The 139,387-nt window shown below is 40.0% G+C and overlaps 5 protein-coding genes across 8 annotated transcripts; 4 read left to right on the top strand and 1 right to left on the bottom strand.

Annotated features, from left to right (window-relative positions):
- The first annotated feature begins 33,058 nt into the window (after nt 1–33,058).
- On the top strand, nt 33,059–39,885 carry TEX30 (testis expressed 30). Its single transcript, XM_010214111.2, has 5 exons — nt 33,059–33,089; nt 34,692–34,922; nt 36,455–36,506; nt 38,365–38,570; nt 39,665–39,885. The coding sequence occupies exons 1-5, from the start codon at nt 33,072–33,074 to the stop codon at nt 39,836–39,838; spliced, it is 681 nt and encodes a 226-aa protein (XP_010212413.2). The 5' UTR covers nt 33,059–33,071; the 3' UTR covers nt 39,839–39,885.
- Nucleotides 33,225–54,082, bottom strand: POGLUT2 (protein O-glucosyltransferase 2). Of its 2 annotated transcripts, none has more exons than XM_088527342.1 (10): nt 53,893–54,082; nt 52,028–52,233; nt 51,436–51,641; nt 50,594–50,671; nt 46,246–46,418; nt 45,225–45,462; nt 44,426–44,635; nt 43,914–44,003; nt 43,268–43,372; nt 33,225–33,323 (listed from the first exon to the last, which is right to left on the bottom strand). In XM_088527342.1, exons 1-10 carry the CDS (start codon nt 54,054–54,056, stop codon nt 33,270–33,272), a joined length of 1,524 nt encoding a protein of 507 aa, XP_088383468.1. In that variant the 5' UTR covers nt 54,057–54,082; the 3' UTR covers nt 33,225–33,269. The 2 variants fall into 2 exon arrangements, with proteins under 2 accessions (XP_088383468.1, XP_088383469.1); XM_088527343.1 differs by lacking the exon at nt 33,225–33,323 and adding an exon at nt 42,793–43,038.
- A 5,024-nt stretch (nt 54,083–59,106) lies between these two features.
- On the top strand, nt 59,107–71,255 carry BIVM (basic, immunoglobulin-like variable motif containing). Of its 2 annotated transcripts, XM_088527339.1 has the most exons (10): nt 59,107–59,718; nt 61,272–61,398; nt 62,265–62,360; nt 62,456–62,560; nt 64,142–64,236; nt 65,211–65,343; nt 67,121–67,192; nt 68,027–68,110; nt 69,940–70,036; nt 70,560–71,255. In XM_088527339.1, the coding sequence occupies exons 1-10, from the start codon at nt 59,229–59,231 to the stop codon at nt 70,848–70,850; spliced, it is 1,590 nt and encodes a 529-aa protein (XP_088383465.1). In that variant the 5' UTR covers nt 59,107–59,228; the 3' UTR covers nt 70,851–71,255. The 2 variants fall into 2 exon arrangements, with proteins under 2 accessions (XP_088383465.1, XP_088383466.1); XM_088527340.1 differs by lacking the exon at nt 67,121–67,192.
- Nucleotides 71,256–73,386: 2,131 nt separating this feature from the next.
- On the top strand, nt 73,387–88,893 carry ERCC5 (ERCC excision repair 5, endonuclease). Of its 2 annotated transcripts, none has more exons than XM_088527338.1 (15): nt 73,387–73,614; nt 74,192–74,367; nt 74,906–75,021; nt 75,110–75,202; nt 76,302–76,362; nt 77,098–77,241; nt 78,226–78,433; nt 78,698–79,654; nt 80,080–80,312; nt 80,710–80,829; nt 82,468–82,681; nt 84,407–84,551; nt 85,331–85,533; nt 86,298–86,380; nt 88,242–88,893. In XM_088527338.1, exons 1-15 carry the CDS (start codon nt 73,527–73,529, stop codon nt 88,785–88,787), a joined length of 3,387 nt encoding a protein of 1,128 aa, XP_088383464.1. In that variant the 5' UTR covers nt 73,387–73,526; the 3' UTR covers nt 88,788–88,893. The 2 variants fall into 2 exon arrangements, with proteins under 2 accessions (XP_088383464.1, XP_088383463.1); XM_088527337.1 differs by having other exon boundaries at nt 80,710–80,832; nt 82,471–82,681.
- A 3,427-nt stretch (nt 88,894–92,320) lies between these two features.
- On the top strand, nt 92,321–108,588 carry LOC104567301 (methyltransferase-like protein 21E). Its single transcript, XM_010214114.2, has 4 exons — nt 92,321–92,399; nt 104,327–104,484; nt 107,107–107,224; nt 108,125–108,588. The coding sequence occupies exons 1-4, from the start codon at nt 92,330–92,332 to the stop codon at nt 108,586–108,588; spliced, it is 810 nt and encodes a 269-aa protein (XP_010212416.1). The 5' UTR covers nt 92,321–92,329.
- Nucleotides 108,589–139,387: the final 30,799 nt, after the last annotated feature.

The raw sequence follows: 139,387 nt of genomic DNA, 5'->3' as shown, positions 1-139,387 counted from the left end.
TGATAAGGGTGGTTTCCTTCGTGGGGTGAGTGGACAGGTGGATATGGCTTCTTTAAAGTTTTTTGATATGTTTCATTTGATTGCAGTAGAGTTCTGAAGAAATATAATTTCAGGCATTTGGATTCTTGACCTATATATTGAAGGCCCTGGGCCCTGTTACGTATTCTGCCACCTTCTCTCTACTGTGATTTGTAGACACCAGACTACAGCAGTCAAGAATGAACTCCTTTGGGAACTTGCTTTTGTGGGGATTGGCTAGTTTTTCCCATGGTATCTTGCATAAAAAAACATGTGATTTACGTAATATGTATATAAAATGCTAATCTTATTTTTTGCTGGGGGAGCGGGCAAAAGTGCTTTCAATTATACAGCAGAATCCTCCCAAAAGGGCTTTTTTATCAAATACTTTGGTTTTGATTTTCCTCTTTCACAGCATTGCCAAACGTATCTGTAGGCTGATTCCAGAGAAAATACCTGCTCACATTTATTCCCTTATTTTTTTTTTTTCGTATCATCTCTGTGCATATGAAATACACATTACTGTCCAAAACAGAACAAAAATTGTTTTTATTCTTTAAATGATTTCATATTGTTTTATTGCATTTTAATTTAATCAGGCTTAAGCTTGTTTGTGCAGAAAATGAATGATACCTCAAAGAAGAGTAAGCAGAGTATTGTCACATAAGTAATTCTTCCAAATTGTTCCTTACAATTCTTCCTCAAAACTGTTGAGGAAATCAGAGCTAGATCACTTGGGCTTGCTACAAGAACCAGTATGTTGGGCAACATGACTGAATTGGCTGCTTCTTTCCATATTCTTCAATCCTGCTCTGCTGCTCTTAGGCTGAAGAGCTTACCTAGAGAACAGGTACTACCTGTTCTCTTACCCGAGAGCAGATGTGTTGTTACCTCCTGCGTTGGTGTGTGTGATCTCCGGCTGTTGCACAAGCGTTCCTCTGCATCGAAGGCAAAGCAAGAGAGTTTCACTTTCAAGTAACCTCTTTGCCCTAGAGGTTTTCATCCAGCTTCTACGTGTTTCTTCTGTAGGCTTCTTTGCATGCAAGTTGTTCCATCCTGAGCTCCTTTATGTTCACTTGCACACCTGCTTTAGTGGAGAACTACAGAACTGGAGTGCACAGGGGACGAGTGAAATTACAGCGCTATAAGCGTAGGGCCAGGTGAGTATGTGGACTCCTGAGCTGAGTTTGCATGGAGGTCTGATTTCAGCTGTGGTCATAAATTCATTGCACTGATTTAAGATGTTGCCATCTCCTGCCAGTACTGCCCCTTTGCTTGCTCTTAACACCTGGCCCTTCTATTTCAAGGCAAAGTAGTTTGCATTAACCTCTCTGATTTGTTGCTCAAATAGAGGAGGAGTGCTCACATAGTCCCTTGCAGTCCCTTGCATATGGCTTCGCCATAGCAGGACTGAAGACGGCTGGCAGAGGGGAGATAAACAGACCTCAAACTGTTCACAGCCACTTCTGCCAAGAGCCTCTCCCAGCTATAGAGCTCACTATTTAATTTAGGCGTAAGCAAATGCTACAAATACTGACATAGGTGCGAGGTGCCTCTGCCCCATCTTGTACCTGCTTGGCACTAGTCCCTGCTGAAGGTTATTATTTTCTCCTGCTTCAACCACTCCTGTAGTTGCCTCCTAATCTAATTTTACCAAAATCAACTAGATCGATTAGAGCTTCCTTAGCTAGCAAGGACCTACTAAGTAAACTAATTACAGATTCAACACTCTTGCATGAGGAGATTGGTCAAAGCAGTAAAACTGCAGAAGGGAGTCAGCGAAGGCAACAAGGAGGTGGAACAGAGAGGCACAGCATCTCCTGGCTACACATGGGAAAGGACATTCAGTCCACGAAGCACTGATGAAGCAGATTCTTTACAACTGTGTTCACAGAATTGATAGCAAAGTATATAAACACACCTATGGAATTTTGTTTTCAGTTGATAAGCTCCTCCTTTTTTATAAAGCCATGCCCTCTTGTTGCAATGAGTTACAATGATGTGTCCAGACCTTGTAGAGTTAATTTTTCAAAATTTGTAAGTATCTGCCTTCAGGACGCTGTTTGGTTTGAGTTGCCTTGTTGTTCTTAGTCCTTCCTGGTGCCTGCACTCATTTTATGTGATAGCTTTTTTCCCTTCATGCCACCCTTTTGCATCTATTTATTTTACCCCAAGCCAAGCCTGCTTGGAGATCCACAGCTCCCTGGGGGAAAGAAGCTGTTAAAGTTAAACCTTCTATTTAGATCCAAACCCCCTCAGGCTTGGGAAGAATTTAAACTCCTCACTAAGGAGCTCTCTGCTTTGCCATCGGGTATTGTCTTACCTTTCAGTTTCCCTGTGCTGTTTCTCAGCTGGTCGCTCAGAGAAGGACTCGGTGCCATCTGCTATTTTTTCCTTATGGCAAGGGAAGAGACCTTGAACTAATTCCATGGAGCTTTTTTTAGAGCAAAGACTGTGATGATCTTAATTTACTGACTGGAAGTTTTACAGCAGGGCTGCCTTAACTTTTTCTCCGTAGAACTGATTGTCATATGCAGAAACACAGAACTAGAGCTGGCTGGGTTAGAAGAATGAGTCATTCACAATGTTGGATTCTTCACTGACTGTAGTCAACATCATACAGGTATGAAGCTGGGAGGGCTTTTTAAGAGCCTTTCCTATGGGACTCTCAGTCACATTATCCTGTGCTAATATTTCCCTGGAATTAAATTCTGCAAGTTCTTATTCAGGCAGAGCTGCTGAAGTCACAGAGAACTTTGCTGTGGTAAGAGCAAATGACCAAATGGATGAGGAACAAACCCAGAAGATCTATTTAACCATATCCATGCAAAACATCTTCCTTGCATCTCCTTCACTTGTGAAAAAAAAATCCTGCATTTCTTTAGAAGGAAGATAAAAACTGAATTTTAAGTAATTTCAAAAGAACAGCTAATGAGCAGCTCAAGCAATGTTACAATTAAGCAATTAGTTTTTGCAACATGAGCTAGGTGTTTAGAAATTAGATTCTGCAGATTATTATTAGAAGTAAATTGACACTATTAGAAAGCATCAGATGGAAGTCACTGTTGACTTGGCAGACACCTGAAAGTAATGTGTCTTTTTTATTTGGTTGCTTGTTTAACAAACCTGACTTTGGTAGTGCTTGAGCGGTGCGGATTCAAAGGGCAATATAATGTCTCCCTCTATTACTGTATTATTGTCTGCAATTCTGCAGCAGTCCTGGGCCTGGATGAGTCCAAACTGATGATATCAGTAAAACTGAAGTGATTTTTTTTATGTGTGTGTGTTGGGTGGCAACAAATGTAAGATTTTTCTATTATACTTTTAAAGACAAAAGCAAACTGCTGAGAGCGCCTTGTCAGCACTTGCCTTACTGCCTCAGTTCTTATGTCATTGTGAACCACAGGAAGACACATGCAGCATCAGCAGCTTTGTCCATGTAAGAATTGTGGAATTTAATCCTGAGTCGATACTAATATGCTTTTTAGAAAATCTGGCCAGACCTGTAAGTGGGTTGTAAATTCAGTGCTGACATTGTATCTTGCTTTGCATCTGTTTAACAGGCTTAGCTCTACTCGAAGTCTCTTAAGTAGGAACAGGATGTTGACTTTGCTCCGTGAAAGTCTAAAAAGATTGAAATGTAGCACTTAATCATCTTTATTTAACTGTCGATCAGAAAACATAGTCAAGTCCTAGTTCACTAGAGAGGGGCTTTCTGGAAAGTGCCCTTCCTGTTGCCTTTAGGACTGCAGAAATAGTTCCTTTCTTTTTGATCTACAAAAGCACAAATAGAGTTTTGTTAGCTTTGGGGGATATAAACCAAAGTCTGTCAGTTAGAAGGGAAGGCAGTAAGGAGTCTTTGGACATTTGCTGTCAGAAGGACACCTGGCTTGTACTTTATTTACTGAGCTTCACCTCTCATATCAGTGTTTTACAGAGGTGAAAAGAAAAAAGTCCCAGGCAGGTGGCTTCAAGGATTTAGATGATCATAACAACTTTTTGTTGTCCTGTTACCTCAGCAGCAATGCAGCATGTGTACAATATGTTAGGAATGTCCCAGAGAAAGCAGAATTACGTTATCTGGAAAGTACCGCTAATACTTAAATCTTTGTCTGGCAGCTTTTGTATTGTTATTTGGAAAAAGTATTATGGGATGACTCTTATGGCAAAGCCCAAATACTCCCCACAAGAACCCCAAAATAAAACGAATGATTTCATGAACTTTTAAGTCAGTCTTAGTGCCAACAGATGTCCTGGTTGTGTGTGCTACACGGAGGATGAAGCAGTCCCAAACCACGTATCAGTGGGTTACTTCAAATGAGGTAGAATCCCCCCCTTTTTTTTTTTTTTTTTTTTTGCAGATGCCAAGACCTTCTGAGATCACTTTCCATTCACAGTGTTCACATACTGCTTCAGTGATTAGTTGAGTTTTGCTCAGAGAGGTCACAGAAACCTGTAAGAAAAGGAAAAAACAACAAAGCAAAAATACCCATAAGTGATATTTTAGCTATGCACCCTGATTGATGGCTCATAACTATTCAGTGTATTTGAATCCCTGGCTGATGTGAGAGGATTGGGAAGAGCCTGCTGAATGCTCTAGTCAGCCTTTAAAACTTCCCCAGTATCAGCCTCATGGCAAGTGACATTCAAGCCACCGAGAATGAGCCTGTGCTCTCGTCAGAGCCCTAGCGTAATCTCAGTTTATTGCCGCTTGCAATGGAAAAAATATATATATTTAATAACTGTTTCATTGGAAAATATATATATATTTAATAACTGTTTGCTGAACATCACTGTAGTATTTTGGTGCAGACAGATGTTAAGAGAGCTTGTGGGTATGCTATGTAAAAAATTATCAAGTGGAATGAGTCAGTAGTGAGAGCATGCTGCTGCAGAGCCCAGGGCAGATAATCCAGCACTACTGCAGGAGCGATCTCAGGCAATTGCATCAGGCATTACAATCCCATTTTTGTTTTTCTTACTCATCCTCCTTTCTGTCCTCAGCTCGAATGTGGCTTGTTTGCAAACTTGTGAGAGCTGGCAGGCAAGGCGCCCTTTTCCACAGGAGTGTTAAGATGGGAGGGAATGCAGCTCACGCAGAGGGGTGAGCGTATTTAGAGGGTGATCCTCTCTTGTGTCTGCCATGCTAATGAGCTTTCTCATAGCAATCTCTTATTAACAATCTCTGTAAGAGCACTGTGTGCACTTACGTTATTGGATCCTTTTGTGTTATTTTTCTTTCCCTTCCTGGTCAAAAGTATTACAAATATAGCCTCTCTAGCTGTTTCGAATGGAAAAATGTTATTGCAGATGCTATATAGCAAGTGTTTTCCTATTGAATAATTCACTTTCAAGTTTGGAAATTTCATTAGAAGAATAGCAATCATCTTGGTTTGCCTTTAGTTATCACCAGTTCTGCAATTTATCTCTTCTATAAAAAGTGATTAGGGGTAGTGTCATGTAAGCTGAGCAGCCTTACTCTGTCAGCTACAGAGATTTTAAAAATAAATAAACAAGAGCTGAGCCTTGCAAATTAAAAGACATTCGTAACACCTTTTTTTAAACTAAAGCTCAATGAGAAAACCAGACTAAATCTCCTGGGCAGTATCATGCATGTAGCAAGTGGTTCATAGATGGTCAGCAGAACCACTGTGTTTTGAGCAGAGATTTCCAGCTCTGACAGTTGCACTGTGAAGGTGCTGCAGGACTGCAAGAGATGAGACCAGTCTGTGGATACAAGAGTTGAAAAGCCACAGACCAGGAGGGATCTGAAAGGTCCATGTGGAAGGAAGAGGGAAATCTGGGTCTAATACTTGCTGGGTGCTAGAACAGTTGTTGCCTTGATTTAACATTTCACAGATTCCTAACAGCCATCTCAGCCCAGTCATTAGCAGATCAGTCATCAGCAAAGTCTGTCTAACATGGATCTAGCCAAAAGGAAAGAGAAACAAGGGCAGAGACGAGGAGTATGTAGGGCTCTTTTTTAAGAAGTATCAAGAGTTGTAATTAATATGGCCCAGCTTATTGCAAAATGTGTACTTGTAACCCATGTAGCCCCATGTGTAGTAGTTGCTTCTAAAACCTTTATTACTGTTGGTATATCCAGTATATTAACATGATATATCCAATATATATCTAGTGGGTATATTAACTTGAGTTAAGATGGCTTTATCCATGCCTCACATAAGTTGTTCAGTCAAAGAAGTTGTTTGAGGGGAAACCCCTGATTTATGACTCAGACTTTAATATGACTTAGTAACTAAAGACTTTACTCCTAGCTGAGGCGTGTCAGAAGAAGGCAGCATAAGGTTCATGTCATGTGCTAAGAGAGGTATCACAAAAACGCTTGTGACACTCCCTACAGTCCTTGCAGAGCTGTACCTGACATGTTAAATAGCCTCTGGTGAGCAAGGAGGAGCACAGTCGTGTTCACACGTTGCTCTTCTACTACTACTCCATACTCTAGAGACGGAAACAGCTTATTTCACCCCGCTGTGGGCAGGACCTTGCTTAGGCATTTATTGGTAATTTGCAGTGACAGAGAGCCCTGTGTGCTTTTCAGGGTACAACCCGACTAGCCTCAGGGTAATATTTGTCACTTTCATTTCTGAAGCCTATATTTAAAGTTCATCAAAAAAGAAATCCAATATTAACACTGTGAACAAACACATCCTGCTAGAAGTCAAGTATGTGCTGAGCACAGACAGTTCAGTACTGGACAGAAACTGAAGACAGCGAGGGAGTGAGGATGGCGTAGACTCAGAGTATCTAGGGCTTTGGAGGCATCTGTATCCTTGCGCAGTCTGTGTACAAACCCTTTTGTCCCTGATCGTGTTTCTGCAGCCTGAAGGGGAAGGCAGTACTTAACAAGAGTCTTTCTATCACTATAAATATCTTACAAAACACCAAATAAAGGATTCTCCATCTAAAGGAATTGCTACTTCTTTCATCCCCAAACAGTGATAACGTGTGATTTGGTTTAACAAAGATGAGTACAAAGGAAGAACAAAGTCCTGTTATAGAAATTCTGCACATATACAGGGGCTTTTTGTGATTGCTTCTAGTTTGCACTATTTTTTTTATTTTGTTCTGTTTGTTTGCTTTGCCTTTTTTTTTCCACAGGTGGTGCTTTTAAATTTTGATTTTGTGGGCTCCTATGACTTATATATGGTGAGTTGAGGAGAGCATAATTTTTCCCTTTAAATAAGTCAAATGTTTGTTTTGATGAGACAGAAGATAGGTTTGCGTTTACCTGCAAATACAAAAATACTCAAGCTGTTTATTGTATGCGACTGTGTGATCTGTTAATTTGAAGCTTCCATTTTTGAAACAGGTGAGGTGGGATTTAGGGTTCTCAAATAACAGCTTTACCCCAGCCAGTCTGACATTAGCTGTTGTCTTTACTCTCCTCTTTACTCTCTTTGGGTACATGATTGCATTTGGAACTGACAGTGGAAAGCACTCATCATTGCAGCAGCAAGATTCCCTCTTATTCCTCCTTTGACATGGAATGGCAGCACGGCATTAAGGGCTTATTGGAACTGAGCTCGTTATCCTTACACCTGCTCAGGGAGATAAAATAAGAGATCAGAACAAAGTGCATTGCTATCTCATAATGGAAAGACATGCTCGCAAACACGAGTATTTAAGTGTGCTTAGACATTTCTCTTGTATAAGTAAATCTTGGGATACTCTCCAAATGAATCTCTTCTGAAATTAAGAGAAGATACTGCAAGCAGTGATTAAGTGTGGTGAAACATCATGCTTTCCTTCTGCACTTGGGGATGCTCCCTGTTATGGTCTTTAGCTTGCCCCTTCCTGTCATCAGTTCAGGTCAAGATTTCAGATCACTGACTGCTGTGCTTTAGGCCTTTAATACTGTGTGGAGAACCTAAAATTCATTCTCACCTTGAAGTGCCAGCAGGAAAAAAAAAAGTTATTGGAATTCAGCTCCGCAGAGAAGGACCTGGGCATCATTGTAGATGACAAGTTGACCATGAGGCAGCAGTGTACCCTTGTGGCCAAGAAGGCCAATGGGATCCTGGGGTGCATTAAGAAGAGCATCTCCTGCTCTTCTTAAGGTCGAAGGAGGTGATCCTGCCCCTCTACTCAGCCCTGGTGAGGCCGCATCTGGAGTACTGTGTCCAGTTCTGGTCTCCCCAGTACAAGAGGGATGTGGATCTACTGGAGAGAGTCCAGCACAGGGCTATGAGCGTGATCAGGGGCCTGGAACATCTGCCCTATGAGGAGAGACTGAGGGAACTGGGCCTGTTCAGCCTGCAGAAGAGAAGTCTGAGAGGGGACCTGAGCAGTGTATATAAGTACCTCAAGGGAGGCAGTGAGGAGGATGAGGCCAGCCTCTTTTCAATGGTGGCTACCGATAGGACTAGAGGAAACAGCCACAAACTGAAGCACCAAAAGTTCCACAGAAACTTAAGAAAACATTTCTTGACAGTGACAGAGCACTGGAACAGGTTTCCAAGAGAGGTTGTGGAGTCTCCTTCTCTGGAGATCTTCAAGGCCTGCTTGGACGCAGTCCTGTGCCATGTGCTCTAGGTGACCCTGCGTGTGCAGGGGGGTTCGACTAGATGATCTCTAAAGGTCTCTTCCAACCTTAAGGATTCTATGATTCTATGAATTACTCAGATTATTAGTGTACATAATGCTGCTCACGGTAAAACTAAGGCTGATATCAAAAGAAAATTTCAAACAACTGAATATCAAAATAGAATTCACAACTCTCTTCTGATTAATTGAAAGGATGTTCAGAGGTAAGTCCCTCTATCACAGAATCACAGAATGGCTGAGGCTGGAAGGCACCTCTAGAGATCATCTAGTCTAACCCTCAAGGGAGGACTGGGAAACCTACAGCACGTGGGACAAGCTTACGTCCAGGCAGGTTTTGAAGATCTCCAAAGAAGGAGACTCCACAATCTCTTCGGGCAGCCTGCTCCAGGGCTCTGCTACCCTCACGGGAAAGAAGTTCTTCCTCACATGGAGATTAAACTTCCTGTGTTTCAATTTTGTACCCATTACCCTTGGTCCTATTGCTGGCCACCACGGAGAAGAGTTTGGCCCCATCTTCTTTACATTCTCCTCTCAGATATTTGTACATGTTGGTAAGATTACCTCTGTCTTCTTTTCTCCAGGTTAAACAGGCCCAGCTCACTTAGGCTATCCTCAAAGGATAGATGCTCCAGTTCCTTAATTATCCTTGTCGATCTACACTGGACCCTCTCTAGAAGCTCCATGTCCCTCTTGTACTGGGGAGCCCAGAACTGCACCCAGTACTCCAGGTGCGGCCTCACCAGAGCTGAGCGGAGGGGCAGGATCCCCTCCCTCCACCTGCTGGCAACGCTCCTCCTCATTGGCCACGAGGGCACATTGCTGCCTCACTTGTTGTCAACCAGGACTCCCAAATCCCTCTTTTCAGAGCTGCTTTCCAGCAGGTCAACCCCTAGTCTATACTGGTGCCTGGGGTTATTCCTCCCCAGGTGCAGGACCCTGCACTTGTCCTTGTTGAATCTCATGAGGTTCCTCTCTGCCTCTGCCCAACTCTCCATCCTGTCTGGGTCCCTCTGGACGGCTGCACAGCCCTCTGGAGTGTTGGCCACTCCACCCAGTTTGGAAACTTGCTGAGGGTGCACTCTGTGCCCTCATCCAAGTCATTGATGAGTAAGCTGAACTGCACTGGGCCCAGGACTGACCCCTGAGGGACACCAGTGGCCACAGATCTCCAGCAATCTCTAGGTAAAATGCATGTTGCTGTTAGAGCCAGGGGCTCCAAAGGAGGTATCATCAGCACAAGTAGGAAGTAAAATAACTCTCTGACCACAGAGATACCTGGAGTTAGGACACTTTTGTAGAAAGACACAGCTCAAACTGAAGTGCGGTTCATAGTTTGGCATAACTTATTCAGCATACTTCAGTCTTTTAGAAACATGTTTAAGCAAATCAAAAACCATCGATGGAGGACTGGGCTGAAAGTGATGCTGCAGAAACATAGCAGTAAAGATCTGACTAATAAGAAAGATTTGTGAAACACATGTTCAACACTGTTAGTTCAAGAGAGCACAGCTCATATTATTTTAATAGGATCACCATATTGGAGAGCTGTAGGATAGATAGAAAATTGAAGCCTCTAATATACATTTCATAACACAAAATCAGCGTGGAGAATCTATATCATGATGAGCTGGAAGTCAAAATTGCTACAGCCAGCAGATATGGCAAAAAACTTCTGAAAAAAAAAAGAAAAAAAAACAAAACAGTAAAGTCTTTGGCTTGCCCTCTCTGAAGGGGAAATTCAGACTGCTACCGACACTAAGCATACTGAGAGATGGACAGGATTCAGTGACCTAAATATAGGCACATAACGGTTGTCTGGGCTGCTTCAGCAGGTCCAAAATAATTGTACAGGGCTGACAGAGGAGGTGCAGCACAGCTGGGAGACCCACACTGTTCACGCCAGGGTGGCAGCAGGAGTCCGGGCAGGGTACCCAGCAGTGCCTAAGTTTATGTGACTAGACTACTTGGTCCTAGTGGGAGAGAGAATGTTCCAGGTGAGAATGTAAATTCAGGTGCCTACAAGGGAGTTAGGTTCATGCTCATCCATGGGGATATATCCTACACAATCAACACAGCTAGAAACTACTCATCCTTCTAAAGAGAAATTCAGTTGCCTAAAAGTAGGTGTCTAACGCTATTTTAGGTATTAGTATCCCGGCTGGCATCCTGCTGCACCAGAAGGACATGGGTTTCCTCTAAGGCTTGCATCATATCTGCCAGCCCTGTGTCTCATCTACCCTGGAATATCAAGTAGCACTAGGAGCATGTGTCAAGGGAACTGAAGACCATCCCTACCGGTATAGCATCTGAGTCACTATCTAGGCTTCCTTGAATATATCAACCAGACCTCCATTGATTACAATAGGAGCTAAGACATCTAAATTTTAGGAGAAATAGAGCTATCTGACTAACAAAACCCAAACAAGCTGGGGCATCCAAAGCTCCTTTTTATCCTCAGATGATTTATAGATGCACCCCTTTTATCTCCCATGAGAGCAGGACAACTTACAGGCTGTCAATTTGTTTGAAGCCCCTTTTTCTGAGTCTCCTGATGTATCTGTATGCCCCGTTATGAATAGGTGTGAGCATTCCCTAGTAACAAGAGCCTGGTGCCACCACGTGGCATCCAACCAGTCAGATGCAACGTACAACATGAGGCAAGGGATAAACTTAAGCATAGGTTTTCCACAACCAAGATGGAATAGATCGGAAAGTGTCTTTTTAGGAAACCCCCCTAGGCCTTGTGCTTGAGTAATAGCATTGGGATTTGGCACATTGTAAGCATTGCCAGCAGCAACAGATAGGATGGGGATTTTAGTTATGAAAACAGAGCTACAGTGTAGATTTCACCAGAGCCAAGTGACAACGCAGAGTGGAATTCACAGGATAAACAGTTTGGATTAGGTGCCCAAGTGGGCCTTATAATTGTCATTTGTGATCCAGGCTTTTTTTTTTTTTTTCCTGTTTGTGTCAACTCTTGGGAGAAATTACAGGTCAAATGGGATGACAGATACACCCTCTAAATCAGTAAATTAAAAGATACATATATCTTTCTGAGAGGCTGAACAAGATATCAAGATAAAATTAGAAAGGTTTAAGAGCTACAGAAAATATGTGTAATAAATACTGTATTTTTATTATGATTACTAATTAGCATCTGTACCTATACTTATCATTCACATAATATTCTATCTGTCATAAAAAATAATCTCCACAAATCACAGAAGACTGTTGGAGCTGCCTGTAGAAGGCCATTCTTCCAGGTCAGGACAAGAGGACCTTGTCTGAAGTATTCCTGAAAAATGTTTGTCTACCTGTTGAAGTCCACAGAAGAGGTTCAGTCTACAGTTTATTGACGAAGAGTGAAGATGAGGAGTGAATTGCAGAAACATGATCTGGGTGCAAGGAGTCAGAGCAATTCTGCAAAGTGTTGAATCTCCCAAGTTGTATCTCTCTACCACAGCACACCAATCTCTCTAAGTTTAGTAGGATTGAACTAAAAAAATGTATGTAAGCACTTTAACAACCAAAAACAACTGTAAATGTGCATTAGCATGAATTAGGACTAGTTGCTGCTTTACCATATTGCTTGGTACCTTACTAGATTGAGACTGGCATGACAAGAAATAGTTCATATCTCTCATGAGCCAACAGCTTTACAGGGGGCAAGAAGTGTTGAGTGTTCCCTGAGTTAAAGTGTTTCTTATTAATATTATGTTGAAAATGCCCATATTCTACTACTATCTCCACTAATTTTCAAACCTGTAGTCTATTGCTAAACTGGAAAGTGTATATATCACCCACTGTAGCAGACACCTAAACCGACAGAGAACCACATGGACGGAAACTTTACTTTATTATGCTTTTTTTCCAAAACACAATGCTATGAAGACCGGACAAGAATGTACTCACACCTCAAACTTGGAATGAGATACCACAAACAGTGCTATATCCAGCAAAGTTTTATAGAGTCAGAATTATCTCCAGCATCTGTGCAGGAAACCTGAGAAAGGACATTCTCTCTCAGTAGTTTAAGGTGTTGCTAATGAGGGTTAGGTTGCCTCCACTCCCTCTTGTCAACTCCCCCCCTACACACACATTCATTATTTCTACTATTTCAACCCCTCTCCTTCAACAATGTACTGTTAAATGCTCTTCTCTAAAAAAGACCATCTAACAGGTTAGATGTGTAAAGACTTAGGTACTGTCTAAAACCCTTCTTCTATACAAAAACCTATTTTTTAGGTTTGTGCCTGGGTTGTGCCTTGGCACTGGTTTGTGCCTTGGCTACTTAGAAAAAGGTTTCTCTGCTGCTCTGCTCACAGCAAACCCGGGACATGTTAGTCATAGCCTTAGTCCCTGATGATAAAATGCATCTTAAAAGATCAAAACTGATGTGACGTTTTTGAGGGTTCTAACACAGCTCTTTTCACCCAGCTGCTGTTTGTGACTAGGAAGGCAATAGCTTGAGCTACCAGACTAAACAGGAGATAGCACAAGAGCCCCTCAGAAAATACTACTTTCATTTTTTTAAATGACTGGCAAAACAAATACGGCTTAAGTTCAAGGAGTTAATTTCTGCACAAGTGCTGCTTTAGAGATATATTTAGGTCTTACAGTGTTTTAAAATGCAGTGCCACACTCAAACTTAGCATACATCAGTACTGTTCTGAATAGGCAAAGACTTGTTTATATGCATAGAAGCTCTTCAAATACAGATTTATTTCTAAATTACACATAAAATATCAAGATCTTTATTTGTTAATAAGAAAAAAGTAGTAAACAGGAGAAAAATTGCATGCATACAGCTAAGCTTGCTATTTGTAATACTTTTAATATAAACTCAGCAGTGACTGATAGTGACACATTATTTAAGAGAATGACTTGCCAGGGTTTGCTAATCACTCTTCCTGACAGTTAGAGATGGTCCAACACACTGTGAGCCAAATCTCAAGTTCAGTGCAAGGCAATAGCCTGAAAGAAAAATGACTTGGGCAGTCTGTGATCAGCAACTTGAATTACAGCCTTGATATTCTGAGCATCATTTAAGAAGTATGACCACATGCTTGCAAAGTGAGGAGTGGTTTTTTGTTTCAGTGCAGAAGCCAAGTTAGAAATCACAAAGCTAGCGGAATGGCAAGAGCCTGCCCAATCCAGAAAGGAGAAAAATCAGAAACTACCTGTTGCATGTAAGTGAGAAACAATAATTTAATACTAATGATAATGGAGTTAATGGCTGCTTTAGTAACACAGCTTCTATGATTGTTCCAGTCCTCTGATCTTTGAATACAAATGTTATAAATGTATCCCATATACATATATAGAATATATTTTTATATATATATTATATATATATTCTTTTTTTTCCTCATTAGAAATACTAGTTCTTATCAATTTATTGGAAACATGGTTCCAGAAAGGTCCTTTTCTTATAATTTGGACTCTGCAGATTTGATCAAAAGGAGCACAGAACAGAAGCAAAGGCCAGGACAGGCTCATGTTGTGTTCCCCTTAGCAATGGTAATGACGTGACTGCAACCCTCCCTGCTCTTGAGTCTTGGTTCCAGAATAACTGAAATTTTCTGACATTTCAAATTTGCGAGTTTTCATGCATCATAAAGCCAGATGATGTGCTGTGAGAACCTGCTTCAGTTATTGAATAGAAGAAGCCATGACAGGAGCTCAAGACAAAGCTACAGACCTTTTGGCTGAGCCAAAGTGATAGAAAAGCATTTGGAAAGTCCTATACAGTCCTCCCTCTGCTACCCCTGAGCAGACAAGCCTGGGCTCAGGCAGAGAGATATCTGCATGGCTTTTTGAGCAGGCCAACACCGTGTGCATTAGATGAGCAGCTGCCATGAAGACTCGAGTGCAGAAGCAGGACAGGTGAGTTTTTCTGCTCCTGATCTCCAGCCATGTCACCCAGAGCCAGAGGAGATATTTCTGGCCTGCTGTCTTCGAGGCCTAATTAGCTGAGGCTCCGTGTTGAATGAACTCCTAGACCATCCTGCATTAAGCAGCACAACTCCAATCACACGATCCTACATCTGACCTACTAACCCTCTGAGGAGTGAGAGGGGAGAGCGGGCACAGACATCTGAGCTGGGGTGCTGGGGCGCATGCTGAGCACTAGGAGCTGAGGGGATTTTCTACTAGCAGGATTATAGCAGCAGGATGGAGCTAGACAATGCAGCACTCAACTGCTTATCCTCCCACCACACCAAGAAGGACACCTGCTCCAGGCAACCACATGAGCTGCTGGACAGCTTGCAGATGGGACAAGCAGGCTGTGCTTCCCTTTGCTGTACCTACCTTCCCATCCTGCCCCCAGCATTTATCTGCCCTGACACTTGCTGGCTGCCACGCGGTTGGGCTCTCTCACCCTCACACCAAATCAAGGAGGACAGGCTCCAGCTGGGTGTGCAAGAACCACTGGGCCCCACCAGCACGCAAGTGGGAGCAAGGACACAGGACGACTCTGTGGCTGGAGGTAGAGGCAAGAGGAACAGAGGCAAAGGAGGAAGGAGAGAAGCCACATTCTCCCTTCTCTTGTTTCCCACAGCTGCTAGTTCCTTCCACCCATCACCTCATTGAAATCAATCTAGTGGAGCACTCACCCACTGGAAATGATGGCTGTGTTTTGGGGACCTGATTCCTCTTCTGCAGTAGTGCTGGAGCCACTCAGCACTTCAACCAGATTCAGCAGCAGCCGAGCCCATTACATTAGCATTGCACATGGAGAGCAGTAGAGGAGCTGTCATCTCTCTCACCTGTTTCTTCCCCATTTTTCCTGCCATGTGTGCAAGACACTTCATGCTTCTTGATTAGAAAAGTCTTCTGACATGGAAGTGACAGAGTTTTACAAGTGCAAACGCTTCTTTCACAGAAACAGGAGCTTTACCAATCTTGTTGTCCCCTCTTTTTAAAATCTACTTTTAAATTTCTGACTAGCTGCCTAATTAGTTGTCATGATTCTTACTGCACTTCTAGTTCAAGAGATTAGTGGATAACTCAGGACTGCTGGACTGAAGGTTATATGGAGAGAAACACATCACCTAGGCACCCATGACAGGTAGTTTGTAAATTCAAGCACCTTGATCAGTTCTCTACATTGAACAGGGGAATCAGTGTTGGAAAGTCATGATCAAGAACTACTCAAAATTTAATTTAAACACACATAGTAAGTGGCCAAGTGTGCTGCTTATTGCATCTATAATGCAACATAACCTCAGAAGACCAGAGAGTCTGACCCTCCCAAGGAGCAGGTAGTGGTAGGTAACTGCATTATTTATTTTCATGCCTTTACTGCCAGTTATTTTTCTCTTGTTGATGCAAGTCTACTGTTGAGTAGACAGGATAAATGTCTGTTTGACTGTGAAACACTCACACTCTAAAACAATCATTTTCTATGATTCACAATATCAGTAGCAAGTGTTGCTGAAAGCAACAGTATACCCTGTTGTTTCTGGTTTTTCTCGTATCAGTGCCCATGAGGTTGACAGGTTGGAAGGCCTTGCTGATATCTGCATGCAAACCACAGGATGGAGGCAAGCAGTATATCCATATGCTGAAATCATTCCAACAAAACAAGTAAAACCCAACTTAAAACAACTTACTGTGCATCATTGGTAAGCAAAAAACATACAACAGGCCAAGATGCTATTGTGCTTAGTTACTGGATTGGCAAAAAAAAAGAAAAAAAATTACAGGGTTTTAATTACAAATTAGGCACTCCTCCTTGTCCCCTTTGTCAGGCTAAAGGCTCCTGTTCCATCTCTGAGCTCTGGTAGCTAGAAACCAACGTATAGAAACTGTAGAGAGTATGTTCATGGAGCTATGTGCTATCACATACTACTTTATAAAAGCTTTTTAAAAAATCCATTAAGTCTTCACAAATGCATCTGTAGGTCCATCTTCCAGGACTGCAAGGTCCTGGAAGCGTAAAGCCAAGGCTAAAGCACCTGCAGGTATGGCTCTGAGGGAGCAGTCTCTGGGGCTAGAAATGATAGATTTTATGAATGGAAATGCATGGGCAACACTAAGCACTTGTATATATATGTAAATATTATTTTCTGAACCGCTTACGTGCTCATAGTCCCCTGCTGGGGCCGCTGCCTTGCTCACCAATTTGTAAGAGATCACTCCTTTGTTACTGCAATCCTATAGCTAGGAACTAACTTTACACCTATCTTTTTAGCCACAGGGTAAAAAAACAACAGCAGGGGACAATATGCTTAGATGACAATATTAATTACAGCTGTAACACTAAGATTATTCACCCTTGTGTATCTCAGTTTAATTTTCTCCATAAGCCCCTCTCTTACTGTAGAAAATGCTAGAGAAACATCATAGTAATGTTATGGCGTTCTTGAACAAATATGTCTCTTCTTTGTAGCTGGTGAACATCCTTTTGCCCCACGCAGCTGCAGATGTCCCCTCAGGGTAGATCCTTTCTTGTCTCATCCTTCAGATGCAGGGGAGTAGAATAGGATGATGATACATCCTTTGAATGCAAAATTTCATGCCACTAGCATAAAGTTAACCTTGACACCTAAGTTAAGCACTAGCGTAAGCCTGGCAAAATGCAGTGAATAATTTTATTTCACCAATCTGACACCCAGAATTTTATTTCTGTGATGTTCATGGTGGCTGTCATGCAGAGTATCACTTGAACATGTTTAGCTCTCAGCATCCAATAATATATGACATGCTTAAGCTATGGAAATGCTTAAGGGCTTAAGTTTAGTCACAGTACCCAGAAGCAAACTCCTCTGGGATCTAATGGGGATGTGATGTAGTTGTAAGCAATCTCTTCTTCTGTTAAATATGGCCTGGCAAGTAGCTGTTTACTAAGCCACATATGCCTTTAGGGGATTCTCCACTCTCCATAACAGAGAGAGGTTACTTCTCTTTTAAAAAGAAGTTGGTAGCATTTCCTTCTATCAGAAGGTGCAACTGTTCCCAGATCTACATCTGTGGATTACAGAAGGACCCTGAAAGCCTCAGCGTCCCAGTCAATGCTCCTGTCTACACACGTGCCAGGAGAAATTGTTAAGTTTGAAATGTGTATATGCATGTGTGTGTGCATGTGAACGTGGCTTATTTCAAGCATCCCCAGATTAATCTGGATCTTCAACTTCGTAGCTTTTCTCAGCACAGCTAAAGCTGGATACCCAACACGGCCAGGCAGCATCAGGCCAACAAATACTCTTCTGATTCTTCTCTCCACACCTCAGAGGAAAGCGGAAATACTCTGGCATGGTCCTTCTTAGGGAAACTGAAACCTGAAGTTAGATGTACAAGTTACAGTGCTGCCGCAGCCTGAACTATGTATCAGTAGGATGGTGCCAGGACTTCGTCTTTGATATCCGTCACGGTGTCAGACGTGTTAACATCCAATTAGAGGAAAAAATTAGCTTTGCAAGCAAGGGAACACGTAATGTTGCCTTTCCTTTCCATGATCCCAAGAGGCTGTTGTTGGTAGGAAAGAATATATGTATATATATTTATAAATATGAAATAAAAAAATACTGTGAGCTGTGTTTCCATTAAATTCAAAGCTGGGCGTTCTTTAAATGTGTAAATGCTTTTTCAGTGTACAAGGGACACTATATATTGAAAGATTTTGCTATTGAACTATTGAAAACTAAAATTGTTTTGACTGATGTCTAAAACTTGCTGAGTTTTGGAAACACTTCCCTCCATTCTTATTCTGATCATTTTATATGGTCATTAGCACATTTTTTGTGCATAGGGTTTCCATGATCCATGGTGAGATATGGTATGTGAGCTAAAAAAGCTGTTGTAAAGAATGGTGGCAGAGAGTGTCCCCTGCACATCAATATATGGAGTCCCCCCTGCCTCTCTGAGGATTGAGTTTCTGATGAGAAGGCCTCTGTGGTCAAAAATATCCCAGGGGACACTCCATTTCCCGGCTTTCCATAATAAGCAGCAATGAAAGAAAATCTGCCATGTATCTGCGCAAGCATAGCTGCCTCCTTTACTGCCTAAAAAAAGATTATATTTTTTTCTTGTCTTCTTGCAGAGTCGGCCGAGCTATGGTTCTTCCCTTCAGGAGCTACTGTGAGATTCTTGCTTTGGGATGCCCATGTGTAGCTGAGGGGAGATGCAGGCTGTGCTGTCACTGCAGCGAGGCCAATGCAGCGACAAACTGCCGCAGATGGGGTCACCGTGCGCCCTCCTGCTCCTGAGATCCCGTGGTGAGCTGCTGCAGGAAAGTGAATGGACAGAAAACTACCCCTAGTGGGGGTAAGAAAAAGGAATGCTTTTCTGTGGCTTTTTGCTCATTTAGTTCCCTGAATTCTGCAAGACTTTCTACAGGAATGTCTCATTTAAGTAGTAGAGGATGAAATGGGAGGTCAGCCAGGCAGAGAATTCCAGGGGAATATGAGGACAGGCAAGTTAGCAGGATTGTGCCTCACATGTCCATGCATTTCAATGTGACATGAACATCTCCTCTCATAGCAAGGGCCCAATCACATGCTTAAACTTCTGGAAGTCAGAAGAAAACAGAGAAAACAGAAAACAGTGAACTCCCTGTGGCTTGTTTCATCAGCCATCATTCCTATTCTGTCAGATCTTTACAGAAACAAAGAGAAAAGGACCAATAACCTCTTCCCTGCAAACGTAACCCCATGGCCTCCAGACATCTCAGGGCTGCTATCTGCCAAGATTTTTTTCACCTATTCCGATCTACTGATAATGCATGTAGGGCTCATGTGGACTCTACCACAGGTGCTCAGGGAAGGAGAGATCAGCCAGGGAACTGCAGTTATAGCGCACAGTCCAGCCTGGCTGCTGCAGGGATCTGCCTGCTGCCACTGGCATACCTGGCCATAGCCATGACTGAGGTGGCCTGGCAACATGAGGCAAAGCCCTGGAGCTTCTTTCCTCTGCACCTCACATTATCATTACTCTCATGCCAGCTGATTCTTGCGCCGTCAGATTGCCTTCCTGGGAAACATGATGGCCATCATTGGGCCACAACATTCAAGCAAAATCCCATGAAAAGAAAGTAAGCCTTTCCCATAGCTCGCTTCCTCAATTTCCATGACCCTACCCTGCTGCACCAATGATCTACTGCAAAAAATTTGCCTTTCACAGGCTGATAAATACTGTGAGGGAAAGAAATCTGAGCCTAACCTTTTCTCTGTGACAACTGTGAAGAGAGAAAAAAAAAATCCTCATTCTTCCTCAAGGTGCCTCAAGTGCTTTGGTTTCATGGAAGGCTAAAGAATATTAATTTATAGGAGACTGTTGTCATATATAGTTTGTCAGTGCATTCTGACTCCTATGCACAAGCTGCACACCTGGAATGTGAAGGTGCCAAAGGGGAGACTGCAGCCTGTTTTACCCTCATTCCTCAGAGGCTTACAGGCAGCAGTAGTATGAGCCTGGAGATAAGACTTGGCCCCGGGAGTGTGCCTTGCACTTGCCAGCACCTCAGATATCTGCCATGTAGCATGATATACCCTGAGCCCTCATCCCCTCAAATTAGAAGAGTTGGAAAGTAAATAATATTCCAAGTAAGGAGCTGTTACTTGCCTACAGCAATTTCAATCATTTCATACTTTTGACCCCCTACTGCACAGCCATTCCCAGGCCTGTTTCCTTTTCCTTCCTGCCAGGTATCCTATGCAGTTCTTGATGATATTCTGGCACTACTGCTGGGCTGGCCAAATAGAAATTTGAGGTATCATGACATCAATGGTGGCGTTTTTTCTAGAGCTGGACATCGATGGCCATTAGGGAAAGGACCTTGGGGCCATGGAAGAGCTTTACGCTGTGCCCAGACCCCTCATATTAGCTAGAACTCTAGCTAGAATATGGCCATTGACACAGTGAGCTCCCTGATCCGCCTGCCACTGGCCCATAGTGCTGCCATCCAGCCTGTCCACCAGCTCCTGTTCAGGAGTGTCTGATGGTGCCCAAGCCGCCCCAGTGGCATGGGACACAACTGGGAAGTCAGGATTCATACACATGGACAGTGTCTTCTGACCATGTGAGATCTCTCCCCAGTTAGATTTGCTTGGATCTGGTCTTGGGGTACTCAGGGTACTTCTCATAACCCTCAAAAGACTTAGTCTGCAGATTAAAGGTATATATATTAAGCATAGACCGATTGACTTATCTAAAAATTGGTGTTCCCTGGAAAGCATCTACACATCTTCTAAATGGCCTAAGTAAAGACCCTGCTGCTGATACATTCAGCCCTGCCGAGATCAAAACATTTTCTGTAGTTACTTGGTTACATGTGAGGAAATGCTTGGAATTAGGAGCACACATTTTACCTAAGACACATTTTAGATGCTTTGTGTAAATGATGGTCCCTTGCACAAAGAACTATTCCTTTATGTATTACTGACTGATGGATCCCAAAGGACGGGCAGATACTAGATACTTGTGTCTGCCCTGCTGCCATATGGACACTGCCATCAAGCTCATTACCCTAAGTATGGGTGGCAGCGTGGATTTAGGTGTAGGCTTTAAATGTACGTGACAAATGAAGAAAATAGCTCAAGCTGAGCTCCATACTGCAGCAGTTACTTTGCTCTTTCAATACTGCTAAATCAGAAGTAGCTCTGACTGACAGGTATGTCTAGGACACCATAGACATGCCTGTGTTTTTGGTTTTGTTTTTTTATGGTAGCTATGCACTTCCTCTTCTAAATTGTGTTTTGACTGGGATTTCTGCCATCTAGGGATTATTCACCCAAGACTTGCTAGAATTTTCTAAAGAGGACAGCTGCCTAGCAAGAGATCCAGCAGACCTCAGAGCTGTCATGTGAGATTTCTCACAGGATTCCAGAGAGGGCACCAAAATCAGCAAGATCACGGATTTTCCAGGCCTGGATTCCTAGTTACCCTACCTGTAACTATTAACACAAGCATTACTTCACAGTGAACAAACTCTACTCGCTCCCCTTCCAAAGACGCAACATGCGGCTCCTACAACACGTATCGTTATTTAGGCTCTCAGAATTGGGCTCCATGGAGGTTTAAGTGTGGAGTTTGTGCTAGACCTTCCTGAGGAAAGTTAATTTCATCCTGCACACCTAATATGTATAACCTTGCAAGTAATTGTTGTATGAGCAAAAAAGTCCCTCTTTTGCATATGAGTAAGTACATGTGCATATTTTTGTGGGTGTCCCCATGTACTGGTATCTGAAAATGCACCCCATGAAGTCTCTGGCTAGTGAATAAATGTTATAAATAAAAAAATTGAAAGGACCTGGGTGGTTTTGTTCTGCTACACTTGCAATTACCTGCTATAAGTATACATTAGCACTGCAAATGAGGAATGATAAGCTCCAAGAGTGTAAACGTTGCCCATTGGTGCACAGGACAAAAAAAAAAAAAAAAAAAAAAAAAAAACTCTTTGATGATCAGAATGTCTGGTCAGCACTTGCACCTTGGAAAATCCTTTGTCCAATTCCGATTAGGTTAGTCAAGAGATCTGCTATCATATAAATTATGCCACACACATATCTTCTCTTACAGCTGGAATTTTGAAAAGTAAGCTGGAAAACGGAAGACTCTTTCATTAATATGTGTGTGATTTTCTTCTCTGGCTTTTGTCAACAGTTTCTTACCAAGATGCAGGAGGAAGAAGCCTACGCTTACTGTGCTCTTGCAGTTCTGACCGGGACGGTAACTTTAATAGCATCCAGGAAACAAATGTACTTCAGTACAAAAAGCCAGCAATAGGACATCCACAGGGAAGAACAACGTACTTATGACAGTTATTAGCTGTACCTGCACAGCTACAGCTTTGGTTGTTTCAATGTTCCTATTACTGAACAAATAGCTGATGGTACATGTAGGTGCAATGTAAGCAAGCTGCCTGTTGCTGGTATGAGAAACTGTGAGCGTAAGAAACTTGTGCCAAGTTCCTTCCCCAAGATAGCAAAAAGAGCAACTGCCATTGCATGATGTAAGTCTCCCTAAGAGAGAAAGAAGGAAAGTTGAATAAAATGTCTCTAGAAAGGCAGAGAAAAGGATGTAACTTCTGAAGAAGAAAAAAAAAGTCTGAGATATGCATAGGCATTTTCAATCTGACACAATGACTTAGCTTATGAGAGATGGCCAAAACATTCTGTAGTACATGAGCTTAAAGGAGTGAATCTTCATGAAACTGAGAAGTTTCCATCCTCAGTTCCCTGGAGTCTCAAGGTGTTTGATCAATGCACCGGTCAGACCCCCTTAGCAAGGACAACACATCACTGCTTTGTGTAGGTATCCAGTAAAGCCGGTTGTGAGAGGACAGTCTGGATCCTTGTTGTCTGATTGCCGGCTATCCAGATTGATCATGTTGGTAACAAACAACTTTGGAAACAGTTTGTCCCATCAAGTTCCTTGAGAGATAACGTTGTCATCCCTGTCCCTGTAAATTGAGTCCCTGTAAACTGAGTTAATGTGCAGAAAGTTTGCTGGCTCTGCTAAGATGAAGAAGCATGCAGCCATAAGTGCAGCTCAGTATTAAACTGTATTTTACAGTATTTAGCATTATATAAACAAGTCCTGGGACTGAGACTTTGCACATAAATACTATGCTATACAAACACAAAAATTAACATATAGTAATCTGTACCGCATGTGCAATTAAAAAACATGCAATCCATTTCAAAAGAGGACGCACGATAGCCCACTTCCCCTTGGCACAGATTGAGAGAATAAACATCTGGAGTTTATTATATTCTTTAATGCACATATAAATTTATGGGGCGAGAGGATGCTGAAAGGATTAAGCAGATCACCAAAGGGACACAGATTCTGTGTCATCTGGTGTGTTTGTAGCGACACAGCCTCTTTCTTCCTCTCTCTGTAGTTTTTGAAAGTTCTCAGCAGCTATTTCAGTGAATGTCATACACAAATAGAGTAGAAATTACCTCATCAGTGTCTATGTCCATCTTGGTAAATAAAAAAATTTGGGCCATGCTTTGGCTCCAAGGACAAACCCACTCTGGAAAGCAACTGAGAGGCAAATCTCCCCTTCTTTGCCAAAACCAGGGTAACCTCATCCTTACAGTTCTCATGCTGGTTCATGCCACCTCCCAGGCTACTCTTGGAGCGGTCTAGCTGGCATGGGCTACAACTGCCAGGGAACATCAAAAGCCTGAGCAGATGCCCTGGCACTGTCGCATTCGCTGGTACAGATACAGCCCAGGGTATAGGGAGATGTTTATGTAGACCTACGGTGTGGGTTCCTGCGACCGAACTTCTTCATGTTGATACTATTGATACAATGTGCAGTGGTCAGATTCAAAATATTTAACTACTTGCAGTAGGGCTAAGTATTTAGGAAATCAATTGGATAATTCTAAGTTATGGCAAAAGACTGAGCCTATTGTATTTAAAATTCTTCGATATAATTCTTTGATGACTTTATTTGGGAAATTTTTAAAATTCTTTGACTAATTATACCTACAGCAATAGTTCTTGCTACAGGTATTACTATTTACTTTGAAAATAACAGATTATTTTGATCTGTGCAAGAGTGAACCACAGTGTCAGGATATATAATGGTATGAAGCTAATGCAGAACCTCAAATTTTTGGTTGGCCTTAAGATATGCATGGTGACACCAGCAGATCCTGCCATTGATAGAGATGGTATCACTCTGGCCAGGTAAGGAATTCAGGAGCAGTTGTGTTCTTCTGCCTGAGGAAGAAGAGAAACAACTCATGTCAAAGTCTTACTAATCCCAGAAGTTCTTAGTGGGTACAATGTGAATCCCTCCAACTGGGCCAGAGTTGATCACACTGTGTGATGACTCCTTATGATCTTCTCTAACATAAAGGGCCACAATTTCCTTCTGTGGCCCTTTCTGCATTCTTGCTGGTGCATTGCACAGAACTCATTCTCCACTTCTACTTCTTCCTGCTGGCATAGGCATCCATGTAGTGAATACTGCCTGGGAAGGCATCCCACACTTCTCAATAAATCTGCTGTAAATACTTTCCCAAGAGAAGTGTAGACCCCAGCATAGCTATGGGAAGGGTCAATGATACAGAGGGAGAAGTCATGGAATGTGCCACAACCCAAAATACTGTAATGTGGATGAAAGCACACATTTATATTTAGGATTTAGGCAATGTAAAGTCCCCAGCATACTAGCAGGTAATTTTATCACATCTTCTGAGACTGGTTCAATTGTAGAAGGGGAACTCATAGGAAGTAAAATTTGTTACTCCTCTTTGAAAAATACAGATGTCAGGAGCCTCTTGCAGCAAAGGAGAAGGATCTGATAAAGGGACTTGATTATCACATGCAAAATCTGAAAACAGGTTGTGAAAGTGATTATTGTAATTATAAATTCCTTGAGTTAATGCTGGAAATTCTAGACTTGGAAATACTCAGATCTGAACTGGGCCAACACCACACATGCAGGGATAAGACTAGATGACATAGCTGGCTTCCAATTCTTCAACTTCTGTGGTCCTAGGAAAAAGCCCCAGCTAGATACTTAACTGGAGCGATGTCAAAGTGATGTCAAATATACTGAGAGATTTCGCTGCTGCATTATCTTCCATAGGATTCCAATAACATATACAGATTTTTTTAAAAGAATTTAACAGATTAAAAATTCAAACTAATGCAAAACCATTAGTTTCTTCCAAATCTTGTTTCACTACTCATCCTACCACTCTACAGATCTTATTTCCTTCTGTGCTGGACTACCATGTTATCATTAAAAGCATATCTTTGCAGTTTTTCAAAAGTGTCATTGAATGAGCTCATTAACTGCAAGAAATGTTGTTTCCAACTTCAGCTAGAAAACCTGGAACTGCAAATATTCATTCTTTCAAGCAATAAAATGGCAACATGGGGTCCATGATACAAATTCATACATGATTTCCTTTGGTTTAGACAGAGCACAAACCACAGTCCTAGTCCACACAGGGCCTAGGATCCAAGCTCAGCATTTGCATGGGCCAAGAACTCAATGTGAATTTGGCACCGAAGAGAAGAATGAGTTTATAAAACACAGTTTGCCACCTTTGGATCCTATGATTGAATTTGTAACAGTACAACGCTGGACTAAATCTGATCGTGATCCAAACCCACCTTAACCTGCAATGGACTCATCTTCTTAAGGCTCAAAATTTCAAGTTCACCACTCAGAATCCTTGCAGCTGTTCACTTGGAAAATGAAAAAAAAATGCTTTTGGAGTGTAAACAGCAATTAAACTTCAAAACAAATAGCACTATAAAATTTCATTCTGCAGCTGATCTTCCTTCGGAGCTCCTTTTCAGCATCCCTTTCATTAGCACTGCTCCTGTCCATCATTCGATGACGCTCAGGGCCAAGGCCTTGCGGTGTGCACCGATGCAAGCTGGCACACGTGTGATGCAGTTTATCAAGTCTGCCTCCCTCTGACTTTACTGCCAGCTTTCCTCTTGACTCCAGGGACGACATGCCTGATGTCACTGCTCAGACATCCTCAGCCTGATTTGCTGCCTTTGGCAAAGACTTAAAAATTCCCTACGGCAATGGGTTCTCTAAATTCTAAGTGTAATGTTACTATCCTTAGCATTTTCCCAGAGGGCTAAAGTGCAATGGGTTTTATTCTTGGTTGTTTTTCTAACAGAACTATTGCAGAATGGACATGTGAGGGACTTGTGATCTTATATCAATCTTCAAAGTAAATGCTTGGTCTTTGCTTGGTAAAGTAGCCAAGTGATTCAGGCAAGGCTGAATATTCAAGAAAAGTTCAGAGGTCAAAACTGGGATGGCTGGTCTCTCATAAATAAAAGTCGTGTGATACTACAGGATCTTTGAAGTATTTGCTATGGATGAAGTCCTGTGTTTCATCTTTCTTCTGAACTTATTCTGGTCATATAAGATATTGGTTTACAAGTGCTGAGGAAAAGAAGTACCAAACATGTCTGGTACTAAAAACTGTCAGATGAATTCCAGTAATTTCTTGCCCCTTGCACCATCTCATGTAAGATTTTCCACTTGGCACTGCATGAACTCTTGTAAAAGGCAGGCAGATTTTGTGACACGCATCCCAGAACTTAAAATGGAGATCAGAATACCTGGCATGATTAACTTCACATACCAATAAGCTCAGAAAAGAACTAGGTCAGGACATGTTTAACGGTGACGCAGAGAAGTTGCTGTGCTGCTTGGATTTATTTAACCTTTTCATTTACTTGGAAGATATGGTCAACAAATAAAGGGTTTATATTGGTAGTTTATATTATGATGAAGACTATGGAAAATTCTCCAGGCAGTCAAGACAAGTCCAGACAAAGCCCGACAGGTATTCAGGCTTGCCTTGGTAGCTCAATATACGGCCTGTGGCAATGGCAACACTGTACTTCCAGACCACAAGGCTGCAGGGGGAAAAATATATCTCTGTAAAGATAACCAAGCATAAGGACAGGTTGCTCAGAAAGTCTTTGCAGTCTCCATCCTTCCTCCTTCTTGGAGGCTTCCAAGACCTGACAGAGCAAAGCCACCTGATCTGATTTCAGGGCTGACCCTGCTTGGAGCAGGAGGTTGGATGAGAGATCTCAGGAGTCCTTGGGGCCAGAGGGATCCTATGTTTCTTGACTCTATGACAGTGGTGATGGAAGGAGACTGTGATAATCCTTTACCTCATATTCTGCTTTAGCTTCATCCTTCTCTTGCTTCTGGATTTCAAATGAGCTACACATGTAAAAAGTGGATGCTGCTTTCCCAGACTTTCTCGTCCAGACTAGCAAAGACTGTAAGAACGGCTTCTACACAATTTTTTAAAACATTACTGTCTTAATCTCAGCTGACTTCGAGTTGGCTTACCCCATCAAGAGAAAAAATTACATATTCAGATCAAGTCTTTCAGACATTACAAGAGACTTCTTAGTTTATTATTATATATGTGTGTATATATGTGTGTAGATATAAAGCATATATATACCTTTCATAAAAACATAAAAATAGGTATAAAATGGACAAAACATCCTTTAAGAAAAGCTAATGAAAGGCATAGCTAAAGTTTAAATGTGAGGGGAAAGTAATTAAACAAAACTGAATGCAGGTGTGGGGTGCTCTGCTTTAGAAGACTGCAGAATAAGCCCTAACAGGTCTAGTGTGGCAGAAACCTCAAGATGTGCAGGGATCCCAAAGGGGTAGGAAGGCACAAACAAGGTGGAAAATGCCCAACGGCTACAGAGCCCTCCTAGGAGGTCCCGAGTAGGTCCCCGTGCAAAAGCAGTCAAAGAAGAAATCAATCCTGTGAGGTGGACTGAGAGGCCCTCACATTCACTCCCAGCCCAACAGGATGACCACATGCTGCAAAGCACAGAGATCCCATTTCACTGCACTAGCCACGACTGAAGACAGGGCATTCACCACAGCGCTTGCATAAAAACATTGCAATCTTATGCAGTCAGGCTTGAAGGGGCACGAATCTGAAGGATGCTCTTTGGCAGCATCTCTTTGCTGTACACAACTTCCCTGGTTAATCCAAGATGAAATAATCTTGTGTTGACCTTGTTTGCCTAGGAGCACTAGTGTATTCTTCCTATGCCATGGATGCTCATCACTCAACACTTCCTCAACAGAGTTGGTGTCCTCAGGGGTCTACAGGGACTTTCTGCTTCTGTATCATTTTCTTCCAGAAAAACAATAAAAGTTATTTTCCCCTTCCTGACTGCTCTGCTTCATGTGTGCTACAGCAGAGTGGGGGTATGTACTTTTTCATAAGCCATCAAGCCTGGTTTCCTGAGAATGTTCCTCACTTCAGCACCCAAACAGTGGACTCAAACATCAGCCTTAGTGTTCACTCAGTTAAGGGTAGCCCTTTGGCTGCTCCAGCTGATTTTCAGGCACCATATATATACATATATGTGTATATATATATATATATATATATATATGTATGTATGTATGTAAGTGTTTTACATACGCCGTTACTCATTTACCAGAAACCCCATGATGAGTAGAAGAGCAAAATTTAGAAGGGGACCAATAAACACACTTTTGCTATTCAAGTTTTTAATAAATTTGCAGCCTTTGTATCTGCGGAGATGGTAATGGAATGGTCCCCTTCAAGGTATTTATTCAGTGCAACTTCAGAAACGGATTTTATCAGTTGTCAGGAGCAGTGCAGAGTACTGCTTTCTCTGCTGGAATAAGGACAGGATACAGCATGGTTGGGATTGGAGGGGACCTCTGCACATCATCCACTCCAATCCCCCTGCTGAAGCAGGGTGACCTACAGCACATTGCGCAGGACCCTGTCCAGGACTGAGTATCTCCACAGAAGAAGACTCTATTAATCTCCTCAGGAGGAAGAGACTACTCTTCAAACACTGGAATATCACACTCCTGAGTCTGCACTACTGGCAGTACAGACTGCCATTCTGTCTTTTCTCTATTTATTTCCAAGTATTGGTCTTTTTTTTTTTTTTTCCCTCTCAATATGCAATGGTTCTGGCAGGAAAAGACCAGTTCTTGCCCAAAAGCCACAGGTGTAGAAGCACTAAAATCAACAACCAGGTATCCAAACAGTGCCTTTGTAGCATCTTCAAACAGTTCTAAAAAGAACTGGGCCCTGGCAGGAGACATCTTCCTGGCTAGGAATGCAACTTGAGGTTTATTCTGGGGGTTCTTAAATAACGCCATATATTTTGTGTTGAGAGTGACTTTTTGTTTTTAAAACAGCTCTTTTTACCTTGGCAAAATATTCTGGACCATATACAGGATGCTAAGAATTCCATAATGTGCATTCTTTGTAAAAGCTTTTTCAGTTTTGTCCCTCTCTCAGGCACAGTTCATCAAAGAATCGATCACAACCATATTTACTTTAATATGTGGGAGTAAACAGTTATGATGAAGACTCACAGGTAATTCCTCCACAGATTTGATAAAAAGACATTTACAGAGCAGTTCATGATATGCTGAGCATGTTGGTTCTTCTCCACCTGGCAAGGGCTCTGTGACGAACACATTTTCACATGGAATCTCACCTAATGCTAAAAAAATGTTTTAAAACTTTGTAAATAATACAATAATTCAAAGTAATCATTATTTTTTTAGGTCTTTTCAGAAAGGAGAACAAAAACTCAGAAGGGTATCTGTACAAGTTGAGTTTTTGTGCTCCCAGCTGAGTTCCCTGTAGACTGAAGTCAAGGCACAGTTTAAGGCTGGGAGGGTCAGGATTGCCCTGCAGTTGCCCGTGCTCTGACAATTTGTGAACAAATGAACTTATGGATAAATAAATCATTTTTTTAACATGCGTGAACATTTGCATGCGTTAAAGAGAAGTGCCATCTGCTGCATTAGCTTGCAAGGAGAAGCAAAATGTACTGACTTCTTACATTTAGATGGTGCAACTATAAGTAGCAATAATCTCTGCATAGGTAACTTGATTGACTACATGACTGCAGACAACATTTTTTTTTTGACTGAGAGTTAAATATTAAAAATTCTTTTAACACAAAGTTCTTTTAGTTCAAATAAAGGTAAACCTAGAAGTGGCAGTCGTGTTCTTTACTATCCTTAAGTCTGTTGGTTCACTGAAAAAGCAGTATGTGAGTATATAGAGCGAAACTTCAGAGTGAAAATATATATGCCATTGAGTTTTGCATTTAAAGAGTATACAAACATGCCAAAACTATTAGCTCTTCTCTTGCAGCAGTAGAAAGGCTTATTTCAGTGGCTTCTGGCCAGGTTAGTTCACAGTCAGTCCAGGGAAAGACTAGCCAGGACTATCTCCTGCCAACAAGCCCCAGTCCAGCATCCTAATAAACTGTGACAGCTGCTACTTGAAAATGACAGGGTTGCATTATACCAAAAACAATGAGGGAATACAAAATCTGTTGCAAAGACCCCAAGAAATGTATAGCATCCAGAAGCTGCTGCTCAGGAGCAAGCATTTTGATGGCAACTTCTTAATTAAAGTATGGGCCTTCCATTTAGCGCTGCTATTACGATGCCAAAAATCTTCCCTAGGAGACTTGTGCAGTTTGAAAGGGCTGAGGAAAATGAAAATTTTAACGCATTCTGCATTTGTCATCTGAAATCATCTGTGCTCTCAGAGCCGGTTGCCAATATAATTCCCAAAAAGAGGCAGGTCCTCTGCGCACGTTATGGTCTCATTGCTAGGTTATTGCCCAGCAGATACTCACTAGAGCAGGTCTTACTGATAAGTGACAGAGGTACACAATAACAGAAACTAAAAATAACATACCAATGGTTTTGTTATTGATGGTGATCTACTTAATTACCTGATGGATACAACCGCTTATCAAACCAAATTATAGAATTGGTAATAAGAGAAATAGATTTGGTACTTTTTTTTTTTTTTTAGTTCTATTTGGGTAATTCACATTCTGGTGAGTCCAAGGTCCCAAATCATGTTCTAACCAAGACAGCTGACTGACCTTCCTGGCGGATGACATCAGCATTTATTGAATGCAGCATCTAGTTTGGTCTTTCAGCCTTTCCAAGGGAAGTTATCCAGTGCAAAAGGCCACGTTCTTTGGTTCAGTGTAATAAAATAGGGCTTTATCCATGCCCTGCTAAAAATCTGCATATCGTAGTTGTTTTGCTTATCCCTAAGACCTCAACACCATTTCAAAGCCTAAGGAAAACACAACAGTTAAAAAATAGTCAGTGTTTTGAATGTAAATTTTACATTTTAACTCTGGAAAATATACTGAATAATTAAATAATAGTTTGCTATTCACTTTTAGAAATTCAGTAAAAGATCTATACTATTCATGTTCTGCATGCACAGCACATGCATGCGTTAATGTATATGCATACACTAAGAAAACGAAAAGACTGATGGTTCTTCTTCAAAACCTATGTTTCTAATTCTGAGTAGAACTTTCTATGCAGATATACCTGTCTCCAGTCTAAAACTTTGATCCTGCTTTGTTTAAAAGATTCCATAAGAAACAAATATTTTACTTCTTATTCTCCATGCCCTTCAGCATTTAGTTATTTTGCACTGACATGTAGAAAAAAGACAATATTTTATGCACTAGTTTTCTAAACAAATCTATTCAGAAACAAGAGCAGTGAGAAGAGTCATCCCTGTTGCTCCTACCGCATATAAACCTAAGTCTCTGGCATGAAAACCTATATTTATAATCCAAAGAAACAAACAGGGATTGTCTGATATTCTACAGGAAGTCAAGAAGTCCCAAGTTTAGATCATGGATAACATCCTTCTTTAATAAACAACCACTGTTTCTTTGGCCTATCAAATCTGTCAGAGGTGCCTACATAGGCTTCCTGCATCTCTTTATTCTGAAATAAGAACTGAGATTGAGGTTGAAACTGCATTGTCAGAATAACAACCAAACCTTCTTAATCTGCATCTCATTTATAAATTCTTTGTTGGTGCATGGTATTAATCGGAACTGTGGAATTTCCAACCATTATGAGTATCTTTGGCACTGCTTTGGTGTGAACCCTTCTCCAACTAACTGCTAGGTCAACAGTAAGGAAAGCTCATGGACATTTTGTGTCCACCAGTCTGCAGGACACCCTGGATGTGAGTTGTGTCTCAGGTAACAGCTGCCTCAAGACTCTCTGCACCTATGAAAGGTTGAATCCATTAAAGTCATTTCCCCACTGACTTGAAACGTGTAGAATACATGTGAACTGCTTTGGTGACTTTCATTCAACTTTATGCCTCAATTCCTTGTTTTTGCTCTATGATTTTTAGGCATTTCTAGGAAAAACACAACTCCTTGTCTCCTTCAGCTTTATTACAGGTAAACTTTTCCATTTCCATCCTTAACACTTTCATGCTACGGTAATAATGTCTAGGCTTGGAATGTGGCTTTAACTGTCAGTCCCCAGTTAAAGCTAGGCCAGCAAGGACCATCACTGAGATATGGGCTATGTCAGAACCTATCTGCGGGGTAAACTCATGAGACCTGAATATTTGCATCATCATTCATAAAATCCGCACACCAGCCACAGCACATTTATTTTCCATTAGGTTAATATGTAAAAAGTAGAGTCCAATTTGGTGATGATGTCTTGTAAACCACAGACAGATGATTTCTAACTAAATAATTTGCCATAGAGAATTTCAGAAAAAAAAAAGAAAAAAGAAAAAAAGTTGAAATATTGCAAAGGATGTTTTAGGATATTGGTGACTAGGCACCTCCCGGCGGCCAGGAGGCGGGGCCTAGTCCTCCCGTGCAGCCAATCACGCACAGCCGCAGCCCTGTAGGGCGGGCAGCGGGCTGTCACTCACGTGACGTCAGGCGGAGCCAAAGGGCGGGAGGGGCGGGAGTGGTCACGAGCGCCGCGGGCGAATCAGAGCGCCGCTTCGTGCGCGCATGCGCCTCAGCTCTCCTGCCCCGCGCTCAGCCGTTAACGGCCGCGCGTGGCTGAGGCGCTAGTTCCCCGCGCGGGGGAACTGCAGCCCAAAGAGCCGCCTTGGCTTCGCGCCATTAGCGGCGCCTTTACTCCCGTATTCTCCCAGAGGCTGCTGCTCTCCCAGAGAATGAGCAAGCACGCTGAGGTAACGGGTGGCCTTCCTGCACCTACGCTGCTCCCATCGCGGGGAGGCCTTTCCCTGAGCACCCTGGTGGTGCTGTGGATTTGGTGAAAACGTTATAATAAGCAGTCATTGCGGCTCTTGGGTGGCCTGTGGCTTTGAGTGGTTTTCCAGGCTTGTTTCCGTTAACCCTGTGGCCTTTACTTAAAAAGGAACTATGAAAGAAATTCTGGCAATATTTGGTTCAGAGTTTAAGTTCTGCAAGCAAATGGAAATGAGAAAGTAAAAATATTTCAGACAGCACTACTTGCAGTGTGGCGTTCTGTAGGTTTGCATTCATGCAGTTTGTAGAAAATGTGTTTATGCTCTTGCAATTCTATTTGTGTTGCTGCTTAAAAAAAAATAAGGTGAACTGGCGTCTTCTGTTGTAGGCTAACAAAATGTTTGCAATTCTTGAAGCAAGTCCTTAACACAGCCTTACTGTTGGAATAATCATTTAGTCTGCATGTGCCTGCCCTTACCTTTTGGATAACAGTACCTGTATGCTGCATGAAGATAGTGTGTTCTGCTTCGAAAGTTTGCAGATGCTCAACTTCTTTAAACAGCTGTGGCAGAAGACATAGAAACAATCTACTTGGAACCCATATTTCAAATTTTCCATTACGAGTTTAAGGTGATTCAGTTTGTGGCACCTACAAATCCTTCCTAGTGAGTCATACTAGCTTTTATCTGTGTTGCCAGTACTGCATTTCTAGGTGAAATTCGAAGTATGGTGCTGACCAGTGGAGTCCTGCTTAGCTTGGTATCTTCCTAGAGAAGCGACCCTGAGCAATACCTCTGTAGCCAAAAAGTGATGGATATTTAGATTTCTGGTGTTATTTCTCTGCATGTATATGTGTGACCACTTAATGCTATCCAATTTTTGGCACGCCATGTTTGCATTCCTGCATTTCAGCTGAGCAGGGAGAAGGCTATACAGGTGTCAGTTCTTTAAGGCAGCTCATGGTCACTACCTTGGTTCCTCTGTTTGATCACTGCCAAGAAAGAATATTTGAGATGCAGTGGCAGCTGTATATACAGAGGTCTCCTCCTAGTCGCAGTATGTTTTCCTCTGCTTTCAAGAGAAAACTCAACTAAAACTCATATATTCAAATGCATTTGCTATGGTGCTTCATTTTAGTGTTTTCCCTATGTAATCAAGTTTGAGCATGCAGTGCAATGCACTGCAGTGTGTGATCGGAACCTAAATATTTTTTTGACGTAGGGAATTGTAGTTACAGGAAGTTATTTAAGTTAGCGGTTGTATTTAGCACTCAGGTAGATGTAGAGATACATGGACGGTCTGGTAAGAAGTCAGCTTATGCTGTGAAAGATGCTGAGAAGCTGGGGAAGCTTTGGTTCCTTCATTTTCTATATGGGGAAACTGTGCAGAGTGCTAAGATGTTTGCTCATGACCACATGGAAAATCTTTAAATCAAAGGTAGAGTTACTTTCTTGCAGTGCCGTCTAGTACTCTTAAACAGACATGATTTTTTCCCTGTATCATTTGATTTTCATCATCATAATTTATAGCCTGAAAATAATACTTTAGTTTCTCTCATATTTTTTTTTTGTATTTGTTTCTAGGTTAAAGTGAAAATACCTTTTGGAAACAAATATCTGGATGCTATTTTTTCTGTCCCAGCCAAGACATTGACACATGGACTGATTCTTACCCATGGAGCGGGAGGAGATATGAATTTGCCTCAGCTGGTTTCTCTGGCAGGCTATCTTGCATCCCGTGGAGTTCTGTGTCTGCGGTTTACTTGCAAAGGCCTTAACGTTGCGTATAGGGCTAGAGCATACAAAACAGTTGTGGTAAGAAGTGACCAGATTCTGTCAAATCTCAGACCAATTAATATGGTGTATTTCTGGGGGGCTATACCTCTTTTTTTTTTTTTTTTTTTCTTGATTTGAACTATTCTCAGCCGATTGAAAGAATATGATCCTGCCTGCCTTTGGATTTCTTAAATTACCACCAGAGATTAGGAGAAGGATATTTGGCAGGAGAGAATTTTTAGCTGGGAAAAAATGAAAGAATTTTGGCAGGGGTAGGGATGAAAGGTAGGGTGTCCTGGGTGTTTGGTGAGGAGGAGGGGAAGAAAGGATGCAACTTTCAGAGGGGATTTCAAAGAAAATAAACTAATCCTGGAATTGTGCAGTGTCTCCAAGTGTTTGACACTGACAGAACAAACTTTGGGAAAAAGAGCAGGAGACTCTGGGATGCAGAAGGTTTTGGGTCAGAAGAGATTGGAAATAGCATGTGCGGGGCTCTAGATACTGAAATAATTTTTGGTAACAAAATCACTTTAAGCCATTACTTGTTTCTTTTTATTGCTACTGATTATTTAAGATGTTCTTACATACCTAGATTTTGTTAAAACGAAGAACGTTTTGCTGTGATATTATCAGCTTAGAGTTCTTAATCCTTAGTGTTAGAGTCCCTGTTGTTGAGGGTGTATGAGAGAGTGAACCATTCCCCTGGTTATCTAGGGCATGGGAAGGTAATCTGAGCACTTCACATCAAATCCAAGATTCAGTTAGGTTTGTAAGGACATCGGATATCCTTACGTGGGGAACTGTGTCCATATCTTAAATAATTCATTTGCATGAAGCCACTGTGAGCATTAGCCCATTGCTTTGAATTAACAGGCTTGCTAGTATTCATGCGTCTGCTGTATGATATTTTTCTTCAAAGTATAATGTTGTTAGCCACTTTATGTTAATATGCTAATGCACGGCAGTAGTTTAAAGGCCTTTGCTAAGATAGTTGAGTGATTAAAAATATCCAATTAGTTTCTTCTGTAAACTGAAAAATTCAGCAACTGAATTTCTGTCAAAAGCAACGGATTGTGTGTCTTATTTTACCTTATATTTTCCAACAAAAAGATTATGTGACCTTAAAACCCTCCGTGAAGTGTCATTGTGTTAGTTTACTGTGCTGTGTGATGAGCCAAAAACCTAAATGTGGTCTGTTGCTATAACTAGGCTGATAAACAGTAATTAGTTATGTTTTGGAACTTGATAGCCAATCTGAACTTTCAGACTTGCTGAGAACTAATGTGAAGTTGCTCATGATTATTACTCATCTTGTATTTTTGCTATGAAATATTATGTGGTTATTTGTGTGAAAAACAAGCAAATATTGTATACATGTATCATACACATATATGAAATGTACATATATCATATATATGCATAAAATATTGTATATATCTTTGTTTAATTAGTAATGGGAAATGCCTCCCATTTCATGTTTAGTAGCCACACACAGGAACAAAACCCTTCAGCTGTCTTAATGCTGTGGACTTGGTGACTTGTAATATTTTACTTTTTCTTTGTTTCTGTAGGAATATTTAAAGCTCTCTGACAATTATAAACTTTCAGGTGTCTTCCTTGCAGGTAAGGTTTTCATTATCTATATTTTATCTGTTTATGTTTTTCTCTCTTATATCAGTTTTAACACTTGTAATTACAATAACAATTGTAATTACTTGCTTTTGAAGTCTGGTATAAAATGAATGAACTTCAGATGTGGCAGACAGGTTTTGGCCTGAGATAGGCTCCAAACGCTTATTGTTTAGCCTGGGAGCAAGGTAAATAAACTCTCATTAGGTAGAGATACTACAGAACATAGGTGCCAAGTCCACTTAAATCATCTGCCTTTGGATGTTGTAACTTGGGGCTACATGCTCTATGGCTGGTGGATGAACCAGGTAGGTTTGCAACTCAGTTCCCTAGCAGCTGTGTAGACTGGTGCTGCTGCTTGGATCAAAAATGGGAATATCCAGCTTGACATTTTCAAAAGAATCCCTTGGGAATGTGGTTGTCTAGGCCTATTCACCATGCTTATGGCTGCTGCAGATTCTGCTCCAGAAGAAGGAAGAAAAGAGCAATAGGCCGTATTTTCCAGCTTCTTTGAAAGAAAACTTTCTTCTCAAGTGATAGGACATGTGTATGGGATTACTACACGTCTTGAAGTGTTCCAGTTACTTGCAAGTTGCTGTTCTCCCAAGCCAGACTTTGGTAAATAAATCCAGTGGCAGATAGAAAATCAGTTGTGTTATATGAAAAGTGAAGTAGATGCATTCTACCCTGTGTTTCAGTTACTACTGTGCTATATAACCAAGTGGGAAATAGTTTAGCTAGAGGTTAGTACAAGAATTGTTAGATGGCTAAGGGAGCAGCCAAAAGAGGGATTAATGAGCTAGTGTTGGATGCTGATGTAATTCAAGATCCAGTCTGGGAACTGATCTGTTTAATTCTGCCTGTTAACAAGCTGGACACAGAAGATATGTAGTAATTATCTTTTTTCTTGGCAAAAAGTTGGAAAGCATGGCAGTGCAGGGGCAGCTTGGGATGCAGTATGGGAAGATTTTGCAGTTTTATTTCATCTTAGATGTTTTCTCTTACAAAATGCAAAAATAAATGATTGGGTTCCCAGTACATGTTGCTGACTCCTTGGAGGTGACTAGAGTTAACTAGATAGCGGAAAATCTGAGTGTCCTCCAAGTAAGCTAAACCAAATCCACCTTAATACAGGTTAGTCCCATTGGAATCAACCACTCGTAAAACTCAATCTTAGAGCATCATAAATTCATATGCCTTTTCTTCAAGGAGATATTTTGATACCTCCTTGCTGTTATTTATGCAGTATATAAATATATATGTTATTTATCTCTCCCTCTCCCGCCCTCCCTTCTATTTTTACTTTTTAGTTTTAGGCTGAAATTTGAGGTGTTCATAAACACTTACTGGATTTGGTTTGAAGGCAAGGGCCACAAAACTTTGTTTTTACTTTGAGCAGATTAAAGAAATTACAGAATCACAGAATGGTTGAGTTTGGAAGGAACCTCTAGAGATCATCTAGAAATCTTAAAGCAGCATAAGGAAATCAATGCAAGATAATAGCATTGTTGTTTAGAATTTCAAAGGTCTGGAATGTAGGGCATGTTTTTTTTATAGGATGAACTATTACACTTTCTGGTATTCCAAAGGATCCCTCTTTGTTTCTTTTTCATTTTTTTTAAATAGTGAGGTGAAACCATAATATAATCAGTCAGTTATCTCATCAAAAAAATACTTTCATTCATCAACTTAGTGGAAAATACTAACCAGAATTTCAGTATCTCTATCATTTTGTAATGCTGGTGCATTGAAAAAAAAAATAGGATTATTTTTAGGAATTGTTTATTCCAATAGAACATAGATAAGATGATAGTGGATAGACCTTGTTGCTTTATTTTTACATGGGAGAAAGGCTGTTCCATGGGTTCACGAGCTGCTGCCTCAGTGATACGTCAGCTTAGCCAGGATGGTGATGATGACTTCATTCAAGGATTAGTGTGTTTATCGTACCCACTGCATCGACCAAAACTTCACTCCAAGCTCCGGGATGAGGATTTATTATTTATCAGGTGTCCAGTGCTGTTTGTTTCAGGATCAGCAGATGAGATGTGTGAAAAGGTGAGTATTGCAGTAAGTGCTGCTATGAAGGGCGGTATGGAGGAATAGGAATTAATCTCAGTGACTTTAATATTGGTGGCCCCACTGTGACTTTGATTAATAGTCTTCGCTAAATATATATTTTCTGAAGGAAGCTTTGGGTGGGAAATGTCTGTATCAGAATTAAGAAAATCTGAGGTGCTTTCTTTTGCTGCTCAGCATTTCTGGCTCATGTTTGATCAGATGCTGTAATAAATTCATTTTTAGGCCACTAAAATATTGCTGATTTCAATGTTTTGTCTTAATAGGATAGGTTGTACCAAATTATAAAAAGTATGTGGAAGGAGAGAGTTATTTGCTGTGCTGTCTTAACTGTACTGTACTATGCCCTCAATCTGCATTTGTCATATTTTTGTAACACATTTTTCCAGCAAAGCAGTTCTGCCCCCAAGACAGACATCTGCGAAAGAAAGTAATATTTTTCTTGAGATTAAAAAAAAACAAGTGTTTAGTGATCAGATTATTATGTTTTTCTGCTTGGTTTTCTTGCAGGGTACGTGTATGTTGTCCTCAGTCTTACTTGAATTTGAGACTGCCTGCTTAGCATTTTCCATGCCTGGACAGTTTGCAGGGAGTCGTAACACTTTCATGAGGGATTGCTACCAAAATTAGTAGTAACCAGCAGATACTTGGAGTGCCTTCTTAATGGGGGAAATCTCAATTCTTTCTGAGCTGGCTTATCATTTATCTTAAGCTTACCAGGAAAGTTGCATAGCGTCAAGGGTAGTCTCTAGGGAACGGCACTGATGTCCTGCCCTTGCAGACAATTCTGACTTAAGTTCTATCATTCTGTCGTGTCAGGGAAAGAACCTTCACAGGGCTCTAAGCTTTGCAATTTTTTGAAGTTCTGAATTTCTGCTATTTTCAGCTGAGTGACAGACTGACACTGGGGACTCACCTTTTAATAAATGTCATTACTGAATGTGGGATTGTCTTTCACCCAGCTCATTTTTTCATTTGCCTATTATATTGTTCATAGGTAAAGAAACAGCTGTAATGGCACAATTCTTAGCATCTAGTTCTCTGACTTTTCCCATTCTTGATTTTCTCTATAGCAATTATTAGAAGATGTGGTGAGCAAAATGAAAGCCCCTAAAAAAATCCATTGGATTGATAAAGCAAACCATGGGATGGCAGTTAAAGGACGAACAGCAGACGATATCATGGAAGAAATAAACACACAGGTTTTCTCCTGGCTCACAGAAAACATTGAACTGGAGCACAAATGATTATCAATTAAGTAATACATTAGGATAACATTTCCAAATATAGCAGATTAGAGTCTATTTCTGATAGATGATTCTTTGAAAACAGATATTTTGGAGAGGTCTATATATAAATGCAAGTATAGTTTTGTTCTTCCTTTAAAAACAACTGTTTTACACAGTTTTTACATTCATACAAAGTGTACCAAATACTCTGTAATGAGGCAGCATGCTTTTCTAGATCTCCATGATAATACCTGTATACATTTTATTGATTGCCAAATTACCAAATACCATTACCAAATAAACTTCTTTTTTTCCTAATATTCAAAGTAATATTCTGGGTGAGGGGGAATCTATTTTGAAGTCTCTGAAGCCTTAAATGTTTTTTATTTCTGACTATATAATTGATGTTAGGCTCGTTTGGAAAAGATACTTTTCAAAATGTTCTAAATGAGATGTTATTCTACTGATTTGTAGAACCCTCCGAGCCTGCCCTGCACGATTGTCCAGTATGGCTTGTACCCCCACCTTTGTGCCAGATCCTTGACCTCAGCCCACTTCAAGGGCTGTGGCAGACGTAGAGCAATCTCCAATCCTGAGCTCTGAAGCCTGTATGTACTTGGTGTGTTCTCAGCTGCGGGCCTCCCCACTATGGGCTGGGGATGTCCTGGTTGTTGGTATAGCCAAAGAATAGAGCAATATGCTCAAATAACCAGCAAAGTACAGAATGCCAAGCTGCTGTTATAAGTGAATGCACAAAGGGGAGCCGGTTTGGAGTTGAGTCTTCCCTTGCTCTCTACTGGATTGGACACGGTGGATCTAATAAAAACATTCGGTCCATCTGAGGGATGATAACAACCTCTCTGCTGGGCTTGAGAGTGTTCCTGCATGTGTGTGAGGTGTGCAGTGAGCAGGACAGGGCTGTCTTGTGATGGGGTCAAACTCATCTTGAAGGTGAGGCCTGTGAGCCTTGAACCACCAGAAGGCTTGTTCAGTAGCGGCTCAGTGTGAATGGGGACTTTGGTGGAAGCTGTTAGGGGTTGTGCGACAGCCACTCTGTTGGCGCACAAAGTAGCGTTGTGGCGTTGCTGTTGGTTTTGTGGGAAAGAAAACCTGTTTGCCCCAGGAAGATTTTCTGAAACATGAACTTGGTGCACTTGGCTGTGGTGGGCCGTGTGACAGAGGCCATTTCTGAAATGGGAGAGGCTCCTGGGGAAGATGTTGTACTGGAAAGGCCACTTTCCTGATCAGCCTCATGATCTTCAGCATGTTGTGCATCCAGAAAGCATTGATAAGGGTCCCAGGTGATAATCAGCCATTATCCAGGGGCCTGATACCAAGGTGCTATTGACCCTAGAAATCTTATGCGCTGCACCTTTAGAGCAAGTACCAACTGTCCCAAGACGCCAGGGGCATATTTTGCATCTTGTCTCTAAAGGCCCGGAGATCATCATCTGGTTTTGAGAACCTCCTCCCAGCAGGAGATTTGGCAGACCTGGGCCTTGCAAAGAGCCATGTTCTTGCTTTCCTGGAAAATGGCCGAAAAGCTTCTGTTCAGCTGAGCCCTGATGCTCAGCTGAAGGGCTGGCGAGTCCTGTAACAAACTTCCTGATGTTGTCTCCTGAGGGCAGGACTCGTCTCGCTGCCAACAGTTTCACCAATCTGCTCCTGTTTTTCTGATAGGCTTATAGGTTGCTGCTACAGAGGATCAGGCTGCAGGGAAAAGTCAGTTCTAGCCTGGAGGTCCTTCCTGGGAGCAGCTTTTGTGAATGACATTGCAAAGCTGCTTCAGTGTGCTCCGAGTCAGCCCTGCTGAGCTCAGATTTCTGCAAGGTTTTAGTCAGGAGATTGGACAGATAACTTTATTTTGGTGTTGTAACATAAGCTAAAGTCTTCAGTGATATTTTTTTTTATTATAGTTCAAAAATACAGGGCCTAGGTGGCCTACCAACTGAGCCAACAAAGTATTCATTTTATTCCTTATTGTCCAGAGTAAACAATGGAAGTGACTTTTCCACAATCACAGAACCCAGACGTGGAAAGAGCATAGCAAGCTGGCCTGATTTTTTGTTTGTTTGTTTATTTGCAAATAGGGTCAATAAGGCTTAGTGCTTGTTTATTAGCCACGTGGAAGAGATTTCTGCTACAGTACAAGAAGGACCTACAGTAAATTATATATGACACTAAGCCATCTCCTCAGCTTACTAGACAAGAACCGCTTCTATAAAACTACTTTGCAGACAACTGTGTGTTGGCAGTGTTGGATGTAGAAGGCTACTGCTAGCAACTAACTAACTACACTTGTAGTCTTATTTCTGCTATAGCCAAAATAATCAATAGTCAGCTAAAAGTTAAATGTTGGTCAGATATAATATTCCTCCACTGTTTTTCACAATGTTTCTCATAAATGTTGATCTCCCATCAGTAATGTTATTTAATAAGCACAGGATACAGCTAAACATTTGCAAATCTTTCCAAAAGAGACTTTGAAAGAAATAAGCCATATAGGTTTTAAATTGACTGGCTATGTAATAATGAAGTAAAACAAATTCTCAGTTTTGGCTAGAAAGGTATTTTCTGACTTTTTATAAATTTAGACTTGACTCTTAATCTACCTACATAGCATTTTGAGATCATGTTAATATGATAATAACAGTGGAACTACTTGAGAATTTTCAGTAGAGTAGGTATTTTTAAAATAAAATAGCCTTGAGAAATGAGTTTAGTTTCAGTAGTCACTGTTAAACTCCATTTAATTATCTCATTATTGCCAAAGAACACTGGTTCTCTCAGAGGGAACAAAGTTACAGTCTGAGAAAGACCATTTTGGATAGATGAATGGGGTGGGAGGTTGCAATTCCTATTTAGCCAGTTTTGCAGAACACACTTGTGAATAGCCCCAGTACACCAGACAGGTTGTGTTTAAGAAAGGTATCTGCATTTCAAAGGTATCTCAGAACAAGCACACCTGACTCTGATATGAAGTTGTTTTTTATTTAAAAAATTATAAAAATATTTTAAACAAAGTTCAATGACTGCATGATAAAAAGAATGTGGTGGTGGTTGGTTTTCTTCCAAACATAGATCATGATGTAATAAACTTCGTAATAACCACTGAAGTTTTAATTCAAATTTCCCTTTTTTCCTTAAGAAGGGATTCTTAATGTGGGCAAATATTCAAAAAAAAAATGATTTCATTTCTGTCAGAGTTCATCTTTGGTCTGTAATGAAGAAAGAACAGTCATTTTTTTTCAGTTAATTGTAATCTCAATTTTCATCTGTCTAGTGCTGTAAATGCTCTAAGGGGGAAAATAAAGTTTCCAAGACTAGCAGGTTTTAAGACTGTGGTAACTGACCCTATGCATTATTGCACAACAACTGCACGGGTTTCACTGCAAATGAACTGAAGACAATCAGCTCTTGCACTGCATTTAACGCTAGGTACTGTACCTTTTTTCTGTGGCAAGTACATGGGAAAAGGTCATCATCAGGCTGCTGCACTCTCTCCATGCCATCTCTGATTTTTGGCTCATTTACTTGTAAACTGGAATATTCCTAGTTAAAAAAAAATACATTATTAGTTCATAAACTTGTTAGATTATATATGTGGTTGCAAACGACTGCAACAACTCAGCTGAATAATTCTGTAAAACTAATGTGGATCCACAGTCTCTTTCTAAACTTCCATCCAGTGTCACAGGAAGGGTAAACAGACACTTAATCATTGACAGGAACCCCTGTGGGTGCCTCACTGGAGTTTCAATATCTTGGTGCTAATGCACAGATATTTTCAGCTGTGGTTCACAGGGTGTATGTCTGATGTGGAATTCTTTGATCATTGTGGGCAACATGTTATTGCAGATTAAATCAAGATTTATGGGATCTGATACCTTCTCTCAGTTTACCAATACAATATTAAGAGGTTTCATAGAAAATAAATGTATACAATGTTTATAATCCAAGTAAAGTTTTTAACTGCTGCAGTTTGCTTTATGGCTTCAGTGCTAGGTTGGCCAATTTCCAGCAGCTCTGTCCCCCTTATTTTTTTCTGTGAAATTTTTGTTTCAGTGGAGGTAGCAGTTAAAAACATACTAACCTGAAAAAGTTTGAAGTAGTAACAAAAAATATGATCTCCCATGAGATTATTTCTTGCAAATTCTTGTCCAGATTTTGCAATATTTTTTGCCTATGAAGAAAACAAAAAGTTTAAAAACATTATGTCATGAAGTTATTTCAGGATGCTGATTCTGCTTCTAGTGTTAAATATAGCACTGATTGTTTACAATAATTAATGATTTATTTTTACTTAGTACCTACATGCCATGAATTGGGTTGTCCATAAAATAATAACATAATCTCTTTCATTTATCAATAGATTTAATTTAAGCATTCTTAACTTTAAAAGGCATGAATATAAAAATAATTTTAATTTCTCAAAAAAATCAAATTCAAAATTAAGTGTAGTATTATGTATTGCAAAGAAATGTTTTTCTTACTTATACAGGTAATAACACTCATTTAGAAATCCTTCTAATAGATTTTATTTTAAACTTATGCAGTTTTTGTTCTCTTTTGTCAAGAAACACTGCATTATGAATACATATTTACCTCTTCATCATGCTCTTTTGCCCACTGTAGTTTCTCTAGTAGGTCACTCAGGTCACTTTTAAATGGAATATAGTGTTTCCATGGCTGCAGCTCATTATAAAAATGCTCATAGTAGATGGAGTCTTGCTTTAGCACGACACTGTTTCCTGCTAGTAGATAAGGCAATCTGTATGCTGCCACTGTGCCATCAATATTAATTTGATATTTATACTGAAAAAAATGACCATAAGTTATTAACAAACAGAAGATCAGAGTAGCTTGGTTAGGTTTTGTTATTCTGAGGGCACTGGGTATTACTGACTTGCTGATATTGAGAAAGGTAGGACTGGTTAGGCAAGCATCAAATTTTAAGCAGTTTTTGTTATTTAGTGTGGGATTCATCACAATGCAGAGTACACAGGGAGGCCCTCTTCACCAATTACGTTCTCCGACAATTCTTGGACGCTCATCCTCTGATGTGAGGGTAGATGTGCCACTTCATCCACTGATTTTTCTCACTATGTTAGTTATGTTAGTAGTCCTGATCACTGAATCAGGAAAAAGAAATAAAAAGGAACTTGCAGTTATTAGATTGCACAAGGGGGTTTTAATGAACCTTTAGATGCAAAGCAAACATAATTATCTTCAATCTAAGAGCTATACGGCAGCTAAGCCCACTGGAGGGGTATCTAGTCATGCTTGTTCATTGGTGCTGAGGTGGAAAACTGCAATCCTTTGTTATAAGCAATATATACAAATAAGTTATTGATAATCAGAAATATTGAGGACCTAGTTCTACAGAAAGCAATTAGTGACCTACCTTAAAAAAATCAAAAAACGAAATGTGCTTCACAATAGGGCCATAAAGGCTTTCATCGTGCTTAAAAAAAAAGAAGTTTGTGAAAGCAGCATCTATGATCTCTGGATATTTTCTGCTGAGTTTTACAAGCTCAAGCCTCTCTTTCCGGCTGTCACGTCCTCTCCAGAATGCTGTGGTATTCTTGTCCTCCCAGGGCGGGCCCGTATTAGCTTGAACTGACATCATATCCAGACTGACTCTGGAAGAGGAGGGATAAATGATTTAATAAGGGAGTCTATCAGATTCTTTTCTGTAATGCTACTTAAATTTATTTCATTGCCATTATCTGAAAGAATTTACAGCAGCAGTATATGAGGTCAGTCATGGTACACTCATATATGCACTTGCACTCCTGGTTTTTTTCATCGATAAAAATAACTTGACATTCGTTGTGTAAAAGGTTTGTGGCAAACAGCATCAGTTCACTGGTGACAGGGTGTGTGGAGAGGATACCTAAATAGATGGTAAATAGATTCAAAATGGATAGTGAAGGTATCTTAGAAATTGATTTTGAAGTATTTCAAGATAGCAATACAGCTGTTACCGGGAACATGAATCAAAATGGGAGATGAGAATTTTGGCTAAGCAGGGCTTTAAAAAAAAAAGATTCGATTCTAGGAAGATAGTGAAGAAGGAGACCTGGCCAGTTATCAACATGTTCACAGAGTAGAAAAAAACAAAAACCACTAAAACTCCCTTGAAATGTTCACTTCAAGTGCAGTTTTCACTGACTTGACCATATTCAGATTAATTTTGATTTCTAAAATAAAACAGTGAAGTATATTTTAATATACATAATTCACGTTATAGAATGCAAAAATTGTTTATATTAAGATATTAATTACATATTCCTAGCCTATCTGCAGGCTATTAATGTCTGAATAAATAAACAGTAAAACAGTTAACATATTGGTAAAGTAAATGTCTTTTTGGAAGATTATTCCCTGTAATAGTTCTGTGAAAAATATAAGTGATTTCTTACCTTCCCATAGTTTCCAAAACTGAGTCTGTTAAGTCATATGTTGGCATGACAATATCTTTTGACTCGCTGGACCCACACCATGAGAAAATAGGGTGAAGGGTCTGCGGAGATTTCCTTTTCTCCAAAGGCCAATCCCCCAAATTAACAAAAAATTCTACATCTGGCATTTTCACCTACACAAACACAAAAAAGTAAAGGTGTACTTAGACGTACTTTAGTTAAAGGCAGCATTCCTCTGCTGGCATCTCAACATTTTGAGAACAACGGCAACTGCAAGAATTACAAGTTTTTTCTTTGTTTAAGTATTGCACAAAATCTTTTGCACAGTCCATAAGTTGCACTGTGCTCTTGACTGTATGAAAAACTGTTGTTGGGTGGTCGACTACTTTTCTGATGTATCAGTGAACTGATCTGATTTGTCACCTACCTGCACAGGGGTGAGATCCAACACAACAGAAGTAACAGGAATGAACAACCAAGATGGAAAGACCACATTTAGTCAACACTAGGGTTGGTAATTAAGCATAATTAAGTGTGGCATTGCATCCTTACATTTAAAAAATACTGAAACCATTATCTGAAATCACATCTCAATGTGCAGTAGCAGCCAAAAGACTATCAAGATATTGGCCATTGCTAGGAAATGTTGTGAGAACAGAACAGGGGGCATAGTTTTGCTGCTATAACAGCCTTGATGCACCCAGCTTTTGAGCATTGTGTGCAGTTCTGTTTTTTGCATGCAAAGTAAGAAAAGGTACAAAGAAGGGCAGCTCCTCAGATGGGGATCAACCAGCTGCTTTGCAAGGAGTAACTAAAAACGTGGGACACTTCAGCCTGAATAGCAGAAAGCTGAAGGGAAAATAAAACTGAGTGTTACAGAAGCTTGAATGCATGGCCAGTGCAACTGCAAAACTCCCTTATCTGTTCCTTGTTCACCCTCTTCATGATGTTTTTTTTTTTTTGTAGACAAATCTCTACATCTCCCACAGTTGCCTTTTTCAAAGCAAAAGCAAGACAGTCGAATCAGCCTGTCTTTATGTGCAAGTCATTTGACATGTGAACACCCTTGTCACTGTATATTCCTTTTCGAGTGAAATGAGCTCTGCACACAGTATTCACAGGACAGAAAGGCCATGGGTTTTAATACAAAAACTTTTTTCTTTTCTTCTTGCTTTCTTAATAATTCATAATGCAGTATTTGAATATTATGAATATCTGATCATTAAGCTGTTGTTAGAAAACTCTTGGAATAGCATCAGGATCTCTGTCCTGACTAGTATCAGAAAATTTAGATATCGTGTATGATTAGGAATATTTTGTTAATATTATGTCACTTTCTATATGAGAAAATAGTTTTTCTGAAGCAAGAACACTTTGAATATAACAGGCTAATAATTCACAAATTAAAATATATGCATATAAAAGATACAGTTATAAGTATAAAGCCTAAGCATGCCGACTCCTTGCAGTATTAAATATATGAAAAGATTTCTGCTTTTAAACCTCTTTATTCCTGAGGTCAGGACGGTTGGACATGTTCTAACATTTCAGGATTTTTTGGTGACCCATGTACATCTTATTACATTTCTTTCTGGATAGATATAGGATTAATCATTTCCCAAGTATCAAACCTGGGGTACATACTCCTAAATGATGGAAGATACTTTCTCTAGCCTGATGTTATATGAAAAACTTTGCCAGACAAATCTAGAAACTCTAGAGAGCCCCAGAGCAGTAGCTTTTGCCTTCTGATACACACTGTCAGGAAAGGTTTCATTGTGTATCTTCATTTCAAAGGGAGCGTGGATACACTTTCCAAGCTTCAGCAGTAATCTTAGTTAGTATAGTGCCATCTAATGGTCATTAAAAATTACAAATTACATTTTGTCTACATCAGCAGTAACAAAGCGACCCAACAGGTTAAATTTTCTTTTCCAAACCAACCACTGTATTGCTGTTCAATCGCATTACTGAACAAAAAATCCTGCGCCATCTGTTGGAGATGAAGCAAATTGTGTTTTCTAGGATGACAAATGTGATAAATGTGGAGTTAACAAGTCTTTTTCCAACACAACCTATGTTGCTGTGATGAGATTTAATTCCATTATTTATCTTACACTACTGCCTTAGAGAACTGCTTCCTTCCATCTTCCACAGAGCAACCTTATAAATAATCAAAGACTATCTTCACATCTCCATCAGTTTCTGTGAGATGAAACAATTCTTATTTAAATGAATCATTCTTTTTACGTCTAGTTGTTCATACCACTTTCCTCTGCAATGTCATTACCTGAACCATTTTGCAGCAGAAATTACCACTCATTTTAATTGTCTGGTTTATTCTGCCTTGATGTAGTATGCTGCCCCTTTCACATGGTTTACATGCACCTTTTCAAACAGTTTCTCTTAATAGTCAAGAACATCTTTAATTCTGATGCTGTTCTGCAGGGTGCCTGCAGGTTTTCCTGACTTTATGTTATCTGTAAATTTAATAAGTATATTCTCTATTCATTGTTCAGTCAAAACACTAATAAACGGGGACTGGACCTAGGACAAATGTCTGAAGAAACATTTGGGACATCTTTCACCTGTGGCGACTATGCTCTAAGAAACATTTTCCAGCCACGTTACACAGTTTCTTCTAATCAAAGTTTTTCTATCTCATTCATGAGAAACTCAATAGACTTACCCTCAAAAGCCCTTTCTAAAATAAAAATATTTGTCATAATACACATACATGAAAATTAGGTTTGGCTTGCTTTCTTCATGGTGACTGCATGTTGTTTGATACCAATAAGCATAAAAATAATATCGTTATTTTTTACACAGATTTCTAAGTAATTTAGTTAGGGAAATAACTGCAAACTTTGATAGCTCCTGTCTCTTCCTCTTTCAAAGAGGAGTACTGTGTCATTTTTACAGACAAAAACAGATACTGTTTAACTCAGATACCTTCCTATTTCTGAAGCTACTCTGTGTACATAATAATCATATGTATTAATAATGTTAATGGATATTTCAGTAATGTAAACTAGTGTTCATTCCTTTAATTCCTTCCTGCACTTCAGGTCACTGGAAAGCTGGTTCCTTACCCAACTTGGTCTCTTCCAGTTCTTGCTTTGGAGAATTTGTCCTTGTGGCCTTAGTATTTTTTATTAGTGGCATTAACAACTCTCTTTTTCCTGATAGCTCCTTTCTATCTTATGTTTTGGTATGTGATTTCAGTTCTCTAGGGTCACCTTTCTTAGCGTCTGGACTTACAACTTAAATGCTCTGTGTTTGCACTGTGCCTTGAAGAAAATGCACCCCAAACTTGCAGCCATTTCTGCACGTGATGCCTGAGGTTTCGGTGTCAGGACATCACTACCATCATAAAGATATTCTGGAACTTGTCCAAAGTATAGAATCATAGAATCATGGAATGCTTAAAGTTGGAAAGGACCTCTAGAGATCATCTAGTCCAACCCCCTCTGCACACGCAGGGTCACCTAGAGCACGTGGCACAGGGCTGCATCCAAGCGGGTTTGGAAGATCTCCAGAGAAGGAGACTCCACAACCTCTCTGGGCAGCCTGTTCCAGGGCTCTGTCACCCTCACTGTTAAGAAACTTTTCCTTAAGTTCCTGTGGAACTTTTGATACTTCAGTTTGTGGCCGTTTCCTCTAGTTCTGTCAGCGGCCACCAGTGAAAAGAGGCCAGCACCATCCTCCTCACTGCCTCCCTTGAGGTACTTACAGACAGTGATTAGATCCCCTCAAAACCTCCATAGGGTGCCCTACAGGTGTCCCAATCTGTGTGTGCTGAAACTTCAGTTTTTTTTTTATTCCCTCTGCCTCTACGTAGAGAACATAAGGGTTTTTTTTTTAGATGCCCTAGCAAAGAGCCTGTGTGGTGCATTTTGCTTATAGATGGGGGACCTTTCCTACATGCCACAAGGAATTTTGGTGTTCCTGTTCAACCCTTCCTGTCCTATTTTCAATGCATGGAATTTAGTGAAGACAGATATAAAGTCTCTATTTTTTCCTTCATCCTATAAAATGGAATAGCAAGCACAGATTTTCTTCTCTTAGATCCTACAATATGGCTAATTTACTCTATACAAAAAAAAGAAACTCTTAAAGCCTACCTGACTCTGCTAATCAATTAACATTTGTAATATTCTGTATACTGTTTATAGAGCATTCCAGAACATCCCAACTTCAACCAGAAAAAAATCCATCTGATCTTTCAATTATTAATCAGGAACAAAACCATCTTATAGTAATATAGTAATAAAAATACCAAAGTGTATTTATTGAGCTCACGTTTCTTTAAATTATGACACATAAATAATTGTATAGATGTACTCACTTTTCTTGTCAAAGAAAGAAGTATGGCATCCATGAAAATTCTGAAGCCAACGTGTTCCCCATATGTCTTTATATAAACCTGAAAATAATCCAAAGTTTTTACTGGACTGGTGTTTTCATTTCAGAGAATAGCTGGCATAATTTGAAGCTCTTCTAACTTCATAGTAAAGATCTACCCAGACAGATAGTATGATTTTATCTATACATGTATGAACCTGCTGGGAAGCTTTAGAAATGTTGACTCTCATAGATCATAAGAAAACAGGAAAAAAAAAAAGTGACAAGCTTTATTTGCTCTTTGCAGACATTCTAGATCTTCTCTTGTAGGCAGAAACTGGTTGCCTGGTTCTGGTGTTCTTTTAGTCTCATTTCCCTGTGAAACTCTACTCAAGCCAGTTTTTTTTTTTTTTTTTTTTTTTAAGTGAAGAACTGTGGCTCTGATCCTCAACAGAGCTATTTCTTTATTTCAGAATTATGCACAGCATAGTTTATTGATGCACATCATGACACTTCACAGCAGTTATTACTCAGAGAATAGAAAACTGAACACTAGCTCATTTAGATGATTCAGTTCTGTTCCCAGTTCTCATATTGAGTGGTTGTATGATTGTGGGAAGTAATTTGTCTTCATATTGCTTCAGCTGTAATGTCGACAGAACACACTTTACCAGGTATTATTGAGCTCATATTCAAAGTATTCAACTTCAAGGACAAAGAAGCAAACAAAGGCAGTTTCTTAAAGAACAGGTTTTTTTTTTTTTTTAACTGGAAAAAGCCAAGTAGCTTAACAGATCACTTGCCACCAGATTCCAGATATGTACTTCACATCAACTCATACTGTACCTCGTTATCTTTGATGGTGTAATGACACAAACTCTGTCTTTGTCCAAACCTCTGTGGGATTTCCTTTGCAATCTTATCTGGATCAACAGTGGGAAAATTCGCTAGGTCTCTTTGAATCTGTGGAATGGTCTGAGGGCAGCCCATGTCTTCCAGCCATGCACTGCTGTCCTCCTGAGGGCAGTCACAGTTTTCATGGTAAACAGGTCCTTTTAAGAACACAGTTATTAGATTATTTTAATAAGTCAAACTATCAAGCCACTGAGATCAGAACAAAAGGGTCAGACACATCACTGACTGTTTAGGGCTAAGCCCTGTGCAACTCTGCAAGGACATGTTCTGATTCCAGCAAAGCCAAGTCTGGTTGCTTCTGCCTGAAAGTTTTACATGTACTCAGTATGCATTAGTTTCATAGTATTTATTTTGATTTTCTCTACTCAGTAGTATATGCAGAGCACTTATAACTGTACATAACTCCAGTGGGATTGGATAGTTCTCAGCATTTCCTGAGAAGCTCCATGCTAGTCCTAGATGACATGCACAGATTATGAGAAAAAGCCACAATATGAAATCTCTACATAGTGTTGCATCTTACCTTTTAAAATATATGGAGACTTTGCAACATGTTTGTCTCTCATTTTAATTTCTATCTTCAAGTTCTTGTAAGTTGCATACATCCTGTACCTTACAATGAAGGAACCATCTTTCCTGTCCAATACTTGCACGCCAACCCGAGTGAACTGCTCATCTGGAGCAGTTACCTTCACCTGGAATGCATTCTCCCCTGGCGACGAAGTGAACCTAACCAGAAAACAAGTGGGAGCTTGTTAGGAAGAAAACATACAAGCATCTTCTTAGAGCTTCATCTGCTCCTTTTCAAGTTGGCAGACTTCACTGAGGCTGAGTTTGTGACCGCATGTCCCAGTGTTCAGGTAAATTAAGACATGATTTTTTTCCAAAGACAGTTTTAATAGCTAACTTTGCAATGTAAGGAGACAATGTCCAGTCCTGTCAGAAGCACTAGGTTACGTGCAGTTGCCACTCAGATAGACATGAATACACTTCCGGAATTATTTGATGTTACATGTAGAACAGTATAGGAAATTCTTTCTTTCTTTTTTCGTTTATATGGAAACACAGCACATTTTAAATGCAGTACAGCCCTTTACTAGTAGTAGCCCAGATGCGGAGTGATGAAGAAGTACTAAGCATGCAGATAAATAAGGAACTTGGTGGTCATAAAAAAAAAATCATTTTACCATCTTAATACTTTCATTATTTTTTATATATATGTAGAACCAAAATATTTACCTAATGCTGTCTGGAGTACCTTCTAATTAACTATAAGGATCTGGTGCCTACATGTTCAAGAGAAATAGAGGTATACCTAGCAGTGGAAACGAACAGAAAATCTGAGAGCATATAATAAACTAATGATTTATTGTTAAGGTTTTGAGAAAGCAGAATAAAGTACGTTTTGCTAAGCTTTTAAAATGCTTTTCTCATCTCACATGAAATTTGGTACAAAAATGGTATAAAAGTTAAATTTTATATTAGCGCAATGAAAACAAGTTCTGAGAAGTTTGGAAAAGACTGCAATTACATACGAACTAAGATAATTCCCTACTTTAATCTTGCAGATGAGAAAAATCAAACTAATTGGACAAATTAACCAATGGCAGAAATAGTCTAGTTCTACGGATACCACCGTGGTCTTTTATTCCATCACTGAACTTGTCCTTACATTTTGTTGCACATTGTTTTTAGTCCAACACTGCACAAAAACACACATTTCTTATTACTGCCAGGCAAACAGGCCTGTTTGTTAGAATTAATTTAAGGAGAGTGTTAACATAGTATTTGACACCTATGCAAAGATTAAACTGGCTTTCCGTAGCAGAGCCATGTAAGGAGCCTTCAGCAATTTCAGCACTAGCAATTTCCCTTTCTGCAAGCAAAGAATAAGCAAACACTTACTTGCTAAGTAAAAGAAAGCAGTACTTTTACTAAGTTAGTAAAAGGTTGAAGTAGTTCAGGAGAGGTGCAAGTAGACAAGGGGGTCCCACTGAGGATGCATGGATCTGAATGGGAATTTTGGCATGTGGGTGCCACTGTGCTTCAGCGGGAGAAAGCACAAAGTTTCACATGCACCAACCAGAAAAAAAAAAAGGCATAAATTATGTGGACCCAGGCAGAGCAAATATTTAAGAATATGCTTGACTTCAGGAAAGCTGTACAGTTGAACACATACACACACACATACATGTATTATATATATATATGTATATGATCGGGAGGGGGGAAGGGGCAGGGAGGGGAGGAGGGAAGCTGGCAGGGCCAACTAGAGAGCTTTGCCATTCCCAGTGCGAATGGTGTCACCATCTTGATGGCAGCGGGGAGGCGGACATGAAAGTACAGCCCGCGGGGCAAGGAAGCGCCGTTTTAACCGACGTTACTTACTCGTGCCCGTCAGCGCCCACGGCCTGCACGTAGAAGTAGCGGGCGGGCAGCGCGGCCTCGGCGCTCAGGCCGGGCCCCCATACCCGCGTGTGCTCCGCGCTCGGCTGCCTCGCTGCGCCCGCCGCCACTGCCAGGGCGAAGCAGAGCAGCCCGAAGCCGCCCATCGGCGGGGCCGGGGAGCGGGCAGCGAGCGAGCGAAAGAGCGAGGACCGAGCGCCGGGGCACGAGGCGAGGCCGCGCAGCACGGAGCAACCGCCGCGCTGCCCGCCGAGCTGCCCGCCGCCCTCAGCGCGGCCCCCCGAGCTGCCCGCCGCCCTCAGCGCGGCCCTCAGCGCGGCCGCCCGAGCTGCCCGCCGCCCCTCAGCGCGGCCCTCAGCGCGGCCCCCCGAGCTGCCCGCCGTCCCTCAGCACGGCCCCCCGAGCTGCCCGCCGTCCCTCAGCACGGCCCCCCGAGCTGCCCGCCGCCCCTCAGCGCGGCCCGCCGCAGTCCCGCCCGCGGCGCCGCGGCATGAGGCGCGCGCAGGGGCCGGCGCCGCCTCGACTCCGCGCGGCGTCCCCCGGCTCCGCGCGGCCTCCGTGGGAAGAGACCCGGGCCACGCGGCGCTGCTGGGACTTGTAGTCGCGCGGCGCCGGGGACGGCCGTTGACCGTTGGCGGCGGCTGGGGGCGCCGCGCGCGCTCCGCCCAGAGCCCCCCGAGCGCCCCCCGAGGCCATATCAGGGTTCAGCGCTGCCTTTCACTCTCTTCGGTGTGAGAAACCGGGTAACAGGCAGGAAAACGTTGGCAAAATCCTGCCCGCAGTGGTGGAAGCAGAAACAGAGTCTTGCGACTAAGCTCTCTAGTCTGGAATTACCAGCATGGCTGCGTTACCACATTTCCCCCAATGTCACATATACCTGTGATGTACTATCGCTCAGGGTGCTGCATTAATACAAATATAATAATCCAAATAGCCACATGCCAGGGGAGGCACTAGAACTTTGGTGATAAAATCAGTACAACTAACCTAAGTCCACCGCATTGTCTAAAGCAAATCTCCTGTTTGAAGGCGTTATGTTCTGTGTTAGCAAAATGATCCAAATTCTATCTCTGTGAGCAAATTAAAAATGGTAAAGAGATACACAGTTCACTGAAGCATTTTGAACCACGACTACATTGATTGTCATCCTAAACATTATTCAACAAAAATATAAATAAAAAATAAAAGTATAAACCACAAATACATAAAACTAAAAAGATATAAATAATATAGCAGTATATAACATTTCTGAGTTATCGGCAAGAAAGCAAGCCAAGATCATTGAATCCTTATGGTTGGAAAAGACCTTCAAGATCATCGAGTCCAACCGTAAGCCCTTGGACACTCTGCCTGCTGAACAATGTCCCTAAGTGCCTCATCTACAGGTTTCTTGAACACTGCCAGGGACGAGGACTCCACTGTTGCAACTTGCAAAGGAACGGACTCCAGTGTAATGCACCAAAGACTGAAGACATTTTATTAAGCATCAGATAATACTTATATTATACCTTACTATTCCAGATACCTTATTTGTCTACAAGCACGCGAAGCACAGTTACTAAATAAACCAATAATCTAAAGGCTATGCAATCTGAGGCTATGCAACCAGCTTCTTGGTCACGCAGCAGCCGTTGCTTTTGCTCCTTGTTTGCTGATAAAACACCTCCACTGCCGTCCTTGATTTTGGCTATCCACTAACAAGACGTCCCGTACTACTGTCCCTGAAGCGGGCCTCCACACTCCACCACTTCCCTGGGCAGCCTGTTGCAGTGCTTCACCACTCTTCCCGTGTAGAACTTCTCCCTCATGTCTAACCTGCACCTCCCCTGGCGCAACTTGAGGCCATTTCCTCTTGTTCTATCTGTAGTTATTATGGAGATCGACCCCGTCTCACTACTAAGACGACTCAAGCTGGCCACATGGCAGTTATACCCTTAGCACATTTCTACATAGAGTTTTGCCATGATTTTGTGCTTTTGAATGATTTCATAGGTATATCCACATGTTTTTATGAAGGTAGGAGTGAAACTGTGAAAGCTGGAGTGAATCCCCCTCCCGGGTGGGGAGGTGGTTAATATTCTGTGGGGGTGGAAAGGCACCCAAAGCCACTCAAGAGAGAGAAGTTTAAAAGAGTCTTTAGCCTCTTGAAGCGGGTTGTGGTTAATACCGTTGAACTCGGAAAAATGATGCAACTTCTTCTGCGTGGAAGAGCAAGCACAGAAAGGACGTGTTAAGCATTGACACTGCTCTTAATACATGTACATACATGTTCAAATGCTTATCTTTGCCATTTAGCTAGAAAAAACTCGTGAACACGAAGACTCCTTTGTGGGAAAACTTCCATCCTAAGAGACAGCTCCAGTTTTGCTCTTTGCTGTTCTTCTCTTGATGAAGGAAAAAATACAGCAAATTAAATCTCATCAAGGAGTCTGATTTTGAATTCTGGAGGGACTTTATGGTTTGCATTTTGAAACACTGCAAATATGTTTATAGAAAGGCACATAAAAATCAATTGCTTTTAGAAAATCATAGGCTGAGAAAGGGCCACCAAGGTCAGCTAATTTAGACTTTTCTGACAAACAACTTCATCATAGAATGTCTTAAAAATTACCAAGCTTCAGCTGCAATATAGTTTTTGCCTCCTGATATTTATTTTATAAAATGAAACATAGTCTGCAGGTTGTGTTTTGCTGTGTGAAATAAGATGTTGTGGAGTCTCCTTCTCTGGAGATCTTCCAAACCCGCTTGGATGCAGTCCTGTGCCACGTGCTCGAGGTGATCCTGCGTGTGCAGGAGATTGGACTAGATGATCTCTAGAGGTCCCTTCCAACCTTAAGCATTCTGAGATGTTGAGACTATCTTTTTTCAACGTCCTTGGAAGAGAATCTTAAAGATCTTTTATTTAACAAGAAATGCCATAGCTAAAGACTTCAAATAATGTACTCCCTCTTCCTATTAAAGGGGGATTGGCACCTTAACAAAAAAGCGAAGTATCTATGAAGTAAAGGTAACATATTTCTACCCTCTTGTCTTCCTACCTCCCAGCTTTTCCTCCCCCACATAAATACTGCTCAGGGAATCTGTGTACACATTTGGCACTGTTTTCCAACACCCAAACAAGCTGCAGAATAAATTATAAAACCTAATTTTAGTCCTGCCTGGCAAAGCCAGATTTGTTGCTATCCTAATGCCTATAATTTGGCTCAAAATAAAAACGCTTTGGAAGCAGAACTGTTTAATTACTTTGAAGGCTGTTGGCCAGCTAAGGCTCTCCAGCTGGCGAAGGCTTGGGGCGATGCTCTCAGTTACGAGAGGTCAATCTCAGGACAAAGCCGTATAAAACTCTCAGTTTGGTGCATTAGAGGAATTTCGTGACGTTCCTCTGCCTCATCAGTGAGAGCTACGAGACATTTCTATGGCCTGGACGCAGCTGCCGAGCCTGGCACGCCGCTCTGTGATTCATGGGCAACAGCCATAACCGACACGGCCACATCTCTTGCTAGTAGGAGACTACCTGTTTTGATCTTCCTCCGTTTACTGCTTTGAGTTCACCATGGCTTGCGATGGCATTTAAGCAGCCATTTAATGCCTCAAGTCTGAGCGTTCTGAAATAGGCAGGTGACTGCACAGGTGCCCAGACGGGTGGCTTCGGGCAGCCGCACATATGTTCTCTGTCAGCACCTATATTTTCGTCCAGCAACAGGTCATTTGTAACTGGATTTTCCTGCAGCCAGACACTCATCAGAGCTTAGGCACCTGCCTGGCAGAGGCCAAGCAGGTAAAGCCAAATTTCTGGCTCCCTCCAACCATTATTATTATTATCATTATTGTTATTATTATTGAAAAAGGGAATACCTCCAGCCCACCCTGCCCTTCTCCCCCCGCCACTGCCGCCGCCAGCCGCTCCTCCACCGCCATCCCCGCCCGCCGGGCAGCCGCGGACGAGACCACGAGAGCGCCCCGGCGGGGGGCAGGGGAACACAGGGCGGGCGGGCGGCAGAGCTGCCCCTCGCGGCGGGCCGGGCAGACGACCCGGCCGGGCAGACGGCACGGCCGGGCTCGGCTCGGCTCGGCTCTGCCCTGCGGCACCGCCGGCGCCGCCGCGGCCCTACGCGGCTGCCGCGGCCCTGCGGCCTCCCCCCGCGCAGCGGCGGCAGGTGGTGGCGCCCGGCGGGGTCGGCGGCGCAGGTGAGCGCGGCGCAGCCCCCCCGACCCCGCGCCTCGCCCCTCCCGTCCCCGCGCATGCTCCGTTCGCGGCGCGCTCCCGCCACGGCGAAGGTAATGGCGGCGCCGCGCAGGTAACGGGCCGGGCCGCTCTCCCACCCCCTTCCTTTTCCCTTCCCCTCTCGATGCGGTGGCGGCAGGAGGCGGGCGGGCCCCGGCCGCGAGCGCTGCAGCCTCGGCGGGACTCGCCGCTGCGGGGCTCGGGCCGCGGGGAGCGCCTCCGGGCGCGGGCTGCGCTGCGCTGCGGAGGGGCCCGAGCAGCGGCGCCTGGCGAACGCCCCGGGGAGTCTCCCGCGTCCTGGGGATCCTGCGGCGCTGCCCGAGTGGGAGCCCCGGGCGCGCCCCCGAAGTGGGGGCCCTGTCAGGGCGGTCACCGCGCCGGGCGCGCGGTCAGCGCGGCAGGGACCTGCCCGCGAGCGCAGCGTGGGGCTGCGGGATGTGCCTTGCACCGCAGAACGGCAGCGGGACACACTGAGTCAGATTTTGCCAGTCCCTAATAAACGAGGGATCATAGTGGCCATCATTTTCTGTAAGTTTGAACTTCATTTGCACCAAAACCAGGATTTTTTTTTCGGTAATTAATGCTAAGTGGCTGTCTAAGTTACTAATATGCATAAATTATGTTTCACATATGTCAAATATTCTGACCACGAAGAAGTAGAAGTGGTCAACCACAATTATGTATGTGTAGGAAACTTTTTTTTTAATGCTGTGCTGATTTAAAAGTCTAATTTCACATGATGACATCATTGTAGTATCACCGTAGGGTATGTGGGGTATGAGGTTGACAATTCACAAATAATAAACCTCTAGAAATCTAGAGATGCTTGAGAAAATTATGTTCAGGGGGAATGTATGATACATCTTGAAGGGTATTTTCAGCTTTTATAGGGTTTAATTCAAAAATAAGCTTTTGCAGCAATTGATATATTGATTGATTATCAGCTGAAGCACTTGCACTAACTCTTTTTCTTTTCTTTTTTTTTTTCACTCCAGGTACCTCATCAGTGTCTTGCAATGATGTAGACTTGCTGTTACTACAATTTAAATACGTGCATTCTTAGCTGTACGCTACTGTTTTTCAGTATCATTCAATGCCTAACATTTCAGAAGATGAAAAGGAGAATGGTTCTGGAAACAATGGAAACACGGAGAACAGACCTGGGAAGGAATCCCCGGAAGCGCCTCTTCGTGATCCCGTGAAGCCGTACCGCGTGTCAGAGGCCTCCGCTGCATCCCTGGTTTCCAGGGGAGACGGGCTTTACCCATGGGGATGTCCTGTGACTCACACAAGAGAGAAATTTTATACCATTTGCTCAGACTATGCCTTTTTAAACAGAGTAACATCTATTTGTAAAAGCCCAAGTGCTTCAGTTAGTGCCTGCCTGTCGGGCAGTGCTGCCTTAAGCGTGGGAAATAGCACACCCGGCCTGCTTGGCGTTCAGGCAGGTGTTTCGGAGCTCATCTACAGCGAAGATGCTAACTTGGAGAGCTTGTCTGACAGCCTTGGGAAGCTTCCCCTGGCGTGGGAGATCGACAAGGCGGAATTCAACAGCATGGCCCCGGGTCTGAAGAACAAAACAGGTAGGAGGCTGAGCACTCCGTGGGTGATGGAGACTGGTTTCCTGCTGAGAGCTCCTTGTGGAGGGGGAGAATCAGCACTTTTGTCCCCCTGTGAAGTGCTGTGGAAAAGCCAGTAGGTCATTTCTTACAACAGGAGGATCCTGCTGATAGTGAAGGCAGTGGGTGAAAAAGGAGTACAAGTTGAATGTAGCTCGCTGAATAAGCAGCTCTACACAGCTCTAAAACAAGTCTGGCTTTTACTGAACTGTGCTGGCGCTGTGTGTGGTTTGCTTTTATTTTTTGCTTTTTTTTAACAGAATCCACTTCATCAGTAATTATGTGTAATGACTAGATGCAGATATATGATTTGCAGAAATATTATGAGATTCTTCAGAGGTAGAAGAACAGTCTGTATTTGGCACTCAAAGAGGAACTGGACTTTGTTTTTTATAAGTAAATTGAATCATTGCAATTATCTAGGAAAGCAGTTTGCTTAATGAAAGTGTGTTTGTGTATGTGTGTGTGTGTGTATATATATGTATATGTTTATACAAAATACATGTATATGATATTAGGAAACCCATTGCTAGAGAACTGTTTCCTTTACTGCTTTCCATAGTCTTCCCCTGCGTAATCACAGGTATGAGCTGTCATTCAAGCATTTGCACGCATGTGGCTTCTTTGTCCTTTAATCCCTCTGCTTAGGTTGAGCTGTTTGCAGCTCTTCAATAATGTGTTGGCTGCCCAGTCATACTCTTGTTTACTGTGAAAGCACTTTAGCAGAACTTTAATATATTTTTTTTGTCTAATTGCCATGTCTTTTTACGGGCCAGTGTGGTGTCCTAAATAAAAATAAGAGACAATGATAACATCTTACAGGGAGGTCAGTTTTGCTAAAATATATGCAGTGTATTTCATTTGGATCTGATGGTTTCAAAAGGGGACAGGAATTCTCCTGCTTTAAGGTGTGGCTCAACTGTTTCAATTTTTCCCTGCCTCATTTACGAAAAAAGGAAAAGACCTTGGGGATATATTATTCTTACTTAATCTGCATAGTAGTTTGCATCAAAAAGTGTGGCTATGCAGCTTGGGCATGAAAAACATTTTAGTTATATTTCCCCATGTGTTTAATATTACGCAATGAGAAGTTTGTGTTGGCGATCAGTTCCTGGGTGTCCCCCCGCAGTGGGGTAGCAAAGTGGTAGATTTTTTTCAGAGATCCTTTTTCTGGGATGGCGGATTTAATGGCTTAGAAAGTAGTCAGGTTGACTGTCCTGTCCACACAGTGGAACAGGTGATGGTCCCTTCTGCCTCAAGAAAAGCAAGATGCTGCTTAGGTGGTTAGTGAATGCTGTACAAATTTGTTGACAGTCTTGATTGCTCATTTAAGCTTTTCCTTTAATTAGCGTTTAGTCCAGATTGTCATTTAATGGCATCTGTATCTATCATCTACATATCAGTTAGAGCTATCATCTCTATTTGAGAGGCGTACTATTAATAAAAAAATTCAAAGAGAAAGATTCAAAGAGGAAGGTAAACCAGAAGCTCATTTGCTTCTGAAATTTGTCTTCCAGGCAACATGAAGAAACAAGTAACAAAGAAAAAGTCTTCAGAGAAAAAAAGCAAACAGCACAGGGAATGTCCTCAGCGATCTGCTCTCGAAGAGGTGAAGGAGAGGAAAGTGTTGGACCTCCGAAGATGGTAGTATCTCTGACCTGTATTTAAGATTATCCCCATATAGCCTGTTGGTAAACACTGTTGCTGATTATCTTATTTAAAACTTGTTAAGAAGTCTCTCTCCTTTTTTTTTTTTTTCTGAAAAATACTGTATGATGTACTGTATGAGATTTAGTCTTTATATGTTTAACATACTTTTCTCAAGATGGTGAGAATAACAGCTTCCCTCTCATATGTTAACATATAGAAGCATTTTGTTCCAAACAATTTTCTCTGTCAATAAGGAAATGAGCTATGTGTGCACTTGTTACTCATAAAATGCAAATTCATCAGTGTGGTCAGGCAGAAAAAATAACCTTCAATGTAATCACTTTACCATTTTTCTTTTGTTTTGGAAATACTTGAACAAAATTTATTAATTTTACCCAACCTGTGAATGTATATCATATAGTCTTAGTTCCCTAAATTCACTTAATTTAGTGAATTCACCTGATGCTTAAGACTTACTGCATTTCTGTAAGATTGTGAAATCAAATTCCTGAGAACCTGTGGCCCAGAACCACATTAATTAGTAAATTTCAATTTACTGAAAGCTTGTCTGTTAAAGAGACTGGCTGAAACTGTGTATTATATTGGTGTGCAATCATTTTTTTTTCCTACAAGAACATTAGTTCAGAACATTCTAGCAGATGTTAGAAGTTTGTTGGTCACTCATTTGTATGAAACAAGATTATAGTTTCCTTCAGGTAGTTTATCAGACACAATTAATGGTTTAATGTTTTAAAAATAATGCACTTTTTATTAGAATCATTATACAAAGATACTTCAGGGTGCTCACATAGCTAAATCAGGACTGTTTACTGAAGTGATTTTTTTTTTTTTTTTAACAGGTATTGTATTAGCCGACCGCAGTACAAGACTTCTTGTGGAATTTCATCCCTAGTGTCTTGCTGGAATTTCTTATATAGTACACTTGGGGCTGGAAGGTAAGTTGCTCTTGGACCACTTTATCTCCAGACAGTCTAAAATAGCTTTTTTTTTTTTTTTATTACTTTCTTAAACTTTATTTATTTATTTTAAGTTTGCCACCCATTACTCAAGAGGAAGCTTTGCATATACTGGGCTTTCAACCACCGTTTGAGGAGATCAGATTTGGCCCTTTCACTGGAAATACAACTTTGATGAGGTATGTGTGGTACTCTTGATGCAGGCAAAGTGTTAATATATGCAAAAATAATATGAGTAAGCTGAGAGTTAGAATCTCTAAAAACAGTTGTATTCGTTTATTAGGAGAAGAAAAATTAAAAAAAAAATAGAGGGGTGGCTGCTCCAATTTGGTCATCTGAGTTTTCCAAATAGTGAAGAATATCTAGTGCTCTGACAGTGCAGATGAACTTTTGAAACAGAGCAATAGCCATTCTTCATGGCACTATGTTGATACACAAATCATGAGAACACAAAATTTCATTCAGTTTGATTGGTGACACTGTAATATTGTAATGAATACAAGTGTCCTGATTAAGAAAGATTTTTGCACTAGTTCACTTGTCTTCAAAAGCCATGTTAAATGTCAATGTAAATGTTAAATGTCATTCAAATAACCTGGAAAAAAAAAAGCTTTAGATTTGAAAATGAGATCGAGTGTTCCCTGCACCTCTATCACAGAAGACTTAGGGTGGGAGAGGGAACTGAAATGGGAGTGGAATCAGAAAAAGCATTTAGATTTTACAGTTTTGTTTAGCTTGTGCCCTGCTGCTCACTGGTCTTTGGAGATTAGGCCAAAAGTCTGTGTCCTTTTTCATTTTACTGAACTCAAAAAGAGTTTGGAATCCAACAGGACCAGAAGTGTATTGGCACGGTGCTGAATATCTTGACAGGGTTTTAATGTGTTACTCGTCTGTGAAATTAGAAAATGTTACAGTCTTTTGCCTGTTCTATCAGTAGTATCCTATCTAGTTAGTATGTTTGGAAGGTTTTATATATATATATATATATATATATATATGTGGTTTGGCACAACATATGAGTGCCGAATTAGAAAATGCAGCAGCAATCTGTTCGTAAGTAGTAGCATACCAGCTAGGTTGTTGAGATAGTCATGAAAACTTCCTTCTCTGCCTTGAAAGACTGATCTTATTTTGTATCTCTTGGGAGTTTGTCAGGGTATCAGGAGGGCTGAGAGCTAGATCCATCCTAAGATAGCTTTATAATTGAGGTGCTGTCTTAAGAACTTGAACTTGAATCTTCTAGTGCAGAAAAATGCAGTGAATATCTGAGACCAGTTGTTACTTTGGCTGCTGTGAGGAGTTCTGGTATGAGATTTCTGAAATGCTTTAGGTTTGTGAACTGCATGTGTTAAAAGCCAAACAGGATACGCAGTCTCACTAAAGAGTCGTGCCTTCTAGTGTCTGTATTAGAATGCAAACCGTATTTAAAGTGTGGTGCTTCGGAAACTGAGCTTTTTTCTCAATGTTAGATGGGACTAGGCAGAACACAATAGGATGAATGTGTTTAAAATCTTGTCCTTTGATGGTTATGCACAGATCTATGCCAGGTCTGGAAAGACAAGTTGAAGGAGAAGTCCTTAAACACTAACATAGCTTTCTAGATGTTATACTTTATTTGTATGAGGGTAGCATGATCATCTGAGAACTCAGTGCCTGTGGTAGGTACCACAGTGAGATTTCTTTCCTAAATTGCCAAGGAGTGGGAGAAAATTGCACTTACTGATTTTAAGATACTACAATCTTTAAGCTTATCGTTTCAGGTGGTTTAGGCAAATAAATGATCACTTCCATATAAAGGGATGTTCATACGTTTTATATAAACCTCACGGGAAGAACAAGACAGCTGGAGAAACTGGTAAGTAGCTAATCCTAAAGCATTCGTCTTCCAATATGCATACTGGAAAAGTCCTATAATGTGTAAGATTTGACAGAACAGTGTAAATAATCCTTATATTTGGAGTTTTAGATAAACTGTCATATAGCTCTAAATGTTAGGTGATTACTCGAATTAGCTGCTGAAGCTACAATTTTCCCTTGTGTATACACTGCAAGTGTGTCAACTGAAGAAAAACTGTACTTTTGTTTACAGATTATTAGTCTTTAGGGTAGTCTGGGTAATTATCTTCAGACTGAAAGGGTAATTCGAAAGGATTGGACTACTGATAAGTTGTGTGGAATTCTTTAAAGTGGGAACATTAGCAAATTGCTCTTTGCCTTAGGATTGTTGTACATTCAGGCTTTTTTTTCCCCCCTTTGACATCCCATTTGACAGTTCTTTCATGTTTCAGTGCTTTTCCACTCTGTTCCTGAAACTGAGCAATTAGTTATGTTACAGAATATGGTGTAGCCGTATATGGGAGTTGTTTCCAAGACTATGAAGCTCTAAGAAGCTCATGATATGAAAAATGTTTGAAAGCTTTGAGTAGTTGCAATTTTGGCTCTGATATATGCTGCATCTGACTTGGGGCAATGGGCTTGCTGTGCATTGTAGTATCTCTCTCAAGTTAGAGATGCTTGTGGTTCTTATTTTGCAGGGCAAGTAATCTCTGGTATGACTTTGTTCTAAAAACAACATAGGCTTTATCTTTCCTTGTACCCAGTGATATGGCAGATGTTTTTGTGCCATGCAGGAAATAGAATCCTAAGCTACAGGTTTTAAGCCAAAATTCTGTTTTGTATGTGCCTGTCTATTTTTTCCTTTTTTATTTTTTATTTTAAAATAAAAAGTATGCAATTATGCAAATTTTATATTATCACGTAGGTTTTTCTGCTGAATGTTTAATACAGGATCAAAAGCACTTTGTACTGTGGCTTGATCTTTCTTTGTAGCTACAGGGGCCCTGGCAAAGCTAACACGTGGACTGAAAGATGAATCAATGGCCTACATCTACCATTGCCAAAATCATTATTTTTGCCCAATTGGATTTGAAGCAACTCCTGTAAAAGCTAGTAAAGCATACAGGTGAGATATTGTTAGTATTTTTATTGTGATAGAGAAAATCTACAGAAAATTGCTGCAAGTTAATACCATTTTTTTCCCTCAATAGTATTGCAGTGCAAGTTGGAAAGACATTTATGTCTGAGCTAGCAAAATACTACCTTGTGTACTTTTAAAGGCTTGATTTTACAAAGCTAAACACAACTTATCCAACCGGGTGAGAGAATTTAATCAAAAAACTATGAATGGTATTATTTTTTTAAAAGACATTTTAGCTAGATGTAGAAGGGGCAGTTACTTCTAATATATTTTGGAATGCTGGAGCATTCCAAAAAGAATGCTTCTAGAAGCACTAGAAGACCAGAAGAAAGTTAATTTGCTAGTGATGAATGATTTGAGGTTTTTCAAGGTGACAAACTCTGACAGGATGAAATAATGGAATAGCTGATAATGGGTTTCAATTAAAAATGAGTTAAAAGATAGTTAGGTAATGTAAGTTAGAAGATTATCTGATAATACTGATATTGAAATAAGGTTTGTGAAAAGCCTTTCATGAAAGTACAAAGTTTGCTAAGTTTACAAATTTTGAAGTCTTGAGGCAGTATATCTGAGTGTTTTTCAAGACGTTTAACTTGTCACTGTCTCATATGCTGAAAATAGTTCACCTTTAAATCATTCGTAGAATCAGATTTTTTGTTTACTTGTCTCAAAGTAGTTGTAACCACAATATGTTTTGGATGTTTCTGCTAGACTTAACTGTGGCTCAGCCGTTGGTAAATATATATTACCAATGAGCATAAGGAAACAATGTCTGACAAAAATCAGAAGATACTGACTGTAGGGGATGCTAAGCAATGAAGAGGAGGTCGCTGAAGTACAGTGAACCTTTGCTTACCACACAGGCTGCGTTTGGCTCTGTTAAAGAAGCAGTGTCACGTGAGGGAATGAAGAATGCTGCCTTGAATTCTAGAGTTCAAAATAATAATTGTTTGGAGGTGATAAAGTGTAAGCACCTAAATCTAGTCTGTTCCCAGTGTGAGACTGAGACAAGGTGTCAGTGAAAGCTTTCAATGTACGAACAAAAGAATACAGATGTTTTTATTAAAGTTGCATTCACTGACACATGCCATGTGAGTGAGACAAGTTTGGAAAATAATGCCCCAGATGGAAATTCAGCAGCTCAGTCTGCTTATGTTTACCAAAAAGCTAATGGCCTGCTTGCTTAATATCTGACCAAGTACCTGCAGTAGAAGAGAAATGAAGAATTTTTTTGCCTACTAGAAATTAAAGAAATGATATGGTCCAATGACTGGAAACTTAATAGATTTGTATTCTCATTGTTTAGTAATGAGAGAAATCAACAATCTGAATACTTCAGCAGTGCTTGAAATGAGTTCTGTAGTGGTAGTGATGTAATCTTTTAAGTCAGAAATGCCCCCCCCCCCCCCCAAAAAAAAAAAAAAAAAAAAACGGATTTCTCCCAAAAACTTTGTGTGAAATAATTAGCTGGAGGAATTTTTCTAGTTTTATATTAGTCTGAAGGTCAGATCGTAAGAGTACCATGTCCTCTTTGTCCCCTTCTACTATATGATTGGGAAAAGATGCTTATAGACTCCAGCAGCTCCATTAATAGATTTTACAGTAATTCTTACTTACCTGTTTTTTTCCACAGTAGTTAATAGTAGTTAATTCTTTTATTTAGAATTTAAATTAAGTTTCAAAAGAAATCAGTGAATAGGTTGCTAGGCTGGGATTAAGAGAGAGCTCTGAGGTCACGCACGGACTTCCTGTATGATCTTAGGTTGCTGGATTTGGACTCGGGAGACCTGGGTTCAGTTCCCAGTTCAACCACAGACTTGCGGTGTGACCTTAGGTAAGTCAATCTGTCCTGTGTTGGGTGTCCCATCTACAAAGTGATGGCATGCATTATTGCTTCACAGGGTATTACACGGATAAAACTTTGCAAATAATAAGGCCATATACTATCTAATCGCTGAACTGATGAGAAAAGTCTCAGTTCTTGTCACTGTTGAAGCTGAAGTAGTTTTCACAAGCTAATCATGCACCTAAGGTTGCAGAGCAGGACTCTGCATCATCAGTGTGCCAGATGTCTGTCACAGGCCGTCCCTGGGAAATCTACTGCAGGCTTTGTGGAGCTTGGAAGTTGCTTCACAAACTTCAATTATGATCAGTTGAGGGTTTTTCTTGCTTTATTTTGAGTTGTTGTTTTGATGAATGTCTGGTATGAAGCTCTTAAAATCAGCAGTTCATTTCCTATAGGTTACTTTACGACTGTTGGTGACAACTGTCAGCTGGGATATAGCTTAAGAGCAATGAAAAGGCCTCTTCCACTGTTTCTTTTGAGGATTCCACCAGTCTTTTCAGAATTCTGTTTCCATTGCTTCCATTTATTAGGTCTTACATTAAGACTGCCTTTCAACAGAGTAAAATTATTTTTGATGGAGCTTTTTTTCTTTTTTCTGAGTAATGAGTAACCTTGTGTCCAGGTTTTGTGAAACTAAAAGCTTCAATGTATGCAATCGCATACAATATTTGTAGCACAAGAATTTGTTACTTGTTTTTTTTTTTGCCGAGGAAGCAATTTTAAATTATATAAAATACCTTAAACAGTGATAGAATGTTAATCTTCCTTTTTCTCTTAGCATATCCAGTAAGTCTTACTAGGATTGTATCTTCTGTTGAACAGAGGACGAGTATTGCAGCAAGAAGTGGAATACTGGATCTTAATTGGTGAGCCGAGCAGGAAACATCCAACGATACACTGTAAGAGGTAGGTTACTTGGTAAGAATTTAAAGCCATGGGTTTTCTTCTAAAAAGAATATACATTTCCATGGTATGGACCATAAAGTGACTTTTCAGTTCTTTCAAATGAATAAAAACGCTACTGAGAGACTTCTTGTTTTGCAACTTATTTTATTCCACTTGAGAAACCAGTAATTCTTGCAATTAGTACCAGACTAGATCTGCAGACCTGCTGCTCTGTTTTTTTTGTTCTTTCAGTAACCTCAAGGCTGGTTCTAGGCTTTCAGACCAGTAGGAAGACAGGCTGACCTATACTGCACACAGGCATGTATAGGCTCCTGAGAGCCAAAGCAGTTTTCTTGTGTGTCAGTGTGCAGCTGAGATCAATCAGACAGAAAAGACACCCACGCTCTCCACAGCCATGCCAGCTGGAGTTTAGTCAGGCTCTGTGAACTTCAGCTCTGTTTAGGCTGCTGCTGTGGAAGTACCTGACTGTGTCTTGGGTAAGCATTACCCACCATGCTGCCCTTAGGCCTCTGCTCAGCCCTAGGTACAGCTGCAACCTTTTGCAGTAGTAGCTCAAGTGTGCATTAAAACAACGAATCTATAACAAAATCTGAGTCGAAAGTTAATTTCCCTGTGTAACTATGGAGTGGGTTTTTTTGTTTGTTTTTTCTCCTCCCCCCAGTTAATTATAGAGTGACTTTTTTTTTCCCCCCTTTTGGGTGGTGGAGCGGGAAAGTCAAAGAATTATTTGTTTCTTAATTCTCCTGAATACTTAGAAAAAAAATTTAAAAGTGCTTCTCTGTTTCCTGGTATGTCAGATCTATCCTAGTATCTAAGACTCAGATAAGCTTTAGGTCAGTGGTGTGAATATGAAAGAAAAACAGCACCAATGAGCATTTAAGTACAACAAAATAAAAATAGGACTAGGCATGTGTTTCCTCTACTAAGAAGTGGAGTACTGGTATCCCACTGATAGATCTTTTTTCTGGTGGTATAATGAGCTACAAATAGAATAAGAAAAGCTTCTTGAATATGGAATACAAACCTCTAATATTATTTGTGGTTATCAAGAAGTTTTTCTTCCATCTTCGACCACACCAGGAGCTAGCAAAAATTTGTGTGTTTTAGGCAGAGGGGCAAAAGTTTGCAGTGGAAACATTTTGCCTGAGTTGGGAGGGTGATGTAAAGAAAAGGGGAAGAAAAAAAAATAAAACTTGGAGATTGAGAATTGAAAGAAATGAAAAGGTGCTATATAGGCAGGCTTAAAATTGTTTTGAATATATTTCAGTTAGGCTAAAAAGAACTATGAAACTCTGAAGAGCTGAGTGAATGGGAAGTGATTGAACTGATAGATTATTAAAGAGGGGAACTAGGCAGAATGAAGGAGCAGGTTTTGGTCAGAGCAGCCTGATAAAAACGGGTTTAATGGATGAGGAAACAAAGGTTCAAATGAAATACTATAAAAGGGTAAGAGCTGGTTAAATACAATAAAAAGGTAATGTGTTTCTTTGCCTAACCACCTTGCTGCTTCCTTTTACAAAATGGCAAATTGTTAAGGGCAAGGAGTGCTGATAGTGACTCATAGCAAGTGCTTTTACTCAGCTGGGAAGCTGTTTCCCAAGAGCAGCACTGATGACTCTGGATGATGCAGTTAGGTAACTGAAGCCTCTGTATCTAGCTTGATGTCTGCAGTACTGAGGCTTTTGTATCTTTGCATATTAATTTACCTTTAAGTGCCTGTTAGGCTATTTCATGCATATAGACACATAGATACATTTTTGTAGCTTTAGTCTTAGTGGTGCTGAGGTTTTATAAATCTCTGTTGGGTAGTAATATATTTTATTCTGTAGGTGGACAGATATTGTTACTGATCTAAACACTCAAAATCCAGAATACCTAGATATTCGACACCTAGAGAGAGGATTACAGCACCGAAAAACAAAGAAGGTAAGGTAAACTTTCTAAGATGGGAGAAAGCTGACAGGTATTCAGCAAGCATACTCTTACTTCAGCATTACAAGATAGCTTTGCTAAAAAGTTTCTGAACTTCTTCAGTAATGTGAAGTATTGCTGAAGTCAAAAGTCAAATGGCTCTACTTACAGACCTGTCAATTATATTTACTTGCAGGACAGGACACTACGCAGCATAGGAGTGAACAGGGATGTCTGTATATACAGTATTTATGGTTGCAATATTTAATCTTGTTGGCTTAAATTCTGGCTGCACCAAGGGCAGAAATAGGCTACAGATAAATAATAGACTAATGCTTTTGGTACATAAATTGCATGTAAACAGTGGATAACTTAAACATAATTCCAGATAGTAGCTGAATGTAAAAAAAAAAAAAAAAAAAAAAAAAAAAGATTTTTTTTTTGCTTTGTTATTCTGTTAGTTATGAAGGTATTTATTTCAAATATCTAATCATGTTATAAGTGAGCCTATAACAAATAACTTTTTTACTTTGTCTAGGTGGGAGGAAATCTTCATTGCATCATCGCCTTTCAGAGACTTAACTGGCAAAGATTTGGTCCTTGGAACTTTCCATTTGGAAGTGTTAGACAGGATAAACAATCCCAATCACAAGGACAGGGTATTTCCAAATCTGAGAGTGAAGACAATATATCTAAGAAACAACATGGACGACTGGGTAGGTCTTTTAGTGCTGGTTTTCATCAGGAATCTACATGGAAGAAATCTAATCTCCGAGAGAGGAGGAACAGTGGATATCAGAGTTACAATGATTATGATGGAAATGATTAAAATTAACTTTAGAATAAAAGAGTTAGTTTTAATCATGATACGGTAGGGATCTATTAGTCCTAGAATACGTATGAATAGAAATTATGATATAAGGTACAGCTTCGTAATTATTAAGTATATCTAGCTATATGGTTACAGTGGGTGAGATCTGGTGTATAAACTGACAGATAAGCACAGATAATTGTACTTTTGAAATCAAAAGTATATATGATAGCAAAATCAATCATTTCTTTTGAAATAATTGTACTATGTCCTGACCTGTGGAAACAAAAAAGCAGATTTAAGTGTAATAAAAAGAAAACTGAAAATTGAAAATCTTAGTACTCAAAAGCATGAAAATTTACCATATGACTTTACAAAAAGGGTTATTCTGAATACTGTATAAGAATAGAAGTAAACATTGCCCTTCTCTTTAACACTCCATTTTATTAAGGCTGTCAATATCCAGTAAAAAGAAAAAAAAAAACAAAATATGTATATTAAAAACCCCTGTCAGATTCATGAGGTGAATTCATGTTCTCAATCCAGTCCTTGGTAGACTTTTGTCAATCAGATAATCCTGTTTTGTCAAGGGGATACCTTTTTCTTTTCTCTAAGCTGGGAGCCTGCAGTAGGCTGTGAGGAAAGCCCCACAGCAGGAAAAGCCTGGGGAAAAGGATGGATGTTCCTGCTGGTTTGTGGTTATTACAGTAGCTGAATTCTTATCCTGGAAACTCTTGAGAGCACTGATCCGCTTAGCACTTACTACATGATTGTAAAATAGTGTTGTTCTCGTTTTTGTTTTTGAGAAAAAGCTGCAGTTCCCGTTATCCAGGTGAGCTAGCTGAGCACTGTGCTCCCCCGGCAGCTCCTTTCCTCCCTCAGCCTTACAACTCCTCCCAGACTCTCGTCACGCTGCTCCTTGGGTTTGTGCGGAGGTGACGCCCTCCCGCTGCACCCGCGGGCAGCTGGCTCTGCGGCCCCGGGCCCGTTACCTGTACGCGGAGGTTTACGTGGCTGTTTGCTGAGCGACAGGCATCTCCACAGTTTCGCCTTTCTGTGGACGACCGTCCATAACCTGATCAAGGGTTGATTTTTTTTTTTTTGACATAAAAAAACTTGTCATGGAATGCAGGGGTTTTGTAGCTTGCTGCTTTTGTTAACCAAAACCGGGAAACTTTTAGACTTTTGTTCATTCAATAAAAATGTGTTTTCTAGCACCTTGTTTTTGCTCTCTCCTGCGTGGGGAAGGGTGGTGGTGGGCGAAGATGGGTGGCACTGGGGGGGCGCAGGTGCCCTGACCTGGACCGGCCCAAGGTCTGCAGGGCAAGGACCGAGCGAAGACTCTAGTTTTTGAAAACACGGGCGTTTTTCCCTAAAAGAACCCCACAAGCCCCCCCCACTTCCCAGCGGGCCGCGCGGCCGGCGCGCGTGCGCACGCGGAGCGGCGAGGCCGCCGGGCGGAAGTGCCGCGGCACGCGGGGCGGGGCTTACCCGCCCTCTGCGCGCCCGTCGCCGCCAGGTGAGACCCGCAGCGCGCGGCAACGGCCGCGGCAACGGTCACCGCGCGCGCCAACGGCCGCAGTAACGGCCGCGGGAACGGTCACCGCGCGCGCCAACGGCCGCGGGAACGGTCACCGCGCGCACCCGGGGGCGTCTCCTCTCCTCCCCCTCGCCTCGGCCGCGGGAGGGCAAGCGGCGGCCGCCCCGCGCGGGCCCAGCCTGCGCAGCCCCGGCCTCGGGGAGCACCGGCCTCGCAGGCGGGCAGGGCCGGGAGGTGGCGCGGGGCTGCGCGCGCCGGGAGCGGCCGCTGCGGGCCGGCCGCCAGCCCGGAGCGGGGCGCCTCGAAGGGCGAGTGCGACCGTGCGGGGCCGGCTTGGCCTGAGGGGGCCGCTCCGCCTGCCCTGAGTGCGCGGGATGATCGATCGTCGTGGACCCTGTTGAGGGAAGAGCTTCATGGAGTAGCTCTCACGCTGTACCCGGGCAGATATTCGAGTTTTTCATGTATCAAACACCTCAGAAGTCACTTGATGTGTTACCGCTCGCGACATCCGTGGTGGGTGCCGGCAGATCGCCCTAATGTAACCAGCTGCAGCGAGGCCAGGTCTCAGACCGCTAAGTGTTGCCCCGCGTGGTGGAGTGTGCTGGAAGATGCAGCTCCTTTCAGCACTTGTCCCTTTCCGTCAGGTCTACTTAAATACTGTCCGCGCTCACCTTTTGCTAGCTAGCTGTTACCATTTTATACCAGGGGTGGTACATGCGAGCCAGAAAATAAAACTCTTGGGCTCTGCAGATTTAATAAGCTGGTTGAATGAGGGGATGTCTTAGACAAGTCACTTTACATTCGCTGTTTCTTCTGGTGTCTATTTTCACTTGATAAGCATTCTCAGCAATGTGAGAAAGGTTCAGATTTGAATTCTACGCCCCCTTCCCCTACCACCTTGGATGTGAGATAGTTGGGATAGGGGCCTTGGCTTGCAATTTCGTGTCTGGCAGACTACTTTAGCAGCTGGAATTTAATGTAACCCTGCTTTAATGGTGTGTATGTGGTTTTTTTTTTTTTTCTCTCCCCATTGTTTCTATTTACAGTAACAATGCATTGGGTTTTCACTAATAAAGTGGATCATATAATCTTTGGATTATATTTGCAGTTATTCCTAATAAATTCTCTTCTCTCAAAGGAGCTAGGAAAGTACAATGGGAGTTCAAGGACTTTGGAAACTGCTTGAATGCACTGGGAGACCTATAAACCCAGAAACGCTGGAAGGGAAAATTCTTGCTGTTGGTATCCTTAGAAAGTAAAGCTGGCACACCAACTTTGTGCCTCACAAAGTTATTTTAACTATTCACATATTTCTATGTGATTAGTGTGTGTGTTTTTAATTCTAAATAATTACAATATAAGATAGATTTCTTTTGCTTTTTAATACACAGAAAACAAAAATCTTGATATTTGTGTATATGAAAAAATTGAAGCGTCTGTCATAGAATTCTTATGCACGTCAGGCTGCAGGATTTGCTGCTTGCAGAAGGAGTAGAACATGGAAAAGTTTGAAATGCTCTTACATCCTCTTTCCTATCATGTCTACATAGTTAAATGCTAGAAGATGTTACCCTTCGTTTATTTGTAAGTAATTGAAGAGGTGCTGTTAGCTGCACAGTTGCTTCAGTTAGTTCACTGTTTAGTATAATAGGGATGAGAATTTCTTCTTCTAAGTTCACAAGCATTTAGATTATTTTGGCTTCAATATGTTTTCTTAAAACAATGGACAAGAGTCCACTTAGTCATATATACACACTGTATAGAAGCTGTTAATTTATGTGTAAGATTGCACTATTTTCCTCCTTAACTATTACTTAAGATATCAGTATTTGGTTGAACCAAGCAATAAAAGGAGCCAGAGATCATCGTGGTAATTCTATACAAAATGCTCACCTCCTCACTCTGTTTCATCGACTCTGCAAGTTACTGTTTTTTCGAATTCGGCCTGTCTTTGTTTTTGATGGAGAGGCGCCACTTCTGAAGAGACAAACCTTGGTACGTAACTTTACTGACTGATTTTGTATACAGCCTATTCTAATATTGTCATGCCAAGATAAGGTCTGCTGCTGAGTAGTCTTTTCCAGATTCCTTGAATACTGCCTATGCTTCCAAGCCCGGACTGCTTGAAATGCAGTGCTGTGCAGCTATTTTTGCAATCCCAGCATCAGTTGCTGCATGCTCCAACAGCTTTGGATTCCCTTTGCTTCACATGTGCAGATTTCCTTTGCATAGAAATCAGAATTACAAAGAGCTAGAGGAGGGCATAAGTCTGGGTCTTTCTGCCAGAACAGTGCCTGCATGCAGCCCTTGCAGGCGTTTGTTCTCAGAAGCCACTAGCGAGTCCCGAGGCCCACAGAGACCGGACAGATTTGGAGGATCTGAAGGCTCTGACCCCCACAGATGGAGAATGAGTTGGGAGTCAGCCACAGACTCAGCATGCACAGTTGTAGGAGTAATTTGCTGGGTGTCTCTCTTCAGCATCCAGCAAATGCTGTTTTAGTGAAACTGTGGTGCATTAATTTTATGTTTACAGGCTAAGCGAAGACAAAGAAAAGAATTGGCAGGCAGTGATTCCAGAAAAACTACAGAGAAACTCTTGAAAACATTTTTGAAGAGACAAGCTATCAAAACCGCTCTAACAGGCAAAAGGCAAGAATGAAAATTATTGTGTCCCTGTTTAAAAGGGACAAATAATTTTTAATTTCTCTTTTAATTACTTTTATTTTTTTTCCCTAAGCAATGAAGCTTTGCCTAGTATTACACAAGTTCGAAGAGAAGAAATTGATGATATATATGTATTGCCTTCTTTAGAGCAGGAAGAGAAGAATAGGTAAGTAGACTTAAGAAGAAATGGCTATAACAAACTTGCATAAAAATGTAAAGTGCTGTTTTTATAGTTACTAATGGGTATGGCTTATAGGCCTCTAAAGTATATTTTTGATTTATGTTTTATTTCAATTTCTTTTTGAAAAAGCAGGGTTATAGGATACAGAAGCCTTCCAGTTATTTATTGGAAAGTAATGAATAGAACAACTTTTATTACATCAGCCTATAAATTACATTTCTGTTCTGAAATCATCTTTTAGAATGACAATGCTCTTTGACAAAATTTCTCTCACTCCTCGTGGCAAAATTTATGCTGCTAAATGAACCTGACTGCTGCAGCTTGGGTAGCTACTGAAGTGTGTGGCAGCTTCCAGTTTGTTTCTCTTCATTTAGGTAGTTTGGGTATATTTAGCAGAAGTAAATTTTGTAGGTGCTTTTCAGATTTCTGTCATCTTAAATAAGACTAATTGGGAACATGGAGCTATTCTTTATAAAAAATAGTCTTTGCACATTTTCAGTCTTAATGTATTTGCGCTAAAATGCATCTTAAATATCAAGTATCATGTAATGCTTTTAGCCAGCAACAGTAGTCTCAATCTAGCTTTAACTGAGCACTCTGCCTCCCCCTACTTGCTTTCTGGTCATATCTTTGGGAGAGGGGGAGAGGGGGAGAGAGGAAGAGAGGCAGAAGGAGGAGGGAGAGAGGGGAGAGAGGGAAAGGGAGAGGGAGAGGGAGAGAGGCAGAGCGAGAGAGAGAGAGGCAGAGGGAGAGAGAGAGAGGAAGAGAGGGAGAGGGAGAGAGGGAGGGAGAGAGAGAGAGAGAGGGAGAGGGAGGGAGGAGGGAGAGGGAGGGAGGAGGGAGAGGGAGGGAGGGGGGAGAGGGGAAGAGGGAAGGAGGGAGAGGGGGGGGAGGGGGGAGAGGGGAGAGGAAGAGGGGAGAGGGGGAGGGAGGGAGGGGGGAGAGGGGGAGGGAGGGAGGGGGGAGAGGGGGAGGGGGAGGGGAGAGGGAGAGGGAGAGGGAGAGGGAGAGGGGGAGGGGGGAGAGGGGAGAGGGGGAGAGAGAGAAAAAAAAAATCTACATCTGTTGTCTCTGTGATTTTCAGCTCAGAAGAGGAAGATGAAAAAGAATGGCAAGAGAGAATGAGTCAAAAGAAGATGCTACAGGTAAATGCACCCCCATCGCCCTACTGTTTGGAAATATCGTGTTATTCATGTGTTATGCTTTAAAAAATTTTTAATAGTGTTTGGAGGTATAAAGCTCAGAACAGCATTGAGAAGCAAGTAAGTTAATTTTAAGAATTCCAGGAATTCTTGCTGATCATAAAATACAAATATAATTTGCTTCACTTGGAGTACAGCAGTCCTCCAGGGAATATTCAAATGCAATGTATTTTTGATAGGTAAATTCAGTATTTCCTTCTGATGCACTGATCACCTGGGAAGAGGAAAAAATAAAAATAATTAATCTAGCAGAGTGACTTTGTGAATGATATAGTTATATTTGCTTTCACGCAGTCATCATAGTAAATAAAGAAAAAAACTCTTGGAAATGTTTTTGCTGTTTGAAATAGTCTGGTCTCAGAAAGAGAGTCTTCGGAAGGATAAAAGTTAGAATTACAGAGGCAATAAGAGTTGTTTCTGTGGCTAAATATCTTGTTGAGGAAAAACCCATAAGTTTTCAGTAGTAGTTTTTTATATGTTGTATTTTAACAATTACATAGTTTAAACGAGTTATTTAATTAGGTAATGGTTACTTTTTGCAGTTTTATTTACTGTATAAGAGGTAGCAAAAAGGTTTGATTTTTTTTTCTTTAGATTTGCAGTGATGCTGTAGATATCTTAATTGTTGGTCTGTAGTACGAAGTAAGTGTTTGTGTATGATGTTGTTCATGTTTATAGGAAGAATTGCTTGAAAATCCTCATTCCGTAGATATTGAATCAGAGGACTTCAACAGTTTGCCTCCAGAAGTAAAACATGAAATCTTGACTGATATGAAAGAATTTACGAAGCGAAAAAGAACATTATTTGAAGTAATGCCAGAGGTAAAATTTAAAATATTTTCAAGGCATTGCATTGGAGTTACTGTCACTAAGGCACATGAAGACTACAGAAGAATAACGTATCTGGAAAGTTTTAATCAAAGACCCATTTTACAAGAGATATTTGGGGATTTTTGAGGAGGATTTTCATGTTTAGAGGGGAAAAAAAGGCAAGGTAATAATTCTTCAGAGATCCTTCCAGTGTGTATGTGGGGTCCTATTTTCTGATTTCTACTAAAATGAAGGCCTAAGTCTTTTTGGCAAGAATGGAAATACCATGCTGTGTCTCATGCCACATCAACATTACATCCAACGTTTCAATTGCGAAACCACGTTAATGGTGTGGATAAATCATTCAGAAAGACACAGGTTGACTTCCAAACCCTCAGTTTGTTAGGGGAGCTGGTAGCTGGGAAAAAAAAAAAAGATCTTTATGTCTGTAAATGTGCACCAAAGTCATCCAACAGCTGTGACACCAAAGCCATGCAGAGACGAGCAGGGAATGCTACAAGTGCCACTTTTAGAATAGTTTTTCAGAGAAGAGGAAGATTTTTAATGTACAGTATATCAAATGATAGCTTGTATCAAAAGGTAAGCCAAAAACCATTTTGTGATGGGCAACATCTTAAAATTACCCATGCGTGGCTTCTGTTATAATAGAGTTGTGTTTGTGATGGGGTCTGGCTGTATGAGCCCATTGATTTATGTTGGTCGTGTTGTTCTGTTGTTCAGATCTCACTGAGTTTAAACAGCATTCAGAACTGTTCAGAGATACTTCTTAAAATTCTAATCCATATTAAGATGTTGTCACCATCACTTGGGAATGCAGCAGGCAGTAAAAGACAAATGTTCTCTGATTTAAAGAAACAAGAAAATATTTTTACCAGAGATCTCTCTGGAGCATAGTAAATACATTTGCTTAAAAGAGGCAGTTTCTGCCATGTTATATAAATTGAGTTGGGTTAATTTTTTTTTTCTTTTTTTAAGGAGTCAAATGACTTTTCCCAGTATCAGCTTAGGGGGTTGCTTAAAAAAAGCAGCCTCAATCGACACATAGAAAATGTAGAAAAAGAATTGAATCAGCAGCACTCAGGTCAAATACAAACACAATATGAAAATGAGGGTGGTTTTGTGAAAGAAGTGGAATCAAAGAGAGTAGTCTCTGAAGATACTTCTCACTATATCCTAATAAAAGGTATGCCCGTTCTTCATTTCATAAAACTTCTTTTTGAGTATTTGCATCTAAGTTTTTGGAGAAAAATGAGTGCTATTTAGAGGTACATTTAGCTGATGATTATATGGAATGTATTGCATTTATTAGACATAATTAACTGTAATAACAACCAAGTAGAAAACAGTTTTATTAATCTTTAAATTATGATTTTGATTTTCATAATGTAAAAAGAAAATTAGCATGAACAGTTATGTATTTAAAAAGAGCAATAACCTTTTTTCTCAGGTATTCAAGCAAAAGAAGTTACTGGTAGAGATTTGGAAACTACTGAAGCACATTCATCAAAAAGGCTAGAGTTTACTAACTCTGATAAAAAAATCAATGAGTCTCCTGCTAATACAAACCCAGTTGAATGTGAGAAGTTGCAGATGGAGAAAGAAAACAGTGTGGTAACAGCACCACCATCTCCTCAGACTTTGCTTGCTATTCAGGCAGCTATGATAGAAAGCAGCTCGGAAGAGGAACCAGGGATTGAGGATAAAGGAGTATTCAAAGTGGACCAGCCCGGATCGGAGGAAGGCAGCATATCTCCAAGAACTCTGCGGGCAATTCAGCAAGTTCTGGGTGATGATGATAAAAGGGAGGAAGCTGTTACCTATAAAACTGATGGAGTGACAACAGAAAGAGCAGAAGTGAACGATTTTCTCCTTAGTAGTTCAGATGAGGATGAGGAGATTTGTGAAGTTAAGGAGGGAAAAAAATTACCTACATCTACGACTCATCCACCTAACCGAGTGGTTTTGCAAGATTCTGAATTTGGCCAGAAGAGTCACGAGTTGGAAAAGGTTCATATTGCACCCGATGACATCAGTATTTCCAGAACTGAAAATTATTCTTTTGTTGATGACACTGGCAAAAGAAAGAGTGACGTAGACAAAGAAGAAAATGGTTGCAAAGTAGAGCTAAGTTCTTTGGAAGATAAAAATATAAACATGTGTATGCAGAATTCAAGCTCTTCTCCTGCACAGACAAGTACACAAGTTTTGATTGAGGCTGAAACAACAGGCCTTTCTGAAAAAGAGGAAAATCTTAAAACGTATGAAGATACAGAGCCAGTAATTTCAAAAGCAGAAAATAATGTATCTGAAGTACAAAAGGAACTTAGTCTTTCTCCAGAAGCAGAAGGTCCTCCCAAGGAACAAGTAGAAGGAACATCACAGTCTGAAGACAGTGATTCTGATGGTATGTGCTTTTTCATTGTGTATTTATCTTTGTGATCATTCTTGATTCTAGCCAGGGTTTGAAGACTTTTGTGATGAACAGTTCTGCAAGAAAGTAGGCCATAATTATGTTTGCAATAAGTTGAAGTCAGCCTTTTCTCACAGTGCATAAAAAATATGTTTGAGATGAGAAAATTTGAACTATATTTTGCCCTGGTGTAATGCTGAAATATGAGGAAAAAAATACTGTTCTGTAGCTTGAACTTCTTTCAATGATGCATTAGTGGCCAGCCACATCGTTTCCATAGTTTCATGGTGCTTGTCTCTATTAACTGCACATAGCAGCTTTGTGGGTGAGGAAACATCACAGCACAGACTATGAAGAGATTCTAACATTTCCTTGTAAACTAGCAGCAAGAAGCTGAACTCTTTATTTTACATTTTTAGGAAGCTTTATTGAAGTGGACACTGAAATCAGTGATGAGGCTGAACTTTCTACTGAATATGATGAGAAACTAGGTGATAAAACAGAACTTGCAGAAATGGAGAAAGATAGACTTGATATTGTTACTGAGGACGCTGCAAAGAAACCTGATGAAGTGCCGCTGGCAAACCATCAGACTGTTGAAAGCGAGAGTGATGGTAAAGATGCAGTGAATGAGTGGCAAGACGTCAGTTTGGTAATTATTTGTTATTTGTTTTAAGTGAGTAATGAAAGGCTCTGTAGCTTAATATGCATTTCAGGGAAAACTGTCTTCCATCTATATTACAGCTACTTGCAATAGTTGTGTACTGTTTATCACTCTCTCAAACATTTTTTATCTGCACTATATATATATATTTAATATGAGAGTTAGCCATAATTGCCACTGAGAAAAATTGTAGGATTTTAGCACTCTGATGAATAGACCTAATTATGGTCTTATAATTTACTGCATTAAAGAAGCTATGACAATTTACAGGTGTGAATTAAAGGAGCCTATACACTTAGAATAAATATAGTAGGAGACTTAAGTATACTTGGGTAAGTCAAGCACTAAATTGTTTTAATGACCAAAATCTTATTCTGTTTTTCAGGAGGAACTAGAAGAACTGGAAAATGATCTTTCCACTGAACAAAGTATGCTTCAGGCTCAGAAGCAGCAGCAGGAACGTGTTGCTGCTTCTGTAACAGGACAGATGTTCTTGGAAAGTCAGGTAGTGTTTGTTGAAGTATTTTGACATGCCGTGGGATGCTGTGGAATGCTGTGGGATAAGTGTTCCCCTTCCCACCTTCCTTAGGAGTTTTTTTTTTTCTCAAAAGCTGTTTGTATTTTTTTTTAAATTGTAGCTCACCTTTTCCTTCTGAGGTGGTTATTTGTATTCTTTAGTCTGCTTAATTTAAAATGCTGAGGGAAGATAAATCTTCAATTCCAAGAGCTGGAAATAACTCTTACAATACTATTATTAAATAGTCATTCATTATGAACAAAAATATTTCCACTTCTGAGCACAAAACTTTTTGAATTGAATAGGAAACTAAACTTAGCAGTATGGAATTGATGTAGTTGAATTTAGATAAACTGTGATTTTCCCTAATGATTAAAAGATGGAAGCATAAAAGAAAGCTTCATTGCAACCCGGGTTGATGTCCTATGTAATATATTTTGAAGAACTTCACCAGTAATGCTTTCACAAGCCTGTAACTTTTGTTTGGGTATTAACATTGGGAAGATAATTCTGTCAAATGCAAAGACTACTGCGATTTGGATTTTCCAGTTGTAAATAAACAATGTTGAATTTACTATAGCGATAAAATAGTAGACAAGCAATTGGTCTATGAGATAATACATTTATTGTAAGAAATATGTAAGATTATATGTTCATGTTTTACTTGAATAAAAGGCTTAGTTTGAATGTCATTAAAAAGACTGATTTTTTTTTCTTATGTTAAATGTTTGCTTAACTTTTATCTTTAGATTACTTTTTAAAAGGCCAGTAACTTCTGTAATATTACATGCCATTTGGTAGATATGCCATTATAGTTGTAAGTCTTCTGACCTTGTGCTTTTATTCTTTATTAAAATGAAGAGTTTTAAGTCAACAGTTTTGAAGTTGACTTTGCTAGGGTACAAAAGCATTTTTTTTGCAATGAAAGAAAAAAGAAAACTTTTTTTTTAAATAAAAACTTTACACCTAGGTTTTGCAGTAGTTATTACATCCAACCTGGGAACAGGAGAATAAATGAAAAGTATAATTCATGGAGATGAACTAATTCAGAGTTGTGTAACCAATATTAATATGTAAACCTGGTGCATGTGGGATATTTAACTGAGGTTAAATAACGTATTTCGTAAAAGCAGGTTGAGTGAAGCCTCTAAAAACACATGTATCTCTAAACACCATCCAAAGGATGGCTAATCTGCCTTCTGCTTGTTGCCTGATGTGTGTGTTTCATACTTTTGTCACCAATTTCTGTGCTAAAATTGTTACTGCCTTGTTTTTTTTGCCTTTCTTTCGTGCATCCTACATGACTGTCATGCATGAACTTTTCTCCATCTTAAATCAGTAGTGGTTATGGGAAGCAAGATACTGGAATATGTGGGCACAGCTAAAACAACAGATTTTGCAGTACTGGCATACTGTACTGCAAATAGTGCTTTGCTTGCATGGCATTATCTGCCTGAGACAACTAAGTGGGATTCCCCCTCGACTTAACATCATTTACTGCTTTTCAGTGGAAATTACAATTTGCTGTGAAAGATTAAACACCTCCCAAATAGAAAACTAGCAGTTCAAGCAGAAGTATCTTAGAAGCTCATTTCTCAGATAATACTGTTTTCTTCCATCATGCAGGAGCTTCTCCGTCTGTTTGGCATCCCATATATCGAAGCTCCAATGGAAGCAGAGGCCCAGTGTGCTATCCTGGACCTTACTGATCAGACCTCGGGGACAATCACTGATGACAGCGATGTTTGGTTGTTTGGTGCACGGCATGTTTATAAAAATTTCTTCAGCCAGAACAAATACGTGGAATATTATCAGTATGTTGATTTTCAAAACCAGCTGGGTAAGGCTCAGATACTAATATGTTAGATAGACTCTTTGATAAGGCAGCTTTTACTTGTATGTGTTTAAAGATGGGTTTCCTATGGAATTTCATGTCACCATTATGATGATGCCTGTGTTTTAGAGAGGACAGGCAATTGGGTTGTCGATTTTACTGCCAGATGACCTATCTGAACTTGCAGCCACTGGTTGCATCTGCATTTAGTACACTTTAGTTGGCATGATGATACCAGTTTCTGGGTAGATGCCAGTATGACTTTTCAGACATAGTAATAAAATTATATTCTGATAAATAACATTATCAGATTGTAATCTTCTGTAAGTAGAAGTTTATTTTGGAAGTGTTGACTAATGCCATATTAAAAAGGGATCTGGTGATGTTTAAACACTGTAGAAAGTAAAGAGTTTTTTTTAATATTGACAAGATTTTTACTTCTTTCTTGTTATTATTGTTTTAATCTAACCAAGTAGTTGCTAGTTCAACTCTGAAGCTTCAGTGTCACATAGTGTATTGGAGAATAAATAGCAAATTCTATTTTTTCCTAATGTTTTGTTTGGGCAAAAGAGATAAAATCAGTTTTGAAATTTCTGAGCTAAGTAGGGTTATGGACACTGAAATAATATTTTAATGCTTTCAGCATGCAGAAATTTCACAGGTCACAATAACCAATTCACTATTCGTGAATATTTAACAATTTTCATCTTTCAAAAATTTCAAAAATTTCATCCTTATGTGATATAAAAACCGTAATTACATATCTTTGTATGCAGCAGCAAATTCGATTAAACCAATGTAGCTTACTAGCTTACATTGTGGGGGGGAGGAGAAAGAGTGCCCTGAAAGCTTCTGTGATTTTAGTTGTTATTATGGTGGCAAACTAGTGCTTTGGTTTTGTTTCTTAAAAATAGTAACCTCTGTCTTGGTGTTATGTCCCTCTGCAGCACGTTATTACTACTCCCTTTCCATGTATTGGACAATTTTTCTTTTGTTAACAGTTACTGGATATCCTTATTGGCATTCAGGTGGTCTTGATTTCTGTGTATAGACTCACTTTCCTCTTTTTCCCCCTGAAATAATTTCTTGGTCTGCAGTCCTGAAACTAGTCCCTCCAAATCAGCTTGGAAGCCTCGTATTTTACAATGTAGGGAGTAGAAATGGTCGCCTGGGTTCTTCCTTCTTTTTCGTTATTTCACAGGCTCTTTTGATCTTCAAGAATAACTACAGTAGAATAAAGATGAAAATGCAGTTTGGGAACACTTAGGAAACAGAGTCATGAATATTATGGACTAGAGTTCAGAACTGGAGACTGGGGAATGCTGTAATCTGTGATTCAGGTGTTATTAAATTCATTAGATGAGACCTGGACTGTAACTGCAGAAATATATGCCAAATAATCTCTTAGCTGGTGTTTGGGGGAGTCTAGGTTTCTATATTGTAACATTTTAATTTTGGCATCATTATATTTGCACAAGGTATCATATTTTAGTACAATTGTACAAAGTGCTTGAAATTTAGTAAAAAGTATTTGAGCTGGCATAGCACAGAAACGCTGCTCCAGAAAGTAGTTTAGCAAACTCTAATGTTGAATAAAGTGTAGTTTTAAACAGTTAATGCCTATATATTCCTTTTCTTACTTATCTGTCAGATAATATACTTTTGTTAATTTGTGAGACAATAGATGCTGAATTCACTAGATTTATTTAGTTTATGGAGTTTCTTTTGCAGGTTTGGATCGCAGCAAGTTAATTAATTTGGCATACTTGCTTGGAAGTGATTACACTGAAGGCATCCCAAATGTTGGGTTTGTAACAGCAATGGAGATTTTAAATGAATTTCCTGGTCCTGGATTGGAACCTCTCTTAAAATTCACGTATGCTCTGTCTGTTTTTTATTATTTTTTTTTAATTTTTTCCTTAATATGGATGTTAGTAGATATATTTTGCTGCTGCCAAAACATGATCAAAATTAAGGAGACTAAGTTAACCCTAAAATACCTGAATTCATTCCCTACCTGAAATGGCTGGTAAATAGGGTGATATGTTGATACAGCAATCGCAGCAAAACAAGCAAAGACAATAGAACCGCTTCAGAATTGTGCAACTGCCTCTGAGTTCATTGCAGAGCTGGATCCCTAGTGGAGTGAAGGTTTCTCCCAAGAGTGTGAGGAGGTGCCCTAGCTTGCTCATAGAGAAAAGACACTTGAGTGAGGAGTGGATGTCCTGGAAAGAGACAGACAGGTAGGCTGTGGGGGAAAGGGAGTTTGAAGAGCGCCAAGCCAATTTTACTGGCAATGGCAGGGATGATCAGAAGTTATTTTTTGTTTCAGAAATCCTCCAAAAATGATCACTCTGTGTGGAGCATCCTTCTAAAGTGACACTGAGTTTAGGGCCTTCTGTTTGTCTACTTACGGGGAACTCAGGTGATTACTACTGGGGCTGCCAGATGGCCACATTTGTTGTCATTTGTTTTCTTCTTTCTACTCTTAAATTATATGCCCCTTAGGTGATGTGATTTAGAAATTCCCTACTTTGTCTCATATAATAACTGAAATAGAGAATCCAGTTAAGGCTTTTTAAGTTAGCATGGTTTCTCTTGATATTCCAAACTTTATTTTATGGATAGAAACAAAGTCTTTCCTCTGCTTTTCAGTGAGTGGTGGGCTGAAGCTCAGAAGGAGAAGAAACTGAGGCCTAATCCGCATGATACCAAAGTGAAGAAGAAGTTGCGGCATCTGCAGCTTTCCTCAGGCTTCCCAAACCCAGCCGTGGCAGAGGCATATCTGAAACCTGTGGTGGATGAGACAAGGGGCTCATTCGTTTGGGGCAAGCCCGATGTGGAGCAGATCAGAGAATATCCTTTTATGATATGACAGGGACTCCTTTTTAAAAGGAATCAGACTACAGTTCACAAGACTAGTTTAGCAGAGCCAAATTCTTTAGAGAGCCAAATTCTTCATGTCTCGCTAGTGTGAGAGTCCCCAGCTGAGCTATAGGTGCTCTCCTACAATGTTATCCACTCTGGAATTGAGAGGAGTGTGTAATTACATGTGTATAGCATCCAGGTCTGCGCTCCTTCCTGAGACCCTGGGCTGCTGCTTTCTGAATGCAAAGAATGGCTCTTGCCTGGCTTGTCCCACCTCTGTAACTGAGGTGAGCCTGTTTGTAGACTTGGCACGGGGTCGTTTCCACACTCCTGCTTTATCTGCGAGCCGCCTTTCACCAGTGCATTTCAAAATCTGATCAGAATGAGACTGACACTTTATCCCTAGCAATTATTTGCCACGTTCCTCATGCTAATGCCTGGTTCTTGCTTCAGCTGCAGCTTGAGCTGCAGTGAATTGTTGAAAAGCAGGTGACGGTGCAGGCAGAGCTAAGTTTATTTTAAACTATATATGAATTTCTGTGTGTGTGTTTAAGTGTAAAATTAAAATGTATAGATGTTGTGTTTTATGGTATAACTTCTTTTTGAATTTGAATTTGCAAAAACTTTCAACTACAGTAGCTTTTCTCCAAATGTTGGTTATTTGAGGAATTTTAATTTTGTGTATTTACAGAATATTGATAATCTTTTTTTTTCTCCTTTTTTTTTAAAAAAAAATCCTTAACTTTCCATACATTTTGTCAGGATCACTTTGGCTGGACTAGGACAAAGATAGACGAAGTCCTTTTACCTGTGCTAAAACAGCTGAACTCACAACAGGTGAAGTATAGAGCTATGTATACTTTAAGGCTAACCAGAAACCTGTAACAAACTTTTAAAAATGAATAAGAAGGCTTTAATCTAAAATGATGCTTAACTAACTTGGGCGAAACTTCCCTTGAATCTGTGCCTATAGAAATTCTTCAGAGAGCCTATACTGTTTGTAGAATAGCCTAGCATTTAGCATATTTTTATTTTAATATATTTTTAAAGTCACTAAGCTCTTATTTGTAGAGATTTTGTTGTTGTATGATTGTGAGGAGTTCTACATAATTTCAAAGGTTGTAAATGTAAAAGGTGCTTTAAAATCTCGTTATCTATCAAACATCTGTTTCAAGTCCAAATTGTTCTTTGTTCTGCATCTCGCTGATTGCTACAGATACCTGAAGCTTTTGAAAAGCAGTGTCCTGTATTTTAAAATGATTTATATGTGTCCCTAAAATTCTGGTCAAGTCAGACTGACCATTGAGTGCCATCCATAACCTTTGGGGAGAAGTGCAGACTGAGCGATTGCTGTTGATTGAGCACCCATTTGTTACACTACTCCATTTTATAAGTAAATATACTGAGAAGTTTAATGGAGTTTAAAAGTGAAAAGCGATGCATGCACCGACACTCTGAAAGTTAGTTGTAAAACTCATAAGCAAAGATCGGCTTCTTTGCTTGTTTTACTATCAGCAAGATAGATGTGTAGTCAAAACCAGTCTTCTAGGTCCTCTCTATTAGACAAAGGAGTGAAAAGTACCACAAAAACTGTAATTAAGTTTGTATACTTTTAGGCTGACTGAAACATTCTTTGCAAGTGTGTCTTGCAGTCAGTTTTTTGGGAGAACCTGGAAACTGGCTTAGTCTCCTTGCCTGTAGTTGAGTAAAGTGGATCTCATGGTGTCTGACTCCTCTGGGTTCTGCTGTTAATCTTTATCCTGCAGCAGCCTCTCTTACAGGGCACGCCGGTCAAATCGCAGCATTTTGTTGCACTGGCCTGGGCAAAATGTAAGGGGCAGATTCGGCATCTGCCTGATAAACTTTATGTTGTTCTAACAGCTTGCAGCTGAGAACGGGCTTGTGAGGACAAACTTAAGAGCACTATTAGAATGTTTCTTAATTAAAGTTGAGTAATGGAGGTGATTAAGGGACTGGAGCATCTATTGCATGAAGAAAGCCTAAGCGAGCTGGGCCTCTTTAGCCTGGAGAAGAGAAGGTTGAGAGGGGATCTGATTGATATGTACAAATACCTGAGAGGAAAATGTAAAGAAGATGGGGCCAGGCTCGTCTCGGTGGTGGCCAGTGACAGGACAAGGGGTAATGGGAACAAATTGAAACACAGAAAGCTCTATCTCCACTTGAGGAAGAGCTTCTTTCCTGTGAGGGTGACGGAGCCCTGGAACAGGCTGCCCAGAGAGGCTGTGGAGTCTCCTTCTCTGGAGACCTTCCAAACCCGCCTGGATGCCACCCTGTGCTATGTGCTCTAGGTGTCCCTGCTGGATCAGGGGTGTTAGGCTAGATGATCTCTAGAGGTCCCTTCCAACCTCAACCATTCTGTGATTCTGTGAAAATGGCAACCTATGTCTAATCATAAGGAGAACACAAAGTTTTTGCGTCTCACAGGTGTTTCCCCATTACCTAGTTTCTTGAAAGAGCACTGTAGAGGTTCTTACTTTAGAGAAGGTAAATTTGTTGCATGATTTACAGCGATGACTATGATAATTCATTTTGTAGTCAACATCTGTTTAGTTGCTTGTTAAATTTAATGGTCTTTCTCCTACTTAATTTAGGATACTGTGTAATACATCTTAGATAACTATTGAAATCCTGTCACAAAAAAAAAAAATCCAGAGCTATTTTGTTTTGTTTCTGATAGACTCAGCTTCGAATAGATTCATTCTTCAGGCTAGCACAGCATGAAAAACAAGCCATTAAGAGCCAGCGACTTCGCCGAGCTGTGACATGCCTGAAGAGAAAGGAAAAAGAGGAGGAAGACAACGAGATTCGGGAGGCTACTGCAGTTATGGAAGATGAACTTAAGCAGCATGAGGAAAGAAAAGGGAAAAATCCTGTGGATTGCTCAGATCATCAAGTGACAGCACAAATGAAGAGAAAGAAACATTCAGATTCCAAAAGGGAACATTTATACGGAGGTGGTTTTATTGGGAGTTTGCATCTTTCAGAAGCCTCTAGTGACTCCTCAGTAGAGGAATTGGAAAGCAGGGGTTTAGACAAGAGCAAGAGGAGGAAAACTGTGTCTCAAATGGAGACAGCAAGCCCTAAGGAGAAAAAGGGGTACAGTAGCTCCAGTGGTGAGGATGAAGAAGGGGGAAACATAGTCCTGGTGACTGCCAAACCTGTGTTTGAGGGAAAAACCCGTAAATCGCAGAGTAAGAGAGGAAGAAAAAAGAAAAAGTCTTAAAAAAAGTTTTAAAGAGACTCAGGGGGACAGGGCTGTGACTTAAAAGTGTAAATATTCTAATGAATTTTGTGATAGAAAAAAATAAATTATCCCTATTCATCTTGCATTGTCTTTGTGTCCACCATTTGTATTGGAATGTTAATATATGGGAGGGATTTTTATTTTTTTTGTTGTTGTTTTTTTAAAGCTGGTTCAAAAAGCTGTAGATTAGGCTTGGTAAATGTTTTCTGTCTGAGACTATAAAATTTGAGTCAGAAAAATTGACCTGCATTCATTTGCCCTCTCACCAAAATGAGAGAGGAGAAAAAAAAGTCACAAAGTCGCATGCAGTCTGTGCTTTCCTTATATCAAATTTGAACAAAACTTTGGAAGTGACTTAGTGAATTTCCGCATTCTGAGAGAAGGAAATTAAGTTCAAATTATTTTGTTTTCCTTATTCTCTGCAGCATGCCTGGCTTCAAATCTTTGTGCATCTTGAATCATCCATGATATAAAATAAGGCATTATAAAATTTCATAGTATGGTGCAATATGTTCTTATACAATCTGAGATGGAGTAAGTGCTTATGTTCCGAATATAAACTTGAAGTTATATGAGCATGTCCGAAGTGAGATTTTGTCTGTTCAGCAGTACCGCAGTGATGCTCAGCAGTAGTAAAGATTTTTAATTTTAATGCCTCTTGCTGCTTTAGCTAGTCCTATGATCAGGTCACTAATCACAAGCTCCATACAGGAGGATTCTGACTGTGATTTTTTTCTGATGCTGCCAGTCCTACTCATGTTCTTGCATTAAATGTTCGTCCTTCTTTGTGGTCATTCAGTGCTTTTATTTAATTTCTTATGGTTTTGCTGTCTGTAAGTCGCAATCCACACAATCGATCATCCTGTAAGGATGGAGGGCTGACGTGACCTGGATAGATTTGGCCTTTTTGATTTCAGAGTCTAGTGTTTCATGTACTATGAGCATGAAATATCCCTCTTGATGGTACCTTCATAAGAGGTAAGTGTATTTGTAGGATATTCTCAGTCCAGACAGCCAATGTTGAGCAGAGTTTTGCTGATCACTCTTTAGCATTTATGGAAGTTACCTGAAAAGTGCAGATCAGCTCTCACTGGTTTCTTTGATGGCTTCTAAGTGTAAGCTATGAATTTGGTTTCGGACTGGATAGATTACAGTCTAAATAAAGGATGATGAGAAGAGGGGTGATGCAGGCATTTGTGTTGACAGCTGTTTCATGACTTTAATATTTCACTCGAGAGTTGACAAGGATTTGTTCGGGAGTTGCACCTTGCTAAGGTTTTGCCTTCTGATGTAAGCATGCATTTACATTTCCTTGTCCCAAATATATTCCTGTGTTTTTCAAATGGGCCCCTGGTGCTTTGTGCAAAGGAAAAATCCGTTGTCTCTGAAGCCTTTTATTTTATTTTTTTTCCTCTCTCTGTTCAGTTATTTTTTAATGCAGTGAGAAGTTAGTAAAATTGTGCGGTTATCTTACACTAGTGTCAGATGTTCCATAATTGGTGGTTCTTCCTTGCTGGTTTCCTGCCTAGGTACCTGCTGCTGCTTTGTAACCTCGGTTCCCTTACGTAAGGGCGCCGGGTTCCCCGGGGGACGGCGTAGGTTGTATCCACTCTGTGTTCACGCTGCAGCTGTCGAGATTTATTATCCCTCCTGCTGTGGGGATGTTGGCAATGTGTGACACGCACTCCGAGCTCGCCCGCCTGGAGCTGCCGGGGAGCCGGCAGGGAGAAAGGAGGGAGCAAACGGAGATTTTTGTTTGTTTTTGAACATTACGTCGCGTTTGGGAAGCTGAAAGAAGAGCTTGAGGTAATGCCCGCCGAAATGCAGTAGGTGTGAGTCGCTGCAGTGCTTGAATTGCTTGTGGCTTCAAGGGTGTGCTCTTCATCGGAACTACTTTGCATCTTTTACCTTAAAGAGCATAAATCAGTAGCTGAACTGTTCTGTACTTAACGGGTTTAGTTACTTGTTTTGAAGTAACGTTCTCAAGTCGCAGCTTGCTATACCTCGAATGGTGTTTTTAGAAGAAGAAAAAAAAGTGTATAGGAGTAAAATGCAAAGCTTTTCCCCTTTAAAATCATTTTATAGTGCAACCTTACTTGTTTGTGCAAAGACACTTAATATTAAGCCATTACTTTTATCCACTAATTAGAAGAAAAAATAGTCATTTTGCACTTCTGAGCTAGCTGTAAAGCTGGTGAATGTGTGCAACATTTACTGTTTCACGTCTAGAACTTTATAACGCTACTTAGTATTCTGAAGACAGATACAAAAGATACAAAGATTCTCAATTCACTGAAGCTGTCTTTCCTGTTCCCCATGGAATAGTGTTACTAGTGGTAAGTTTATAGGAAATCATAGATACAATAGTAACGTTCTTACTCCATATATTTTGGTAATGTGTAAAAGCCAAATAATGTTTTTAACCTTTGAATAGGTTGATGACTTTTGGCACTGTGGTGGTAGGATTGGAAATGTATGTGTAGGATAAAATCAGAAAGAGTATGTTACTAAAAAGACATAGACAATTCTATATTATACAGTTTCATCCTTGGATCTTGAAAAGTAAATCTGTCTAGGGCTTCAAATTGTGATTTTTTTTTTTTTGTGATATTCAGCCTTTTTTATTTTTAATGCTTTCTCTCTTTATCCATCACCTTATTTAATTGTATCCCCATGGTACTTTAGATATCTACAAATTATTAACTGTATGCTGCCTATAACTGTTCTTGCACAAATCAGTCAAACTTATGCAAAACTATCAGAGTACTGTTAATCTTTGTTATTTTGCAAGCTCAGTGTTTTCCTGATTGCAAAATGCCAAGAACCTGAGAGCATTGATTGTCTATCTACTTTTCTACAGACAGGTGAAAATTGCACTGTTCTTTTTTGGCTGTGATACTGCTCTGCAACTTTCGGTATAAATTTTGTGCATTACTTTTTTTTCCTGCAGACTATGCATGTTCTGGGTCTATTTATATATAGACACCATGCACGTTCCGGATTCTGTATGATGTCTGTAATTTCTGTTCTTAATCTCATATGCAAAATTTCACCAATAGTGTATTTCCTTCCTTTCCAAGCTAATTCATTCAAGCAGGATTAGAGCCTTTTGGTCCAAGTTTTCTTCTGCTTCAGACATTTGATGGTACAAATTCTATTCATATGAATTCTAATTTTAAAAATTGAAATTTCTTAGAAAGATTTTAAACAGTTATGAAAGCTTGTTTATTTATTTATTTATTTTAATGTATTCTACCTCCCCATTGGGAAGTTGAGCAGTTAAACTCATCTGAGATTTGCTGAGGCAGTTTGCTGCTCTGGTTCCATTATGCTTTGAATACCTAGTGATTTTTGTGCATCTCTACGTCTCTCATTATTATTATTATGAATAAAATATAGCATAATAAATGTAAAAATAACTTTTTATTTTGAAAAGTGTTATGCGAAGAAAATTAAAATTGTTTTGTTCATTTTGGCAGGTAGGAAGGTTCGTGTTTCTCTGCGGTGTCCTGTGGCACAGTATGGATTTGACATCACCACACCATAATAATCTCCATAATGAACTGACAAGAAAAATAGAAGGCCAAGAAGGTAAACGAGTTTATTATCCGCCATATTTTTTGTTACACTTCAGAAAATTAATGAATAGGAGCTAAGGTGCCTCACTGACTGTGAACTATTCTCTCATTCGTACTTTTCCTGAGGAATTCTGTTAATGGCATTTTACTGAAAGTGCAACAGGTAGCGCTCTGAAAGTGCAACAGGTAGCGCTGTCGTAGGACTCCAGCTGCGTGGCAAATGTCTGCTATGCCGGAGCACATTGGTGTGCCAGCATTTGGCCTCTTGCCTTGGCTACTTGCCCATGACTGGTTCCAAGGAATGAAGCCGTGACTCCAATCAACCCACAAGAGGTTTCGGTGTGGGGTGTCAGGTGGACAAAAATCAGTTTTTCCGAGTTATCAGTTATTCTCTCTAGACAACATCAAACTTAATGGTCAAATACCTTCATCACAAGCTGGTAGCAGCTTTCAAGATGCATCAGGATGCAAGACCATCTTTCAAGATGCATCAGGAATAATCTCAGTTTTTAGGCATTACCAGGTTTTGGACAAGTTACTTGTCTTCTCTTGAGGTGGTGTTTAGGTAGGTTCTACAGCTGAATATGAAGGCTTTTTCTTCCCCATCCCCCCGCCTTTTTTTGGTTTCTTTGGCCTTGGATTGTTTTCCCAGATTGTTTCCCAGTTATTTAGCAATGCACAATGTCTCTGTCCTGGGGCCCTTGGCAGAGATGGCGTTGAGTGCTGCTCTTGCGTGTGTGTGCTCTCCCTGTCAGCTGCTTGCTCCTGTTCTTGTTCTTTGGTTTCACACATTAAGAAAGAGATCTAAAAATTTCCGACTGTGTGGAAACCTTAGATTTCTTTTTTTTTTTTTTTTTTTTCATCCCAAGGATGACTCAATACTTCAATTAGTTATTTGCTTATTGAAACTTCTTGATTTGCCTTTTTTCCCTCTTTTTGAGTGACACTGCCTTCTATGCAGTAACACATCTAAATATACTTAACAGAGGTTTTATTGGGGAAAATAAAAGTCTTTTCTTTTGAATAATGACATTGTTAAAGAATGGATATAATTGAATTGAATAGAAGGAAATTTAACATTGTAAATTAAGAGATTTCCATGTTTCCTGAATATAAAAGTGTCTGTAGAATGGGGTGGGGGAGGATTAACCTTTAAAAATAGAAAACATTGAGCCTGTTGCCTTTTAACTGCATTGAAAAGTTTTATAGTAGTAGTAGTGTGTAATCAGAGAGTTGAGTTTATCATATAAATAAAGGTGAAAATCATGTTTTTAAGGGAAGGAAAGCAAATAATATTCCTTATTTGGAATTGTTATAAAGTTTGTGTAGAGGAGAGGTAAATTTACCTGGAATATATGTACTCTGTATAAACCTGCTGTATTTAGGATATGCTGTAAGTGACTAGTACTATAAGTTTTGAAATATTTTCACTTTAAGATTTTGATAATAGTAGAAGAGATTTGAATGACCGAGATGCAATTTTTAAAAATACTCTAAAATATGAGTTTTCTCAGAACAGCTGCTTCAGGAACAAAAAAAATGAAAGCAATATGTACCACACCTGGAAAGCTGGGTGGGAGGAGAGAGAAAAACAAGTTTTTCCAGGAAATTTTTGTTGTCTTTTGCTCTTTTGGAGGTTTTTTGTTTGCATTTTTTTTTCCATAGCAGACCTAAGAAAATCAATTGCTGATGTAAAGCTGACATTGCACAATAACACAGCTCACAGGGATTGATATAGATTGTATTTCCACAAAGCACTGTTTAAATACCATAATCCTGAGATTTTATATAATGCAATTCCCCTTCCTAATGTGTAATTCTGACTTGAGAGCTCAAGTTGATCCTACACTATAAATGAAGCATGATTGTTAGGGGAGGAAATACCCAGAAGTATAAATACTAAAGATAAAACTGCTAAAGACTGAAATATTAATGACTTATGTATTCTATAGTACTCTAGAGAGCTGGGTTGAAGTTGCATAAGCATTTCTATGCTTCTGCAAGATTGGCTTTCTAGTATTGATGTTTTCTTCATGAGGGATTTAGGGCAGGGAAAAGTCTGCCTGCAAATCCTTAAGCTTTGTAATTAGGAATATAAATTGAATTCAGTCAGCAGGGCAGAGTGTCTGGATCAGCTACAACTGCAAGGTTGAAGGAGGAGATCATCCTTCCCTCCTGGAATACTCTGTCTGGTTCTGGGCTCAAAAGAAACACGGACTTACTGGAGAAACTCCAGTAAAGAACATCCACAAAGATGACCAAGGGCCTGGAGTGTCTCTCGTGTGAGGAAAGGCAAAGGGGCTGTGACTGCTGAGCCTGGAGAAGGCTCAGAGGGGGATCTTAACAGCGTTTATTAACTATGTGATGTGAGGGAACGACACAGAGACAGACTCTCAAGTGGTGCCCAGTGACAGAACAAGAGGCACTAAGCCCAGATCCGCAACGGGCTTGTGCAGAGGGACTGTGGAGGTCCCTGTGCTTGGAGATAGTCAAAACCTGCCCGATCACAGCTCTGAGCCACCTGTTACAGCTGACCCTACTTAAGGATCTCCAGAAGCACCTTCCAGCCTCAACTATTTTGTGATTCCTTGAAATGTATTTCACTTAGCTACAGAGTAGCTACCTGATAGTAGTAGAACATTGTTCCCTGGAGTGTCTAGCAATGCTAATTTAAGAGGATGAGGAGATACAAATGAAAAATGGGATATATCAATAGTTTTGCAGTTTCATCTCACAGCAGACTTTGGGTTATTAAGTTCCATGAGAAGCTCTGGAGGGGAGAACACCGAACCTCCTCCATGGACACTTGCCTGGTCTTCCCCCTCTGCCTGCACCTCTCTTATTCTTATGCTTTTCCTCTACCCTGTTTAATCATTAAAGTCCATTAACTTTACCTACCAAGTCTCAATCTATGTTTCTCAAGGTTCTTATTCCTGTTCAGTTTCTCAGCAAGTTCTGCTCTGAACTCTTTATATCCATCCTCTCCTCTTTCCTTCCCAGACAGATTCTGATTTCTTATTATAGTAGTCCCCACTCTTGCTCCTGGTTCCTATTACTACTAGATCCCACATCCTGTCAGTCATCCATCGTGCCTACATCATTAGATGTCTCTTCTCTCCTCTTTCCTCTAATAACTTTCATGATCACTCACTTTAACTTGCTCTGGTTAAAGTTTCCTGAGCTCCTACTCCACCCCTCCCTTCTTCCTTTCTTGGAATGCTGGATTTCTTTGTCACATTTGCCTTATTTGGATTCACCTCAGAATAATTTTGTCTCTGAGACAAGAAGAGGAGAGCATGTTTGCAAAACGTACTTGTCCTTGGCACTTCAGTGTCTCACTTTGCTTGGCCAGGGCCCAGTTTTTAATCCATAAATATCTGAGAAAATGCTGACCTGGTAACCTTCACATATCTTCCAGCATTTTATAAGGGATACACTCCCTCTCCTCCCCTGCTTGACAGATGTCCTCATTGATGACAGTTACTCCCACACTTTTAAGTCTCTGGGTGAAGTCCAGAACGATGCCTTAAATGGGACAGCGTTGGAACTGAGGCAAGTGAGGAGCAGTCTAACCCTCTAGCTTGAAAGATAAGATATTCATTTGGGGAGATGGACTGAGTTGCTGTCTTGTTCCTATTTCCTGAGTTGTTTATAAAGACTTTTATTATTTTCTCCCCTTCCCACTGACTCTTTTCTATTGCCCTTACAGGCTGTAATACATCGAATATAAAAAACACATTCTGGGTCCGGAAACTAGAACCTAAGACTTCTTCCTCCCAGCTGAGTGTCCTGATGATATTTGGGCTTTTTCGTGCTTGCTGGCTTTTCATATATTCCTTGTGGCTCAGCTATAATGGTGGTGGAAGGGAGGAGATGAGACTGACCGCATGATTCTGTAGGATGGTTAGGAACACCCCCAGGATGCATTTGAATCACTCTGAGGAAGATCTACACCCTGATTTCTCCACTTTCTGAATGGATGCTTAAAATGCTTAAAATACCAAAATACCAAACCATTCTCTAAACAGTGAACTTTTCTATTAACAGTGCTGGTACAATGGAACCTCTTTATGCTATTCATAGTGTCTGTTTTGCTATATCTTCCCAACACTCGCCTTCTCTTCCTTCAGCTTCCTCTTTTCCTGTCTTTCTGCCTAGAATTATGCTTCTATCTTTAAAAAGAAATCTATTGCATTAATTCTTGCCTTGAAAAAACCTGTTATGAACAGTATGTTTGCATTAGTTACCTGCATCTTTGTCTTCACTACATGATTCACCTAAAGTACTGGAACTTAAATTCTACTCCTCTCAGGTGACAAGCTGTCTCCAAATGGAAAAAGACTAAAAGAGCTAATGTGAAATAACACTTTATATATAGTATGGTACATAGTGTATTTTATACATAGCATAATATAGAGCATAACACATTTTATGAGTAACTAGAACTAAATTACACCTTCACAACAAACTAGAACACAATAGTATCTGCTTCTATCTGCTCTCTTGTAGCAACTTATCTTTGAGTTCGCTTGGATATGGTAACATTCAAAATAGTGTAGTAAACTATTCTAAACCTTTCTCTTTCTCAACAAGTAAATCCCCTTTTGTCGAAGGCATTAGTAAACTTCAATGAAAACTTCTTGTGTATGGATAGAACAGAAATTGGAGGAAAATCTTAAGTAATCACAGCATGGATTAACTCTGCAGGGAAGTTTATAGTGTGTTCCTCCCTTTCAGCCATGTGTCTATCTTTTCTGCTTCAACATTTTTCCTCATCTGTGATTTCTCCATTGCATTAGATGCATTTCAACAACAAATGAAGTGTTTCTCAACTGTCATAAGAAAAAGTGGCATGTTCTCATGGATTGATGATGTTGTTGGTTTACTCTCTGACTCTCTATGCAAAGAAAAACTTTTGAAATGCAAAATTATTCATAGGGGAAAATCGGTAGGTGTTTTTGAGTCTCTCCTATTTCATTCATCATGGTACCTAGTATGCTCTGGTATGATTGTGAAGAAGTAGGAGCCTTCAACCGTACAAAGCTGTCTTGTCCAGGCAGTAAGAAGGGTAGAAATTTAGACTAGATATGGCTTATACCTCTTGTACTTTAGACTGTCCAACATAAGAATGCAGCTTGCTTTTGTAGTCAAAAGGAAGTTATTTAGCTTTCTTTAACAATTAATTTGCTGCTAAACCTGCAGCTGTTTTCCACAGGAGAAAAAAAAAATCTGAACAAGTAAGAAGGGAAGTGCTTGCCACTTTTGGATTAATTGTGCTCATGAGATAGTCTGACTGTAATGCTTTTGTTTTCAGGCTGTTAGTGATTTGGGATGACCAGTGATTTGAATGGGGCTTGGAATCAAGTAATGTTAATTTCAAAGTGAAAATAGTCCTCTAAAACCTTGATAAATCCATAGTTTGTATTCTGTGAACATATCCTTGCTCCTGTTCTTGCCTCCTCATATGCTGAACTAAGTGCAGTTTGACCCTTGGCTGAGATGCGGCTGTCCATGGGTGCTACAGTTCTGTCTTTCTGCATTTCCAAGTATAAAGTTTCAAGCATTATATTACATTGACATAGTATCTCAGGTTAATCAATATAATATACCTTGCCATTTCCATCACTTTATCAGCCTTAGCTTGGAATGAATGTACTAGAATATCTCTACTTTGCTTCATGGTCATTTCTACCTTTGTAGGTAAGAAAAGAGCCAGGGGAAATAACCATTTAGTTTAGGTAAGAGAGTTTCTGGAACAGTGCTTTGCTTTATATTCTTAGAAAGGTATAGATTACCTCTGACTTCTGGAAAGTCAAGGGCATGGCTGAAGTTCCCTCCTGTTCCCTTCCTTCCAGGATCCTTAGGCTGTGATAAGGACAAACCTTTCTGTAGTTAGGCCTTACTATGTGCTGCAGGAACTGACTTTGCTGATTTTCTTACCACTGATTTATTTTGCAGGTCTATGTCCCCAGGCTTTACTCAGAAGTCCAATGGTATTTGTCCCTTGTGAGCTTTAATTTTGGGAAACTGCAACCAGAACAGTGATTGTAATGATCAAACAGCTATCTTTAACCAAAATATTGTCTCTCTGCCATAATGGATAAATAATGGATAAATAACTAAGATAAAGAGAGGAGAAAATATTATAGAGCAGCAGAACATTTCTTTGGTTTTTAATTTACAGTTTTAATTTATAGACTGTCTTTTGGCAGCTGACCAGCTGTCCCAAAATAAATTAACTTCTGGAAAGGGAAAGTGTCTTTTTACAGCTCATCTTCTGGCTTTCATGTTCACAGGATTTTAGCTCCTCTTCTCCTCTCTTCTCCTCTCTTCTCCTCTCTTCTCCTCTCTTCTCCTCTCTTCTCCTCTCTTCTCCTCTCTTCTCCTCTCTTCTCCTCTCCTCTCTTCTCCTCTCCTCTCTTCTCCTCTCCTCTCTTCTCCTCTCCTCTCTTCTCCTCTCTTCTCCTCTCCTCTCTTCTCCTCTCTTCTCCTCTCCTCTCTTCTCCTCTCCTCTCTTCTCCTCTCTTCTCCTCTCTTGTCACCCGCGTGACAGTTAGAAGTACAGTCTTCACAGATAACATCACAAAATGAAATGACATGATGAGAATCAGAGGCTAAGTTGACCATATTACAAGTCATTACTTCTTTCCTGCTTTTCACACTTCTCTATTAAACCTCATCAGTTGTTGTAGAACACCCACATGATAGTCACGCTGTCAGCCCATGGGGGTTAGGACATTAGGAGAGAGGTGAAATTATTGATTGAATATTTCAATCTGTTACTGAAAGAAAGCAATATAAAGATGAAAACACCACTCTATTAAAAAAAAAGAGAGAAAGAATGTTTTTTAAGCAAAATGTTAAAAATTGCTTGTCTTTCCTCTCCTCACCTTTCCCAAACAAAAAATATATTGCCACGCTAAGGCCTCTGTATTTGTGAAAATGGAAAGTTTGATGAGAATCCGCTTCAGACTTACCTGAAAGGGTTTTTTTTAATCACTGGAAAACACATTCAAGGTAAGGCTTACTCTGTTGAAATCATTCACCAGTTACTCTACTTTTTGAGAAGAGCTGTCTGAGCAGGATCTGTGAGATGCCCTCCTCACAAATGTGAAGTTCTGCTGCTTGATAGTGCCATATATGAATGGTAGGTAACACTGCCCAAGCCTCTGCAGACAGGCCATGCTTGCCACCTTGGTAGAGATTGTCTTTGGAAAAGAAAAATAACCTTGTGTATTTGGGCATCACTGAAAGGAGAATAACTGTCTTTTATGTTATTTTTGAAGTTTATTTTTGAATTTTAACTGAGCAGGTTCGATGTATAAACTGTGTCTTGGATTTTTACTTTGGGTGACTCCAGTTCTGTGTGTCCAGACTGGAGACTTCTGAAGAGGCCAGCTGACTGTGAATTACTGGTGCTTTGATAGTGGGCTGATAGCACTTTCTCATATATTACTCAAATCAATATGTCAGGGTGGGTAATCATCAAACTCACAAGGACACTTACTGAGAAGTCTTGGAGAAACTGTGTAGATCTTCATGACTGTTGATACCTGGTTGCTACAATGTTTGTCAGTTTAGGCTTGGTAAATAGTAATTTTGAAGTCTAAACTCTACAGATGAGGGAGTGTGCTTCTTCTGAGGGGAGAATATGTTGCTCTAGGGCTGAACTTTTTCAGATCAAGTTCGTACTGAAAGCTTGAATTTCGTTCCTTTTGCCAGTTGGAAAAGGTCCATCAGAGTAGACAGTGTAGAGAGTTGGGTCTTATTTCATTAGCATGCACTCTTATCACCTTGGGCTGTGACACTGTTTGACCTTAAAAAGTTAAGTTGGATCAGGTCACTTGGAAGAGATCATTCTATATTTTTTTTTTCCTGTAAACTGTTTTGAAGAGTCACTGGGTGATTATGGCTTCTGAATCAATGCTGTCCTGATCTATTAACAAAGTAGTCAGAGGGTATTTTGTTACTGTATGTGCTGAAAATGGATGACCGGTATATTTTCTTTATAGCTTCCATGAGCCAGGGTCATTTAATTTCTTTTTTTTTTTTTTTTTTGTTTAAACAGCTAATTAGAATGTGACTGATGTTATCAATATTCTTTTTGAATTTTAATCCCTACTCCTTGCCTTTACTGCTTTTCCTACATTTTATGTGCTGTTTAACAGTGCCCATCTTTCTTCTCTCTTTATTCAATTAAGAGCCCATTAGTGTAAGAAGTCTCATTAGTTATACAGTAAGAGAGATTTAGTATATGCTAATAACTGATGGAAGATACCCAACTGAATTTTGAGGTTACTGCTGCTTGTCTGAGCACTATACTATCAAAATGGATGTCATGTGACAGTTAGTGTAAACAGAACGTGTATCATGTGGCATATTTAGAATCAGGTCATATTTCTACTGATTCCAAGCAAAAGTGTTCAGATCAACTGAGCATAAGGCCCATTTTCATGATTATTAAATATTCTGTCTTTAGCAACTTACTACTTTCTCACTTGATCTGTCACCTGTTATTTTTCTTCTTCCTCGCCTTTTCCACCTGCCTTCTCTACTTGAAGGACTTTTCCAGTTCCACCTCCGCAGAACTCGTGTCGTTTTTCTTCAGGTTTTGTGCTAATATAAAGCATTTCATATGACATTTGAGTGCATCCACAAAATCCTCTAGTTCCCTCTACAAGTTTCAACAGCTTGTCACAAATTTTTATAACTAATCTGCTACTGTTTTAAGAACTCCAGTCTTCCATATAATTTAGTATGTCTCTCTGGAAAACTGTGTTCACAGTTTAGTTGCAATAATCATGTTTGCTGTGCCTATGAGAATGATGTTTATGTTGTTTTCACAATGATGTGATTGATATACTGCAAGATCATTTGTCAGCAGTATACGACTATCTTGTTCACCCTTGATGGCAGCTGAGAACAGAGGGCTTTCAGAGAACATGCTCCAAAGACATTATACTTTTATGGTAAAAGATAAAAGAAATGGCTGAACTATTTCAAAGAACACTCTAAGACATTAGCCTATTAGGCAGAAGGTCTTAGGGAACTTGGCTAAATTCAAATGCTATTTCAAGAAGGGTTTGGGCATATGTAGATGGAAACTTCTGTGTGAATGCAAAGCCAAGACCAGAGGAACACTATCTGTTTCTCTAATAGAAAAATATTTCAGTTGCTGTATGTTAACTGAATGGCATCAAACTATCACATCTTAACCTAAATAAGGCTCTCCACCAGAAAATCTGGTGCTATGCTTACACCAAGAGAAGATACAGTCTGAAGGAGGTAATTACATATGCATACCACTTCTATGCCTATCCAAAGCAAAACAGGAGAAGAATTTTGGACAATCTCCCTGAAAAGACTTACAAAAATCGTGAAGAGAAGAATCTGTTCCAGTACCTTAAAGTTTTGCTGGTTTGGTATGGATGCTTGAATAATACCCATATGCACTTCCATTCTTACAAGAATTGAGACCAGAATCAACTTTTTCCTTTGTCTGACCCTATTCTACTGAAGAGTCAGCTATTGCTATGTTAAAATATTTAAAATTTAAATTGTTAGAATCCATCTGTTGAGCCATAATTTCAAGAAATTATCTTCAAGAACAAGAGAATAAGGACCGTAACACACAGCTAAATACCTCCAGGAGAATAAATTCCCATCAGAATTTTAAATCTGATATGATGAAACTTGAGTGAATTAGCAGAACTTTCCCAACATTTGCAGGTATTAAAAGATGCTTAAATTGGATTTTGTTTGCTCTGATGTTCATTTTCTTATTGCATGAAATATTTCCTGCTGGTGTGTTATTTTCTGTTCTGACTGCTCTAAATGCAGTTAACAAACAACAACTTCTTTCTTTATATGGTGCCAGAAGGAGTTTAGCTATTATGGATGATATAGAAGAGTGTCTTTTGTGGTGCGTATGGAGATTTACACAGAACCAAGCAAATCTGCCTAAGGACACATCATTTTGTCAGCTGTCTTCAGAATCATTAATTTCTTCGTGCTGATATAATTTCTTGTCATGATTTTGAAGTTTAGTATGTGATATCGCTAGCGGAACAAATGCCCTTCTTGATTCCACAGAATATTAGGATCTTATTAAGGGGTAGGGAAAAATAAAGAAAACCCCACAAAAATAAAACTGTTATGTAAGTTTCTCCAGAAAAACAAAACAAAACAAAAAAACAAACAAAAAACCCAAACTCCTGTGGGATCCCCAAGTGGTGCTAAGTTAGCTGCCCGCTAAGCTTTTGCAAGAGATGGTAAGTTGTTCCAGAGATTGCGATGGTGTGATTAATCAGTAGATTTGACATTCTTCCTTCAGGGATGTGGATAGTGTATCCTGAGTGGGGAATCCTTTACGGCCTACAAAATCTCCTAGTGTAGGTATTAGGCATCCATTGAGTTGAAAGATGATTGCTAATATAAAGAACAGGATGGAAATGTATATTGAACATTAGCAGGGTAGCCCTAATACTTCACAGAATCACAGAATGGTTGAGGTTGGAAGGGACCTCTAGAGGCTCTACGTTAATTTGTATGTATTCTATTTCTGTTAACTTTATACATGTGTGCTACTTATATATTTCTTTACGATAATATATGTATTACGTTACTTTTAATTTTCCTGTGTCCCATGGTTAGCATTTCGGGTTACCAGATCAGCCTTAGTATCCAAAGAACTAAGAGTGAGCATAAACATTTTTGCTCTTTCTTCTTTGTGTGTGTTGCAATTCTCTAATTTTGTCTGATGCTTGGAGTCAATTGAATTGCAAGCTTCAAGCAGTGGACGATGAACCTGAATTGACTAAAGAATGGTAGATCCACATTTTTATGCTGATGAAAGAGCATTTTCTCTCATTTATGGGTGCTCAGAGGTGCAATTTATTCATGGTGTAAAATGCAGACCTTAACATCTATGAATTTGGATGGTAGTTGCAGACTTGAAATAGAAACTCAGCTTTGGAAAAGATGACAACCCAGTTATCTAATTCTCTAGCATGCTTTCCAGGGGGATGTAACATGTAAACATGTTTTACTTTAGCTAATTTGCCAGGAGATTATAATTGTCTGTGAAAGTAAATTTCTTATTAAAATTTGAAATGAATATAAACTTTGCTAAGAAAAGGCTCTGGAGAGATTTGCTTATCTATTTCATCACAACACTGTGGTTCAGCTTTGTGTGATGATGACAAAACTGAATCTGCCTTCGTATTCAGCTAAAATCAAAATGCATCTTCTCCTCTAGAAGAATTATCATGGCTTATGTAGCTATCATAAATATCCTTCGCACAGCAACAAGGATGGTATTGAGGGTAACAAGCCGATTGGAAAGAATCCCTTTTACTAGACTTGTTGGTGAGAGGGGACAAGCTTTCCTAACAACAGTAGAGCTTTTTCTCCTGTCGGTCAGAATTTGAGTTGCCAGGATGTATTTCACAAGTTTTTTGACAGATTTATAAATGAAATTCCTTTGTTTACAGTCAAAAAGAACCATAATGTGTGGAAAGTGTACAATAAAAGGATACAGGAAATGGTAAAAACCTCCAAGCATGTAAGATCTTGAAATTGCACAGCATGGCAGCTGCTCTCAAAGTGAAAGAGAACCTATGTTTTTTCCTTTGGATTGCTAGAACAGAAGGCAAGATATGGTAGCATGTCACTTGTTTACTTTTTCTGAATTTGGCTTCTTCAGCAAAACAGGGGAGAAATTACTTTGTGCAGTCATAAACTGAAAACTTAAATTAGAATTCAGAAGAGTTCCCATGTATCATGGTACCCATTAATGGCAAAATGCATTTTCATTCACAGGCATAATTCAAATTCTTGCTTCCATACCAGCTTTTTAATACAAATTGGTAGTTTCATTATCAGCACGCTCATCTTTTATGTTTTTGTAAGTTGGTTGACCTTTTATACTTTTGCTTCCAGGGAAAAAAGAAGATGAACAGATAGTTGCAGAGATCATGAGACGGCGTTTTTTTCCTGCTGTTTTAACTCATAAGGCCTGGGAAGGCTTTCACTTCGCTGGCCATGAGATAAGAATTACAGAAGCCACTGACTGTTACGGGGCAGTAGTCTGGCCTTCGGTACAATATTTATGACCTTTTTTTTTTTTTTTAAAAAAAAAACTTTCTAGCACTGTTATTTTGCATGTTAATATGTTTTGTTGGATGTCATAATGACAAAAGGTGACTTTCTACATTTTCTCTGTCTCCAATCTGCAAACAGCAAACCTGCATTTTGTCTGATTTCCTGTGGGTTTCTGGTTCTCAAAGCTTAGAAAATCTCTCGTTTGTTCTCTTTTCATTTCCTCTCCAGCCTATAACTTTGATTCCATTATCCAATTACAAGCAAATTTTGCAGGAAAGATGACAGTCTCAAGGTGATTACAATTTTGTGTATGTTGTAAGTATAGATGGCTGTATAGTAGGCAGACCCAGGTTATGGAAACAGTTATGGTATGATCTCACCAGGTATTACCTGTGAGAGAATCTACTCAGTCTACTTATGTGAGAAACACATTAACCTTATAAAAGTCCAGCCAAGGGAAAATGTTCTGTTGGAGCTATCAATTTCTCCAACAGCAGGCAGTGTATGTGGTAGAGAATACTTATATTCAGGAAATATCACTCATGGCTCTAGATATATGAACTGTTAACATCCACTGTGGGAAGAGCCTTTTGCAGGGTTTTCAGTTTGTGTGGTGATGCAACAAATTGAGTGTTTGGGAGCTGCTAAAGAAGAGTGAAAGTGATGTGGTTGGGGATGTGGTTGGTGTGTTACGAGGCTCATGGCATTTGGAGAACATCGCTGGAACAGAGCGGCACCCAGGAGCTCCCACAGGGAGAGGGTTTTTCTGATCTTGAAGGTCTTTTCCAAACATAACGATTCTATTACTCTATGACTGAAATCCTAAAGTCTCCACTTCTCTACCAACAATGTTAACCTCCCAGGGTTTTGCCAATTAAAAAATATGCCCACAGTTAAACCAAGGATAAATGTCATATTTCCCTGCTTTGAACTCCAAACACTTTCTTCTCCTAGCTGACCTGGGAAGTCATTTGTTCAATATCTCTTAGCAGTCTCAGTGCACTTCTTCAAGGAAAGGTTGACTGATTGTCTGTTGTTCTCACAAAATGACAGGGTGTCCTGAAAAACATAATTTCTCTGGAGGGTTTAGCCAGTTTGACTATGAAAAGGAAGACAGCATTTCTGTGTCTCTTCATATTCTCCATCTGGCAGTATTTGAACCCTTCTGGTAAATGTCAACCAGATTTGCCAAGAGGGCAGAAGCTTTAAGGAAAACAAAGTTTATGCATGTTTCCTGGAAAGGAAAGCAGTTTTCAAAGTCACAGGGATTCAACACACAGAGCTTTGATCATGCCAGTCAGTTTCTTTAGCTAAGTATGGCAAGACTCTGGGAGAAGAGGTTATAGGAATATAAGAAACCAGGATAAAATAAAATATGTTTAAGAATTTAGTCAAGTACCAAACAAAAATCTTTTGAAACTTGGCCTTAATTAGTTCTGGCGCTCACAGAGCTGTTTCTCTGATGTAGAAATATACCAAGTATTTGGTATACTCCTATATCAAAGCTTTGTTGAGTAGGAGATATCTGTGAGTTCATGTACAAGATCTTTTTCTTTTTGCTCTCAGTGGTAGAAAACAAAAGCTTTGCTTGAATTTCTAGCATGTTTTGAATCAACATCCCTCTTGTTCCTTTCTCTGTACTTCTTTCTCAACCTGTTAAAAGCAAAGCTAAGAGTATAATTTATTATTCCAAATTGGGACACTTGGTCCTTTCAAGTAGTCGGCCATATTGCAAAGGGATCATATATATTCATCATATATATTTGTCAGTGTAGGCAATACAATTTTCTATACAAACTAGCTTTTGATTTTTACTAAGTCATGAAAATATTATGGGAGACAAGCTGGAAACTATTATTGCAAAAGGAATGGAGGTAGTAATTTCTTTTTTAACAGTGAAATAAAGTATAATTCAGCATATGCCAGTCTGAGGACAATCATCTGGTCAGTAGTAAGACAGGACAGAACAGCTTAAGAAACTTCTTGATCGCAGGGTATAAATGTATACATAATGAGATGGCTGTAGAGAGCTCTTTGTGGTTTTGTTTGCTGGAAAGGTTTGTTATGCTTACCAAGCTAAGCATGCAAAACTGCAAACAAGCAAACTGAAGTGAAAGCAAAGAGGTAAAACTCATGGTCCCTTTTGAGTCATTATGATAATTAACTATTCTTACAAATAATTAATTACTGAAAGAGATTAACATGGGTTTGCAGTTGATTTTCCTGCACAAGCAGTTCTTACATAAAGGTGTCTTTGTGAAGGACACATTTTAACTCAGCCAGAAGTAAGTGTAGTTATATGCTGGAATTGCTGACTGGAATTTTCTGGCTTATATTACACAGTGTGACAGATTAGATAATTGCAGTGGTTCCTTCTGGTTGTAATGCTTTGCAAGTATATACTGAAGCATGTTATGGCATTTATTTTGTCAGCCTACAGAGCTCAAAGATCATAGGGAGCTGTGATCCTTTCAGGACATTATTTGAATTAATGTTGCTCATTTGAACAGATGGGAAGCCACCTCTCCTCCATTTTTTTGCATGCTTATAAATGACAATGCTTATTTAGTGAGAGATTTTATTTCTTTTATTTGTTCAGTATGTTCCCTCCTCTACAGGCTCTTGTTCTGTGTTATTTTCTGGAGACCAATTCTAAACAATACAATTTGGTTGACAAAAATGTGATTGAAATTGGAGCTGGAACTGGGTTGGTCTCCATAGTAGCCAGTCTACTTGGTGAGTACATATCATTGCTCTTATGCTCTTAGAAACGTCTACGAGATGAATCTTGGATGACTCAGGAAGGGGCTCAGTTGCTCAAGAACAGAATTGCTTGAAAGCTATAAAATGAAAGAAAAAGTGAATTCTGAAAGGCTTATTTGGAAACTCTCTTATTTTTTCCTTAAAATTCTGAATGCATTTGTTCAATAAAGGATGTTCCAGTAGATGAAGCTGCTGTTAAGTGCTAAACAGGGGATCAAAATAAGAAGCTAGTGGCCTGAGGTGAATGTCAGGAGAAACCAGAAGACAGAATTAGGGAAAACTTATTCTGTTGTCCAGATAGCTCTGGGATGCCAAGCTGCTGCTTTTCCAGATGTGTTCGGACTTTTCTCTTTTAGCAGTTGATCCCTGAGCTTTCTGCTACCAGCACTTTGTTCTGTTTTCTCTCACCATAGCCTGCTCTTTCTCAAGAATAATCCAAGTTAGTAACTTCTGCATTTTAACAGAATGTTAACACTCTGTAGTCTGAGAAAGGTTTTTGCCATGCGAAAAGCAAGGAGCCTGAAACAATGCTTAAATCTCACACTGACTTTTTGGAGTCAGTATTTCTCAGTCCCTATTCTCTCACAGTACTCTTAACCAATGTGTTATGAGGATGCAATAAGAATTTGATCCTATCCCCTCCTGCCTCCCCTGCTTCATTTAGATGGCAATCTGTAGAGCTGACTATCTTTAGATGTGATTCTTTATCTGAGAGCCAAATACTAATTTTGTACAATATCTAAGAACTTTACAGTGCTCTATTCTTCTCCTTGATATCTGTTTCAGTTCCCTGGGTGGTGTTTTTTGTGAGTGGACTTTCGCTGAAGTCTTGAACTCTATTCAAAGATGACTTTTTTTTCCCTCCCTGTCCAGGTGCATGTGTAACTGCCACCGATTTGCCGGAACTACTGGGAAACCTTCAACACAACGTTCTCCAGAACACAAAACTGAAATGCAAGCATCAGCCTTGTGCTAAGGAATTGTCTTGGGGAGTTGATCTGGAGAAGAACTTTCCTAGGTCTTCATGTCACTTTGACTACATTCTGGCTGCTGATGTTGTTTACCACCATCCCTTCCTAGACGAACTCCTCCTAACTTTTGATCACTTGTGCGAGAACGATACTGTTATTCTTTGGGCTATGAAATTTAGATTGGACAAAGAGAATCAATTTGTGGGCAGATTTCAGACACTGTTTGACTTAGAAGTAATCTTTGATTTCCCTAGTTTGAACATAATCTTGTATAAAGCAATGAGGAAAGGCAGGATGCAGTCAGACACTCCAAATGGGCTGTCTGACAAAGAAATACATGAGCGTGGCAGTTTCAGCTGTCTGTAGCTTTCTAAAAAGTTCCATGTTAGTAGATGCTTAAACCATCATGAATAACATTTTGAGAGACAGCTGGAACAAAACATCAGGATCCTAGTATATCCCTAAAGAATTTCTGAATTCAATTTGCTGATCATTTCATAGATAGAAATATCTTTTATGTGCTAAACTGACAACATTAATGACTTTCAGAAGTCTTACTATGATAGCTGTGGGATGCATAATGTGTATTTCGTAGCTTTCAATTGAAACTTTTAGCAGTGGCTTATAAGGCCAGCCAATCACTGAAAACTTAAGACTGTGGTAAATCATTGGATTTAAAAGTTGTGTTGTCAAACCTAATCTTTTGCTAGTCCCACCATAGCGTGTAAATCTCTTCTTTAAGTTGATATTCTAGGATAGTAAACTAGCTTCACAAAAATGCTGGTAAGTATATTGTCAAAATAGAGGGACAGAATATGTGATATGTATCTCCCTGATTGCTCTCTACCTCTTCCATCTATTTGGATTTGGGGTTTCTAACCACATGCAATCACATAAATAAGGCAGCAGGGAACTGATTCTCCTGCTGCTTGAACAAAGGTCTTGAATAAAAATAGTATAGCATATCACCAAATCCCTTTTCAAAGATCTTAAATTCTTGGAGGGCTGCCCCTCCAAAAATAGGTCACTATCTGAGCCTCAGAGCACAACAATGCAATAGTGACAATGGGACAATAGCCAACAAGAGAAGCTTTGCACTGCTGGCCTAGTGGTGACTGGAGGTAAAAAACTAAACCAATATGACTTGGTGTCATTGACATAGAAGGATTTATGCTTTTTGATTGGCAAACAATTTTTTTTTCTCCTAGTCCTTCAGTGACTCATGTTCCCATCTTTAGTAGTAAAATCAACATGATCGAAGATAATAAGATTTTTTTTTCAGGGATAGATTAGTAAAATGATTCTTTGGACATCTAGATTTTCTGATTTGATTAGTAAGTGTGTGAGAATATTTCCAGACCTTTGCAGGTTAGAGAAGCAAATGTAGCTTAAGTGCTAAAGGTCATGCAGTGCTTTACCACATCTACGGGTAATTGTTCAAGTAATACAGGGCCTCTGTGGACTGTCAGCCTTTACCTCTTTTTCACTGTCTTCTGTAGTCCCTCCAGGAGTTTTGTATGTATTGTGAATTCTGAGCACTTTCAGTTTCATTTATTTATTTATTTATTGATGATATCTTCTGGAGCATACTAGTGTTTGTAATGCTTGTTGTTTGTTATTTATTTTTCTTTTTAGACTGGAAATAGCATGGGACAGAATTACCCTAAATAGGTGAGAGGACTGAAATGCACTCTTACTCCCAATCTGACATTTGGTTTGCGCAGACACTGGTTCCCAGCATTAGAGATGAAGTGGTGCACAGAGTAGAGTCCAAGCTGAGACATTTTTCTGGTGAGGAACTGGTGATTCCCCAAGTGAAAGGAGGTGGTGAGAAAATTTTAGATGGACGACATGGTGGCAGGAAGGGTTTGGAGGGAGGATTGTGAAGAAGATATAGCTGTAGCAAGAAGGCGAGGTGAAAAAAGAGAGAAGAGGGGGGCGACAGTGAGAACAGTTGGTGGGTTGTTGAAGAAAATCTTCCCATCTTCATCAAATAGTTTTCTGTGACAATGTATATAAGTAGCAATAACATCTTTTATTAGACCAAATAGTATAATTATAAAATTAGGTTATGTCAACTGGTATAAGATAATGCCTCTACTTACATATGTTATTCTGCTTATGTCCTGTGATTTCTACAGCTTCAGGAAAAAACACTCCGGCATGAATACAACCCTTTTTCCTGTCACTATTTAGGTAACAGAAACAGTCAGAATTCAAATGAGGGAACACTCATCTCTGCCATTTCTAGATTCTCTCTCCTCCTTCCTCTGATCTCACTTGCAACCATCTAGTCCATTGCAACTACAATCCTTGCATCCCTGCTTATACCTGCTCCATGGATAAATGGATCATCATGATAATTTAATGGGTAACAAATAAGAAGACTCTTCGCACAACAAAATCTACCACTGAAAATACCTTGGGAACTCCGAAACAATTCAGGCAAACAAGAAGAAGGGAGACTAGAGCAAAGAAGAGAAATGCAATTTTAAATAGCTGTTCTGCTGAGCAGTCCTTCTGTTAGGACTGCTGGCTGTCAACGTGTCCGTGTTCCCGCAGGTCAACAGGAGACCTGTTTGCAGAGTGGATCTAAGATGGGGCCCTTTAGACTCTGCTATTATTTATGTTAATACTTACTATAATGTGACATTATCCCTATTTCCTGCAAGTCTGTCTTGCAGCCCTGTGTGAAATTTCCTGGGAAATCTCGAGTGACTGACTCCTCTATTGTGTAGTGACCTTTTGTCCTTTGTTATGACTGGCAGCTTATTAGCCATGGCCAAAGGGAGGTAGGAGGTTATATATGGCATTTGCCTGTAGAATTAATTTCTGCTCTTTGAGAACAGGCCTTTCAGAAAAATGTCACATATTACTGACTTCCAAAGTCAGTTGAAATTTTATTAACTCCTTATTTATTCTTTGTTCCAATATTTTAAAAACAATCAAGTTGTCATTCGGTGCATTAGGTCAGTAAAATGCATGATATTTGCATCTAAATAATTTATATCAGGACTTTGGTCCAAAAATCTTTGGAAAATAACTATAAAGCCGGTAGCATTTTGAAAAGTGGAGGAAAAAAAAACTACTAAAATTGTGTGTAAATCAGCTCCACCTATTAGATATGCTAGTGCTTATACATACTGGGTCTTCTGAACTTGTACACCTTTCAAGATCTCCTTTTTGAGCACTGCATGCACTATTTCATCAGGTATTTATGCTATACCTACATGCATGACAGCTAGAGTCTCTTTTTCTCTGAATGCTGCTAAGTGACCGTACAACATCCAATATACAATAGAGGCCCAGCCTGAGAAATGCAACTGCTAAGAAATAGTTTAATACCTATGCAAGACACAATGTCAAGTGACTGACAAACAGATTCTTACAGATGCTGTACAGTCAGTAGTCAGCAATAGATGAATGAGGAAGACTCTGGCTTCATGCATGTGCCCTTATTAATGGTGGTTGGTATTAAAGATCCACTGAGTGTGGCAGTAGGTATAACCATCACCTGATGAAATAGTGCATTCAGTGCCCCCAAAAACAGAGTTTTTGAAAACTGAGTAAGTACCGAAGACCCAGATCCACCTAAAATGCTTTGACCTTTGGAAACCTGAAAGATGCAGTATTTTTGTCCACTCACAGCTAGGTGATTTAGCAAGAAAGATGATGTCAGGATGTCATTGCTCTGTATGTGTACCATAGAAGTTGATATCTTAATTCTTATAATAGCTCTGTGACGTAAAGGAAATACTGTTGCACATGTGTAAAGCAAAGAGAGAGCTGAGCTAAATGTCAAGTGCTTTAACAACAGGCACACTGAAGAGGCCAACATGAAAGTTCCTCTGAAATGGAAATAATATTTCCTGTATCCTACCTTATCAAAATTTTCTCAAATCAAGGAAAGGTTTAGATTAATTGTATTAGTTATTAAAAATAATTTTACATTCCTCTTGACAAATAAATAAATACATAAATAAAGTGATTATAAGCACTCAGAGATTCCCTAGAAGAAAATCTCAATTTTCCCTTTCACATGGTTAATGGTTATGTCAAAATATTTTACTGCCTGTATCAGATGTCATGGAATTCCATGTAATCACGGAGGTCGGAAGTCACCTCTGAAGGTAACCTAGTCCTGTTTCATGCTCAAACCAAAGCTTTCTTCAAAGGCTTGAACAGGTTGCTCCAATTCCCCAGCTGGCATTAGAAAATCTCCAAGGATGGAGGTTCCACAACTTTTCTGAGCAGCCTGTTCACCACTCTTATGGGATTCTTTTTTTTCTTTTTTTTTTTTTAAATAGTGGAATGTCATACATTTGAACCTATTCCTTGCATTGAGTGTAAACTCTGCTCTCCTCATCTCCTTAAAAATCTGCCCAGCACAGAGCTGCAGTCCTGCTGTTTATCTGAGGGCTCTGAAATATCCAAATATTACTCTGTTACCGTATCTGAGAAAGAGTGGCAATTGTGTATTGAGAGGCACCTACAAACATATTACATAAGAAGTTCTGAAGACTCTTAGGGGCTATCCGGAGGTTTAAGTGCCCTGAAATCTTAAGCTCTCATTTTCTGAAAGGGCCATAGTTATGTAAACTTGCATATAGAACATTATTTATTGATTATCAGAGATGATTTATCTCTCATATGAGATTATTGTATTACCTGATTTGCAGATTATATATTACCAGATTATTATTTATATGATCATAACTATAGGTCATCTATCCTCTGTGTTACTGACTCCAATCACACTAATCTCAGGCTTGAAAAGACCTCATGAAAATAGAAAAGACTGTTGTTCCTTAGATGCTCATGATTACTGCCATGTGTACAGCAACGACAGTTGCATTCTGAGATGCTCAGCCTTGGCAACAGTGTAAAAGGATTATTAGATATTGGCTGTGTTCCTATCAGAAGCCAACGAGATTATAGTAGCATTAGCACTCTTGTATTAATTGATGAAAGTTGATGGAATTGATCCTAGGGAATTAAAAGGTGTTCTTATTCATGGAGATCACAGTATTTATGTGAAACGTGTGGAATGTGATTTCTTTTACTGATCTGTCAAAACAAAAACGACAGAAGTGTTCCCCAAGTGTCTCCCCAAGTGTCCTGAACAACATCAAGAACTGATCCTGGTGCTCTGACAATGAAGTTCTGGAGGGCTCTGCTGCTGCAAAGAATAAGAATAGCACATGGTTTCATTCCAGATTGCTGAATCTTGGACAGTGTTGCTTTGATCTACAGCGTGAAGACACAGGTGGAGATAAATAATGTCTGATTTAGAGTACCACAGTGATTCTAGCCTGGAAGTCCAGTGTGCTGCACATCCCTGCCTGATATGGGTGGCTGGTAAGAGGGAGGTCAGTTTGCTGCCTTGTAGACTGGGGTCCTTCATCAAAGAAAGGAAGCTTTAGGGAAATGCTTTTGTCTGAATTCAGATGTACAGCCACAACCTCTCAGTTTTATAGAATCAACAGTGATGACACTGAATATCCAAGAAGCCCTGTTATTGCCTTGACTTCTAAAATATTTTGTACCTAATGCCCTAGCTCAACCACTTGAAAGACTTGGGCTCAGATGACACACTGGACAGAGACTCTTTGACTTTTGAAATCTGTTTTTCCTAGCAGCCCAGTAGGCAATTGTATGCTTTGAATCAAGGTTTGCTTATTGAACCTTAGATATACACTTGGCATGACGGGGATTTTAGTGAACTAGCACTTTGTACTGCTTACTTCATCAGAAGGTTTACAGCTAATTCTAATTAAGAAAACACAGTGGAAAGAAATCTGTCGAACAAGCTGTTCAGAAGGTTGCAGAGATAAGAAATCATAAGGAAATTACTGCTGAACGATTTAGAATAGCTCAGTTTTATTCAATATTTGATTTCAATCTAGTGTCCATTTTTCACTGAACTAGCAGATAGTCCATATACTAGCCATAAACATCTGAGTAACAGAGGTGGAAGAAAGTTCAAACAAGAAAAAATCTCTGAAAAAGGCAGTGAAGTAAAAGATGTCTTTTAATAAGTCTATAGAATAATTCCCAGTTGTAATCTCATCACTACCCATAGTGGTAGAATAGATATTAGCCCTCTGGAGGGTAACTGCAATTTAATAAGGTCTAGTTGGGAGGAACAAAGATCTCTTTTATGAGTCTTTATCTATTGGCCTCACATCAGCACCAGGCACAGAAATTCTCTCTATCCTCTCCGTATTAATGTAGTTGCTGGTCTCCATTTTTTTTTTTTTTTTTTTTGATTAGGTACCTCTTAGTCCTTAAATGAATTTACTGAAACAGATCACTTCTTACTTATTTGCTGGCCTTTCCTTCCCAGTTGATCTCCTCTCCAAACAATGCAGTGTTTCTCAAACAAGAGATATTAGGTATTAGATAGATTTTAGAGAGAGCTCAGTTTGATGTTGCTCATCAGCCAAATATCATCAAAGGAAATGCAGGTATCTTATTCACATAAGGTAAATTCACACAAAATTGATCATCATGACTTGAAGTTGATATGTGCAAGAAAAATGCAGGTGCCAGCACTTTTGTTGTTAAAGCATCTTTGAAACCTGATGTACAGTTTGCAGTTGATGCTCTTGGTATTAACTCAGTTCTGCTTTTTTTCCAAGTGTACAGAAAAATATTTTGATTACCTGTTAATGTCTGTGAGACTTTCATTGCATAACATGTAGGCATCTGATATATGTCAACTGGTGATGAGATATTGTCACATGCAGTGCTGCAAGATGCATTGAAAGTAGAAGAAAATCTGCCTATTTGTTTCTGTTGTGATACCTCAGAAATATTATTGGCTGAATCCTTCAGCTTTTCTACAGGAAAGTATGAAGCTAGTCATCTATTTTTTTTCAGAAGAGATGTATATAATTTTCACATGAAGGAGATGTCTTCCATAGAAAACTTCCACTTACTATTCATATCTTTGTATATCCTTCTTTCACTCTACCGATCTGCTCTCCATAATAACTCAGGTCTTCTAGATTTCCTTATCTTTGGTCTTTCTGAAACCATAAAGTTCCCACAAAAACTCAAACTGGTGCTTGTCAGGTCCAGAGCATCAAGTAATTAGAATAAAAACAAACATGTTAGTATATCAAAGAGAGCTGTGAGCTTTATTTTCTCTCCTGCTTTCAGGTCTAGGTTTTTGTATGCCTGAGAACTAATTATCATAGACAAAAGCTCAGAGAGGACAGCTGTGTTATTATCTCTAGTTTTCACAATGCCATTTGTGTTTCTGTGGAAGCCCTTCTTTCTCCACTCTCTCACTTTTTTTCCTTTTTTTTTTTTTTTTTGCAAGGATTCTTCTTTTGAGGGCTCACTACAGTAGGAGAGCAATTCTTCCCTTGTCCTGTAGCATCTTGTTGCTGTATCTAAAGAGCACATCACTTTTTGCTGTCCCTTGCCATACAGGTTGACAATGTGCACTTTTCTTCAGGCAGAAAGTTTCTTCCAGCTAGCCACAGGCTTGTGTTCTCCTGTGAAATTTGATCTGCACGGAAATGTGCTGAAGCTCTTGGAAGTGAGAAATGGGTATCAGGGCATCTTTCTGTGTGTTCAGGGCCAGCTTGTGTCAATAGAGATGCACAGCACTGCTGTGTTGTGAGTCTTCCTTCTCTTCCAGAGGCCATCAAAACCAGTCCACTCAATAATGGGCACATCCATTATTTTCCTCGATATCATGGCTTTGGAATGTGACTGGGATGAATTTCTTCAGACTGTTCACAAAGACCTTGATTGTATCTGTCTACGGAAGGCAGATCTAGAGGATTAGCCATTTTGAAGTAAGAGTGGTAAAGGATATGCGGAAAACAACGAAGAGAACCCCCCACGAGAACAGGGGATTGACTCTGTCAGATGTAAGGCAACGTCACTGTCTCCATTCTTGGGGTTCACAAGTTACTACTTGGAGCTTTGTGCTAATACCAGGAGTTCTCAGTACAATTTCTCAGTACATTTTTCAGTACAAGAGGGCCACAGAACTGCTAGAGAGGGCCCAGCATAGAGCAATGAAGATGACTAAGGGACTGGAGCATCTATCGTATGAGGAAAGACTAACTGAGCTGGGCCTATTTAGCCTGGAGAAGAGAAGGTTGAGAGGGAATCTGATCAACATGTATAAGTACCTGAGGGGAAAATGTAAAGAAGAAGGGGCCAAACTCGTCTCGGTGGTGGCCAGTGACAGGACAAGGGGTAATGGGAACAAATTGAAACACAGAAAGCTCTATCTGCTTGAGGAAGAGCTTCTTTCCTGTGAGGGTGACAGAGCCCTGGAACAGGCTGCCCAGAGAGGCTGTGGAGTCTCCTTCTGTGGAGATCTTCCAAACCCGCCTGGATGCCACCTTGTGCCACGTGCTCTAGGTGTCCCTGCTGGAGCAGGGGGGTTGGCCTAGGTGATCTCTAGAGGTCCCTTCCAACCTCAAACTTTCTGTGATTCTGTGATTCTCAAAGGTATGCTGTTCTTGTTATGTTTATCCAACAGTCTTTATTCAGCCAAGAACCCCTTCATCTCTCAGGTGTGCACGAGTCATCCTCAAAATGAAGGTGCTTGTAGGCAAGCCCTTGAAGGAAACAGAAATATTATTTGCCCCTTTTAAATGTGTGTCATCTGCAAACACTTTGAAATTTGTTATACCAGTTCTACTTATTCCTAGAAGGATCTCCTAGAAGACTGTAGATGATGCAGAAAGGCAGACATGAGGCAACTCTTCTATGACTGCATGTACTTTTGTGGAGAAGAGTGAGAGCTTGTGCATGGTCCTATAGAAAATGCAGAAGAGAAACAATTTGGTGCTAACTCTGCCTGTTTCGCTTTTATTCTCTCTCCCATAAAAACTCACTAGCTTCTGGCACAGGAAAGGTTTATCACCTGAAACAAAACTGTTGCGCTCCTCAGAGACTGAAATGTAAAATGGCCAAAATGCTAGTGCTAAAGTTCTAGTTTAACAAACTATTTAGATGTTTAGCTTGTGTATTTCTTCACTCGTCCACTGCCATCTATTCTTCTAATTTGAATTTATGTTTTTCACATTTTATAATATTTGATGACTTCTTAAATTTGTGATGCTTTTTATTTTTGATAAGAGACCATGCAAGTTGTTAGCACTAAATAAAGACTCTGCTAGAATGATCTATAGATAGATACATGAAGCTTATTTAATTAAAGGCATTCCTGCTGCAGAAATAGGGAGATAATGAATTCTTTAGACATCTCTCTTACTATTTACTTTGAGATAACATAGTTAGTTGGTCAGTCTTCAGCTTTCATCCAGAAGCACATGGATTCAATTTCTGTCTCCAATTCCAAACCCGCCTGTTACACTCCGATAACGATCAGGGATACTTTTACCTTTCACACTCAAGATAGATACGTTTAGGAGCCTAAGAGCTAACAGTGGCCACTGGAGGTCACTATAGCTCTACAAAAGCGGGGAATCATTTCTTAGTAGGTAACTGTTCAGGAAAACGTTTAAAGCTTGAGCTGTTCTATGCTTCATATGTCAGCGGTGTGAAAACTGTGGGATAAAAAACAATAAAATCTGATTGCAAAATGTGACATATTTAAACACACGCTTTTGCAAATTCTGCATATCCAGGAACTATTTTGAGAAAATGGTGTAGGAGTCAATTTCCTGCATGCCCCCTCTACACTTGCCATGAAAATTTACAGTGCTTGATATGGAAGTGGAAGAACTAGGCTAGTGCCAATTTTCTCATCTTTAGATAGCAAAGGTCTTTTCCTATCAAAAGCGCTTTCCTGTCTCAGGTAACTGTCATCTTAAGTTTCCCCCTACACAATTCTTCCTGCTTCTCTTAGTTGGCTTATATCTTTGGGAAACTTAATCCGTGAGGATATAGGAAACATTTTTTCTTTTGAGGAAGAGATTTCCTGAAAGTTTACGTTTACCTTTTACTGTCTTCTCTGGGTGGTAAAGTTCAACAGCAGCCCTCCAGCAAGCGCATGCTGTGCTCTGCTCACAGCAAGCCCTGGCACGCTCATGTTCTTGGGGCAGGATCGAAAAGCAGATCTTGTTGCTCTTGGTCACCGATGCGTAAGCAAGAGTGGCAACTACCTATAGCTACTCTGCCACTTAAATGCCTTGTTTTCAACTTGTTGCCCATTGAATTTATAGCAGCAGCAGCAGGTAAGGCTGCAAGACCCAGCTGAAAAGGTGGGTAGATTTTCTGACCTTTGTCCTTCCCTGAGCTCCTTGGTGCTGCAGCAGTCCTGACATCAGTAGTAGAGCCAGCCAGCTTAAAACCAACTCGGGAATGCTAAAATTTTTGTAGTACCGCAGACATTCTCCAAGGGTTTTCCCACAGCAAAGCGCTTTAGCACATGCTCAGGCATAGCTATGTCTCCAGCTTCCAAAGTTGAGTAGCAATTGGACTGGAGAATGTAGAAGCTGTTGAAAAGATGCAGAATCTGTTAAATTTCTCAACCAGGGTGCTTATGAACACCCTGTCTCCTGCACTTTAAAAAGCTGCTCCATGGAGCTCTCTCACAGAAAGACACAGATTTTGCCTCAAAAATCCTTCAGCTAAAAACAAACAGCATATGGAAAGTACCAGTGAGGATGAAAATACAAAGGAATAAGAGATTCAAATCTAGTAGATCTACATCTCCTAAAAGCTCTGAGGTCTAGATCAGGCTAAGTTAGAAGCCAGGCACCTCGGTTTCCTTTTATAATTTAGCTCTAAGGGAATTCCCCCCATGCTCCATCAGCCCCTCAAAGTGAGAAGTCTGCAGGAGCTGCTGCCAAGAGATTTATCTTGGAGCTCTCTGCCTGTTACAGCCAGAAGAGGCTCGTTATAAGTCATGCCGGCTGGCAAAACAAATGGCAAAAAAGGTCACAAATCTGGGGCATTTCAGATATAGCCATGTTCCATCATATATCCTTTTTTCTGAAGGAAATCATAATGAGCCTGTTCTATGGAAAAAAATCATGCATGCTTAGGGGTTGTTTATTTATTATATATACTGACATCAGACTGTCAGTTTGTACATATATCCCTCATGCAAATGTCTGACACTGATAACACAAAGTGTGGATATATGCTCGAAAGACAACCATGTTGTGTGAAAAAGATAAAACTCTAACAAGTTATAAAGTGGAAGCCTATAGATACAAGTGTATACTTATATACTTAGCCTACATACAGTCAGTGTGAATCACTCCTGTAATGAACTTACATAGAGATCAGCAGTCCTGCAGGGTATTTGGGGAAGGTATGTAATGTGTCAATTACTGTACTACAGCTGCAGATTGTGTGTTTGCATCACAATATATCTCAGTAAAAAGGCGATGCATTTGGAGGAAGCCGGAGATTTTGATGTAACCATCAAAAATGCCATTCCAGATTGGTTCACTACATGTTCCCATATGTAAATGGTACAGTAAAAATACATAGGAAGACATCAGGAGAAAATAGAAGAAAGGTTCATGGCTGGTCTCACAGCTAGGCAGAACGTGAGGGGAACCACAACCTGTGCAGACCCCCTGGCACAAAGGGGTTCTTGAATTCCTGCCTGTTGCAAGGCTCCTTTTGACAGGATTATAGAGAGAAGGGAGAGGCTGGTACAAAGGACACCATGTGAGGGTCAAGGTATGTGCTATGCTATTTCCAGCTGGCAGAAACTGGAGAGGTTTAAATGCTGACTTTGAAGTTTGATCTGATTTACTAGCCTTTTGAGTTGGTTTCTTTGGAAGTCAAGGGTGGGAAGAGACCTTATCTGAGGCCTCAATTTTCCTTCCACTGAAGGAACTTTCACTTGACTCACATCAAAGACATGCAGAAGCCAGTGGGACCAGGTGAACCAGGAGAGTCCTTACGAAGGATGCCAGGAAAAGGAGTCTGGTTTTGATGCGGAGGCAGAGCTGAGCCTGGAACTTGTACCTGGGCTTCCAGGACAGACTCGAATTAAAAGGGGCAAAGATGATGTCAAGTTCATCTGTGATTCTCAGTGGGGGCATGTCTGTACATGCATGGGTTTGGTTGGCTGTGATGTGCCAATAGAGGGGCATCCAGGATTCTTTCAGATTTTTGGCTTAGTCAAGTACGAGAATTTATTTAAAATAAGAGGATTGAACAACGCTAACAGAATAGTAAAGCTAAAAATATAACAGAACCAAAAATACGTGTCAGAACTCTACAATCAAATCATGGGTGCATAGTGCAATCGTTCGTCTCACATGATATGGACTACCCCTGTGGTATAGTTTTCCCTGATTCTTTTACAAAGCATACATGGGGATCACCCTTTTGCATTATGGGCCACCCCTCTGGTCTTGTTTTCCCCAGTTTCTCCTCACCATGCTGTTAATATCAGGGTTGTCCCCACTGGCAGATGGGTCCTCAGGTCCACAGACCCGCTGACCGTGGGTCCAAGTCCCCACCAACCTATGTGGCTTACTCAATACCAGCTCCCAGGCATAGAAGGCCACATAGCTCCAGTCTAGCATGCACATTAGTAGGTCACCTCGTGCTCAGCCTACAGCTCTGCTCCACGGGTAGTAATGTTCCCCTCAGAAGGTCATTCTGAGGGGAATGACCCTACAGTGTCATTGAGATGTCTACGGTGTGGGCCTGAGGTGTCCCTCCTCCTTTGCCTAGAGTTGTCAGTCATGGGGTCAATACAAAGTGCGCCTCCAGGCTTCAGCAACCGCACAGAGTCATGGCTCTGGCTGTGGTGCACCCAGAGTATGTGACCTCTTGCGGAGACCCCCAGAAAAAATTCCTCTTCACCATCCAGAGTCCCAAGCTTGTCTGTATGGTACCCGTCAGTGACATGGTGACAGAGCAGCAGCAGAGTCCTGAGAGAAGATGGGTGCCAGAGCTCCTGCTCATTATTTAAAAACCTTCCACATTCCTTGTCAGAGGGGAAATTGAAATCATGCTCTTAACAACTAATCAGTTAGCTCAGTTGTTTTCAAATGCTCTGTGTTTACATCTTTTTTTTCTACCAATCAATTTGAATGTCAGAAAGAGGAAAGGATTTCAGAGGCACAGAATGTAATTTCCAGGGGATTTACAGCAAAGGATTCACCACTGGACAGCTTCTTAAAGGGATTTTTTTTTAGAATAGTTAACATTTCATTCTGACCTCCAGTGTAATTTGGAAAATCAGGTCTCTGGTTGCTGATTAGAATGTGTGGCTGACAACTCTGTAAAACCTGCCACGCTTTAAGTAGGAGACCTGACATCTGAAAGACATCAGTCCATCTTTAACACCACATCAGCATCTCTGGGAGAAACAGGACCAAATGCAAAGTGACGTACCTGGGGCTCAACAGCGTTAATTATTTTTAACTGACTGAGTGATTTTGGGCAAGCTGCAGCATTCCTGCCTCAGTTTTCCATCCATCAAATGCTGGTTTCCTGCAGAGCACTGTGATGTCTGCCTTCTTTCAGATGCCCCAGTATTTCCACTCTGCTTACCAGTTCATCTCTCTGTTTTCCCTGGGCTTGATCTGTTAATATGCATTTTATTGGGATGCCAGACAGCTGCCAGACAAATTACCTTCCTCTACTAGATCTTTCTAAGATGCTCATAATTCATTTCACTTCCTGGAAGGTTATGTGACACCTTCTTTTTCAGCTGTGTCCACCACAGGAGCATGTTTCAGAGCAATAACTAAAACCTGCAGGGTCTGTGGCTTCAAACTGCTCACATTCTCCCTGCACTTTCTATCAATATCACTTCTCATGAAATGGTAGATGTAACTTCTATCCAGTCTTTAGTTGGTGGAAGCAGATTAAACCAAGTAATTTTTACGTACACTAGTGAGTCTAGTTCTGGGAAAAGCCTGTGCTATTATGGGTCATGAAACATAAGAGAAGGGGGTGGTAGCAATAACTGGCTGTGTCAATCCAAGCCTATGGTTTTCACTATGTCTTTTCTTAGTTTCTTCACAGCAAACTACCTTCAGAGGAACAATTCAGTCTCTCACTTCCTATTCCCCTTTAGTAGACCCAGTCTTTGGTAATTTAATTTGTTGTTTCCTTTTATTCCTCTGAACTTTCTGCAAGTATGTCATCTTTACCGGGGTTATTCTGGAGCACATGCAGGTTATGGGGGTTTCTGCTTCTCCTGGAGAATCCATCATCAAAACCCAGCTCTTGCAGAGCTCAAAAAGGCACATCAGATGCACAGGTTTTAGGAAGCCTTCTGTACTAAAACAAGTGAGCCCTATCTGCTGTCCTCCCCAGGCAACCAAAGAATTGCCAGTGAATACAGGAACATTATAATGTTTTTTGCCACGGTATTTCTGTGGTAAGAGTGAACTACTTTCTGTGCTTCATCCTTATCCAGAAGCGGAAAGACTGTCCTAGCTTTCATGTTTCGAAAAACATGCCTCAAAACTGCCCTTGTTTAGAGAACAAGGAGTGGAAGGGGAGGGTGCCCCTCTCAGTCTGTCTCCCTTTTGCAGGCTGGGCCAGGATGAGCTCCCTGCTCTCTGTGCTTGCCAAGGCTTACCAGGGCTTGCCAGAGCTGCCAGGGCTGTTTGCCAGCCTGCTGGGGCTATCCTGAGTCTCTTGGCTATTTCGCAGCTAGGAGCTCTTGTTGCATTTGGTTCTTGCTCTATTCGAAGGCATCTTTTCCAGGCAGAGTGCGCTAGGTGGCTTGGAACCATCAACGAGCTTGGAGATATGGCATTCTTCTCCAGCAGCTTGCATGTTCTTATGTTTAAGACTACAAAAACAAACAAAAATGAACAAAAAGCTTATTAGGCTTATTACTAGCTAGTCACCACTTAAGACATATAGTTCCCAACCCCTCAGTTTGACAAGACTTGGCCATGCGGCACTGAATGTGGCAATGACCCATAAAAAGGTCACAGATGGACAGGTATGTGCAGTCATTTGTGTGCATATGTTGCGCAGAGCTCATTGCTTTAGTGTAAGCTCATTTGCCTAGTTTCTAGGTCTTGTGTTGGCAATGAAGACATTTTCTCTGATTGCTTGTGACACTGCGTATTCTCAAGTCACAGGAGGCAGGTGATTAGTAGGGATAGTTGCTAGCTTTTGGGAGTTTGGTTACAATGTATTTGGTTACAATGTGCCTAATATTTATGTGCTTCTGAAACATCATCTCTTGGTCTAAAAAAATTACAAGGGAATTCAAGAGAATTGAATCTTCTGTTTTTAGTTTCTCAAAACAAAACAAAACAAAACAAAAGATATTTTTAATCCTTTAAATATATTTTTTTATTTGCTGAGGTCAGTATCCTGGACTGCTATTCTATCTTGCCTGTGGTACTCCCACCAGAAGATATTGCACATTTGACCACACGTATCCAGCTCGTCTTTCATTATACATGGTGAATAGTAATGTCTGACTGTAGGCCACAGTTTAGAGAACATAAAGCTGGGTAATTTGCAGTAAAATTGGATTTTAGACACATTACTGCTAGTCTCCCATCATTCTTAGTATAACAGACAGTGGAAAAAGGCATTAAAATAATAAATTGTCCACTGAAAAAGCTGTAAATCCAGACTCTGTTATATGTTTGGCACCATACAATCACCTTAATGAGCCATGGGCTGCCACCTACTGACATGTTGTTTGACAGGGAACTGGAAGCAAGAAGGCTATAATGTTAGCAGTGCTACACGAGTCATTGGCAAGCTGCAGATATATGAAGAAATAGGTAAGGAGAAAAATCATTACTCAGTTCATGTTCAGAGTAGGAAATCATGGCTGCAGTTCAGTGAGGTAGTGTTGTGGTTCTCCAATTGTTTATGTATAAACAACCGTGGAAACCATATAACTTTGTGTTTAGATTTTTCCTTTGGGATTTATACCTCACCGTCCTTCACTTTGCAGAATGAGGATGGACTTTGGTTAGTGCAATTGCAGCAGAGGGATGGACTGCAGAGACAGGAGGTACGGTTGTTCCCTTCCAGGAGAGAGGCTGGCAGCTCTTAGTTCAGCCCAATATAGGTTGAATCAATTCAAGTGCAAGTAAATATCATTCTAGCTTTTCAGATACATTTCATGATTCTATGAGCGTCATTTATCAATGCTGAAGTCTTCAAGTTCTCAACACAGTAACTGTTCAAACAACTGAGATACTGTTAGAATTAAGAATTCGTCATCTGTGTTGGTGTGAGAGACGCATGTATTTTCATTAAGGGAACAGTTATTACATAAGATTATACATAATTCTCTTAATATATGAGTAATTATATCAAGCATTATTTGGATATTAAGAAGCTTAAACAGATGAGACAGGAAAAAAAAAAAGAAATGCAGAATTCTAATGATGATCAGTCAGCTTAAAGAATTATGCCAGTTATATGACGGAACTTCAGCTTCTGCACAAAATAACTGAAGTTTTAAAGGAGCATAAGAAAGAAGTTTAAAATGAAAGCAAATGAGACTTCATTTTCGTTTTGTTTTTTATCTATCATAATGGAATGTACTGATGAATGTATTTATTTTTCACTTTTATAGCACATCCAGGAAAAGCTTAGATCATTATCTCTGGACCTTGGTCTGGGATTCATCTTACTTAGTTTTAGATGCCTATGTTGTCTTTTTCTACTTTTCACATAGATAGCAGATTTCCTGAGCTCCTTAAAACAGATGTGAAAATGTGATTCACATGGCCAGCCATAGATGTTTATTTAAGAATGGGATCAATCGCATTGCAGAAGGGTCTGTTTTTTTAACATTAAACATAAAGAGAATTGACGCATGTTCAGATGAACCCACTCCTTTTGTTTTCTGAGTCTGTTTATAGCAGTCGCAATTCGAAAATGATAGTGGATCGTTTTCTCATTTCTCTACCATTTTCTCTTGCCCTCAATTTAGAATATCTATGCAGACAGATGAAGGGGAGATGTAACCTCCCTAACTAGGTCTACACAATCTTTGATGAGTGTCTGTGCAAGTCCTTGCTAGTACAAGATACATCTTGGCTTGCTCTGTAGATATATCCACCTGACTCTCTGACATGCAGCCTGCAGCGAGCTGCAATGAGCTGCAGACATGCAGTTCATTGCTGTGGGCTCATCTCGTATACTAGTCTGGATACTGTGCTTGAGCATGCAGGCCTACTCTTTTTACGAAGGTGTCCTACACTTCTATTGGGTCAGCACTTGCAGGTTTTCTGTCTGTACGGGCTTTGAGTCTTGGCTTAGCATGGTTGTGGGGCGACTCTAGAAGATGTACAGACATCTTTTGTTCTGCTGGTTTGTGGACTTTCTGGTGTCAAAAGAATCAAAAAGACCAACCAGGGTGGTAGTTCTTGTCACGAGAACACAAAGCCACCAAGAACCTGACAGAAATTTATTAATTTCCTGGGGGAGAACATTTCAATGACAAGTTCCTTGAAAATAAGAGAGTAACAGGAGAACAGTGAGGGGTTGGGGACACAATCCAGCTAGATAACAATATGCTTTATACTTTAGAAACTCGCAATTTACAATGGAAATCTGGTGAATTTTTAACATTTTTTAACCCAAAACACGGTCCCTTCACATCTTACAGCTGATCAATAATTTGCTTTCGCATCTGAGTTGCAAAAATAAGAGGGACGAAAAAAAAGGAAACTCATGGCATTATGCCATCTAATTATATCTACAACACAAAATCACTGCTTCAGTTGTATCTGACAAGCATCAGGGAAGCTTTAAACCTAACTATGCATGAAATTTTGAACAGACTTACTACATGTGTGAAAATTGCCTGGAAAGCATTGGAAAAGATAAATTCTGCTCTTTACTGTGTTCTAATTAAATAGACAATAAGGCACCATCTCTCTCTCTCTCTCTCTCTTTTTTTTAAGCCTTAGATTCTTAAGTATCTCATTATAATAATTAACAATACCACTGCAAGTGAAAATCAGTTTTTGAGACAGATGATGCCCAAGTTGTCATGAAAGAGAATAGTGAGGAGAATTGCTTTATACTTGAAGAAAAGCAAGCTGTGAGATTTCGAAAATAATTATCATGACTGTGAAAAATCTGCTTGGCAGTTCATTTCACTTGTGTCTCAGGGTTGCCATTCTTTCTTTTGAAAGATTTCTTGCTAGGTCTAAATACAGACTTTCAGTCTGAAGTTAATTCCCCCTTCAACTTTTAAACTCGCTTTTGAAGAAAATTGGGAAAGAATTATGTTTGGTGACTTCCATGATACTCAGAATTTAACTGCCCTTCATTTTCACTCCTGGGTCTAGACTTCGAAGTGCAGCTAAGGTATTAATCCATCCTACAAAGTTAGCCATTTTAGACTATCTTCTTAGTCATTTTGCTGTGGTTGGCATCAGAAAGTGCCAGCTAGTGTTAGTAAGGGCATCATGAGGCCCTTGATAGTCACTGATTTTTGACTTTTCAGAGCTCAGCATGTATCCAAGGATTTTACAGTCTGAAACCTTCACTTTTTGACTGTTTGTGCAAACTCTTCATTCTATGCAACTATGTTTGCATTAACATATATTTTTTAATAAAAAGAGAAAAACGAGGAACCCCTATTAACTGTTCCATATATTGAACCTGTCATAAAGAATTCCACAATGCTTTATAATGTAGAAACAGCACTCTGTTGATCACATGTAGTGTTTACCTAGTTTGTTTTTAATCTGCTCCTGTGGGGAGAATCAAAGGTATTCCTGTAAGGGAAAATAGAATGAGAAAGCTTGTTATGGCTTCTTGTTAAGACTGCCTACTCCAAATAAAGCTAAGCTACTCTCTATTAAATTTTGCCCTGGCTCAGTACCCCAGAATCAAAACAAAGAAAAACCTACTGTGGATCATGTCTCTCAAAAACTTAAGAACGCACTTGAGATTGATATATTATCAATATTTTCTAATCTAATTGCAAACTTATTATTTTACTACAGAAATGACATTAGGCAAATTATTTTCTCCCATGCTGCCTCCTACGCATGGAAAGACTTTGTTTTAGTATGTCCTTGATGACTAATTTCTTTGGTAAACACAGTTCTGTGATAGCTACAAGCACGGGCATAGATAAGGGCATGGCAAAGTGTGGTCACTAGGAAGCATAGGAAGATGGGGAAGAAGCTCTGTCCCCTTTACGCTCCCAACAAACCTTGTCAGCAACTGCAGCCTCCGTTACTGCTGTTGCCACCCAAGATGAGTGTGTGAGTCCTAGATGATCAGCTAGGCAGGCTGCAGCTGGAAGGACACCGTGGACACTGGAAAGCGTGGGTCTGGGGAAGAGATGCGGGACACCCATCTTGGAGGCAGTGGGGACAGGGAGAGCAGGAGGGAAAAAAAAAAGGGGGGGGGGTCATCAAAGAGGGCAGAGAGAACACCTGGAGAAGGTGCTGGGAAAGGGCAAAGTTTGGGAAAAAATTGTCCCTCTGGCTCTGGTTAGAGTATGCATTTGTCAAAAATGGGGCCTCTTTCTTTTGTTCTTCTTGGTGCCTTCTATTTGCTACATTTATTTGTATTTCACTGTCTTGATACTTAGCTCTTAAAAGCAGCAGTTGTTTTGCTGTGTAGGCAGGTATTTTATGTGTGGAAGCACAATAGAGCGTGATACTTTACACTCCTTGCACCTTAATTTGAAAAGATATATTGAAAATGTTGTGTTTATATTAGGAGCTACTGTATATGACAACTCTGAGGCTAACAGTGAAAGTGTCTTTTTTTTTAATGGGAGAGTGGTTACATCTATTGACCTGTCCATAATTGCTCCATTAGTTTCTTATATTATTTATAATTGTATGTTTTGTATATTTTGGGGGCCTTTTTAAAAGATGTGATATCATTCTGGCCCTCATCTCTATGAAATCATGCTTGTGGGAAAAAAGCTTCAGAGGAATACATTGTTTTGCCACATCTCATTAGAATAACAGGAAATATATGAATCTGAACCCTTTGCTCTAGAGTCAAAATATCCCACCTTTTGCAGAAGTGCTCTGACTGCCAAATGTTGATGTAAAATGATCCTTTCCCCACCTGCTGTGACCTACGAGCTCTCAGAAGGTTACATGCAAAGTCTAAGACTTGTGGTCCCCAGATTCAGGGTATAACTCCAGTTCAGCCACCTAGGACAGTCCTATGCAAATTTACATGGAAGGTGATGCGTGACGATTTCTGTTTTGAAGAAAAACAAATTAAATGTCAAAGGGAGCAAAATTCTCCTTGGAAAACTCTCTTTATTCCAATGAACACATTCTAATTGCTTGCCGGTGGGCACAAATGTACTGAAAAGAAACCCACTTATAACTTTGGAAGGATGAAAGACATCCCCAGTGTTCAAATCTCACTGAATCACTTTGCCTAGAGCTCTTAACTGTTCTCCTCTCCTGCTTCTGTATTTATTTTTTAATTGAGACTAGCCCTTATTTTTGGCAAAGCATCCTGGGAGATGAGTTTAAATAAAATATATTGTACCAAATGAAGTTTATTGTAATGTAAAGCTGTATATTGCAACCCAAAATTACTACTGGCCTATCAATGCCAAAACCCAAGCAAGGGTTTGTACCTACTGCTCTCACAATTAGAAAATGAATTTTGCTCTTTAAATGTGACATACTATTTTTCCTCCCTATTACATGCTAGTCCAATGTAAGAGACAAGAAAGGCATTGCCATATCTCTTACTGAGTGTCAAAAAAATCTTTTAAGTATCTACTTACTTCTATCTATGTAATGTGTATTCTGAGGCATTAAAGACCATTTCATGATGTTGACTGGTCCCTTGATAATTGACTCTCTCTGTGGAAAGCAGAATTTCTTATGTCCATCCATTTTTCCCAGTGTAGCTCTGATTAGCTCACTTTGGTACCTTGAGGTCAGTAAGTAAGTGCAGGAAAAGCTCCGTTGAACTGAACAACTTGTGAAAATGTTGTGTACAAGAACTATTATTTTTATTTCAGCTGTTTGGAATTTGTCCTGTTTCAGCAAAAGTAAGATTTTATTTCTATAACAGCTTACAAGGGTTATAGATTATTTAACCCAATTTACCATAACTGTAAGCTTTTTAAACATAAAAATATTTATTATCCATGATTGTGAAAATGAATATGTACCTTAGGGTTTGGAGAAGAACACAGGAGCCAATCTCATGCTTTTGAAAAGAAAAGGAGAATCTGGAGCAGTTTTACCACAAGGCTTTTATTTCCTTGCAAGCCCATAGACACAATGCTGAGCATCCATGTATTCCTTTTACTTCCTCTATTCAGTTACAGCCAGGCAGACACTGCTAAGCCCACTTTTGCTGGCTCACCTACCACTCGCTGCTGTGCAGCCTCACGGTGTCCTGCTGAGCCCTCCAGGCCAACTCTAAGCACAACTGACTGTGCTTGGTTTATGCAGAAAGGGTGTGCAGACAGTGTGCCCCTTAGAGACCTCCTCAGCTCCTTCAGCTCTGCTAGCCTGCTACTTTCAGGACTATTTGTGTTTAAAATGCACTGTCTATCTTCCACTCTCCACATAAACGGGAGCAAGTGGATACAGAGTTTGGTCCTGAATTTGAGTCTGAAATCCTTTTAGAAATCTGGGCTACAAATCCTTGAGCCAGGTGAAGGTTTTATCAGGGACAGGATTAAGTCTAAATCCAACATTTCCATGTTGACAGTGGCATTATTATTGCCATCAAGTGCATGCACTGCATATCTCACTAATAAGCAGCTCTAGCATGTCATTCACCTTTGAAGTCTAGTCAAAGGATTTTTTTTTTCCTTCTTGTTAGTTTTGAATTGACCTTGCTTTCTCTCCCTAAGTTTTGTTATTTTTTTAAGGGCAAGTTTTACTGTAATTTTATAAGTATTCAAAAAGACAAAGTTCTACTCAGACTTTTGTATGTCATGGGCACAAATACTCAACAGTTGTTGGAGTTTAAGGTATGTTACACAGTTTTGTTTTAAGGATAATTGACACCAGCAGTCTAATATTTAACATTTATCTGATTTATTTGTGGTTGGTGCAAATGAAAGATAGTAAGTGTTCTTCTTAGCTAAAACTACTTGTAAGCAGAAACATATGCTTTCACTCACTCTTCCTGCTATTCTCTACAGTTAACCATTTTTAGTTGCCCACAGCTTTGCTTGGTGGCCCACCAAGGCTCTGCAGTGTAGAGACGGACTTCTCTCCATGTTTGATTGCTCTGCACATGCATAGAATATCCATTGCAACCCTTCGTCAGATTATACAGGCTGTGGTTGAAGATTTACATCATATCCACTTTGTTGATCTCTAACAGTGTTACTATTTCCAAGGTTTATAAACAATGTCTTTCTTCCTCAACCTTATCAAGGGCGTCAGTCTTTCTTGGCCCTATCAGTAGCATCACTTTTCTTTAAGATCAATGGTGCATTGAGGTGGTTTTCCTTATCATTTGCTGAAGGTTGGAACATCCAGACCTTTACAAGCCCATTGTTCTTTGGCCGATTCCATAGATTGCATTTATTCAATATAGCACACAAACACACTTTTAATCACCCTGTAAGCAAAACACCTTCATACCTATTTATTGCATAGTGGACCTAGGAAGCAGAACGTGCCAGAGCATTTGATTTAAACATAGCACCTGGGTAATAGTTTGGTGTTCCTGAATATGAAAGATGAAACATTTGTATTTTCACATACAGTAAATGAATGAAAGTCTTTTTGGATGGTTGTGTTCCTAGTCAGTCTTGTTTGGTCTTGAAGAAGTTTTGAAGGGCAGAATATCAGCACAGATTCCTTTATTTTTAGGTTTTAATATCTGGCATTCTTTTTAACTACTTTTCAACATTACAAAATAATCTATAACCAGTCTACCATATACTTTTTATACTATTGTTACTCTTTCTTGTTTGCAGCCCTCAAGCCATTTGCAAAGGTATTTCAATGTTAACACTTCTATCCACTTTGCATTCAGCCTCAGAGCTGCAAACAGTAGGGGCTACCCACAGGATCTAACTATAGGAATCTAAAGTAGGTGCCTAAGCGCGGAAAACAGGTAGGCTCCATAGTTTATGGAAAGAGGTCAGATTTAAGAACGTGCTTCTTTATACAGACTGCCTGGATTTCCAGCTTGGGCACCTACAATAGATTCCTTAATGTAGATAGTATTAAAGAGCAGTGGGACTGAATTAACTGCATACTTTAAAGTTACACAGTTGTTAAACATGTTTAGCTATACAACACTAACTACTGAGTGAAAATCAAATGAACAGTTCTCAATCATACAAATAATATGTTCAATCTTGCCTACCTTTTTAAAATAAACTTCTCAGGATGGAAGTCTGTTTTATTTTGTTTGGCAAAGTACTCATAAACTTTGGCGGCCAGTGTTACCAATATCATAGCAGCCACGTAGAATCATAAATTACCACTTGAATTGAAACTATATTTGCTAAATGATTTTTCTTCAATACGTGGGACTTCAGATGGTTTGAAAAATGGACTTAAATTACTTTTGTTTGTACAATAGCATTGATTCTCATAAGATGAAAAATCTCACATGTCTCCTTTTAAAAGCCTAGTGTGTTGCCATAAAATGAATTATTTCATATGAATGTCTTTGTTTGAGGATTAATGATAAAACTGCAGTTTTTTTTTTTTAATGATCATGGAAAAGATTTAGCTCTATCCAAAAGAAAACACTGTAAGTACAAGTGGGGAGTTCATTGATTGAATGGCGAAATTTAAGAGAGAAGAATTCTATGTTGATCGGAGATAACAGTTAGGGAGATTCTGTCTTTCATTTTGTTTGCTTTATAGTGTCCTCATTAAGTATAACTCTTGTAATTATACTAACGTTAATATATTTAAGATAAAAATCTGGCAGAAATGTGGCATTGGTGCAAATATGTATATGACGGCTATAAGACTTCGTATATGTTGTGGCGGGGGGGTGAGGCAAACCATTTGACACTTCAGCTTCATAACTAGAATGCCTGAACAATTGCCTCATCCTGCTGTAGTGCCTCACTCAAGATCAGCTTGAGGTCCATACTCACTGCTTGCTTTGTGTCAGCTCCCTCACTTTTTGGCTGTTTTTCAGCTTAATAATGGCATTGTTTTTTTGCCAGTGCTCATGGCTACTGCAGTGCCCAAGAGGCCTGACATCTTTTATGGCTGCAGGCCTATCTGAAGCATACAGGAAATGATCCTAGTTGTTTGGGTGTATTTCACTGCTGCCTGGTGCCACTTGGGATCCTCCACGATATCCAAGAACTCCCATCGGCCCTGGCAGATATGACACAGGACTTGAGAGATCTGTTCTCCTCTAAAGTGGCAGGTGGAGGAAGGAGGTGGGTATCTCTGTATCTGGAGCACCCAAAATAGTGCTAGCTACCTACGTTCAGGGACCTAAATCACATGCTCAGATTCCCTCTATAGCAAGTGAGGAGCAACAGTTATTTTTTAGCGGATGGCTCAGATGCTAGATAAGTTGCATCATGCTGTTATTTCTTTTCCTATCGACTGTAGAAGCCACTTCAGATGATAATGTTTCTAACTTAAGCATTTCAGTTTGATTAAATCTGGATTTGTACATCTAGCTGTTCCAGATGACACTGTAACAGTGTGGAAAAGCATATGCTGATTCTAATTAGTTTCTGATTACTTCCAGGCAAAGTGTTTTTTCTCTGAATACCCTATTTACAAAAAAAAAAAAAAAAAAGAAAAAAAAGAAAAAAAAGAAAAAAAAAAAAAAAGAAAAGGAGCCCTACAGTTTTGAGGTGGCTGAAATTAATTCACGATGCTTTTATCAGTTTTGCCAAATGATTCAATTACATGAAATGTCAGAAAACTACAAGAAAATGTTAGAGAAGTGTATTTTGATGTTTTTCAGGACAATTTTTCCCACGTTTTTCTACTGGGTGAGAAGAAAGAAAAGAAAGGGAAGAAATCTGCTGTCTCCTTTTCTGCATACCTAGGCAGCTTGTTGTCCTGTAATAATTCAGAAAGTCTCATTCTTATCTTCTCTCCTCTCCTTCAAATTCTTATTAGAGAAGTTTCAGTCCTTTTAGTCCTTGCCTATCGTGAGTTGGATGCTATGCTGAAGCTGCTGTCTATCATGCTGCTTGCCACTATGTCTTTGCATTTAGTTTTATAAAACTAAATTGTTTGTTTTTATTCACTTGCTGCCTTATAGCAGATGCTAGCTCATTGGAGGCAGAGTTGGCCTCTCTGAGCTGTGTCCGTACCTCTCCCTTACTCAGGATGGAGGAGACAAGGATCCATTTTCTTCCATTCCTTCCCAAGGATGTGGGCTGACACAGGGATTCTCTGACAAGATTTCCTTCCACACACACTGGTACATTTGTGCCTTTAAGTCAGAGAATAACTCAGTTTAGAGAAAGGATTTGGGCTTGAGTTTCCCTCAAGTCATACATCATTCTTGTTCTCCTATTTGAGCATTTCAAAATATTGCACAAAACAAAGAGGCATCAGCAGGAGGGATTACAAACCACTCAGAAACAGTGAGTGGGGGGTTACACAAGAACTGGGCGCTTAGGAGGCTCTCTTGGAGCAAGGCAGTTCCAATTTGTGAGAGCGGCATCCTTCAGGCTGTTGGACAGAAGACATGCCATGTCCTTTAATAGGCTTGCGTGTTTAGCCTTTTGTTTTCATTTCCTTTTTCCTTTTTCTCTGGAAATCTAATGTTGGCGTGACAGCACATTTTTCAAGGATATTGTTTTGTTCATTTATTTTGACAAGGATTGGTGCATAGCATGGCTCCATCTCCAGGAAAATTGCTATGATGTGTGAAATAACGAGCAGTAGTCACTGCAGAGTTTTCGAGCTGGTGGGTAAGGAATGCACAAAATGCAGAAGTAACTTGAGGTGTCTTAGCTTAAGCAGTCAGTACTGTGGAGGCTTTAGGAAGCACCTAATTATCTCCATTAACTATATAGGGAATATAAGCAACTACTGTAGGGGAGAAGGACTGCTTATTTCAGTCTTGATCATATCCAGATGCAAGATGAATATCTAGGGAGGGATGGCCAAATCATTCCTCCCAACCTTCTCAGTGTGTGTAGGCAAATGTAAAACAAAACAAAACAAAACAAAACAAAACAAAACAAAACAACAAAAAACCAGATACATGACATTAAAATATGGTGTCAAATATTAGTAAAATACCTTGGGAATTCAATTCACTTGGGAGCTTGAGTAAATTGCCTTTTAAAGGCTTTTTGTGTATCAACAGGGATTATTGGAGAGGAGAATTTTAATTTATTTACTTGCTGTATTAAATTAGATAATTTACACAAATTATTAGTCATAAATTGGCCATGGAGGAAATCAACCTGATCTCTATGAATTAGTTTATCTGTGACCTCTTTTAAGCAACCTGATAGATTTTGAAGCATAATTAATTAATTAAACAGGACAAATCTTGTCACTCTGAATGAAGTTCTACCTTATTCATTTTAGGAATCACAGCTGTAGGTGTTCCTCTCATTGGCCATGAATTACTCTGTTATACACTCCTCATCTAAAAGGCTGCTTGCTTGCTCTCAAAATCTATAAAATATTCTATTCAATACCCAACAACCCAGTTGCTTATTCTGTACTGCTGAACTCATTTCCTCTGAGGTAATTGAAGCAATCAGTTTCTCATTATTCAGCTGATCCAGCTTTGGCATTTTAATTTTAGATACTTGATAATTTCTAGTCTATCAGCTGCTATCTTTGATGTAAACATCTGTTTATAGCTATATATTAACAATTTCCTATTTATTTTGGTAGAGTTGATATATTATCATTTAGAAACACCTTACCACTGCTTATGAAATTGTTATATTTTTGAATTGTTTTTATGATGGATTTATTATAAATGTATACAAATAATCTGAAATGTAAAAGAGACATACATATATTTGTACAAAAATTATGGATATTAAAAGTCAGTCTGTTGGAAAGTTGAGATAATTAAGTTGAGGTATTTGATGGTAGTTATAGATAAAGAATGATCATATATGTAAATGTCTATACTTAGATAAAATTTACAAATAATATTTAATTGTATCTATTAAGATATGCATTTATTAACTAAAAGAGGGACAGACAGTAAGGAAAGAAATCATGTTACACAATCCTTACTATATAATTTTAGACATAAATTGATATGCATGTGTAAGAAGCTGATGTGAAATGGAGGATGGAGTGTCAAGAGGAAAGCATTTCTACTCCCATCCTCATTTTTCAAAATACCTTTCTTTTTCCCCTTTTACTCTTTCTTAGCTGTGGAAGCTTTCATTTCCCCATAAAATCCCTTTGCAAACTGGGATAGAACTTCCTTTCAGTGGATCTAAGACCACCTTCTAATTCTGTGATTTCTGACACTTCAAGGCTCTTGTCTTTATGGATTTGTTTGGGATAATATAGCACTGAAACGATAAGCTACCCACCAAGTTGCTAACTTAGGCCCTGCAGCTGCCTCTTAGCCAGAGCTCTATGAAGCTCTATGGAGCACTCCACTTGGAAGCTGTTTCCCAATGACTTGTGCTATAAACAATTCTTTATTCAAACATGCTCTTCTCCTTAAATTACAATTATCTTAATTTCAGTGCTACTAGCCAACCTGTAGACTGCAAAACCATGTCTCTAAATTCCTCACTTGAGGAATTGCACCCTGCTTATATCCTGATTCCGAACTGGACTGAGGCATGTGTGAAATAAAACTCCTTTATATGTGCCATGGTCTCCTGAGAGCAGAATTCCCTTCCTGTATTCCAGCATGCAGCTTCCTCATGACTGCAATATTGCGGGGGCAGATCCTTGCCCTCAGCAGACGTGATCTCCAGGTGAAGGGAGTTAGGGTAGACCTTGGCGGTCTGAGGTTCTGCCTACACAGCTGTCCTTTGCTGTTGAACCGCAAGCATTTATTGACTTTATTTGACAATCTGATGTTCATGCTTTACCCTTCTGAATGCTAAGACACTGCTTGTAAATTTAATGCAGATGGTGATTCTGCGACCGGAGCTAGAAACGGTGTAAAAAATACAGTTGCACCATGAACAACTAGAAAATCAAGGAGGCTGTGACAGCAGGCCAGGCACAAATCAGACCCACTTCTTCTTGGAAAGGTCAGTCTAGTGCATAGACAAGGGGAATAAACCTTGGGCCAAGGAACGCCCATAAATAAGCTCTTGGCACTTCATTCCCACCTCTTGGGACTGTTGCTGTAGCAAAATGCAAAGAGAGATTTCTGTGCACAGTCTCTTTAAAAAAATGGACAGAAACAAAAGCCATCTTGAGTATATAATAGGGAAAGTGCAATAACTACTGAGGACTTTTTCTCTCTGTCTCCATTCTGTCTTCCGTGTTTGAAATTTCCAGTTTCATCCCAGAAAGCCATACTTTCTTGTCATGGGCTTTGTTTAAGGTCAACCTCCCTAAAGACAGCCTCTATGCTATAAATGTAAGAGTGCCTTCCAAAAAAAAAAAAAAAAAAAAAAAAAAGGGAAGAACATCAGAGATCAGAGCAGTCCTAGCCAAAATATCAAATGAGCACAAACAGTTCTTCATTAGGCTTAGCAACTGTGACTCTAAAGTGGTGAAGGAAGGGTCTTGTACTGACATAGAGAGATGCTCAATGTTCATGAAGGACTTAGCAGGCTGGGTTTAATAAAGGGCTTGTTACTTTCCCAGAGCCAGGAGCTCTGGGAAATGCATGGAGGACAGCAACTGCTGGATGCACATTTTGAATGCTCAGGTGAGACTCCACGCATCCTAAGCCCCCTTAAATGTTCTAGAACTATGTCATCGTCCCAGCAGTGCCAGCCTTGGATAGATACTGGCTATGATGCAGTTAGACATTTTTGAGAAGCCAGAATATGCATATCCAGCCTTGATGGGTTTTGGTCAGGATGCAGAGAGCATGCTCTGGTCCCACTGTTACCTGCTCTGACGGGCACATGAGTCCTTATCAGATCTTCCAAGCAATGATGGCAACATTACATGACAATCAGGCCCTTTCCAGAGTCCCTTCAGAGTGTTTTCTTTCCCTTGCAAAATGGCTTTTAACATGCAGCTCTCAAATTCAACACATGGCAGTTTTTTGCCCTTCCTGGTTTTGTGTGGTTCTTGACTATCAGGACTGCAGTAAATTATGAGAGTTTCAGGTCTACACACCACCGCACATTCAAAACATCTGTGTTTCTAATTTTCCATATTTATTAGAAGAGCTTGAAAATATGGTGGAAATGCACTCTAAGGAAATGGTCCCTGACTTTTAGTGGCCCCAAACAACTTTATTAAACCAGTAAGCTAATCTAGGAACAATATTTTGTTCTGTTTTCACCTTGAAGGAATCATTTTCTCTTATGAGAAATGTTGAAGGATCATGATGAATATAATGCCTGAATGTCATAGGTGGTGGTCATAGACCTCTCTCTCAAATGTACAAGAGATAACAATCAAATAATAGGAACTTTACATCTTTTTAATTTCATAATGTCATATATTCTGGGCAAATTCTTATGATTTGGAAGCTCTGAGGTGTTGTTAATTTTGGAATTTGTGGAACAGAGAGAGCAGTGGAACACAGGCAGTTGTTTGTCAATATGCTTCTAATATTAGACAGCTCTTCAAATGTAACACGTTATTTAAAACTGACCTAAAAGCCTAGAGAGAATATTTCAGTGGGCTAAAAATGCTGATGAAACGCATCTAAAAATATTACATGCTTTTTTGGAAGAGAGTTCTCAGCAGTAATTTCAGCATTGTAACACCTAGAAGGGTGGGACAGTTTTATGGTTATTCTGAACTTTACTTTCAGTGAGCATATGGTAGGTGTCACTGAGCTTCAGGTCCTTCACTGTCCTCGGGGAGCAGCATATGAAAAGATTAGATCTGTGATCCTGTAAAACACTCCACAATGGCATAGTGTACCTTTGGCAAATTGCCACCAATGATCCAAGGCGAAATGTCTTCCCGAATTGCCATTCTCTCTGTGCTTTGCAGTTTCAGGAATACTGTCTGTAAAAAGGCAACAAACCTGCACAAATCAAAATGTGCTGATTAACATGAATTCAAATCATGAGTGAATTTACACCTGTACTGTGGAGACAACTATGCCTGAATTTCTTTTGTCAGCCTCCTTATCCAGCTGACAGGGAGGAATCAGAATGTCTAGGGTACAATTTGTCCCATCTTAATCTTGATGTCAAACGTAGGTTATACAAATCACGCCCTGAAAATGCATCCACCGGCAAGGCACTAGGGATGACTAAATCAGATGTGAGTTGTTGAAAACTAGGTGTGGATGAATCCTCCACTAGCTGACTACTAGCTTTATAGAGTATGCAATTTTGGCAGTGTTTATTGCTCCAGGCACTTTTGATCATTCTCAGAAGTTATTTGCTTATGGCCTCTTCTTTTCTGCTGAGGTAAGCATAAGTGTAACTAACTTTTCTATTCTGAGTCTACTCTAGCTAAACAAATATTGCACCATTTCTGTGTTGTCCCTTAATGCATTAAAAGAAGTAACTAACATTTGTCATTTTCCTTGAAGGAGGAATCAAGCATACAGTGTAGAATTTCATTTTCTAACCCTTTTTGATGTGTATATCAGCAAAAACTTGTTTGAAAGGACGTACTCAAATGCTGAGTTGAGGGCCATAAAATATGAGATGGTTTAGCATTCCAGTGGACACCATATGCCATTTTTGCTATATCCTTATGCTGCTGAAGGAGGAAAAATAGTTCACCTATATATTATTAATCAGATTAAGCAGAATTTCTTCTGTTGTGAAGAAATGCATTTTTATTATAATAGTCAAATGTACTTAATGAAAGCAGAATAATCTCAGAGCAGTTCAGGCAAATTGCTGTAGCAATGATGCAATGATAGAAAAATCATATGGTTCAGCAAAAAATTGTAACATTGTCATTTTCGCAGTTTCACCAACAGGAAGTAATTTTGATTCATGTAGTTTATCACCATAATTATCACCCAGTTTATCAATCCCCACATCATATTTGCCAGTGCCAATTAAATGAGGAGATTAAAGCACAAGTCTCCAATTTTTCTTGGAAGCAAGAAGAGTGGGAAGAAAATTAAGAGATCTACCATGAGTATAAGAGTCACTCCTGTTCCTATATTGTTCCATTTTTAAATAAGGGCATTAAACTCCTGCTGGAGTTTTGAAGCAATGTTCTTCAGCTCTGTTCTCTGAGCAGCTCTTGTTTCACTAGCCTAAAGCATCTCAAAGCTA

The sequence above is a fragment of the Tinamus guttatus genome, unplaced genomic scaffold, assembly GCF_059628265.1.
Source record: "Tinamus guttatus ecotype Peru unplaced genomic scaffold, ASM5962826v1 Tinamus_guttatus_pri_ptg000281l, whole genome shotgun sequence".
NCBI lineage: Eukaryota > Metazoa > Chordata > Aves > Tinamiformes > Tinamidae > Tinamus > Tinamus guttatus.
The sequence above is the reverse complement of the archived record's forward strand: the minus strand, read 5'-3'. Positions and strand labels throughout refer to the sequence as shown.

Coding starts and splice junctions, on each gene's coding strand:
- TEX30 (XM_010214111.2), top strand. Junction 34,923..36,454: donor GAGCATACAAAACAGTTGTG/GTAAGAAGTGAC, acceptor TTGTTTCTGTAG/GAATATTTAAAGCTCTCTGA. Junction 36,507..38,364: donor TTCAGGTGTCTTCCTTGCAG/GTAAGGTTTTCA, acceptor CATGGGAGAAAG/GCTGTTCCATGGGTTCACGA.
- POGLUT2 (XM_088527342.1), bottom strand. CDS start 54,056: ATGGGCGGCTTCGGGCTGCTCTGCTTCGCCCTGGCAGTGGCGGCGGGC. Junction 50,672..51,435: donor ACACCATCAAAGATAACGAG/GTACAGTATGAG, acceptor GATTATTTTCAG/GTTTATATAAAGACATATGG. Junction 46,419..50,593: donor TTCTTTCTTTGACAAGAAAA/GTGAGTACATCT, acceptor GTGTTTGTGTAG/GTGAAAATGCCAGATGTAGA.
- BIVM (XM_088527339.1), top strand. CDS start 59,229: ATGCCTAACATTTCAGAAGATGAAAAGGAGAATGGTTCTGGAAACAAT. Junction 65,344..67,120: donor AAAGCTAGTAAAGCATACAG/GTGAGATATTGT, acceptor GTATGATCTTAG/GTTGCTGGATTTGGACTCGG. Junction 67,193..68,026: donor GACTTGCGGTGTGACCTTAG/GTAAGTCAATCT, acceptor TCTGTTGAACAG/AGGACGAGTATTGCAGCAAG.
- ERCC5 (XM_088527338.1), top strand. CDS start 73,527: ATGGGAGTTCAAGGACTTTGGAAACTGCTTGAATGCACTGGGAGACCT. Junction 77,242..78,225: donor TATTTGAAGTAATGCCAGAG/GTAAAATTTAAA, acceptor TCTTTTTTTAAG/GAGTCAAATGACTTTTCCCA. Junction 85,534..86,297: donor TGTGGAGCAGATCAGAGAAT/ATCCTTTTATGA, acceptor CTTTCCATACAT/TTTGTCAGGATCACTTTGGC.
- LOC104567301 (XM_010214114.2), top strand. CDS start 92,330: ATGGATTTGACATCACCACACCATAATAATCTCCATAATGAACTGACA. Junction 104,485..107,106: donor GGGCAGTAGTCTGGCCTTCG/GTACAATATTTA, acceptor CCTCCTCTACAG/GCTCTTGTTCTGTGTTATTT. Junction 107,225..108,124: donor CATAGTAGCCAGTCTACTTG/GTGAGTACATAT, acceptor CTCCCTGTCCAG/GTGCATGTGTAACTGCCACC.